General features: G+C 38.1%; 7 protein-coding genes across 11 annotated transcripts in view; 2 read left to right on the forward strand and 5 right to left on the reverse strand.

The window, feature by feature from the left end:
* The window catches only part of LOC135224331 (serine incorporator 1-like), a 45120-nt gene extending 38572 nt beyond the window's left edge, over nucleotides 1–6548 (reverse strand). For all 4 annotated transcript variants that reach the window (XM_064263232.1, XM_064263230.1, XM_064263231.1 and 1 more), the window contains exons 1-2: nucleotides 6391–6548; nucleotides 1935–2099 (exon numbers count right to left, since the gene is read on the reverse strand). In XM_064263232.1, coding sequence (XP_064119302.1) covers nucleotides 1935–2099; nucleotides 6391–6426 — 201 coding nt within the window. In that variant the 5' untranslated portion in view covers nucleotides 6427–6548. The remainder of the gene's footprint in view (nucleotides 1–1934; nucleotides 2100–6390) is intronic.
* Nucleotides 6549–31818: 25270 nt separating this feature from the next.
* On the reverse strand, nucleotides 31819–55561 carry LOC135224332 (uncharacterized). Of its 2 annotated transcripts, none has more exons than XM_064263233.1 (10): nucleotides 55391–55561; nucleotides 51245–51329; nucleotides 45923–46062; nucleotides 39906–40034; nucleotides 39462–39522; nucleotides 38824–38945; nucleotides 37930–38038; nucleotides 32973–33084; nucleotides 32465–32590; nucleotides 31819–32350 (listed from the first exon to the last, which is right to left on the reverse strand). In XM_064263233.1, the coding sequence occupies exons 1-10, from the start codon at nucleotides 55544–55546 to the stop codon at nucleotides 32227–32229; spliced, it is 1164 nt and encodes a 387-aa protein (XP_064119303.1). In that variant the 5' UTR covers nucleotides 55547–55561; the 3' UTR covers nucleotides 31819–32226. The 2 variants fall into 2 exon arrangements, with proteins under 2 accessions (XP_064119303.1, XP_064119304.1); XM_064263234.1 differs by lacking the exon at nucleotides 55391–55561 and adding an exon at nucleotides 55115–55177.
* Nucleotides 55562–58866: 3305 nt separating this feature from the next.
* LOC135224333 (uncharacterized) lies at nucleotides 58867–66977 on the reverse strand. The gene is made up of 10 exons (XM_064263236.1): nucleotides 66819–66977; nucleotides 65883–65971; nucleotides 65120–65259; nucleotides 64656–64775; nucleotides 63977–64046; nucleotides 63638–63759; nucleotides 61728–61836; nucleotides 60895–61006; nucleotides 60051–60176; nucleotides 58867–59295 (listed from the first exon to the last, which is right to left on the reverse strand). Exons 2-10 carry the CDS (start codon nucleotides 65935–65937, stop codon nucleotides 59169–59171), a joined length of 981 nt encoding a protein of 326 aa, XP_064119306.1. The 5' UTR covers nucleotides 65938–65971; nucleotides 66819–66977; the 3' UTR covers nucleotides 58867–59168.
* Nucleotides 66978–71018: 4041 nt separating this feature from the next.
* LOC135224931 (luciferin sulfotransferase-like) lies at nucleotides 71019–74939 on the forward strand. Its single transcript, XM_064264253.1, has 5 exons — nucleotides 71019–71245; nucleotides 72735–72918; nucleotides 73594–73770; nucleotides 74058–74338; nucleotides 74679–74939. The coding sequence occupies exons 1-5, from the start codon at nucleotides 71142–71144 to the stop codon at nucleotides 74881–74883; spliced, it is 951 nt and encodes a 316-aa protein (XP_064120323.1). The 5' UTR covers nucleotides 71019–71141; the 3' UTR covers nucleotides 74884–74939.
* An 8809-nt stretch (nucleotides 74940–83748) lies between these two features.
* On the forward strand, nucleotides 83749–89014 carry LOC135224932 (sulfotransferase 1C4-like). The gene is made up of 5 exons (XM_064264254.1): nucleotides 83749–84251; nucleotides 84390–84573; nucleotides 84877–85056; nucleotides 85557–85837; nucleotides 88409–89014. Exons 1-5 carry the CDS (start codon nucleotides 84151–84153, stop codon nucleotides 88611–88613), a joined length of 951 nt encoding a protein of 316 aa, XP_064120324.1. The 5' UTR covers nucleotides 83749–84150; the 3' UTR covers nucleotides 88614–89014.
* A 214-nt stretch (nucleotides 89015–89228) lies between these two features.
* On the reverse strand, nucleotides 89229–100734 carry LOC135224335 (luciferin sulfotransferase-like). The gene is made up of 5 exons (XM_064263238.1): nucleotides 97700–100734; nucleotides 94620–94803; nucleotides 91861–92040; nucleotides 91275–91555; nucleotides 89229–91106 (listed from the first exon to the last, which is right to left on the reverse strand). Exons 1-5 carry the CDS (start codon nucleotides 97798–97800, stop codon nucleotides 90902–90904), a joined length of 951 nt encoding a protein of 316 aa, XP_064119308.1. The 5' UTR covers nucleotides 97801–100734; the 3' UTR covers nucleotides 89229–90901.
* Nucleotides 100735–100891: 157 nt separating this feature from the next.
* LOC135224334 (luciferin sulfotransferase-like) lies at nucleotides 100892–119152 on the reverse strand. Its single transcript, XM_064263237.1, has 5 exons — nucleotides 118992–119152; nucleotides 111600–111783; nucleotides 110500–110679; nucleotides 101543–101823; nucleotides 100892–101160 (listed from the first exon to the last, which is right to left on the reverse strand). The coding sequence occupies exons 1-5, from the start codon at nucleotides 119096–119098 to the stop codon at nucleotides 100956–100958; spliced, it is 957 nt and encodes a 318-aa protein (XP_064119307.1). The 5' UTR covers nucleotides 119099–119152; the 3' UTR covers nucleotides 100892–100955.
* Between the last annotated feature and the right edge of the window lie 25027 nt (nucleotides 119153–144179).

Here is a 144179-nt window from a genome sequence, read left to right on the forward strand (position 1 = left end):
TTCCCCCAACTGTTTTACCTTTAAGGTTGAGAATGTGGACAGGGTATATTGTTTGTACTAAGAGGACTGTGTTAAGCTTAACAGCTTGATGTTCAGACCCCTTGTGGTTCATATGTCCCTTTGTTACCTGAGGCTATGCAAGGCGGAGTTAAGTTGTTGGTTATAGCAATTTCTGTGCTTGACCTCCTTATTTTCAGTTAACCTGGATAGGTATTCCTGATATTCAACTCCATTCCTTTGGTGATGCCTCAGAAAAGGGTTATAGCACTTGTGTGTACTATATGAGAGTAGTGCCTGACAAGGGTAATTTCAAGTCTCACTAGCTGCTGCAAGAGGTAAGGTAGGCCACATAAAGTTTCTCTCCCTAGGCTTGAGTTACTAGGTGCTTAAAATGTGTGCTAGACTTGCTGTACTTGTGAAGTCCGTGTTGCGGCTGGTCCAGGAGGTTTCAATTCGACGTTAAACAGATTCCACTATTACCCTACCCTGGATAAGATCCATATGTGTAGGTGGAAAAACTTTGTTGCCAACCGAGTTATGGAAATTCTAGGGTTGATCCCTCCTCCTTGTTGGCAATATTGTCCCGGTGAGGACAACCCAGCAGATATGATATTTCGAGGAGTTTCTGTGGAACAACTCATACAGTCTGATGTTTGGTTAGTAGGTCCATCTTGGCTTCAGGCATCATCTCTCCCACTTCAGTTGAGTCTGATATTTTAAGCCCTTGTTTGAATTCTCCCGATGGTGCTCCTTTCCAAAACTGCTCTATGTTGTAGGTTGGGTGATAAGATTTGTTGGTCATTGTAGAACTTCATCCCTTAAAAATGCCTTGACTTATGGAAATTATCAAGAGCCTAGGTAAAACTGCTTTACTATGCTCAAAGAGAGGTCTTCACAAGAGAAGTAAATGTTCTCAGCCTGTGGCTCCCCCTTCCTAAGTTACAGAGTTAAATCTGCTCCTCCTTTTACGGTTAAAGGTCTAGACTTTGTGGGTCCCTTATTTGTGTTGATTTTCCTTCCAAGAAGTTTTATGTTCTTTTTACCAGTGCTGTTGTTTGAGCTGTCCACCTGCAGCTTACCAAGTCCCTTTTTATTGCAAGCTGGTAATTCGCATGTTTATGGCTAGATGTGGTGTCCCTTCTGTGTTCCACTCAATGCGCCTTGGTAGGAAGGCTGGTGGGAATGCCTCATTACATCTGTTAAAAATCACACTCCATGAGGTAGAGGGATGTATTAATTCTTTTAAGAAGCAAAGATTAAATATAAAACTAATACTGAATTTCCCCTTGTTAATGGTGATTGCATTTTTTCTCACATCCCGTGCATTGTCGTATATATAGAACATATATATGTAAATAAATTCTTTTGTTAAAACAGGATATATCTCAAGTATAAGAGAGAGAGAGAGAGAGAGAGAGAGAGAGAGAGAGAGAGAGAGAGAGAGAGAGAGAGAGAGAAGAGAGAGAGAGAGATAGAGAGAGAGAGAGAGGCTGGGGGGGGGGGGGGGGGGGGGGGAAAGGGGGGGGGCGGGGGGGGGGGGGGGGGGGAAGTCATCTCAATCCAGGTAAGGCAGTGAAAGAGGAAGTTAGTTTTAACTTGAAAGGCTTCCTGTATAAGCAAGTCCAAGAACAAGGGCCCGTATAAACAAGTTCCAAGGACAAGAACAGCTTTACTCTGTTCACAACTGAAAAGGTTCAACTTGCTGTAATGCACTTTACTAAGAAGACATCAGTAGTACTTTGATTATTTATCTGTTATCATTGTATACAAAAGCTCTGATTGTTGCAATAAAATCACTTAAGCAGCACAGTCATTATGTCTAATATACCCTATTCTATAACTATTCAAAACAACTGATTACATAACAATGAATGAAGACAGTAACTATGCCCTTTAATGGTAACTCCATAAAAACCATTCCAAAATTTCCTTACCTTTTGTAGGGCATCCTGCAATCCTGGTGAAAGCATGATGCATGCCACAATAGTTCCCAGCAGCATCATCACTGCATACATGATACGTGTCGATGTGGAGTTCTTGCATGATGGGCAGGCTGAACAACACAAGCTGCATGCTGCCGAGCCACAGCAGCACGCCAGCTGAAAAGAAGGATAAATAAAACTATAGGAGACCTACTTGATGACACATCACAAATATATATAATATATATATATATATATATATATATATATATATATATAATCATTTTAGCAAAGTCTTTCCCCTACATTAAAAAAAATTTAAAACTGTCAATCAATACCCTTTTAAAAACCTAAATAACAAAATTTCCACAAGTAACTCATTTCCAGTCAGGAAGAGATCTGAATAAAATAGGCCTAGTTTCCTCTCATGTCTTCTGACATGCATCAACATCACTGTACAATGCATCAACATCACTGTACAATCCACGTACTTCCTTCAATATCAGCAACGATGAGTGTGTATATAAAATACACTTTAGTTTAACTTTATGACATAAAGCTGTTGTAATCAGCAAAATTAGGAATAAAAACAAACCAGAATTATTAAGAACCATCCTGATGTTACAATACTACTACATTGCGTTACCCTAAAAACTTTATAAAAAAAACATGCAGGCTATACCATAACTATCCTAATTGAGTACATTTTGACACTTTTGCACTAGCTAATCTATGGGGTAGCCTACATTCAAATCTAAACCTTTCCCATTGTCAAGGCTTATGGTTTTGTTAAAACAGGAAATAAAGAAAGATTTAAATGGAATATAAATGTAAATATTAAAAAAAATCATAAATGCATATATTACACTAGATTATATTATAAGGAGTGTGTATTGTAATAATTATTGTTACAACTTGTGCAAACTATCCTATGAAGTCAAAGTTACATGCAACTTAAAATATGTGTAAATGTAATGCATGATATACTTAAGTCAAGATCACCAGAGTCAGGAGGCAGTAGCTATTGCATCTACAGTATAAACTATACACTTCTTATCTTTCACCTAGGCTAGTACCTATGCATTCTAAATAACTGAGGAAGTCTCAAAAATTTCCATATCAGGGTTTACAGCAGCAGGGTAGAATGCAGAGTATGAGGTCATTACTTCGCCTTCCCAGCCAAGTTAGGTTAGGTAAAGGGAAGTCTGGTGAGGTCATATTCTATCTGAAATGCCTTTTTTGAACTAAAATAGCCCTGACCCGTTAATTAGCATTCGCCCACAGTAGCATTTCATATTCAAAAGGATAATTTTATAACTATTAGGATCAATTCACTCTGGGTTTGCCTATACAGTCGACCCCAACTACTCACGGACTCGACTACTTGCGGATTTTTCTATGGGCTGTATATACCCATTATTTCTGGAAAATTCGCCTATTTGTGGTATTTCTTTATTGAGAAATATTCACAAACTATGTTATTATCATATAATTTGCATGACTAAATGCACTTTTTGTGATAACACTTAAAATACTCAGATATATGCATTTTTTGGTTTTTTGTGTTTTTTTTAAGTATCAAAATAGTTTTTGGAGGGATTTTAAGTATTCACAGATTTTGGCTATATTTGTGGGGGGAAGGGGGGTGTGTGTAATACCCATCCCTTGTGAAAACAGGGGGGGGGTCTACTGTAGCTTAGACTACTGAATGCATTTTGCTTATACTTCTTACAATTATACACTAACCTGGGTAATCCTATAGTTTTGGGGTCCAAATTCACCGAACTGTGTACCTCAAGACGAGCACACACATTTAACAAACATTTATTGAATCATGAAAAACAAGGAAAAATTTAGCAGGTTATCTGCTTACCAAAGCAGAGAGTGTAAAAATAGTAAAGGGGGAATATAAATAACCAAAAACTAGTCTTAGGCGATACAGCCCATAGAATTTAGAGAAAACTATAAATCTACGCCTCTGTAAACAGTTAAACTGCTCATTTTTTTCAGATTTAACAAAGAGTGACCACTGAAGAGCAAGAGCCTGTACCAGGTTCTTACCCGGTTCCTGAGCGCACACTCCAGAAACTCAGTTGCTAGCACACTACTATTCGTGCGAGGTGCAGAGCTTTTCCCTTTATTTTTTGTACAATCTCTGCTTCTGTAAGCAGTTAAACTGCTCATTTTTTTGCTAAATATGTATACTTCTGTTGGTAAATCGGCCAAAAGAGGAAATTGAAAATAGGAAAGAAAACTTAAACACAACCAAGGGAGCACTGAATTTGGACTCCTATACAGTAGGATTGCCCTATCCTGGGCTACAGCAGACCAATCAGTATATAAGCCTAGTGGCTCCAGGGTAGTTTGCAGGGTAAACAAGTGTGATACTACTTGGCCTAGGTACTAGAAAGTCCAGGCTATGTAGCCTAATGTTGATGTTGAGAAGTAAATAAGTTATCGGCAGTTTACGGCTTTCCTAGGATGCCATGTCCAGACGTAATCAGACCTTACATTCCTATAAATCCCACTTAGAGTGCTGTCCTCTGACCTGGCAAAGGGGCTTTGCCCCTCCTGGACCTCCCCAGTAACTCTTAAACATGGACAAGGGACTAAGCTTCCATTTGGAGGTAGTCCCATTGTTCTGCAAACGGTAATTCTATACAATAGCTCCGCCACTAATAATTTTGATAGTATTTTTTTTTCTGATGAATTACTTAGTGCTTTATCTAAAGCGGACCTTTTTTTGAGGAGGAACAGTATTTTTACCCTATTTGTTAACCTTTCCAACCTTGGGACCCCCAGTGGGAAACTGGGGTTTATGGGTGAGGAATGAATTAAAGAATCCATTTTAACACACGAATAATGGCACATGTAGAATTAACAATAAACAAGGCCACCAGCTAACCTAAACAAACCACCTAACCTCACCTAGTAGCCATATCCTTACCAGCAGGGGGGGGGGGGGGGGTGGGGGGGGGTGGCTTCGCCCCCTGCAACCCCCCCTTCCACAGCCATATCAATAAAATAGACAGAGCCAAGTATCCAACAAACTGATCCTTTCGACGACCGTATCAAGGAGTGGTTGACTCCTAAATGAAGAAATCCTCCTCATTTAGGCAATCGTATGCCTTCCAACAGTCGGAAATGATGGTAGTGGCGGGCTCTATATAATCCCTTATCACTGTTAAAAGTGACACTTTGTCCACATAAATTGATGTCAAAGTAGATGGTCAATGAGAAACCGCACCAGAAGTTGAATGTAAACACGTCTCCATGGCTCTCAAAAGACTGAAAAATTAGCGGTGGAAATTGTGTGAAAAATGTCGAAAAGTGTGAGTTTCCTAGTAAAACTGTCACCCGATTGGGTATTCAAGTCACGTGATTCTAGTTTTGTTAAAATGTTAGTCCCAAGTAAAATGTGGATAATCATCACTAGTTAAAAACTATGACGTTTGGGTGACGTCTTGCTACGTAGAATACAGTCGATGTTGTAATAATGACACAGGCTAATCTATGTTTTTAACGTACAAACGAACAAACGAGAGCTCAGTCTGAAGAGGAATTTGAGAGAGTTATGAAGTCGAGGGACTCAGTTTTTTTCAGGTGGGTCAAATTTAATTTTGATTTTTAAACCACTTCTAGACCTAGCGCCTCTTAGATTTATATATCAAACGAAACCTTGGTCTTCCCTCTTTTTAGTGAAAGTACTTAAATTTGATAACTTGCTGGCGGAGCTATTGTATAGAATTACCACCAAAAGAGACAAATATTATCATTAATATAAAGGCTAGTATTCTTGAGTAGATCTAGCTATATACCTACGTATTCTGCGGCGAGCTAGACTACCTAGCCTAGGATACTACTAGCCTAGTAGCTATATGGCAGTTGATGTTTTTCAATAAAGTTTTAGCCTCCTAAACAAGAATTTTAAAGGTAATGTGTCTGTAGAGACGAGAAGACTAAAAGATAAACATTAGGATCCAATAAGATAAAATAGGCTAGGCAATTTAAAAGGTAAGTGTTCTTAGCCTATTGCTATAGTAGCTATACTAGTAATGTAATAAACGAAACATAATGACATATATCAAACAAATAACTACAATAATGACTATAGGTTCGTCATCATATATTGGAAGTCATTATCGTAACATTTTCTCATTTGACTGGGGAAAAAAATAAACGCGACAGAACGTGGACTTGAACGGACATAACCTACTAGCTACTTCAACAAGGATTAAATTAACCACCCTAATCTCATTTCAGACATAAAAACGCACATCCACTTCGTACTTTTGATGGCAAAATACAAACATAACTCTGAAATAAACTACTTTAATGCAAGACCAATATTCATCATCGTCAGCTGACTGGCTCAGCTCGCCTTTGTCACTTCCGAGTTGCAACATTTAATCAATCGTTTTTCACCTCTTTGGTGGATAATCACGACAATTAAGCCATTTCAACTCACCTGGGCGGCACCGCATAACCCCAACACGGCTCCCATAATTCGAAGTCGTTGTAATTCAAGTTCAAATCGAAATCAGAGTTTCTGAAAAGATAAGTGCGTCTTCTCTCGTCGTGTTTATTGTTGCTATTTTCCCCAACACTAGAGTGACGTCACAACAAAGAATCGGAAGTACCAACGTTCTGTGTACTGTTGAATTTATATTTAGGTTATTATTACTACATTAGATATTATTATAAGAATATTTAGATTAAAAAATAAATATTTTATGCTATGATTTCAAATATTTTGTCATACCCTCAAAAAAATTCATTAAAATTGTTTAAAATGGTAGATGCTATGTTGGTATGCTCCTTATCGCTGCGCACGAACTCGTAGTCGACCTTATTGTATTGAACAATAGGTGTGAATTTTCTTGAACATATTTTTGTTATTTTTTAAAATCATTAACTTACGTCGCATTGCATTCTGGCACTTCAGCCAGAATTTTATGTGCAGTTAGTTACTTGCATGACCCAGAAATAAATTTCACCGTTAAACGTAGTACTACATAAAGTCGAGTTTCATTATTTCCACTCTATGAAAACGACGAAGCAACAGACACCCACTGTTACTTTTTTTAAATGCTCAATATAATATACTAAGTATAGGTTTCTTACGTCTAGAACCTTTTTTATTGTAAACTTCGTTTCAGAAGTCATGTCATTCGGTTTGTTAAATCTTCCATGAAGTTATTTATTCCTTTACTCTGGGTTTAAACATGCCACTTGTTCTAAGGAAGAAAAGGAAGTCCAGGGGAATATAGAGAGTCGAGAGAAACAAAAGAATTGTTAGAAGTGTAAATGAGTTAGAGGTAGGAAAATGTAAAGTAGATAGAATTGTAAATAATTTAGAGATAGGGAGTAATAATATTTTTATGAGTGTAAATAAATTAGATTTAGGAGAAAATAGAATATCTAGTAGTAATGTTAAGAGCTCTGAGGAAGGAAGTAGAAGAAGGGAAACTAGTTTAGGGCAGGTAGGTGAAGGAAGTAACTTCAGTAACAATCTTAGACTATTAGACCTAGAAGAAAAGAGTGGTTTGCAAAAGATAGATAAATGGTTAGACGGTAGAAGCAATTTTGTAAACAGAGAAAGTGAAAAATTAGTGAGCAAGACAGAAGATATATCAAGAAATCTTGAAATAAAGCTTATAAACACCCAAGGACTGACAAAAGCAAAAATAATCGAACTAGTGGAGATAACAAAAGAAAACACAATTATGTGCATCACAGAAACACACCTTAAACAGCAAAAATTACTATTCCCAACAAGCATCAGAGTGGTAGACTCAATGAGAGATGAAGACGACACCAAAGGAGGAGGCCTACTAATAATGTATAGAACCAAAGGAGAGATCCAGATAGAAAAAGAAAAGTCGGAACACAAAGACATTCTAATAGTAAAGGTTAACTATAGAACAACAATATTCAACATAATTCTGGTCTACATGTCAACTAGTGATAAAGAAAGAAATAAACAAATAATAAGTGCCTTACATGTAGCCATAGAAAAATCCACAGACCTGCCATATGAGAGTCCTTGGGGATTTCAATGGGCATTTAGGTTTCATAGGGACACAAGAACTTGATCAAAATGGAAAATATGTTATGGACCTAATGGAAAAATATGACCTAACGCTATTAAATGGAGATCCCAGCTGCAAAGGAGAGATAACCTGGAGTAGGAGATCAGAACAGTGCTATAGACTTTGCCCTAGTCAACCAAAATATGTATAAAAAATATGAATGTATGGAGATAGACGAGGGAAAATATGAATATGATCTATCAGACCATCACCTCATAAAGGTCCAATTCAAAATGAACACTAAAGTAAGGAAAACATTCAGAAATGAAACAAAAGAAATCAAATATTTGAAAGTTACAGAAGAGTCTACCAGGAAATACCTTGAATATATAGAGTTTAAAGTAAGCCAACAAGACAGAAAAGGAGATCTAACCCAGTTGGAAAAGAAACAATGAGTGAAGCAAAAACAAATAACTTAGAGAAGATAATCAAAAGAAGGTTAAAGACAGGAAAGCAAGAAGAAATAGAACCAGTATGGGCACCAAAGAAATAAGAATAAAGAAATAAGCCAAAGAAGGGTATATAACAAATTAAAAAGGAAAGCCACAAGAATAGAAGAAAAAAGATACTATGAAGAAGCATATCTTAAACAAAAACAAAAAGTACAGATAATAATAAAGAAAGCATATGAAGAATATGAAGAAAAGATTAGAAATGAGATAATGAATGATAAAAACAGACACAGGAAAATCTGGGAATATATAGACATGCTGAGAGGAAAGACCACATCAGAAAAAGAATGGATAAGAATATTCGATGAAAATAAGCAAGAGATGAAGGACGAAACCCTAGGGAAAGAGCTGGTAAAATTCTGGGAAACAATATACCAAAAAGAAGAAAACAAAATAGGAGAGATATGGAATGAAAGCAAGAAAGAACAGTACAAACATGACATGGAAGAAATAGTGAAAAGATTAGGACAGCAGATGAAATGCCATATATCTTTAAGGGAACATATGCATGGAGTGTATGACCCAACAGAGACAGAGATTAGACCCATGGAAGAAATCAACATAACAGAAGAAGATGTAAAAAATCAACTTGAGAAAATGAAGACAAATAAAGCACCAGGTCCAGATGGAATGAAGCCAGTACTGTTCAAATTACTATTACAAAGTAACAACCTTCAAAAAGAATTGGCAGAATGTTTAAATAACATACTGAAGGGCAGGAAAACGCAGAAAAGCTGGTTTAAGTCAAAAACAACACTTACGCCCAAAAAACAAAACCCCACAGTCAAAGATCTAAGGCCAATTGCTCTAACAAATGCATCATATAAAATCTTCATGGGGATCCTGAGAACCAAAATAGAAAAACATATTAGAAATATAGGAAAAATGAATGAACTACAATCAGGCTTTACCGCACAAAGGAGAGGAATCGATAATTTATATATCTTACAATACTGCATACAAGAGACTTACAGAAGAAAGGACCCATTATTTGTAGTATCGATAGACTTCCAAAAAGCATTTGACTCGGTTAATAGGAAAAAGCTCATTGAGGTCATGATGAAATACAGGCTACATGCAGAAGTAATAAATACAGTTGCAAAGATATATACAAACGACATAACAAGCCTATGCCTTAACAATACAGAACAAAAAGAACTAAACGTAACTAATGGAATAAGACAGGGATGCAATGGCTCAACCATATTCTTTCTATTAATAACGTACTTGATAATAGAAAAATTAGAAAATACAACAGAAGGTTTCAGAAATGAAGTAATAAGGATAGTGGCACTACTATATGCAGACGACGGATTAATACTAGGGCCACAACTAGAAGAAATAACAAAATCAATAAAAACCCTTATGGAAATTGCAAGTGAATGTGGCCTAAACATAAACAAGGACAAGAGTAACATACTAATATACAACGACTGGTACAGTATCGATGATGTGGAGAATATGGAGCACATAGAAGGAATAAAAATAGTTAAGAATATTAGATACCTAGGAGTAACAATCAACAACATGAAAGACTGCTTCAGAGAACAGATAAAAAGGGCCCAAATTAAAGCAAAGCAGATGGCAAATATGGCTAATGCAGTCATCAATAAAAGCTGTAGCAGGGTAAAAATAGGAAAATTGTACTGGAAAGGACTAGCGATGCCTTCATTCATGTATGCGATGGAAGTCATGAAACTTGACAGGAAAACAATAAATGAATTGCAGAAGATAGATAATAAAGTATACAGAGCAATATTGAAAGCGCCAAGTTACACAGCAAGTTGTGCGTTAAGATCTGAAATAGGGGGCTCTTCCTGCCAATCTAGAGATATCAAGAATAAACTTTTCTACCTGAAGCATACACTGAAGAATGGTGGATATAGGCTCCTATATGAGATAACAATGGATCAGTATGAAAACAAAAAAAAACCTGGATAATGCAAGTAAAAGAGTATATGAAAGAACTAAACATAAACTTAAGTAAAATTGAAGCAGTTAAAGACAAACAGTTAAGAGAAATAATAAACAATTGGGACAGAAAAATATGGCAGAAAGAAATGAATGAAAAGTCAACATTAAGAATCTAAAGAAAATATAAAGAAAACATAAGAGAAGAAATCTGGTATGATAACACTGAAAAAACAATGCTGATCAGTAGGGCCAGACTAGGTATATTAGGATTAAATGATAGAAATAGGATAAAAGGAGAAGATACAGAATGTTTATACTGTGAGGAACAAAATGAAAATTTAGAACATTTCTTACTTTACTGTCCAGCATACAATTAAATTAGAAATAGATATAGCTTTATGCAGCAACCATATCAAGAAAATAAAGAGGAATTAGTAGCAAATATAATCTTATTGGTAGTACTAATGAGGGAGGAAGTGGAGAATAGGAAAGATTTTATAAAAGAAATGTGGTATTTCAGAGAGAAGAAGCTCAAGCAAACACAAACAAAGGAGGAATAAAAGAAGCAAGGGAGCCGTTTCAAAGGCATATCCCACCCACTACTACTACTACTACTACTAAATACGTAGTGTATATATATATATATATATATATAGATATATATATATATATATATCATATATATATATATATATACTATATATATATATATATATATATGTATATATATATATTTATATATATATATATATATATATATATATATATATATATATATGACTGGTAAAATGTTCTGTAACAACAGAATTCCATCTAATAAAAGGAGCCCATACACCAAAATGTAGAGAGAAAAGTACTATATTTCAGAGACTGCTGTCTCTCTCTTCAGGTATATGAATGAGAAAAGTTTACAGAAAAGGTGGTATTTATACCAAGAGATCCGTCCACAAATAAGCCAATTTAGGTCACCCCTGCTGATAATCTTCCTTTAATCTTCTTAGCGTTGGTTGAATGAAAACTTCGTCGATGACATCTGAAATCCACGCGCCTTTTGAGATGTTCATACCTGCTTCTCTTTTATTAAGGCCGATTCCATCATTTGACTCTTGTACCGGCAGTTGCTGCTATAAATTACATGTGACAAATTCCAGTTTATTCTATGGTCATGTTCATTTATATGGTTGAAAATAGCCGAGTTCTGTTGTCCATACCTAACTGACCGTTTGTGTTGTATTAATCTCTGGGGAAGTGATTTACCTGTAAATCCGATGTAAGATTGGTCACAGTCCTGTCATGGGATCTCATAGACCCCAGAGTCTTTGGGAGATGTCTTTTGTTGGACGTTAATCAGGGATTTGGCTAAGGTGTTTGGGTAGGTAAATGCAAAAGGGTTGGATTTCCCAAGGGTGTCGTTACTCTCTTAATCGTCTCCAGGTGAGGAATTTTTATTTTATTGTTGGGTGTGTCTCTGGTCTTGTCTTTAGGGGGTCGGTAGAAAATTACGTTTGCTTTTTGAATTGCTTTCTCAATTATATGGTCAGGATACTTTAAAGACGAAAGTCATCGACGAATTTGTTCCCCAGATTTCCTGGAAAAAGAATTTGAACTAATTCGCAAGCAACTTTCGTCTTTAAAGTATCCTGACCATATAATTGAGAAAGTAATTCAAAAAGCAAACGTAATTTTCTACCGACCCCCTAAAGACAAGACCAGAGACACACCCAACAATAAAATAAAAATTCCTCACCTGGAGACGATTAAGAGAGTAACGACACCCTTGGGAAATCCAACCCTTTTGCATTTACCTACCCAAACACCTTAGCCAAATCCCTGATTAACGTCCAACAAAAGACATCTCCCAAAGACTCTGGGGTCTATGAGATCCCATGACAGGACTGTGACCAATCTTACATCGGATTTACAGGTAAATCACTTCCCCAGAGATTAATACAACACAAACGGTCAGTTAGGTATAGACAACAGAACTCGGCTATTTTCAACCATATAAATGAACATGACCATAGAATAAACTGGAATTTGTCACGTGTAATTTATAGCAGCAACTGCCGGTACAAGAGTCAAATGATGGATTCGGCCTTAATAAAAGAGAAGCAGGTAATGAACATCTCAAAAGGCACGTGGATTTCAGATGTCATCGATGAAGTTTTCATTCAACCAACGCTTAAGAAGATTAAAGGATGATTATCAGCGGGGGTGACCTAAATTGGCTTACTTGTGGACGGATCTCTTGGTATAAATACCACCTTTTCTGTAAACTTTTCTCATTCATATACCTGAAGAGAGACAGCAGGCTCTGAAATATAGTACTTTTCTCTCTATATTTTGGTGTTTTTATGGACTCCTTTTATAAAATATTATATATATATATAGATATATATATATATATATATATATATATATATATTATATATATATATAAATATATATATATATATATCTATATATATACATATATATATATATATATATATATATATATATATATATATATATATGTGTGTGTGTGTGTGTGTGTGTGTGTGTATAACTGAATCAAGAAAGTTTGGAACGTGATAAATCCATAAATAAAGGTATAAACCACGAATGAAAGATAAACAACAGAGTTCCTGCAAGATCTTTCGACTCCACGCCCTTTACTTAGCAGACAAATTGACTTACATGAGAAATTCAGAGTACAAGAAAGGTCGTATAAACGACAGATAGGGATTATAAGGAGATTAGTACCTAGAAACCAACACACCTGGAGAATAGGTAACCTTTCCGAACAAGCATAAGCATGGGTACAATTTAAGAACAAAAAGATTAAGTCCAACTGCTCAGACACAAGGTCAGGACATTTAAGGATTATACAGGGCGACAGCTGACCATATTCAGATATTTGGTAAACAAAAACTTATTAATATACATATCTTAAAAAGTAGGTGTGGTGATGAATTGTTAATCTCAGCTTTTTCCGCTTAGAAACAGTAGGGCTTAGCAACAAGCGCGTGATTCCTCGAAGAGTGCTGAAATGAAAAAACAGTCAGAATTGGTGACCATTCGATATGAGTTTGATGACCCTTCGGAGATCATGTGACTGGGTGCGGCGCACTTGGTTGCTGTGCCATTCCAAAAGGCATGTCCGTGTGTGTGTGTTCGTGGCGTGTGATACATGGGGCCCAACGGTACGAGGTGCCAAAGAAGAGGGCACATTCTTTGATTTCCCGTGTCGTGGTATAGAACACATTTGGAGAGGGCTCGAGGCACACCAGTCGCAAGGTAGAATAACTGTAAGACTTTGGAAAAGTTACCCTTTGAAAAGAGAGAGGGAAGTGTAGTGTGTATATGTTCGTTTTAATTATCTTTTACATGTTGGAGTGATATAATAAATATGTCTCTTTATTTCAGATGGGTTCATGGCATTATATAGAGAATGGGTTCTCTAAAAGACTTTCACCATTTAAATGCATAATTAATCAGACTGTGAGATTTAGGGGGAGTGATTACTTAATCTAGTTCAGGAGAGTAGAATGACAGTTTATTGGGGGTTTTTTTTTAGGGTCAGACTTTATTCTTATATTTACTCCATTTTATATTAATTTTGTTCCATTTAATGTTTAGCTAATTTGGTAAATAAAAGTATATTTTTATATCTATGAGGATTCATTAGCCCAGCTTGCATTTTTAGCTCTTGCAGAAGGATAACCAGCAACAAGAGGTATGAAAGTTGCCTATTTGTTTAATTTGTTTAAACGAGTGTCATTTAGTCATAAAAGCTCGGCAAGAGGTGGTGGCAGCAGGTAAAAAGCTTTTTATAGGCTGTAGGTACGCTTCCGAAGAGATTATAGCTAGATTAGGCATATATTTTTGGGAAAAGGGTTGTAATTATGTCACAGGCAACTCGTGTTATTGCTGAGTTAGGGATTAGGTGTATCTCTATGTGTGTGCCAGTGTCTTTAGCCAACGCTTTGTGTGAGGTTATATTTCGAGGTTTCAGGAAATTGAAGTGAAATTTTTGGCATATTAAACTGTTTATCGGATGTGGAGAATAGGTTCCGTGCACTTGTAATGGGTAAACAAGTTTGGGTTCCGGTCCTATGAAGACGTGAGTGTAATTTCATATGTTTCCATTCCTTTCTTTCTTATTTTTCTCTTTTTATTGGTGATTAATTTGCTCAAAAGTGTGTCTTTATTTTTGATGTCCCTTGAGATTCGGTGGACATTGGTGGTTTTGTGGTAACATATGCGGGGATATTTGGTGTTGTATGCCCTGGTGAGAGGAGAGAGAGAGAGAGAGAGGTGACGAAGAAGAGAAGAGAGAGACGATGAGAGAGAGAGAGAGGCGAGTTGTCTGCGAGAGAGAGAGGAAACGGGGCGGATGGTTTTGCTGAGAGAAGTGGTTTTTCTCTCGAACTTTTTTTTTTTGTCTTCTCCCTGTTTGTTTTTTTTTTCCCCGACGCAACCTTGTATTTAATATTAACAGCTGTTCATATGGTGATTTACTGGGCGTGGTGCATGTTTGTTTTTTATTCTTTATTAAGGGATGTTTGGTATTAATTTTTCTGGATTGGGATTTGTGTGCGTAAAAATACATTAATGTTATTGAGGTCGGGGAAGATCGTAAGGTATAAGAGCTTTCGTTAAGAGAACAAAATGGCTGACGCAAGTGGTACGCAGACTCTGCTTCACCGCATTACGAATGTTAGTGCGTGTGTGAGTCCATTTCGTGGAGTTATGGACGGGGTTCTTTCACAGCCAGTACTAATCTTTATTGAAGGGGTAAATAATTATTTAAGTGCCAAAGGGATAATAGATGATGTAGAGGCATTCAGAGAGGCGTGATCTTTCCTATTGTTGCAGGAGTTTTCAATATGCAAAATGTCAGGATTGGGCTGATTTGCAAGCATCTTAAGAGCAGCTTATGGCTCAAAGGAACACGGGGATATGGTTAGAGATTTAAGAGGGCTATATAAAATACGGAAAGATACAACTAGCCTCATCGAACATAGCTCAAAACTTTTTGACTCAGTGGGAGAATGGATAGTAAAATTGAAAACCTCTAAGTGGGTTAAAAGGGGGGTAGTGTCTCACTTGACAATTTACATAAACTGGCCAATTTTGCGATGTTGTTACATGACGTACCGAATGCAATAGTGGATAGTTTTGATGAAAAGATTGAATCTACATCAGACAAAGAATTAATTTACGCCCAAATTCAGAAACATATGTCTAAATGTCCCACTGTAGATAGTACATTTTTTTAATGGGGCAGGCCCAAGAAATAGGGTGCAAAGAGACAGAATTTTCTTCTCCCCATTTGTGTGCAAAAGTTGAATATAAAAGAAGATCAATTGATCAAAGGCAACAGCAGTTGCGTTGTTACAATTGTAATAAACCAAGGCACCCAAAGAAAATGTGTAGAGTTAAATATTGTGGAATGTGTAAGAGTGTGGATCACTATTGGCAATCTTGTCCATCTCAGATACGGAAAGATGCAAGACCTACGCCTCAAGGTTCTGGGAGTTATAATATGAGAACTTCGCAGGCAGGTCACTTAAGAGGGCAAAGGGATCGGCGAAATTTTTGGGAGGCCGATCAACAAAAAGGGTACAGATGATTAGTATGTGCCATTGTGGTCTTGTGGGGGACGCCCCAGAGCCCAGGCCTAGTTTATGGAACAGTGGGGGATGTGGATATCCCAATCTTTATAGACACAGGTGCGTCTATAAATTTAATGGACTATAATCTGTATCAATCCATGTTCTCCCATTGCCCTTTGAAACCCTCAACAGAGACGGTGTGTGACGTGCAAGCCCATAGATTAAACACCCTGGGTTGTGTTCAAATACGGTTTACTCTCGATGATAGTGTATTAATAGAACCATTTTTGGTTATAAAAGGGGTTGCGCTGGGCAACAGACTTTTGCTGTGTCATCCTGCATGTAGGAGACACAAGATTTCGATCCATGCGGGTGTTAATGGTATAATGGTTGGAATACCTGGTGTTTTTCTTCCTTATGATGACATGATTAGAACTGAGGATATGGAGATTATTGGAAAAAGGAATGTGTTTGGCGGTGCTAATGGTGATGATACTGGGGATATGGGGAGTGGTAATATCAAAATCCATGCTAATGATACGGGGAATAACTGCGGTAATGTTATGCTAGCTATTGGAGTCCACGGTGGTAACAATTTTGGTGAATGTGACAAGGGCATTATGGGTGATGATATTGATATTAATATTGATATTATTACTGATACTAACAATGGGGTGAATGTAATGAGAACCACAGGTGGTGATATCAGTTCATGGGATCGTGGAACGGGGAGGTACTAACCAAAAATATAAAGGGTTTTATCAGAGGATGTTGTTTTAATGCCAGGTTCAAAGACTATGGTAAAAGTCAAGTTGAGGGAAGTGAGAAAACCCGCGGATGTGTGTGTAATTGAGGGAGCGAGAAGCAAAGAGGGATTATTAGCACGGCATCAGTGAACAGTGTATCAAACACTGGTGTTATATGGTTAGAATTACTGAACTGTTAGGAAATACCAAAGGAATACATATGTATTAGATCTCCAAGATTGGAGTAGTGATAGTGGTTCGGTGGCTATCATACAGGCGAAATCAGAGTTTTCAGAGGCCGAAATGCAATCAAGGAAGCGAATATTTAGAGAACATTTAGCTAATGCGGATTATAGTGAGCATGTTGAAGTGGTAAGCGAGCTCTTAGCAGAATTTGGGGATACAATAGCCTTACAGGGTGATAAACTGGGATTGACTAATGTGTTAGAACATAAGGTAAACTTAGAGAATGGCACAAAACCTATTTATATTCCTGCATACCGCATACCTTTCAAAATCAGAGAACAGGTGGAGAAAGAGGTCAATAAATGGGAAGAAGAAGGAATCATTAGGCCTAGTGTGTCTCCATACAACTTTCCTCTGTTAGCAGTGCCTAAGATGGACGGTTCTGTCCGCTTATGCATCGATTTTAGACGTTTAAATGAAAAAACAACCTTGACCGTTATCCAGTCGCGTGCATACCAGATCTTTTTGTAGAAATTGGGGGACATAATATTTATAGCTCAATTGATTTAGCGCAGGGTTTTCTGCAGGTCCCCTTTAGTGAGAGTAGTGAGGAATATATGACTTTTTCAGTGCCCAAGGGACACTATGAATTTATGCGAATGCTGTTCGGTTTATTGGGCAGTCCGATGACTTTTACCAGGTTGGTGAACACAGTTTTACACGGGTTATTGGGTAAAAATGTTTTTGTATATATGGATGATATTTTAGTTGCAACAAAAGTACTAAGGAGGCTTAGATTAGCAGGGTTGAAAATTAAGCCAGCTAAGTGTTCGTTCTTGAAAAAGCAAATCACATATTTAGGCCATGTCATATCCAAGGAAGGGGTTAGAGTAAACGACGATAAAGTCAAAGCAATAGCGAATTTTCGCACCCTGAGATCAAAGAAAGAAATTAAGTCATTCCTGGGTATCGCCGGTTTATTTCAGAGGTTTGTGAAATGGTTTTCTAACATAGCAGCTCCCCTAACAGAAATGTGAGAGATGTGTATTTCTGGTGATAGAAGTTCACTCTCAACGTGGTTCGGAAGTCACGTAAAGCCGTTGGTCCCGTTGCTGAATAACCACTGGTTCCACGCAACGTAAAAACACCATACAAACAAACAAACAAAAATAACAGATATATTGTGGGAAGATGTTCAATTTCAATGGGGAAAACCCCAGTCTGAGAGTTTTCAAAAGCTTATGGACACGTTAATGAATCCCCCAGTTCTGAAATTTCCAGATTTCAGCAAACCAGTCAGGAGGGTATAGGTGCTTGCCTTTTGCAAAGGTTTGATGGGAAATTCAATCCAATAGCCTTTTATAGCAGGAAGTTCAGGACAAAGGGCAGCAATGAGAGATCAATGGCTACCATAGATAAAGAAGCCTTTGCAATAGTATCAAGTTTGGTTCATTTTAAAATGCTACTGATGGGGAATAAAGTAGAAGTCCTTACAGACCACAAGCCATTGTTGGATCTTTTTAATAAGCCCGATTTGTCGCCTAAAAGAGCTCGATGCAAAGCTCAAATATATAGAAGGCAAATTAAATGTAGTAGTGGACGCTCTTAGTAGAAGTTTTTATGACATGTAAGGATTTCAAGTCACGCTAGTCACTAGCGAGTCTATACAATGGGATACAGGTCTCATAGAGCAAAGGCAGGATGAAGATGAAATTTTGGCAGACGCAAAAGCGCTTCTTAGAGGGGAATTAGTCAGGAAATGTTATAAGTTACCTTTTTCGCGTTGTTCAAGGTTTTAAGCCAGAACCAAGGAAAATAAAGTCTTTTACCAAGTTTCATGCATCTTTGTCTATATGCAAGTTGCCCCTTCCAATTGGAAGCATCCATTCTCTCCATTCTCTTGAAAAAGCTATCTCTTCTCCCATTGGTTGTTGGAATTACCCCCTACAGGGCCGAGAATTCAAAAGGATTGGGAGCCAGCGGCTCAGTCTCAGAAGAACACCAGACCTACGACAGGTCAGAACTCTTCCTGCACCCGAGATGCCGACTTCTCCCCCCACCCTTTTGTCTGCTTCCCTATGCTCTCTGGGAAGTCCCAAGTATATTTTTAAAGTTCCATAGTGCATGGAGACATCAAGGAGAAGACTACCAGCCCTCAATATCCAGGTACTGTAAGAGGAGTTCCAGTTCAGCCAGGGAATTGTTTTTACCTTTGTCTGTATTTCATTTCCTTTTTCCAAGGCGACTTGTGTAGTTTCTCATTCCCTCATCTGGGCTCAATTCTGTAATTACTCCCTTGTGATACTAATAACATCCCCCCTAGTGAATTCAAGCAACGAAATAGTTCTCTTTGTGTAAATTTCCCAGTCATTTCATTCCCCCCATGAGTGGCCTTTTTTTTTTATTGAAAGAAAGTAGTGTGTAACGATTGCCATCGTGTGGCCCCCGCCTTATGCCCGTGTCCTCTATTTGCAGACAAACGCTGTGCCTGATTGTGGTAGAAGTTGGAAATCCTTGGAGCAAGCTTGCAATTTTAATCTGTTCGCGCAAAATCTCTGAACGCCATGACTGGATTGTTCCAGCCCCATGTTCCGGTGGATCGACCCCTTTTTTTTTTATTCTCCTGGACCTCTGTAAATTCATGTAAATACAATGCATTTAAAACTAGAGTCCAACTTTTCTGTAAATTCCTCCTTCCTCAGAAATATCGGCCTTATGCCTGAGTAATTTTTTTCTCTTTGTTCTGATCCCTCATCCTCCATTCAAGGACAAAATTTTCAGTGTTAATTATATTTCCTAGGAGTGATCGAGATGAGTTCAGAATAGGGTTTAGAGTTAGAAGGTAATCTATTGGTCAGGAAAATTAAATATAAATTGAGAACTAGTGAAAGTGAAGGAGATACGACACAGATCGTAATTCCGAAAGCCCTAATTCCAGTGGTTTTGGATATAGTACATTGCAGGTTCAGTGGTCCACACTTGGGGATAGAAAATTTTGTGAAAAACTGTACAGTATGCAATGCATGCAAACATGCAAGGATAACTTCATGCAAATTAGGGTCATATCTGATACCAAGTAGACCTTTTCATAGAATACATATGGATATCCTAAGAAATTTTTGTGAATCTAGATATGCAAATAAGTACTTGTTAGTAATAATAGATGAACTTACGAGGATAGTAGAAATTTTTCGACTTAAGCATAAAATGGCTGAAGAAGTAGTTATAGCATTCTTCAATGGTATCATTTGCAGATATGGCTCACCCGAGGTTTCATTGACCGACAATGGCAGAGAATTTGTAAACAAAACTTTAGAATGTTTAGCGGAAGTCATGGGGATACAGCAAGTAACAATTATTCCATACAGACCTGAAGCTAATGGGTTGTGTGAATGAGCAAAAAGAAACGAAGCTCTCAGGAAGACTCTAGGTGGTAATGATAAAAATTGGGACAGATATATTGATATTGTTAGACATAATATTAACACTATGGTTAGTGATTCCATTAAAACGTCTCCATTTGAAGCTTTGTTTGGTTGCCCAGCACGAGGCCCATTTGATCTGTTAACTATACCTCATCATGGGGAGGATGCAATTGAATCATTAATATCTACAGTGAGAGAGAGAGACATGCTTGTCTCAGCCGCAATCTCGAGGCCACGACTCGAGAAATGGTAGAAAGAAGTAATAGCAAAACATCTGATCCTAAGATCAATGTTGGAGACAAGGTATTTCTAAAAATCAACGTGAGAAATGAACTAAATTACAAATTGGGTCCGAAATTTGAGGGTCCTTTTAGAGTCATTGAGGAAAATTTGGAAACAGATTTGTAGTCTCAGAGGAAAAAACAGGTTGGTCGAAATTAACACATATAAAAACTGAAAAGAGTTGGTTGTGGTAACTAATATAATGTTGTGCAGTTGCATTTTTTTCTGTTTTTTGCAAATTGATGGTGAAATGTGTTTAATGTTTTTTTTCTCTCTTTCATTTCTTCTACTATTTTTCTTATTATGCGCAAACTGCGGCGTTTTGGCGTAAGATTCAGAGGTAAATATTTCATGTGGAAAATCGGGTTGACAATATGGCAAATTTCTGTTAAGCAGAAAAATATTATGATAAGCCCGTGGTGGTTCCTGTGTGTATGAGTTTAGTGGGGCTGAATTTTTGGGGGTTTTTTGGGTGGTGGATTTTTGGGGCTGAGTTTTTTTGTGGCTATAATCTTTGGCAGTGGATTTTTTTGTGGTTATATTTTTTTGGCAGTGATCTGTGGTTTTACGAGCCAAGAGTAGGTTATTGTGGTTTCATGGGTTTCTGTGAAGAGGTTGTATTTTATTTCACCAGTGGTTATATTTGGTGGTATATAATGGGTGGATTGTGGTTTTCTGTGGTTTATATCCTGATGAGGTGGTTATGTGGTTTTATATACTTGTGGCAGTGTCATGAATGAGTTATGTTTTCAAGGACTATTTTTGGTACCTTTGGTGATGCCCTAAGGATAATTTTGTGGTATGTGGTTATATAGTATCAGTATAGGATTTTTGGGCTATTTGGAGAGTAACGATTTCTGAGGTTGCAAGTCTGACTAGACAAATCTATAGTGCAATTGGAGCACATGAGGTATTCACGGGTAGATTATTGCTGATAATGCTGTGATGAGTCCGGTTGCTGATTTTTCCTTTCAGAATTGATTACTCGGAGATTTGCACTGTTTTCAGAGATGTCGATTATGACATTCCATGGAGATCTATGTAAGGGGTCAATTCCGGTTGATGAGATATGTTGCGGTAGCAAATTCCATAACGATACATACTGCGTTTATGTGGAAAAGCGCTGGATTATATGTTTTTTTTCCTGTGTACGTTTTGTAATGGGGAAAGTTCAATTATTATTATTTTTTTTCTTTTCATACGAGGGATGTTCGTAATCGGGGTTAAGCTTTAATTAGCATTCCTATTATAGACAGGAGGTATAATTTATCAGGGTATATGAGTTAGATAGAAGGGGTGTTCGGCATTATATTTCATAGAGGTTAAATATATAAACAGTACAAGGATTTTGCTGTTAGACATTATGGAGGGTTTTTTGATAGTATATTTGCCAGATTTAGGATTACTTGTGAGGATTCAGTGTGTAAAGATCATATTTTTTTTAGTGAGGAATTTTTAATAATTGACTATGAGATTGGGTATATTAGTTAATGACAGGTTTGTGTGGTAAAGCAAGACTTTAGTTATTCTATGATCATGTAGTCTTTTCAAATACGGACACACGATGACTTTAGAGAATTCCCAACTTCATGTGATGGTGGCGACAGAAACGGCTTGGTTCTACAGTACCAGAGGTCGAATCTACACACGAGGGGCGACGCTATGGATCGCCTTTGCAATAGACGAGATGTCGTTGGTGGATCGTCTCAGGATATGTTCTGGGACAAATCAGGAGTCTACAATCTTCTACAAGGCGGGTGCGAGATGCACTTGCATGGAAGTCATGGGATATTTCCTTGACAACGAGGGGGTGTTGGATACACTTACGGGGGTCACAGACGCTGAATAATGGCGCATGCTGAATTGTTTCGGGTTGGTTCATGTGCTCAGCCTGGGTCTACAACTATTCGACAAAGGTGTTCGTGAAATACTTACATGGACTCACGAGGCGGTTCAAGTTCCGCCTATCTTAGAGACGGATGAATTCTTCTTCGGTGAACGCTACACAATTCCAGTGATTGCGTTTATGGTATCCATAATGATAGTCGAAATATGTGTTATCGGGGCTATCTTGCAAACATTATGAACCATTATATACTAGTTGCTGATGTGGTATGCGACGGGAGTGCACAAAAGACATAGGTGGCCGGGCCATCTTAAAAAGTAGGTGTGGTGGTGAATTGTTAATCTCAGCTTTTTTCGCTTAGAGACAGGAGGGCTTAGCAACAAGCGCTTGATTCCTCGAAGAGTGCTGAAATGAAAAAACAGTCAGAATTGGTGACCATGCGATATGAGTTTGACGACCCTTCAGAGATCATGTGACTGGGTGCAGCACACTTGGTTGCTATGCCATTCCAAAAGGCGTGTCCGAGTGTGTGTGTTTGTGGCGTGTGATGTATGGGGCCCAACGGTACAAGGTGCCAAAGAAGAGGGCACATTCTTTGATTTCCTGTGTCGTGGTATAGAACACATTTGGAGAGGGCTCGAGGGCACACCAATCGCAAGGTAGAGTAACCTTAAGACTTTGGAAAAGTTACCCTATGAAAAGAGTGCGAGAAGTGTAGCGTGTACATGTTCGGTTTAATTATCTTTTACATGTTGGAGTGATATAATAAATATGTCTCTTTATTTCAGATGGGTTCATGGCATTATATAGAGAATGGGTTCTCGAAAAGACTTTCACCATTTAAATGCATAATTAATCAGACTGTGAGATTTAGGGGGAGTGATTACTTAATCTAGTTCAGGAGAGTAGAATGACAATTTACATGTTTTTTTGAGGGTCAGACTTTATTCTTTTATTTACTCCATTTTATATTCATTTTGTTCCATTTAATGTTTAGCTAATTTGGGAAATAAAAGTATATTTTTGTATCTACAAGGATTCATTAGCCCAGCTTGCATTTTTAGCTCTTGCAGATGGATAACCAGCAACGAGAGGTAAGAGAGTTGCCTGTTTGTTTAATTTGTTTAAACGAGTGTCATTTAGTCATAAAAGCTCGGCAAGACATATACAAAGAAAATATCTCTAAGGCAACTAATTTGTATTTAAGTCTGTAACTATATCTTTGAGGTCATTCTTAAACATGTTACAAATACAAGGGTCCAAATGGAACAGGCCACGACTAATATTAAAATTACAATGGGAAGTAAGTTGTATTATGGCAGATTCTAAAAGATTTCGTGATAAGACATCTTTTGATCTTGCAATTACTGAACTACCAATCCAATTTATCAGGTGGTTGATTTCACTTAAATGAATGAATATTTGCCCCACTGATAGATTCGTTAGTTTTGATGTATGTTCTCTTTTTACTGAAGTCCTTATAGACTCTATTTTAGAATATCTTAGTAATGAACTAACTCAGCATGAATTACCTCTACCTGTAAGTCACATTATTTCACTCACTAGGTTGTGCATTTGTGATTGTCAGTTTATATTCAATGGTGAATTTTATCAACAAAAATTTGGCATGGCAATGGGCAACCTTTTATCACCACTCCTCTCAAACTTGTACATGGAATTCTTTGAAAAACGTTTTTTACCTAATATCATTTATATTCCTGTAAAGTGTTATAGATATGTTGATGATATTTTAGCTGTTCTGCCTGCTGGTATTGATGTAAATGATTTAATCTCTAAATTAAATAACCGGGTACCATTGATTAAGTTTGCTCTAGAACTGGAAAAAGACAATTGCCTCCCTTTCTTAGATGTTTTGGAATGGAATGGAATATGTGATTTTGGTATAAAGCCAAGCACTGGGACCCATAGAGTCATTCAGCGCTATAGTGGTAATGAATAGAAATGGAAATATAAATAATGAGTTCAATGGGAATGATATAAATAATGAGTTTAAAATAGATACTCTGATGATCAATGTTTAAAACGGTAAAAACGAGATTAAATTTCTAATGGAATTAAAAGTTAAATGACCATTTATGATAAAAATTTATATATATATATTATATATATATATATTAGATATATATATATATAGATATAAAAAATACTAGACATTTTTTATAAAATCCACAAGCCTTTAAAAAACTCATAACAAGGCCAACATCGATGTTGTCTCCTAAAATTTCAGATATAGTTTTACCATCTAGATGGTACATCCGCCTCTCATTTACATACCTGGTGCAGTGAACCAGAATGTGCTCAACTGTCAAAGGGCTATCACAGTGAACACACTGGAGCACTAACCCACCCATCAAGAAGGGAAAAACGTGTGTCATTTGGCAGTGACCAATCCTCAACCTTGTTAAAATAACTTCAGTCCTCCTGTCGCTTTAATAGGATATTGCCCAAATTACTACTTGAGGTCTAATTGTTTTTAACTTATTATTAGCAAGAAGGGGAGATGACCATCGCTCCTGCCACTTTCTTAGTATATAGTTACGAATAGAGATTTTCATATCAAAATGGGGGATTCTATTTGTATCAATTTCTCTTTAGGAACAGGTACTCTTTGCTTCTCGGTCTGCTTCTTCATTACCTAGGATCCCAATATGACCAGGAATCCAACAAAAACGTACCGTTTTACGTCTACAAGGATGAGAAGAATTATAACTGTTCAGGCTTTCCAGAGCACTTTTACAGTCTGAGTATATGTCACAAGACTTCTTATTTGAATGATATACTATATCTAGGGCTTTTACAATAGCAGATAGTTCAGCTGTATATACTGAAGCAGCTGGAGGTAGCTTTGCAGCATTACAAAAATTATCAGTGACCACAGCTAAACCTACTCCCTCGCTTGACTTTGAGCCATCTGTATAAATTTTATAGTGGTTATTATGAACTTCATCATGTTCTAAAAACAGTGACTTTATTTCTTCATTGGGGGTGTTCTTTTTTACTATATTTTTCTTGCACAGTTCAGCTTTTGGTACGAACCAAGGTGGAATTTTGGAAGGGGCCAATTCATGAACATTCTGAGTCAGTATAGAATTTTCATTTACAGATGCATTTAGCCGGATCTGGAATGGAACAGAAGATCTTGGCTTGAATTTGCTAGCATCAAGTTGATTAGAAACCTTATTTGATGGATTGCTAGCATTACTTTTTATCCTCATCAAGTATCGGAGGCCTAATTCTTCACGTCGTAAATCAAGTGGATGTTGGTGCGTATCCACATAAAGACTCTCGACGGGGGATGTTGGAAATCATTCCTAAGAACTTGACATCATCCACATATGGTAGAACAGACCCATCAAGTTTCAAATTTGGTACAACTTCTTGACCTCTACTCCTTGTAAAGCGAACACTGTCTTACTTGTAGAGAACCTAAAACCATTTTGTTTTGCCCATCGAGAGATAGAGCCGATGGATTTTTGTAAATACTTGCAAGCCGATTCAGCATCATATGCAGCGCAATAAATAGCTAGATCATCAACAAAAAGCGAGGCCCGTACAGGATTTGAAATTTCATTGATGATGCTATCAATGGCAACAGCAAAACAAGTTACAGTCAGCACACTCCCCTGTGGAACACCTTCTTCTAGTTTGAATGGGGAAGATAAATGATTTCCTATTCTTACTCTTACAAACCGATCTGCTAAAAAGGAGTTAATGAACCTGATCATATTTCCTTGTATGCCTAATTTATGCAGCTGCTTAACAATTCCGTGTCGCCATGTTGTATCATACGCCTTTTCTAAGTCAAAGAATACACCAATTGTCTGACACTGGTTTACAAAGCCCTGTTGAATTTGATTAGAAAGTCTAAGCAGAGGGTCAAGGGTAGATCTGTTCTTGCGAAAGCCAAACTGGAGTGGAGAAAGTAGTTTGTGTGTTTCTAAGTGCCAGACTAAACGATAGTTGATCATCTTCTCCATCAGTTTGCATACACAGCTAGTAAGAGCTATGGGCCTGTAACTTGTTGTCTGATAAGGGCTTTTATTTGGTTTTTTAATTGGAATTACTACTGCAATTTTCCATCCTCTTGGTAAGATTCCAGTATCCTAAATTTTATAAATAATCTTCAAGAGGTATGATTTGCTTCCTCGGATAACTGTCGAAGCATTACATACAGGATAGTATCCTCACCAGGAGAAGTATCATCCATTGAAGAAAGGGCATCTTGTAGCTCATGCAGAGAGAATTTAGCATTGTAAGCTTCAAAATTACCACCATATAAATCTAAAGGAACCTGGGTTTTCCTAATCCTCTGGAAGTCAGTTGAATAATTACTTGCTCTTGAAATGTGGGAAAAGTGCTGACCTAGGTATTCAGCTACATCTTTGGGACTTGTTATCAGTGAATCTCCAACCTTTAAAGAGGGTGTTTTAGGAGGAGTAAATTTCTCTGCAAGCTTTCTTACTTTCTTCCAAACTATTCTAGATGGAGTTTTTGAATTAATTCCATCTATGTAGTATATTCATGTATTTCTTTTTGCACTACGAAAATATCGACGCTGTTTGGCCATAGCTCGTTGATATATTATCTTAGCAGTAGATGTGCCACTTGACTTATATTTTTTATAGCATCTTCTTGTAATTTTTCTGAGAACAGAACATTTCTTATCCCATCAAGGGACAGCAGGTCTTCGTAGTTTTCCACTTGTTCTTGGTATAGCAGCCTCTGCACTTGTTAATACTGTATTTGAAAAATAGTCGTATGGCTCTAAGTGGCATTTAAAAGATTCATAAGATTTGTCTAATCTTATACCCGTCTTATATTTTACCCAGTCTGCTTCCATTACCTTCCATTTTGGCGGTGCTTCTGTAGGAAAATTTCTGACGAACTTCAAAATGGATAGGGAAAAGTGATCACTACCCCCGTGCAGATATATCAACAGAACAGTTAGATCCAAAGCTATTGTCTGAGGAACATAGACTCAAATCAATAGCTGAATACGAATTAAAATGTATGTTATGGTAAGTCATCGTACCATCATCAAGGAGCACAATATTATTATTATTAATAACTTCCTCTATCAATTTTCCCCCATTATCTATAGAGTCACCTCCCCACAGTGGATTGTGTGCATTAAAATCTCCTAGAAGCATGAATAGTGCCGGTAATTGATTTAACAATGACTGAATGTCAGCCACTGAGAAAGCAGATCTAGGAGGAAGGTAAATGGAAGACAGTAATCTGCTTGTCTAAAATTATGTTCAGTGCAAGTGCCTGTAAATTTGTAGTAAGGGGTACTTGAGAGTATTCCAAAGATTTATTCACAATAATAGCATGTGCACGGTCACCGGCAGGAGGGACCGAGGAGAAAATCTCATAGTTAATCCCAGGATTAAAAAACTCTGGACCTAATTTGGTTTCTTGCAGACATACTATACCAGGATTTCTCTCTCTCAACAAGACTTTTAGCTCTTCTGCATGTGTATGCAGTCCTTTACAATTCCATCGCAGGATATCAAAAGACACCATTATGAAGAGAGATTTTTAGTTGGCTGGCCAAATGAAGAATATGAAGCTCTTGAAAGAGAGGGCTTACCTGATGGAGATTTGGTCATGCTAGTCTTTCTTGGTGGTCTATTCAGCCTCTCAGAGGAGGGAGACTTTTCTGATGGCATAATTTTACATTTGCCTTTCCTTACTTGGGCAGGTGACAAAGGAGATGTGGAATGGGTACGCGATCTTTTATTACCTGCAATTTCACATTCCATATTTGCATGGTGCACCTCTGCCACATGAGGTACTGAGGTCTGCAATCTTTCTTGTGGAAGATTCCCTAAAGCTGGGAGTGAGATTGCCTGGGATGCCTCTAGAGATGAGGCTAGGGAGGCTTCTGAAGAAGCCTGAAAGGCCCCTAAAGAAGGGGTTTGAGAAGCACCCACAGAGGAAGCCTCTGGAGCTTGAACAATTTCAAGCTCTGAATCAGGAAGTTGTTTTGTTCGAGGGATTGAGCTCCTTTCCTTAGGCTGAGGAGCTAGATTGCTCATAGAAGGACGAGATTCTTTCTTAAGTGGTGGTTGTTTGCTGAGAGAACTGGAATTTTTATATTTCTGTTTCACCACATCACTAGATTTAGTTGTCCTAGCTAAGAGTTTCTTTGCATAGCCTACACTTATGTGCTCTGCATGGGATTTAAGCAAAGCTTCCTGTTCGTCCTTATACGATTCACAATTTCTATCTCTGGGACTATGTTCCTTCTTACAGCTGATACAATTTAACTGTCTTGAACACTCGCCGTGCTCTGGGAGACAGCATGTGCCACAGAGCTTAGGTCTTATACATACCCGAGATGGGTGACCATAACCAAAGCAGTTGCAACATTGGAGTGGCCGGGGTTTAAAGGGACATATAATAATTATTTCCTTTTCTACTTCAATCGAATTTGGCAATTCTTCATCACAAAAATTAAAAATAATTATAGATGACCTAGGTACTTTAAAAACTTTCCAAACATTGGGAGGACACATATCAAGGATTTCCTCCTCTGAAAATTCATATAAATCCTGCTGGAAGATGACACCTTTAGCATGGCTAAAATTGTAGTGAGGCTTTGCTTCTTTGATCATTCCTTCTGGGGTAATCCTCCACTTGGATATCATGGCTGCCTGTTCCACTGATTCTGCATGCACCAAAAAGCTGTTTTGCCCAAAGCGTGTTATTTTTGAATTACAAATGCCTCCTATTTGACGCTGCAAGTATCTCCTGAATAGTATTCTGTTACCCCGCTTTTCTTTCACTGATACTACCAGCCATTTTGCGGTCTTGGGGGTTTTTGCTACCAATGTTTTCATTGTTTTGTTGTCTGTGTTTTTGGGGTAATATAGCTTTAGGTTAGAAGGGGACCTTTTTATGAAAGCACATGAGATATCCTTCCTAGATTCCCTACATTCAGAGTAGGCAACGAAAGCCTCTTTATACTCTGAAAAAGTTATCCAAACCTGCCAGGGCTCTAAAGTGTCTGCCAATTGAATTCCTATTTTCTCAATAGCTCCATATTTGCTAAATTCCTCATCTAGTATTTCATACCTCATATCTAATGGAAGAGACTCAATGAGTAAAGTAGATTTATCTTCCCCAGTCTCAATACTTGGGGAAATAAATGGTTCCAGAGTTACCACCAATTTTTCTGCATTTTCAGCAGATGCCTCATGTCTCAAAGTCGATCCAAGTTCATCAATATTTAGGGGATTTTCAGTTTCCAAGATCGGTGCAGAGGTCTTCATTTGTGCCAAAACAGTATCATCAGAGGGCCCGGGGGTACTCGAATCTTTATTCCTACAACTCATAAAGATCGAATAGAGAAGAAAATAAAATAAATAAATAAACCTGAAAACCGTAAAAAGATATCATCAGCCTTTCATGGAGTTTATTTCTCCACTAATGGCACAAGTGAGAAACTGACTCCCAAATGTCCACGTCCCTACCCTACCCCACAGGGGATGGCACAACATAATTAGAGTGGCCCAAGTGTAAGCCAGACCCCCTTGATAGGACTGAGAGTATTACAAGAATACAATCATCCCCACCCTAATAACATTATGGGCAAACCGGATAGAATGCCGAGAGTCCTAAACCCAGAACCAGACCCCCCTGGAATCCGTGGTCTAGTCCTGCTGAATAGTTCCGCCTGATAAAACTCAGGTCCAAACATTATCGGGCAGTTGATGGTCCCACCACAGTTCCCATTATTTAGCTTCGGATATAAACCCATTCCCAGCTATGATATCTTTTCCCATTTGTCAGGTCCAACAAATTTTACAAACAGTGGAAAGTTCCACAAAATTTATTCCAAATATATATATATATATATATAATATATATTATATATATAAATATATATATATATATATAACAATGTATGGGACTCTTAGGTTTGAACCCGGGAACTAATTCCTGGGGTTCAAGAGCCCCCTCACCACGTCAAGGTGGTCCCATATCGAGGGGGCTTAGATGTTTTGATACATAGAGAACCACTTCAATGTAATTCAGTATTTATAGGAAACCAACCAACAACTATGATTTATGTTATCGTCCACATATATTAGATATTTGCTATAATAAAGCCCACAAAAAGTTTTATAGTGTAAGTAACACGGAGAGAGAAAATTCTAAGAACATTCTCAGTTTACCTTAATTTAACGGATTTGAAACCATTAAATTATTGTTAAAAGCCTTTAAGGTCAACTTTGTTTTTTCCTATAACACACTAAAAGGAATGTTAATAAAAAATGGCCCAGGGAAAGCAACATAATATATAAAATTCCATGTATGGACTGCCCTTCCTTTTATCTTGGGCAGTCGAGCAAGGGCTTAGAAGTAAGATTAAAACAGCATAAATATTCCGTCAGAACTGGGCAAACATCTAATGCAATATTCATTCATTTAAGTGAAAACAACCACTGGATAAATTGGATTGGTATTTCAGTAATTGCAAGATCAAAATATGTCTTATCCCGAAATCTTTTAGAATCTGCCATAATACAACATACTTCCCATTATTTTAATATTAGTCGTGGCCTGTTCCATTTAGACCCTTGTATTTGAGAATGACCTCAAAGATATAATTACAGGCTTAAATACAAATTAGTTGCCTTAGAGATATTTTCTTTGTATATGTATGTTTAATAAGTTTTTGTTTACCAAAGATCTGAATGTGGTCAGCTGTTGCCCTGTATAATCCTTAATTGTCCTGTCCCTGTGTCTGAGCAGTTGGACTTAATCTTTTTGTTCTTAAATTGTACCCATGTTTATGCTTGTTCGGAAAGGTTACCTATTCTCCAGGTGTGTTGGTTTCTAGGTACTAATCTCCTTATAATCCCTATCTGTCATTTATACGACCTTTCCTGTACTCTGAATTTCTCATGTAAGTCAGTTTTTCTGCTAAGTAAAGGACGCCGAGTCGAAAGATCTTGCAGAAACTCTGTTGTTTATCTTTCCTCCGTGGCTTATACCTTTCCTATATTATATATATATAATATATATATATATATATATATATATACACATATATATATATATATATATATATATATATATATTATATATATATATATATATATATATATATATATATATATATATATATATATACTATATATATATAAAGGTATAAGCCACGGAGGAAAGATAAACAACAGAGTAATATATATATATATTATATATATATATATATATATATATATATATATATATAATATATATTTTTCCAGTTCTTATGATCAGTCGTCATTACAAGAAAAATATCACCTCCTGAGACAAGGATAATAATCTTACCAACGTAAATTTTATCTTTTATTTCCACAACAGAAAATGACAATAAGTCAGTTTGGGGACATTAATTTTCCCTGTATTCCCAATGATTATTCAAATCACATATATTTACAATTTTATTATTTTCAAGCAAGAACTTCATTTTAGCAACAAAAGAACTTAAAAAAAATCATATCACTGGTCTCAGTAATTACCTCCCCTTTGTGTTTAAGAAAATTAGCTTTTTTTTTCAAGAATTGAAGAAACATATTAAAAGACAGACATCTTGTTCTATTATTTCACCTAGATCCATAATGTATAAAAAAAACTTTAAAATGTGCCAAATAATCTTAATCTTTGGATACATTTTCCAAAGAAGCATCGATGTCTTGTATTTCAAGATATCCTGAGCTGAGTACCCAGTGGATGACAACACCTTAGTTCTCTGTAACTATGAGTTTCTGGTGAAAGTTTCCACTGTAGGAGCAGAGAGGACTCATTTTTTCCTGGCAAGTGTCATCAGTAAAGAAGTAATAGTGCTCGTAAGTCATAGACGCACACCTGCGGAAATAGGAAATATTTTCTTTTTGTATACGATGGACTATACTCGGGCTTACATATCATCCTCTATACACTCATCAAGTACATAAGGGAAAGTGAACTTCGTTTACTAACCATCCTGCAGCTCGCTTCTGAGGTGACTGGATGTACCTGAAACAATGGGCTCCAGGAAGACCTGCTGGAGGAGAAGAGTATGGATCCGTGTGAGGAGGAGACCGGAGCACGCAGGACTGGTTGTACCTGGTCACGAAACGTAAACGGAAATAATACCTTAGCACATTTTTATTTTGGTGTTGTTAAACCTTGAACTTCCTGATATCTGAAAGAACTCATCTGGGCTAGGCCTAAAATGTGTTTGAGTTATGATTGACTGTTATGCTGTTAAACCTTTGTCCTCTTGAGATTTAAAAACACCGTCCTATGATATTCACTAGGAAATTTGGAGTAAAGCTTAATATTATTAAATGTTTGACTTCAATTTCAAGGCTGAAAGTAGTACTATTCTAGATAGTCTTTGAAATATTTCGAGTTCAAGTTTAATGTAGTCATTAAAGCTTTGACTTCAGGATTAAAACACAGTTCCAGAATGAGTTTCATATATTTTGGATATTTCTCGAAATACCTCACGGCCCAGTAGGGCGATCCTAGAGGCATGGCGGAGTCATCTTGTACCCAAGCCCATGCGTTCGAATCCAGGTCGAAACGTCCTCCAATCCAATAGTCACTGGTGAAGTCTGGAAGAAGAAGAGCTTTGTGCTACTCGTGTCCATTTCAGGGGATGGCACAAAGCCAAATAATGTGATGGCAGTAAGAAGCAAGGAAGGGAAAGTAATAGAAAATGTTGAAGAAATTAAAAGAGAACATGAACAATATTATAAAGATCTATTCATATTATTTTCATTTGAATGGTGTTTTTACGTTGCATGGAACCAGTGGTTATTCAGCAACGGGACCAACGGCTTTACGTGACTTCCGAACCACGTCGAGAGTGAACTGCTATCACCAGAAATACACATCTCTCACTCCTCAATGGAATGGCCGAGAATCGAACCCGCGACCACCGAGGTGGGACGCAAACACCATACCAACCACTCCACTAAAGCGCTTCTATTCATATTAGATAAACCTAAATATGAAATCGGTAGGCTAGCAGATGAAATTAACCTCCAGTACCAGAAATGGATGTCCATAAGTGGGACAGGAAAAACTGAAAAAATCCAAAAGTCAGGTATTCAAGGAGTGGAAAAAGCAGTAAGGAACCTGAAGAATAAATACACCCCAGACAGTGAAGGTATAAATGATATAATTATAAAAAGAAATTGGAGACTTTGAAGAGGAGCTAAACACTCCGAATGAATGGGAGAAAATGAAAATATTATCGCTGCATAAAAAAGGAAGCAAACTAGAATTAGAAAACAAGAGAGGGATATTCATTACAAGTAACAGCAAGGCATTTGAAAAAGTGAGGATGGAAATAACGAAGAATGAGTTAAACCAGAAGATAAGCCGATTCCAGTGTGGTGGCATAGAGGGATGATCCACAGTTGATCACCTGCTAACCTTAAAAGCAGTGATTGACTACAACTCAGTGCTGGGAGCCCCAACGTACATATGGTTTGGGGATGCTTATAAATGCTTTGACAAACTGGATCGGAAGGACTGCATCAAAGAGATAGGGAAATGATAGGATGGAAAGACGCATGGTTGATAAGAAAAATGAATGAAAACGGCAAAGCAGTCCTAAGATGCCCAGCGGGAGAAACTTATACAATTGACAAAACAGAAAATGTGAGGCAAGGTACTACAATTTACGGCCCAAGGCTATGCAGCATAGTGACTGACAGAGTAAATGATTTAAGCAGGAAGAACGTAACACTTATGAGAAACGTAGCAATAGAGTCCCTAATATTTGTTGATGACATAATGTTCCCCACAACCAGGAAAGGAGTAGAAATGGCATTTGGCAACTGCCGTAGCCTAGAGCAGCTTAAGAAATTTACATTTAATACGAAGGCAAGTAAGTCAGCAGTGCTAGTAATAGATAAAAAAGCAAATAAAACAGATGTACAAATAAGCACAGAACTTAAAAATGGCCCAATTAGTAGCGTGAAAGAATATAAGTAATTAGGAGAATGGTACACACTAAATGGCTCAAAGGAAGCAAGTATTAAAACAAGAAATCAAAAGGTTGAGTACCTACTAAGAGAAATCAGAAGATATGGGGATGTTAACAAAGTAGGAAACATGGCACTAGAAGTAAGGAAAAAGATATATGAAACAGTAGTTGTACCAACCTTATTTGCCAACATAGAGACATGGAGTACCGTAACGGAAAATGAGTTGAATGCGCTAGAGAAAATGCAATACAGGATCCTCCGAGGAATGTATGAACAACCTAAGGGCACGCCGTATTGGGGAATTATAGCCGAGTCCGGCATATGGTCAGTAGCCTACAAAATTGGTTATAAGAAGAGACTTTGAGAGAAAAGAGAAAAGAAATGAAAAAGCTGAGATTCATAGACGATTTCGAGGAAAACAAGTACATATGGGAACTGGATACAAAGGATGCATGTATCATAATGAAAGCCAGACTCAATATGTTGAACTTAAAGGCCAACAACTTCCGAGGCAAATTTAAGGACGAGGTCTGTGAAATATGTAGAGTGGAGGAGGACACCACCGAACATTTATTCACGTGTAAATTGCTACAAAAATCAGATCAGGATATAAATTTTGGGACACTGTTATCCCCTAACAGGAAACTGGGAAAATATATAAGGGTAGTCCTCAAAATTAAGAATGTTCTTAACCTGGAAAGCGATGGATATCAAAGCAAAGTAACACGGCTCTGCCTCACTTATAAAGAAGAAGAAATGAAAGGGAGTGTGGGTAAAAGTAAATAAAGCTTTGCACTTCATAGTGTGTGTGCCCGCAACTGTGTTTGTGGAGTGAGCGCCTAGGAACCAGAACCAGGGGATAGTAGGGTTGAGCGCTGCCTTGCAAGCAACAAACGTTACCTAAATTTAAAACAAATTAACCCTAACAGCCTGGTGCTACTTGTAATGGGTCACAATTAGGCCCAAAAGACAGCGAAGATAGAGTACTATTTACAATAATGGATAAAAAGATCCCTTAATTAGTATTAGAAATTAAATGGCAAAAGTATACACATAATACAAAACACGCACACACAAACACGTACGTATACATACATAATATATTTATATATATAATTAAATTAATTTATGGAACCTGGCCTTGCATCGATTATAGTTAACTTAACCGGGATGGGAAGTAGGATGTCTACATGCTGAATGTGGACAGATTATCACGTAGTTGCTATGGCTGATTTTGCATTTTTTGACCATCCATAACGACTGTGCTCAGTGTCTAGCTCTGTAATAATCTACCCACATTCAGCACCTACTAGATATCATATTTCCCATTCTGTGTCAATGTATACATTAATGGATGAGAGGGATGGTTCCATAAATTAATAAATCAGTTAGTGTCAAACATCCCACTTTACTCTCATATGCACCGTGCGTTCGATAGATGGCTCATGGGTGATACTAGAAAGGACGGCTCCCACCCAGTTGCCATCTTCCTTAGCTCCAAAGCCTGGCTATTTAAGGGCTCATTTGCTCTCCTTGAATAGACAGCTGTTATCAATTTCCAGTAAGTAATGTATTTTCAATGACTAAGGCGAACCGAACGTAAAATTAATGACTTTCTGATGGCCAGTGGGGCTGAGACGCCTTAGTAGAAGTGATTTGTGCAGTCAAGAGCCGCGTAACAACGCTTTTTACACTTATAGTTCAGGCAGATATGATGTAAATTCAATCCATTACCAATCCTTGTATAATTTTATCAACGAAAAGGGACTGAAGGACTTATTAGATGGTTATTATATACTAAAAAAACGTGTATGGTAGTGTTCGAATGAAGTTCAAAATGATTAATTAAATGACTGAACCATTCTCTGACGAAATTGAGTTGGCCAACTAAGGGGGCTTACGGTAAAGAAATGAACCGCTAAATTTTAATTGTAGTATTACAAAAGGATTTAATAATGCCACTTATAAATTAAATCAAATTAAAACAATTCCCCTTATAATGTTGTACCCAATTTTCTTAGCAGGGTAAGCACATGAATATTGATAAGACTGGGCATCAAGACTCAGCCATTTTAATTTCCTTTCTCGGTCACGATTTTTTTTAAAGATCAAAACATAAAACTCAACTGAAATATGAATGGAAAATGGCAGTCATATGGCTATGAAGTGAAACTGGAGATAGATTCCAAGAAGTGTGGTTTCATTGCATTCGAGTCGTAGTCTAAAAGCACGCGTATAAAAGCTTTCAATTCTGGGTCTAAAAGTAGCTACTGGATTTCTGGTCTAAATGCATTTGTATTATTGGAAAAAATTGACAATTTTGATCTAAAAGCATTTATCTCTGGTCTAAGATTCTTCAAGTTCTGGTCTAAAAGAAAAATTTTAATAGTAGAAAAAAATCGAGTTGTAGCTTAACGTGTTCCAGTCCTAGTTCAGTATCATTAGTCTAAAATAATTCAAATTTCAGTCTAAAACATTTGAGCTCAGGTCATGGCACTGGTACCTCTATTATTACTGGTACTCCTACAGATGTCGATGACGATGATGATAATAATTTACAGATGTAGTTAAAAGAGGAATGTGGCAGGAGCTGATTTCTTGTTTACCTTTAGACCTATCCCCTGGAGGTAGGGGAAACTTTTACCCGTAAGTCTGGTAAGGTGTTCATGTGATAAGAGGCCTGATGTGGACCTTTGATATATTCCCTATCAACATGGACAAGCGTTTTGAGAGAAAATGTCATTATTACTAGTAGAAGCAAAAGTGAATCACACATATTTTGACCTGAAAACAATAACTTTTGAAGAACGCCGCTGATTTAGCTCAGAATTTCATCCAGAGGAAAAAGGTTCAGATTGATGTTTGAAATAGAATATAGAATTTAGATCAAAGGCCAAGCGCTGGGACCTATGAGGTCATTCAGCATTAAAATCGAAATCGCAGTCGCACTTTGAAAACAATTGTTAGGAGAGGGTGCATGGATAGCAAGATGAAAGGAAGAGAATATGAATGGAGGTACTGTAAAAAAGGAATTAAAGGGGTTGCAGCTATGGTAGATTCACATCAGCCGTGCATCTGATGTCATGGCCGGTCCCATGCGACGCTCCTAATTGGCTGTTGATAAGCCAATCACAGGGTTGGAAACTCCCAGTCTCTCTCGAGAGTTCACATAGGCAGGATTTATGTTCCACCGCTCCTGAGGGATACGCCTTTCAAAAGTATCCCCCAGGAGAGGTGGAACATACATCCTACCCGTGTGAACTCTCTCGAGAGACTGGGAGTTTCCAGTTCTGTGATTGGCTTATCAACAGCCAATCAGGAGCGTCGTAAGGGACGGGCCTAGACATCAAATGCACGGTTGATACGAGTCTACTAAAGCGGCCGAGGGGACGCTACAAAGAACCTTAAGTAATGTCTACAGATCCCACGAAACGTTCCATTAATCAGGTATACAATACTCACGGGAGTCTCTCATGTAATTCAGAACGTCCTCAAGAACAGTCACTTTTTTGATAGACAGTAATTCTCCTCCAATTGATAGGCAGAACTGTCTCGCCTCAGGCCAAGAGATCTGAAATGGGCAATTTGTAAAAATTGCTCAGTATATAAAGGGTGTGGGTTCTGGCCAAATAAAACTGTAAAAAATATATAAAGTACAAAAGCACTACAATGATATTATTGTTTCTGTATATGTTAGGTTGATTACTGGGAATGAATATCTCAGCGAATCAGTAAGTACTCAAAACCGCTATTTAAAATTTTCCAGCATACTGAAAGGTATAAGTAAAGAGCTTTTAAACTTCTGTATAATTCTCTTTGTCATATCTGAGAAAACTATAAGTAAGTATACACTTTGACGTGTAATTCTCTTTGTCATATTATGAGAAAAACAAAACCTGTAGCGTCAATCACGCTTTCTGTTTAGAGAACAGTTTGAATGAAATTGCACTCTACTTTCTAAACCAAAACCCTCATAACTTAAAGTTTGTTTAGATTCTAAGCTGGCAAATGCTTAGAAGACTCAATAACAAGGAATGATCTGCTACTGGGTGAGAGATAGGATTATTATTATTATTATTTTTTTTTGTATGGTGTTTTACGTGACTTCCGAACCACGTCGAGAGTGAACTTCTATTACCAGAATTACACACCTCTGACCCCTCAGTGGAATGCCAGAGAATCGAACTTGCAGCCACCGAGGTTGCGGGCAAATACCATACCAACCACGCCACTTGATGGAAATTAATCTTCCATTATTTTACGCTAACTCTCATAATCCTATCAATCGTTATACTAACAGAAATGCTAATTTATGATGATAATCCTAATTGAAACAAGGACAAGAAAAACACAAACCCTTGCTGGAGAGAAGAAAGACAAACACTGGTCCCCAACTCGACTGAAAAACATTGGACATGGAGTGGACGCCTTCGAGGTTCCATTCACCGCTTGCTGCACCAGGTTTACCAACTGCTCGGCTGCAATGTTATTTTCTAATGAGTTAAGCGTTACAATGATGGTTGCTGAACAATCTCTTGGTGAGACTTCTGTGTTAGTGGCTGCTTATCATTTTCCACTTTTCGTGAGAGGGCTTGAATGAATTGCCCTTATTTCTTCAAATACTATCTAAGGCTTTAATCTCGTAGTTATGTTACTGTTTGAAAATGAGACGCGTTATGACGGTTTCCTTAAACAAAGGTTGAAGTTGATAAGAAAAGATTTCTATTCGTTAATCACGTTTAAAGTAAAGGTTGTTTGAATGCTGTTATCCTGTTTGAAGGCCATTTAATTAATTCAGATGGGAAATATTAAAGCTCTTGAATCGTAATAAAAGACGGCAACTATTAATAAGCTCGCAGTAATTCAAAATGGCCTATACTCACTAGATTTTTTATATCTTTTCTCCACAAACGTTGGAACAAAAGCTCCTTCAGAAAAATTAATTGAAGGAATGGTATATTGCATGTGATTTAGAGGAGCTTGCTTATACCTACTCAGTATCAATCCTGTCTCGTCGTCATCGGATGGCAAATGAAGCCTTTTCCTGTTCACAATCTGTAATGGAATAAACATCTGTTTAATCTTTGGTGCCTGGGGTACGGGGGCGGTAATTTTCATAACGTTTATTCCATTTCATTCATAATTCTGCAGTGAATAATGACTCTTGGCCTTTTTGAGTCTAAAGCTACACCTGACCTGAGCAGGAAATGATTAGGCTTCAAACTTTGTGTGTGTGTGTGTGTGTGTGTGTGTGTGTGTGTACAGGTGTATTCTGATAGTATTCGAGCCATATTTTACTTAAAGATTATCACAAGTTAAGCTGAGGTTAGGAGACTGGTGGCACGTGACTTGATGAGACAGGCCACGCGAGGTGAAACACAAGGGGAGTGTGAGGGAAATTGGCCACGCTGGTATTTGCGTGATCCCTCCATCCTCACCTCGCAAATCCTGGAATCCTTCTCGGCTGCCCTTTCGGCGCTGGTGCAGAATTCTCGAAAGGAAACGCATCTGCTGCCTCGATTCCAATAGAACGACTCGTACCGACAGTTGCTGTCGTGGGTCCAAAACTGGTTGCAGGGAAAGAAGAAAGAAAAGGACGAAATTAACATAAAGTTGGTCTCACCTTCGTTAGGTTTATTCTTTCGAACGCCGAACTATAAATAAATTTCTCTAAAACTGGAAGACAAATCATTCTCATCGGCTCTAAGTTATTTGTTTATAATTTTATTCATTTGTTTTACGATACTCCTAACCACTGTCTACAACAAGTTGTATGGACTTTGTAGACCTTGGTCTAGAACTCCTGTTGGCTATCATTCATAGGGGTGCTATTTATTACATAGTTTTTTTCAATTCCTTGATATTAACTGCATAAACACAAACATACACACACTCTCTCTCTCCCGCTGAGGAAGGCAGCAGAACCGCTAGCCGCTACCGAAAGCTATTTTGAATTTTATGCATTGACATTAATGTGGTAATAATTTTTACCCATTTACTGCAACTCGCCACTGAGTTGATTATTCTCCATTACATATTATCAGTAACGTCATTAATTTGATCACTATCACTAATAGTCCATAATGATATTGATTAAACTTTGACGGATTTCAAAACACACCCTTTACCTTCAACAGCTAGACTACACAGTAACACTGCTCGAGATGTCAGTGCTCCCCACCCCCTTTATTCGCGGGCTGGCCACCACATTATCACCCTGCTAGCAAAAATGTTCTAGAACTGCTTAGCACGCAGTTCCACATATTGTTTCAACTCATTTTTTTTTCTTTACAAAAACAAGAGTACGGTAATAATGTTTTCAGAATTGTTGATAATCTATACTTAATTTCTCATATTCATGTACGTATATTCTCATAATTTTGTGCATATATATGAAATCTATAGGGGGTGCTGCAGTTCCACAGTGCCTACTGACGAGCCGCCACTGCCTGTTACTCCTTTTTAAAGTGGCTCTTACGCATCCTGGAATCGTATAGCATCTTGATACAGAATTCCCCACTGGCGGGAAAAAAAATGGAAGTGTCGCTTGTTTCCTGGTTCGAGTGACAGGAACTTATAATATTCAACACTGATTTTGCCACTGGTACTATTGTTTTAGTGGTGCTAAGTCTGGCGACAAGATGCCGAAAGCTTCCAGACAATGTAGTTGCATGAGATTACGTTCAAATTTCTGTATCTTTACATAGCTAGACTTTGTTTCTTAATATATTATATGATTTTTTCCATTTTAAGCTTTCAACATGATCTTAACTAAGTGTCCCGTGGCTGATAACAGCAGTTCAAGGCACTGACTTTGTAAAGTGGGGAACAAAAGACTTGTTTCTAGCGCTTAGTGGATCCAAATGACAAAATGATAATATTGAAGATTTAAATAATAATAACATAAATGAAGAAAATAAAAATGGGAAAAAATACAACCTATTATATAAATATATAAAAAATTAGGAAAAATTAATAATAACAACAATAATAACAGCAATAACCTTTTTTATCTTTTATTATAATAGTAATAAACTAAATGATAATAATAATGGATTCGGTATTTCCTGATAGAACAGGTGATAGCTGTCCATTTCATAATTTCTACTTAAATACTGACTGATACGCTGAAGAAAATTATATTATACGTATACATTGTATGTATATATACATTGATATAGACGTGCATATATTTATACAATATATACATGATATATATATATATATATCTATTCTGGTAAAGACCAGGGAGAACATGAGAGAGGTGTAGCAATTGCTTTGAGTAAGAAAGCTGAAAAAATGTTGGAGCATTATGAATGTATTGATGAGAGAATAGTCACTTGCAGGTTGCGAGGTAAATATACAAACATCACTGTTATACAGGTGTATGCCCTACTGAAGAGAGTGGAGAAAAAGAGAAGGATGAATTTTATGAAAAAGCTAACTGAGGGTTATTTTTACCCAGAGGGTTAGAAGGAAACAATGATTATGTTGTTACTGTATTGGGGGATTTAACGCTAAACGTAGGAAGGAGAGTATGATGGCTTTCAGGGAACAATTGGAAAATTTGGAATTGGAGCTAGAAATGATAATGGGAGAAGACTCCTAGAGCTATGTGGTGCATCTGGGTTATCTATAACAAACACATATTCAACCATAAATTAGAGCACAAAACTACATGGGTGTCGCCAAATGGACTGGTACAAAATTTGATAGATTATGTTATTGTAAATCAGAAATGGAAGAAGTCTATATTAGACACCAGAACTTTTAGGGGCTGCCGTGTTCCTTCTGACCACAACTCGTAATATCCAAGATTAGAATAAAGTTACAGGCCAATCAAAGAAAAAAAAAAGGAGAACTAATAAAGTTTTGATGTGGATAAGTTGAGAAATGAAAGAGTTAAACAACAGTATGAGGTGAAGGTAGGAGGCAAAATTTGCGGCATTAATTGGTATGGAAAATATGGAAATATGGATTCAGAGGAAAATCCTTGGGCAATATTAAGTTCAGATACTAAGGACGTAGCAACAGAGGTGTTAGGTTATAAGAGAAGTAACAGCAAACCTTGGTTTAGTGATGAAGCAAAAGTTTTAAGTGAAGAGCAACAAAGGTTGAGAGTTCAAATGGACGATGAACAAGACCTAGAGAAGAAAAACAAACAACTAAAAGACGAAGAAATAGAAAGCTGAGAGAACTAAGTTGATAGGATGAAGCATGACCAAAACATGTTTTGGAAAGAAAGAGCTACCGAAGTTGAAGAAGCTATGGAAATTGGCGAGAGCAGGGCTATGTTTGCAGCTGTGAGATTCTTGAGGAACGCAAGCCAGAAAAAGTTTGGAGGGAGTGATGGCATGTTGGATGAAGATGGGAACTTGGTCACAGACGAAATGGAGAAAAGGAATCTGTTTGCAAGGTATTTTGAAAGACTCCTAAATGTTTATACTACCGGTAGGGATGAGTGCATTGCAGATTTAAACGAGGCCCTGGAGGTACAAGAAGAAGACATTAGTGCAGAAGAGGTGAAAGAGGCCTTAAAATCTGTAAAAAAATGGAAAAACTGCTGGCGTGTGCGGGATAACTGCAGAGATGCTAAAAGCAGGAGGATGAAGGATGATAGAGGCATTAAGAGGTTGTTTTAGCATAGTTTTGGAGAACAGAGGTGGTACCAAGTGATTGGAAAAAGGCAATTATGATACCAATATATAAAAATAAGGGAAGCAAAAGGGAGTGTGGTAACTATCGGGCATAAGTTTACTGTCAGTCCCAGGGAAGATATTCATGAGAGTAATACTTAACAGAATAAGACCTATAGTAGAAGAGAAACTTAGAGAACAGCAGTGTGGTTTTAGAAGTGGAAGGTCAACAGTGGATCAAATTTTCACCTTAAGACAGATAATTGAGAAGAGATGGGAGTATGCAAAGCCAATATTCTGTGCTTTTATAGACTTGGAGAAAGCGTATGATTCAGTATGGAGAGATGGAATGTGGAGAGTGGCAGAACACTATGGTATACCACTGAAAGTGATAAGGATACTAAAGAACTGGTACCAAGGAGTGTGCAGCTGTGTACAGCTGGATGGACAGCAAAGTGAATGGTTCCCAGTTGGAAGTGGGCTAAGACAGGGATGTGTTATGTCACCCACCTTGTTTAATGTATATATTGACCATATAATGAGAAGAGTGATGGAGAATGAAAAACAGAGGGGCTAGTATTTGGTGGGGAGAAGTTTTTATGGATTGGACTTTGCTGATGATGTTGCGTTGGTTGCTGATACGTGGCTGGTGCTGGTAGGTATGGTAATGAGGATGGAGACAGAGACACAGAATTTTGGCTTGAACATCAGCACAAAGAAGAGCGAGATCATGGTTGTGAGTAAGGTTGATGATTGGGTGCACATGGAGGATATGACAATCAGAGGACAGGAACTCAAGCAAGTTGAGAAGTTTGTTTACTTGGGAAGTGTGGGGTAACAGCAGACGGGAGGCAAATTGAAGATATACAAAGAAGAAAACTAGGAGCAGCAAGAGCTTTTGAGGTTCTGAGAAAAAAACGTTTGGTCGAGGCATGAAATCAGCTTGAGAACTAAGATGAGAATATTCAATGCAGTAGTACTACCAGTCCTGATGTATGGCTCGTCCACCCTGGGCACTGACCAGAACAGAGGAGAAAAGGTTGGATGCTTTTGAGATGAAGCTGCTGAGAAGAATACTTGGCATTAAATGGGATGATTATGTTAGAAATGAAGACATCAGGGTGAGATTGAGGCAAAGGCCAGTCAGTACCAAGTTGAAGAGGGAAGGCTGAAATGGTTTGGACATGTTGAGAGGATGGAAGAGAATAGAGACCCCAGGAGAGCACTGAGAGCAGTACAAATAGGAAGAAGACCGCTGGGTAGACCAAGAACGAGGTGGATAGACATAATTGTCAGGGATCTTGAGGATGAAAATCCAAAACTTAGAGGAAGCGAGGGAAATGGCTCGGGATAGAGACAGATGGAGGAGAAACTGTATCAGCCTTATGCCACTGGCCAGTGGCGGGAAGATAAATCTAAATATATAGATATAATATATATATATATATATATATATATATATATATATATATATATATATATATATATATATATTTCAAGATTTAAGTTAGAATCAAGAAAAAGTAGTCTTTTACCCAAGTGTAATGCATTATATACAAGTTGCCCCTTCCACTTTGGAGGAATCCATTCTCCTTTCTTTTGAAAAAGCTATCTCTTCTCCCATTGGTGCTTGGAATTACCCCCACAGGGACTGGAGGAGGAACTTACCAGGAGAGAACTTCAAAAGGCCTTGAACCCAGGAGCGGATCCTCAGAAGAACACCAGACCTCAGCGAGGTCAGAACCTGGCTCCTTACCAGACAACACTGCCCCCAGCCCACTCCTGGGCCTGGCTTTCCTATGCTTTGGGAAGCCCCAAGTATACTTTACAGTCTATAGTGCCAAATATCAAGGAGAAGACTACTAGCCTCATCAATAAGGTACTGTAGGGAAGTTCCATTTCAACCTGGGAATTGTTTTACCTTTCTCTGTATTTCCTTTCCTTTTTCCAAGGCGACTTTGTGCAGTTTTCATCGCCCCCCTTCCCCCCCCCATCTGGGCTCAATTCTGTAATTACTCCCCTGTGATACTAGTAACATCCCCCTAGTGAATTCAAGCCACGAAATAGTTTCTGCTGTGTAAATTTCCCAATCACTTCATTCCCCCCACGAGTGGCTTTTTGATTGAAAGAAAGAAGTGAGTAACGTTCGCCCTCGTGTGCTCCCCTGCCTTATGCCTGCGTCCTCTATTTGCAGAATTGGAAATCCTTCGAAGCTTGCAATTTTGATCCGTTGCGCAATTTTCCTAAACACGTGGTCGGGTGGACTGAAAGCAGTTCCCCTGGCCCTTGTGTTCCTGAACCTCTGTAAATTCCTGTAAATATAGTGCTTTAAAACTAGGGTCCAGCTTTTATGTAAATTCCTCCCTCCTCAGTAAGATCGGCCTTATGCCTGAGAAGTTTAGTTTTTTTTCTTTGTTCAAACCCCTTGTCCTCCAGTCAAGGCCTAAATTTTCAATGTAATTGTATTTTCTGGGAGGAGACGAGGTGGAATTTTGAATAATATATATATATATATATATATATATATATATATATATATATATATATATATATATATATATATATAAATGTATGTATTATATGAACATTGACGCCACTTCATGACACTTTTTTTGGATCCGCTAGTGATTTCTAAGTTTATGCGAGCAGGGGTAAATCTGAATAATGACAAAAATAAATAAATAATAATAAAAAATCACATTCTTTAACAGTATTTTCGGCCCAAAGAAAGAAATAGAAAGCCTCAAAATAAAATGAAATAGAAAAACAATACAGTTAGGAGAGTCACTGAGAGCGACTGCTTATTTCACGTTTCTTACAGAGCAGATGCGATGGCTCTCGTCTGACCCGTCATTGCACTGGACGCCATTTCTGCAAATGTCTTGAATGCGGACGCACTGGTCGCCCGATCTACAATGAATGGACTCTCCTGAGCAAGAGGAAGCTCCCTCTACCAGACCTGGAATAATAAATAAGAAGAAGAATACGGGATAAAACAGTGGAAATTGAACCATTAACTATACTCTGTTTTTTCCATCTGTCCATCAGCCTGTGGTGGTCGCGCATGGTAACACTGCGTCCTGGGCGTTTAAATTTACGCTATGTGTAAGTTTTAGGTAACTAAAAGGATATCTTGGTGTACATTTGCAACTGACAAGTGTTTTAATGATTTATTGTATATGAATTACACCATTAATATTCGAAATAGGATATTATTTAAAGCCCGGGACGCAGTGTTACCATGCACAAACACCACAGGCGGATAGACAGATGGAAAAAAACAGAGCATAGATGCCGAAGTAGCTCCAGAGTGTGCTACTATAGTTGATTTATACAGACCGTGCACCTGATGTCTAGGCCAGTCCCTTACGACGCTCCTGATTGGCTGTTCATAAGCCAGTCACAGGGCTGGAAAGTTGGAAACTCTGTGTCTCTCACCAGAGTTCACATAGACAGGATGTATGTTCCACCTCTTCTGAGTGATACGTCTTTCAAAAGTATCCCTCAGGAGACGTGGAACATACATCTTGCCTATGTGAACTCTATCGAGAAACTGAGAGTTTCCAGCCCTGTGACTGGCTTATCAACAGCCAATCAGGAGCGTCGTAAGGGACGGGTCTAGACATCAAATCACAGTTGATGTGAATCTACTATAGAAACAGCGCACTTAGGGAGAAAAGCGATGGACTCCTAGGGAGACAGGATCAACTCTGAGCCCTACATATAAAAAACACTCGGTCGAATAGGATGACTGATAGAAAATAATAATAATAATACTAATAATAATAATAAGTTTATCCGTAGCCAAGAGAAGTTAGGTCTAATCTCGGACACTCGTCTCACAAATAGACAGTCAGGTTCTATCCTCGACCAAGGAAGAAGGATTTAGACGGTGTGTGTGTTAGAGCCCATCGTGCCTCTGTCGATAATATGAAGCGAGTTTACCTTAGCCTGTAATACACGACCAAGAGCCGTCATTATAAGAGAAAAGTCGTGGGCATATAATCATCATAGTAATCATATCAGTTTTCTTTAGATTAAAATTCTTATGTCAAATCGGTCCTATTACGTAGAGGTTAACTTGGCCACAGTGAAATCAGAATTCCCTCCCAGATATTGGAACCTTAACTAAATATATATAAAAAATACAATTCTGAAAAGTAATAAACGAAACCTTGCTACTCGAACTTTGTTACCTACAGATTGCTGCAAGTTTAAGTTAAAGCCTGATTTTTACAAATCTGGAGCCGTTAAACTTTACAATCAATATTCCATCGTTTATTTAATTACTCCCTGTAAAAACTAGATCTTCAAATGAATGTTTGATTGAAGTAGCTACTATTAGTGATCCTTTGTTGACCTTCGTGTGTGAAACTTGCTTATCAGACCGCTCTGTCGTTTGTCGGTCAGCGAAACAAGGAAACTCATTCAGGTTGACATTTGAATTAACGGTCAGTGTTCTAATGTTAATTTTAATGGTTCCGTATTCTCGGTCTTATCAGCCAGTTGCCTCCATGGTCTAGGTTACTCATTGGTCCTGGCTGCATATTTCCCAAGTCTGGAAGAGTTTAGGGATGGGAAAAACTAGGACCTTATCCCAGGCCATTCAACGGCCTCTTGTAAATAAATGTAATGTAAAGTAATTAGCTGGTTCTTAATGGCGACCTTCTAGAGTAAAAATAACCAAATCAATCCTTTTTATAGTTATCTAAGGTAAGTCCGAATCCCTATATTTCCATTTATTCCCTCTAATAATTTTTCGTTTACGTATTTGGGACCTCAAGGCCGACCAAAACGTAAGAATACTTTCCTCTCAATTTCACAGTTTACGGCTTGTATGACATATACATTGTAGTCAGATATATCTAAACATAATGCAACACTAATATAACAACAATATATTCTTCAAATGAGATACACTGTGAAATATATTATGCGTTATTGGCTTCTCCCTCTTGTAATTGATATTTTCACATCACGAATTTCTAAATTATATACATGAAAATGAATGTTTAAAGCCATTTATAAAGAGCTGCGATAGATAACTCATGGGATGAATCAAACAATATACCAGATGGTAAAAATGATGGTATCTGACCTGTTTGTAGGGAAGATAGAGAGAGGGAGTAGGCTTACACTACGGATTTCTATGGACATATGCTATTTCGTAGTAATGCACATTACTGGGCATTGTATAAAAGCAATATACTGATCATTACTAGGCCATGAACAGGAAGCAGACTGATATAGGCCCTACTATTTACAGGGACACCGTATCAGCTTCATTCATTAAATTATTTCAAGAGTTCATGTGCCCTTAAGGAACCCTAAGGAAACCTACGGTTTGGTTGTTTTGGCGATCTAAGTTAGCCTACTGTAACCAAATATAGTCACGTGACAAACTCATCCTGTCAGTAGCTAATCTGAATGCGGTTGTTTTTCAAAGTGTACTTGATAAACTGTAGAAAAAAAAATTGCCATTTTGAGGCGGATTCCATATTCATAAAACCTTCCAGATGTCCTTACCTGAATGGTCCTTGTCATTCATTGTGTACAAATATATAAAAAAAAATTTATTGAAAATTTTTTGCTTTTGATTTTCACTTTTCATACATTGTGTACAGACAAATAAAGTGATAATATAATTCAGTATTGAATATTTTTAGCAAGCTCTTACGTGATTTTTGCTTAAAATTCATTGTGCACAAAGAAAACACTGATTATTTATTTTATTTACTTTTCTTAGCAAACCTTTCGTACTTGTCATATATTGTGTGCAAAGAATCAAAATGAGTATTTCATTAGTATGTAATACTTTTAGTAATTATAGGATTACAGAATGCTACCTATTTACGGAGTTACAGTAGACTTTTTACTAAGCTGAACTAGAGCAGAATTGATGCGTAAATTTATTAGAACTGCGATATGCTTTAAAGTAAATATGGATGACACTTTTTATCCAACTCTCTCTCAACAGAAAATTTTATGCAAATATTCAACATGTATTAATATAAGTATACTTCTATTTTCATCCAAGCTCACACTCAATGGCCAAATGTATGCCTTAAATTAAGTGCATATTTCTTTTCCTTATTTTACATATAGATTTTTGGCATTATGCCAAGCACTGGGGCAACTAAGGCCATTCAGCGCTGAAACGGAAATTGACAGTAAAAGGTTTAAAAGGTGTTACAGGAGGAAAACCTCAAAGCAGTTGCACTATGAAGCAATTGTTAGGGGAGGGTGGACAATAAGATGGAAGAAAGAGATTATGAACAGAAGTAACAGTAAAATGACTGAAAGTAGTTGCAGCTAGGCGCCGAAGGGACGCTGCAAAAACCTTAAGCAATGCCTACATTGCACCTAATGAGGTTTACTTACGGCGCTATCCCCCTACGGGATGCATAAATTTGTCATCAAAACTGTATCCTCCACACTTCTTTTAAGCATAAGACAATTATTATTTTAGTTCTGTACATAATACCTTTTTATAGCCTGAAACAAACAAACAGGCAGTGTGCCCGAAAAATCCCCCAAACGTTCCTGGAAAAAACGTTTCCAGCTTTAAAATCGGCACCTTCTAAGTCCAAGATTCCTTTGAGGGAGTCGAGTCAAGTGCTGCTAAGATCTTTGGCTCTGTCTGTAGTCTGTAGTGCAAATTACAGGTCATATACCTTCATTTTTACCATACCATCAATTTTATCATCTTGTATATTTTTTATTCATGCCATGTGTTATCGCAACTCTTTCTATATGGCATTAAACACGCATTTTCAAGTATATAATTTAGTAACTCGCAATGAAAATATTATTTTTGCAGTAAATATCGACTTTGCGAGCAGGCACTGAGCACTATTACCAAGACGGAGAAGCCAATAACGCTTAATATATTTCACGGTGTATCTCACTTGAAGAATATGTTGTTTATTGAATTAGTGTTGCAATATGTTTATATAACTCTTACTAAAATGTATAGGTCATACAAGCCGTAAATTGTGAAATGGGGAAGTTTTTCTTCGGCAATGTGACTGGCAATAATGGCTATGAGACCGAGTGTAGCTTAAAAGCGTGGTTTGTGACGTCGTGGTCAGCTCCACGCGCTTTGATTGGTCCTAATTTTCCCCATCCCTAAACTCTTCCAGACTTGGGAAATATGCGTCCCGGCTACACTCACTTCGTGAGAGCATATTTATCGCACAAGTATCACACTCACTTTCCCTATCACGCTATCAGGCTCCCTACACTTCACAACACGTTTATCAGCATTCCAATACACTCGAAGACGATAATTGGAAAAATCCCAAAAGTCAAGCATCTTTCTATAAACTGATATGGGGTGACTTTTCGCTTTAAGCCAAAGGTTCAGTCCAGCGGTGTCGCGTGATCCGTATGAGCCTATCGTTTTAGCGAAGGAGGTTACTTATCTCCTAAAAGCCATGATCTTCGCTAAAAGCTACGTGGGACTAACGTGACCTCTTGACCATTCGCCCTTTTATGACACCCCTGTAGATTGACCGAGGAGGATTCCATGTCCTTTGGCTAGTGCTGCAGTCATCATTATTATCATCATTACCAAACCAGTTAGCAAATATAATTCATTCGAAAAACATCTTAACACTTATGGGAATAAGGAGACACCCCCGACACATATATCGTCGCTCAAGATACAGAAATTCTTAGCTGGATTGGGGATAACACACTCCCGAGTTTCTTACAGGAAATACAGGCGTTTTATTGTTCCGTATGATATGACTCTGGAATAAGAATGAGGTTAATATTTAACTCAGTTCCATAATCGAGTTAAATGTTAATATCTCAGTAAATAAAATAAATGCATACAACAGTGTAAGTGTCTTTGTATGGACAGTATAAATATACGTATGTGTTTGCACCCATATTCTAAGTATATTGGTGGATGAGAATAAAAACAGTTGCATGCACATAAGTAAAAAGTAAAAAAAAAATATCGTTATAAAAACCAAAGATCCAACAAAGAATATTAAAAAATGTATGATGGCCTTAAGAGAACTTCCTTTATCTGGATGAGAGTCGCCGTGAGAGAGAGAGAGAGAGAGAGAGAGAGAGAGAGAGAGAGAGAGAGAGAGAGAGAGAGAGAGAAGAACATATAAAGACCAACTTACCAATCGAAAAGAGAAAGCAGAGGACCCAAGCCACTGTTAATATCTTGGAAATCATTCTGATGACTCCGTTTCCAAGTGTAGGTACCTAATGAAGAAAAAAACAAAAAAGAGGGAAATTAATGCTCGACCCAACGTGAGAACATGAGAGAGAGAGAACATGACTGTTTCGTGGAAGAAACTCGATTACCCGAGAAAAATACGACTTTCAAGCAGAGCCGGAAACGTCTATTAAATTAAGCCCTCGTAAGTAGAATCTGTCACATTCAGGTCTATACTACCCTATATACCTAGACCGTGTACTACCCCACCCGGGGCATATATAGTAGATTTCGTTTTCAAATCTAGATTATATGTGTATAAGTACAAACAGCTAAATTATTTGTGAATGCGGATGTGAAAAATAGTCATTTCATGTTCCTTTAGAGTGAATATTTCCAGAACATTCGTCTTAAATTATTTGCTAGTAAAAAAAAGTCACATTCCAGTCGAAATTATTATAAAAAATGCAATTTTTCTGACTATCATAGGTGCATTGAGAAGGCATAAATAATTCTTACGTTTTGTTGATAATGCGCATATTCTCTCTCCCTTGATCGATCTTTTGACGAAAGAAATCTTATCTTGTTTGTCGTTTCTCAGATAAGCCTCCGAAGATAAGAAAAGAATGAGTCTAGCTATAGTGACATCGTTACGAACAACGATAAAAAAGTTCCTTTGTTGACCATCATTAACATTATATATCTTTCGGCGCACATTTAGCCCTTCATGATTTCTCATAACATAGCCTAATTTAATCCATTGTCACTTCTCATACCACAGGTTTACATTCAGTCCTTCATTTCTCATAACATAGGCCTAAGTTCTGTCCATCATCATTTCTCATACCAAAAGTCTACATTCAGTCCTTCATGATTTCTTATAACAAAGGCCTTCATAATTTCTTATAACACAGGCCTGCATTAATTCCTTCATAATATCTCAACACATAGGCCTACATTCAGTCTTTCATGATTTCTCATAACGTAGACCTACATTCAGTCCTTTGTCATTTCTCATAATGTAGGGTTACATTCAGTCCTTCACGATTTCTCATAATGTAGGGCTACATTCAGTCCTTCATAATTTCTCATAAAATAAGACTACATTCAGTCCTTCGTAGCCAGGGGTAGGCTACAAACGCATGTGATCTTAACAGCCTGACAGAGTGGTTGTTATGTTGCTTACCATTTAGTGGTTGAAGAGTTTAGGTCTCGAGGGCCGCGTTATTTATAGATTGCTTCTAAGAGAACCAAGTCGATTAGTCTAGAAGACTGCTTTCTCGAGGTGATAAGATATCTGCTAATCAGCTGGACTGGTAAGATCAACAACAAAATACTCTTCCTCTCAGAAAATCATTCTTGGTTTATTTGAAACTAACACTATGAAAGATTTAGGGCGATCCTTCAATGACACTATTATATCGAACTCTAATACTGGAAGAAAGTACTCATTTTTTCTTAGAAAGACGAAGTTTTTATGCAACAAAATCGCATTTCTGTTCGATAGCCCAGTCAGGGTTGCCAAGTTGGCAACTTTGGTGCCAAAATCCTGAAAGTTGGAAACTTTCTGAGGTGGTTGGCAACGGAATTTTGTGGTTGGCAACTACCACCGAAATTGGCAACTTGTTGGCAACTTCCGGTTATCAAAATTATATTGTTGCTTTTCTGAACGACTGTTACAAAATTTCTACTGCAAAGTCCACAATTATGCTTTGCCGCTTATCAACACAGCCAGGGCAGTTTGAAATTAACTTCTTTGCCAAAACAAAGGTCAAACCTCCACTCTGACCTGAGTAATGAAGAATTAAGAACGACGTTTTTGCCGCCACGGCCACGTTTGTTGTGTTTTGTTCGAGAGTTACTGAGATATTTTGCTTGATTTCATAGAATTGTAAGTGATATTACTACTACGAATTATTGCTGTGTGTATAGTATCTCCTTTCGAGATAACAGGATCATAAATATTGACGTAGACCTATAAGGGCGTATGCCTTTTTGTCGGTTTACGCAGCTTAAGACGTTTGAATTATAGGCCTATCTTATATTCAACTGTTTTATTTTGGTTCTTGTGTTTATTCTTGATTTTGTTGCTGCTGTTATAGTGCTTGAAGTATCTTCGAAAATTTTTCATAAAGTATCCTAACATTGCAGAATAAACAGATCTATTCATAAAATATCGGCGCAAAGAATTATCTCCCTACTCTTGTTAACTGAAATTTAGTAATGCTTTCATTAAAAGTAATCGAGATCTTTATGAATATTGTCTGCGCTAGAATATTCTCCTAACAACAGAGAGAGAGAGAGAGAGAGAGAGAGAGAGAGAGAGAGAGAGAGAGAGAGAGAGAGAGAGAGAGAGAGAGAGTCCATAAGAATGCCCCAAAACCAAATGATTCATGGGCTACTCGCAGTCGCAGGCTTGTTTGGATCATCTCATACATAACTTTCAGCTGTCATACATTTTTCTAATTTGTTAAGTATCTTATGATGCCTTCCTTCCATAGCCTTCATTCTCATAGAAACGCTACAGCAGCCTTATATTTACTCGTCACAGCAATATAATTTATCCCTTTAGTAAATATATTTTCAGCATAGTTCATTGAAAGCAGTTTGATAGGTGGTGAAGGCTGAGACAGTCCTAAGATTTGGCCAGCCACGCATGTATGTGTATGTGCTCTTGCTTATAAGTGTATATTCCACTTTATGCATATACATTATATATCGTGGAGTCGAAAGTTTCAACTTGAAACTACTATATTAGTAACAAGGTACCCTATTTCCAACAGATACGGGTAGAAAACCATTTGCAATAAGAAATTGACGTGTAGGCCCATACCCCATCATAATTGTTTCAAAATATAAGAATTTTATGTGTAGGTCTATGCCTTGACATTGCCTCAAAATATAAGAATTTGGCGTGTAGGCCTAAGCCCTATAATTGCCTCAAAATATAAGATTTTGACGTGTAGGCTTAAGTCCTGTCATTGACACAAAAGGTATTTCAACAATATCTATAGACTCCCACTACTGTTTATTTATCTCATCCTCACTGGTAGGTAATAGATAGATAGATATAACTTAATGTGATGACACATTTGAATTTTGGTAGGAATAATGCAAAATCAGCTGTTGTTACTTATTGGGGCTTGGGGCGTGAGGGAGGCAAATTGAAGCTTGTGGGGGGCAAGTTGAGTCTTGGGGGGACAGTGCCCCCCAACCCCTCCCCCTAAATGATGCCCCTGACTGGGATAATAAATGCAAATCGAGAACTACTATTTGTATTAGTCCAAAGGTTCAACACAACGATGTATAATACCCTGTGAAATTCAAGTTTCTCCCATTTTATGGCAAATGCACAGGTAACTAAGAGAAAATGTATATAAGAAAGGATGTTTTAGGCTAAATTAATCAAGGGTTATTAGTGAATGAAGGGTTTTTCAACCTTTGGTAACTTTTTTTAGCAATCATTGGCAACTTTTAGTCTTGGAAATCTGGCAACCCTGAGCCTAGTCCCTATACACGTTGACTAACTCTAGGTGCCGTCCACTACCTCTGCGCACGCCAAGTCCTGAATATCATATTTTGTCAAAATTAGCGTCAAATGAAGGCAAGGTCTTCCTGAGATATTTATGCATACGATATTAAAGACATTCGAGTCCCTGGCTCCATAGAATTTTCGGACAAAAATTTTGCACTATTTCTAACTGAAGTGCCCTTTTCCTGCACGATCTTTGCTATTCTAGGGGCGAATCCAAATGGTTTACATTAGGCCAAGGCTGCTGGTCTCACAACCTTCTTCTTGGCTTGGAACCACTGTCATCACTGTTACTACTACCGGTATAAAACCCTCAATTGGCGAGTGTGGGGTTCCACAACGGAACATAGTAGTACTAACCGAAGGTGCCAAGCATTGTTCTATTTAGTGCACTGATTATCTAGACACTGGCTTTGCCATTATGATGGACATAGAACAATGCATGGCACCTTCAGTTAGTACTACTATGTTCCTTTGTGGGACCGGACACACTCGTCATATATACACAACCTACCAGTATTTGTATTTTACAAAGAAATACATAAAAAAACTACAAGCCAACAGTAATACACTGACCTCACGAAGCTCTTGAAATCCAACTGATAAGTTAGCGCAGTGCACAATTGAAACCTTTTGGTTCGACGAATTAATGCGACTGTCATGTTGATATGCATGACGGCGAGATAAGATAAATATTATCTTTAGAAAAAAAAACGATTTGATGTTTGACATCTTGAACGTGGGAAAGCAAACCAAAGCATTTTCTTATTATCAAACCTATCAGTCGCTTTCTCCCTCAGAGGGTTAGTACCGACACCATAACTGACGCGGTGCACTGTAGGCATTACTTGAGGTTTCTCACAGCGTTCCTACAACCCATATTCTTTTAATGTAACCTCCATCATATTCTCTGTCGTCCTTCTTACTTTCCACACACTCCTTCCCCTTCCAAGCTGAATGACCGCATAGGTCCCAGTGCTTGAACTTTGGTTTAAATTTTGATTCTATTCCATTTCATCAGTCACTCTCTTGTGGTATGGTAGTCTTTAGTCTTGCCCACAGTGAGCCTTGAGAAGTACAAGATAAGAGTATCTGCGAATGGAGTGTAGCTTGGCAATAGCATAAAAGTAGTTAAGCACCAAATGTACGCACCGTATCCCTTCATTTTTATACACATCTCAACGAGACACCAAGTTATTCAGACTTCGTAGCATTAGTGTCTTCTTAGAATAAATGATCGAACGGGGCTCCATTCTCTGTGGAATTACAATTATCTTGGTGATAATCCTAACTAGGAGACATACATTCGTAATGAGGATAATTTAATGTTTTCTTGATAGTCCTTGAAAGGGGATAATCATCAGGTCTTGGTGCTACGATCGATTGAAAGTCTGAGTAGGATTCGAACTGAAAAGTTATCGACTCTATTGGGTAATCCAAAGTCTATAGGAACGCAAGACCTTGGGGTAACCAGTCCAGAATAAGTATCAGAACAAGCTTGTCATAGTTACTAGAATCGGTTGAAAGTCTTAGTAGAGTTCGAACTGAAAAGTTATCGACTGTATCGGGTAACAGTCGTTAGCAAGCACCAGAAGAAGACTGTCTTTTGTTTGTATGGTGTTTTTACGTTGCATGGAACCAGTGGTTATTCAGCAACGGGACCAACGGCTTTACGTGACTTCCGAACCACGTCGAGATTGAACTTCTATCACCAGAAATACACATATCTTACACCTCAGTGGAATGGCCGAGAATCGAACTCGTGGCAGGTCAAGAGAAGCCTGTCGTAGTACTAAAATCGGTCGAAAGTTTTTAACAGAAATTTAACTAGAAAGATGTCGACAGTATGGACTAACCAGTCGAAAATTAATACCAGAAAAGGCTCGCTTTTGACATTAGCATCGGTATAGTCTCAGTAGAAAGGGACTGGAAAGTTGTTGATTGTATATGGAGTAACGATTCGAAAATCATTGCTGGAAAAGGTTTGTCGTAGTTTCTAGAATCGGTTGAAAGCCTTAACGTAAGATTAACTTGGATATTTTTTTAACTTCCCATTGGGTAACCAGTAGAAAATAAATACCTGAATACTTGTAGACTGTCATAGATATAATCGGTTTCAAATTTTTGCCGGAATTTCAATAGCTATGTTTTCATCTTTGTGTAGGGTAACCAGTCGACAAAAGTGCCAGAAAAGTTTAATCATAATTACTAGGATCAGTTCAAAGTCATAGAATTTTAACTGGTACGATAACAAGCATCAGGAAAGGCTTTTCCATCATTATGCTATTCACTTTTTCAAAAATCAATTTATAAAGCAGAGGAAATTTCGAATTCAAGCTCTTATCTTATTCATCAAACAAATGACAATATGTGATTGAAACAATATATATTTTTTAATAATTTTATTTTGTTAAAAAGTTTACCCTGTTGGGGCTGGAACAAGATAACAAGAATGTCATTAGTTAACACTATAATCTAACAATAAGTTTTTTGCTTTTTAGGCTTTCTCCGAAATAATAATGGAGTGTAATATTTTACAAGAAATGTGTATAATTATCTTCAATCCTTGATTATACTCTTTGGCACAAACTATACTTCTCATTATTATATATATATATGAGAGAGAGAGAGAGAGAGAGAGAGAGAGAGAGAGAGAGAGAGAGAGAGAGAGAGAGAGAGAGAGAGAGAGTTTCATTAAGACTGTTTCCAACTCGTCGACATTCCCTCAAGAGATTTTCAGTCACGTCGACAATTGTCCCACTTTTCGGCATTTCTCAAGTGAAATGTTTAATTACGTCGACATTTTTAAAGTAAAACTTCCAGTCAAGTCGACATTTCTCAAGTGAAGTTTTCAGTCAAATGAGATGTTCAATCACGTCGACATTTCACAATTGAAATCCTGTCATGTCGACACCTCTCAAGTGAAGTTTTCAGTCGTGTCGACATTTCTCAAGTAAAGTGTTCAATTAAGTCAACATTTCACAAGTGAAATGTTAAATTAAGTCAACATTTCTCAAGTGAAATGTTAAATTACGTCGACGTTTCTCAAGTGAAATGTTCAATTACGTCAACATTTCTCAAGTGAAATGTTCAATTACGTCAACATTTCACAAGTGAAATGTTCAATTACGTCAACATTTCTCAAGTGAAATGTTCAATTACGTCAACATTTCACAAGTGAAATGTTCAATTACGTCGACATTTAACGAGTGAAATGTTCAATTACGTCGACATTTAACGAGTGAAATGTTCAATTACGTCGACATTTCTCAAGTGAAATGTTCAATTACATCGACATTTCTCAAGTGAAATGTTCAATTACGTCAACATTTCTCAAGTGAAATGTTCAATTGAGTCAACATTTCTCAAGTGAAATGTTCAATTGAGTCAACATTTCTCAAGTGAAATGTTCAATTACGTCAACATTTTTCAAGTGAAATGTTAAAGTACGTCAACATTTCTCAAGTGAAATGTTAAAGTACGTCAACATTTCTCAAGTGAAATGTTAAAGTATGTCAACATTTCTCAAGTGAAATGTTCAATTACGTCAACATTTCTCAAGTGAAATGTTAAAGTACGTCAACATTTCTCAAGTGAAATGTTAAAGTACGTCAACATTTCTCAAGTGAAATGTTAAAGTACGTCAACATTTCTCAAGTGAAATGTTAAAGTACGTCAACATTTCTCAAGTGAAATGTTCAATTACGTCAACATTTCTCAAGTGAAATGTTAAAGTACGTCAACATTTCTCAAGTGAAATGTTAAAGTACGTCAACATTTCTCAAGTGAAATGTTCAATTACGTCAACATTTCAAAGTGAAATGTTAAATAAGGTCAACATTCCTCAAGTGAAATGTTAAAGTACGTCAACATTTCTCAAGTGAAATGTTCAATTACGTCGACATTTCTCAAGCGAAATGTTAAATTACGTCAACATTTCACAAGTGAAATGTTTAATTACGTCAACATTTCTCAAGTGAAATGTTAAATCACGTCAACATTTCACAAGTGAAATGTTAAATAAGGTCAACATTTCTCAAGTGAAATGTTAAATTACGTCAACATTTCTCAAGTGAAATGTTAAATTACGTCAACATTTCTCAAGTTCAGTCATACCATCATCTCTCAAGTGAAACTTCAGTCAGTGGCCACCTGTTTCGATCCCTCAGAACTACAAAGATCCGAGCAAACAAAAGAAGGTGGAGAGAGCGAGAGAGAAAACCACTGAAACGAGACAAGAACGATAACGGAGGCCTCTGTTAGTAGGATTGGCGACGTGTCGACGACCTTCCCTCCTCCTGCTGGTCTTTGGTTCGTGTCGACGACCTTCCCTCCGCCTGCTGGAGATTCTTAGTCAGTTGACAGTGGTGTCAACTTGCTTCTGACGCGGCCTACCTTGGAAGAGGCAGAGAGGGCTCCTGTTTTCTTGGCACTCTTCGTCAGTGAAGTAGTAATAATGTTCGTAAGTCATGGCTGCACACCTGTAAAACAAAGGCCATCTGAACGTATGCACGTGAAGTGCTCTCAATAGTTATGTAGAATATTGGTTATTTTTTCTTATATCTGGCGTACCAAAGTAGAAGAGTGTGATGTCGGGAATAACTTGAACATATTAAAGTTTAACATCTGCTTCTTTACAAGCAAGGAAGATAACTACCAATAAACAAACTTAACCTAACATGCCTTACATTTCGTCCAGTTTGACCGAACATATCGGTAAACCTAGACACCCCACAATTCCAGGTTTTAAAAGGTAAAAATTTCTGGGTCTGAAAAGGTAAGATTAAAAAAAATATATATAAAAAAGGTACAAAAATTCCAGGTCTGGACGGGTGAAATTTTCACATCTCTAAAGGTACAAATTCTAGGTCTAAAAAGGCACAAAATTCCAGGTCTCAGTGGGTGAAAATTCCAAGTCTGAATGGTAAAAAAAAAAAAAAAAAAAAAAAAAAAAATTCTAGGCCTGAACAGGTGGAAATTCCAAGTCTGAAAAGGTTAAAAAAAAACTCCAGGTCTGAACAGGTGAAAATTCCAGGTATGAAAACTTAAACATTCCAGGTCGGAAAATGTGTAAAAAAAAAAAAGATAAATAAATGAAATAAAAAAATAAAATACAAAAAAGTATGAAATTGAAGAAGAAGAAGAAGAAGAAAAAAAAAAAGCTTTCGCCAGTAAGAGAGTAATACGCAGGTTTGGTAAATTACCCACTACAAAACCCGGTAGATGTCGTACTTACCATCCTGCTGACCGCTGCGCAGGTGCCTGGACGTAATTGAAGCAAGGGGCCTTTGGTAGGGCTGTCGGTGCAGGATTGAAAGGATCCGTGTGAGGAGGGGAGCGAGGGACGCAGGAGGAACTATACCTGAAGGAGGAGAAACAAAAGCTGAGGGGAAATGCACCTGAAGGAAGAGGAAGAAGAAAAGCCAAGGGAAAATGTACCTGAAGGAGGATAAATAAAAGCTTAAAGAAAATGTACCTGAAGGAGGAGAAATGAAAGCTAAAAGAAAATGTACCTGAAGGAGGAGAAATAAAAGCTAAAAGAAAATGTACCTGAAGGAGGAGAAATAAAAGCTAAAAGAAAATGTACCTGAAGGAGAAATAAAACTAAAAAAAAGTGCTGAAAGGAGGATAAATAAAACTAAAAGAAAATGACCTGAAGAGATAAATAAAAGCTAAAAGAAAATGTACCTGAAGGAGGATAAATAAAAGCTAAAAGAAAATGTACCTGAAGGAGGATAAATAAAAGCTAAAAGAAAATGTACCTGAAGGAGGAGAAATAAAAGCTAAAAGAAAATGTACCTGATGGAGGAGAAATAAAAGCTAAAAGAAAATGTACCTGAAGGAGGAGAAATAAAAGCTAAAAGAAAATGTACCTGAAGGAGGAGAAATAAAAGCTAAAGGAAAATGCACCTGAAGGAGGAGAAATAAACGCTAAAGGAAAATGCACCTGAACGAGGAGGTAGAAAACATAAAAGAAAATGTCACGAGAAATTCATCTTTAATTTATCGTTATATTGACATCACTTGATTTGTTTGTTGTTGAGGTGCGCATGCGTCAACTGAATAAGACCCAGTCCTACCTCGTAGCCCAGAAGGGCGCCCCAAGGGGCAAGGGAGTGTCGTCGAGCACCCAAGACCACGAATTTGTATCAACGTCAAACCGACCACCGATCCAGAAATCAGTGGTTAGTTCTGAAATGGAATTAATGTAATTATCTATACCTGTATCTCATACTATGCACCACGCAAAAAGATAGATATATAAGTAGACTAAATATTATGCACATAAAACGAATTCAAGTGAATAAGTGCATTAAAGTTTGACCTTTTAGGATATAGGAAAATATCCATTCTCATATTCGTCCTCTTCATAAGCCAGAGTACACTTCCTCTCTTGTACACCTTTTCTCCATTTAGGATGCAAGTCTCCAGCGAGTTAGCAACTTGAGTACTCTATTTTTCACGGCAAGGTCATATTTATATATGTAAATAAATAATACATCTATATATTTACATAAACGGTGGTCACCCCCTTATTCGCGGGCGATGCATACCAAACTCACTGCCTGCCCGTGAATGGTTGGAACCCCAAGGAAAACCCACTAAAATTGTATATACTTGTTTTTTTTTTAAGTTTTATCACAAAAAGTGCATTTCATGATGAAATTGATAAAAAAAAAAAAAAAAACGAGGACTGTGTGGATACTTCTTATAGAAAAAGACCGCGAATAATAGAATTTCCCGCGAATAATGGGTGGATATGTTCCAGAGAGAGGAATCTGCTAATGCGCGAGTCCGGAGAACGCGAATACGGGGGCCTCCACTGTATGTAGAGAGAGAGAGAGAGAGAGAGAGAGAGAGAGAGAGAGAGAGAGAGAGAGAGAGAGCCTCTACTGAGTCCTATGGTACTCACGAGCCCTCTGCATATACCCCAAGAGTTTTTCATGATCGACAATGCCCTTGATGGCTATGAGGTCGCCACCGATTGACAGGCAAAACTGTCTTGCCTCTGGCCATGGAACCTGAATGGAAATTAATAATACCGTTAGCTATATGTAAAAAAAAAAATCATACAAAATGAAGTGTAATAAATATTTAAACAGAATATAAAAATCACGTAAAATTCGATATAATTTATACATAAACAAAATATAAAAATCGTTTAGAATAGCTGTAAGTAATATGTAAACAAAATATAAAAATAATATAAAAGATATAAATATGTACACCGTTAGTTATATGTAAACAAAATATAAAACTCATATAAAATGAGGTGTAATTAATATGTAAACAGAATATAAAAATCATATATAATTTGATATAATTTATAAGTAAACAAGATAAAACTCGTGTAGAATAGATATATGAGTAATGTGTAAACAATATAAAAATTTTATAAAATAGATATAAATATGTATAAGAAATACAAAAATCAAATGAATTAGAAATAAGTACGCAAACACAATATGAAAATAGCGAAAAATAAGACATAAGCATATGTAATCAAAATATAAACATCATACAGAATAGGCATAAGTAATATGTAAACAAAATATAAAAATCATATGGAATGGACACAAGTAATAAGTAAACAAATACAAAAACCATGTAAAATAGCTATAAGCAGTGCTAACAAAATAAAAATATACAAAATGGATATAAACGATAAGCAAACAATATAAAAATCATATAAAATAGATATTATTAATACGTACCCAAACTGAAAATATTTTAATGTATGAAATATAAAGATCATTAACATATGTATAAACAATATGTAAACATCATACAGAATAGGCATAAATAATATGTAAACAAAATATAAAAATCATATGGAATGGACACAAGTAATAAGTAAACAAATACAAAAACCATGTAAAATAGCTATAAGCAGTGCTAACAAAATAAAAATATACAAAAGGGATATAAAACATAAAGCAAACAATATAAAAATCATATAAAATAGATATTAATACGTGCCCAAACTGAAAATATTTTAATGTATGAAATATAAAGATCATTAACATATGTATAAACAATGTGTAAACAATATAAAAATGATATAAAATGAATGTAAACAACATGTAAAGCATAGAATAGAGAAGCAATGAGTTTAAAAAAGGTCGCTTGATTAGGAAATACAGGTAAGGACAAAAGCAAAAGATAACAGATATCGCAGAAGACTGGATTAATAAATGTGGAGGACACTCAGCAAATCCATTGACGAGGTAAAGTTTCCATAAGAGGTGAGCGTTTGTGAAGAAATTTTTAAATAACTCAAGTTCTTTTTCATTCTAGTACATTTTCAAAAATATAACTAACACAAAAGTTAGCTTCATATCTTTTTTTTCCTCAATTATTTTTCTAATAAAAGATTAATATATTACATAGACTATTTTCCACACTCGTTAGCGACTGATTTTCTTTCGTAGACATTATCATGATCACATTAGATTCTCATTTAAAAACAATAAGAAATGTGTTTTGAGCACTGCTAGAACTTATTCTATGTGACGGAATAATTATGTTCTTTAAAAAAAATAAAGTAAGAATTAGATTCAAACCAAATTATTAAAATCTACATATTAAAAGAAATTAGGCTCCAAATAGTGAAATGATTTGGTTTAAAACGAAGAATTAATTTTTCTTCTAAACTGGGAAAGAAGTCAATTAGGTTCTCAACGAAGAAATATTTTAGAATCGAAACAAAGACAGAATTAGGCCACAGATCGAAAAGAAAATAGAAGACCAAGATTCTAAAAAAAGGTGGAGAATTTCTAGGTTCTAAACAGAGAAAGAGGTTCTCGTGACCAAACTTCCTACCTTTGCCGGGGCGAAGAAGGACAGACAGGCGTCCCCTATGCGACTGTAAAACATGGGACAGGATACTGAAACGTTGGAGGTGGCGTTGACTGCCTGCTGCATTAGACTCACTAACTCCTCGGCTGTGCAGGGAACAAACAAACGGCCAAATTAAACCACATGTTTCTGGAATACGTCACAAATTCGGCTGTTGTCTAAGTTAATACATTCTTAGACCTTAGATTCATGATGTCCAATCTTGATACATATTTCAAGTCGCATACACTACTCGAGAAGTGAGGCAAATCAACATGTACGTAGATCGAGTGACTCGAAGAAACCTCTGGGGTTTGTACTCACTGAGACTCAGTCCTGTCTCTTCCCGGTCTTCCTCTTCTTTCTTTAGTTTAAGAATTTTGCTCGCAATCAACTGCAATGGGAAAACATGTAGAATTTCAGTTACCTTATAATAGTTGTCGGCAAATTTCTCTCGTGAATTTGGGACTGAAAGTGTCTTATTCAACTATTTCAGTATATTTATACAGTATGAACAACGCCCTCGTACTTACATTCTCATACGTTTCAGAACACGCGTATGTACATACACGTACAAACGTTTTAGACTACTGCGTGTGTGTGGGAATCAGTAAAGTGCACTCGAAAGTTAATTTTTACGTACTACGATATACTAGTACTTTTATCCAGATGTACTGTTTCTCAATTTGGAGACACCTATACAAAATGTGTTTTACGTCTACGTGTTTTTTGCTTGGCAAATTTCAATATCAATTAAACATTTGAATGGATTTGGCCAGTCGATTATGATGATCTTGTAAATGTATAAGATTGTTTAATATTGCCAAATCAGTTACGATAATCATTTCATATCTGGAGCTCTGCAAAATGCTTGCTATCAAATATTAACTTCCCACCATTCACACTTCTCTGATTTTTTCTATGTCACAACTGTATTCAATGCCTGAAACCCAATAGTAAAGTAGTATAGCTTACTCAGTGGGCCAGTCTTTATTATTCTTACCTCGCAGATTCTTGTGTTTATCCCACAACTATTGGAACACGCAGTTGCGAGACTGGTACACCCATATAATCCTGAGCAATAGAACTGACCACGGCCACATCGCGAGTCAGGTTTCCAAAACTGGAAAAGAATGAAATGAGCAGTTATTACCACCTGTTTTTCGTTTGACATTCTTGACCAAAGAGAGGAACTGCTAAAACACAAGGACATTCGACATAATGCAAGTTCAGATATAAATGCGCACATAGTACTTCTAAGCCTCAGCCCCAAGTAAACGGATCATGTATTTTTATACTACACTATAGCGGTAGGGTATTTAGTGAGTTGACACTGTAGTCAGAAAAAGTGGATATTATGGCACAAAATAAAAACAAAACAAAAACAAACAAACATTACTTTGAACATAATAGAGGATTCAAAGAGAATAAAACTGAGAAATAATTGAAAAATGCCACTCAATCTACCGAGCATATCTGAGGATCCTCATCTGATCCATCTGCACACTGGTGGCTGCCACCTCTGCAGACGTCTCCTAGACTCACACACTGGTTCCCAGTTCTGCAGCTTATCTGGTTTGAAGAACAAGATGCGCCTTCCGTTCGCCCTGCAGTAAAATGAGGACAAACACTGATATGACCGGTGTAGAAATTCAAATGGAGCTTGGCAATGCTACTTTTGATCTGGTACTTGTCAAAATTGTTCCCAGCACAAGGAAGTTCAGAAAAGCGGTTTCCTCTAACAAGTGTTCCCAGTAGCGAACTGCTGAAATCTCAGCCGTTAACTAGTTCATATGACACAATAGGATTTATTTGTCATTTTTAATGAATTAGTAGAAGTGCCTGGATAGGTCTGGAGCAGAAAAACTTGGTTGACATATTTAGACATCATTTCCATAGTCCATGAGTATGGAGCGGATTCCGTAAATGTAGGAAAGAATAACTAACTGGCACCAGCAATGTCTCGCTTTCAAACTCTTGAATTAGATAGGTACAATTGATCTTTTTTTCCAAATATGCATTACTAACAGGTATTATATAGAGACTTTATTGAAGGGCAACAAAATTTTGCTGAATTTCTTGATTTTGCAAAGGAAGCATCGAAGACGGCGACGAAACCTTAACATACTTGAAAATCTGGAATTTCAAATTGTCTCAAGATTCTATTAAAAGTTAATATTGTCTAGGATACTTACTATAAAGAACATATTGTCTCAAAGCAGTGACTTACCTATGAGGAACAGAATGTGCATAACCCCCAGAACAAGAGATGTTGCCGACGCCATGTCGAGGGGTTTCACACTCGGGTTACGTCTAGTCCTAAGAAGCATGAAAGCAAAACTTGTTATAAATTTCCAGCCTGACCAGGTTTCATATGCATTTAATTAAAAAAAGGGTTTATATAAAAAAAAACAATTGCACTCATTACGCCGTGGTAACTTCCACAAGCATTCTCTGGTTGAACTTCATTACGATTAAAATGTTATCATTAGTCTAGAATACCGAGTCAATCGTGAACTTAGTGCAGGAGGCCGGAAGTGAGAAAGTTACAGAAAATGATATTTGCCACATTTCTTCCCTCGTCACCCCAACATTAAATAAATAAAAGGAACTACTCAATATTATGAATTATGTATTTTAGAGATTGACGCGCTGTCACATAGAAATAGGTATCGGAGACACCTGCATTCATACAATCCGTCATGTGAAAGCAAATAAACTATATATTTGGTCAGGAATATTGGAGAAGAAGAAAAGCTAATCGCTATTTTCCTTTCATTAACAGCAAGAGCACATTAACACCTACAAAAACTTAGTATTATCAACTTCACACGGCATCGTTATGGAACGCTATATATTCAATGAGAGAAATTCTCCTATGCCTAAGCCTATAAAATAAATGGTAAAACAAGGCTAGGCCTATGGCAAGTAGGCTATCATGCTATAGCAATCTTTACGGAAAAAACCCTGTCTATGGAAGATAACATTAAAATGACTGAACGTGAACGCATTTGGTTTATGAATTATGCCTTGTCTAAATTAAGTGCTGGCCTTGGATGAGGAGAGATGCCGGTCGGTCTAGTCTATCAAAGAAACAAATCTGCTCTCGTGTGAAAGCAAGAGCGACTGAATAACCATTGGTTCGTACGACAAAAACTTTACTTACTTTTAAAACTGTCCCTTCACTGGTATTCGTCTTCGAAGGCGGTTGGAGTTATCTATTTGTTGGCCGTTGTGCCCGTTGCAGGACCACGATAAGTGAGACTGAGGACTACGATTTTGTTCGCCTCGTATATATATACACATCACATTCTGTTACTGGGACGTATACGTGATTTACACGAGTCCCAAACAGAACGGGAAGGAATGGAGACGAGTCATGGTTCAACCCTTAGGCGTAGGGTAAGGTTGTTGGGTAGGGAGGGTTTGGGGGGGGGGGGGGTTTGGGGGGGGGGGGGGGGATGTTGATGTCGGGTTTGGTTACGTTGCAACGGCCAAAGCGGATAACGAAGCGGGCCAGGCATCCGCGGTAGCAACTGCATAGCTTTTTTCTGTATCTTTTATTATGAAAATAAAACAAAATTCTCTACATTATTTACATAGTACTTATCGTATCATAATTACAGAAGAATAAGAAGAAAAAATTAAAGTACAATGCTAAATATACCTTTGTTACAAAATGAAATTGCGTGTAATCTATATTCTATAAAAATTCTCAGTAATTCAAATTTCCTTGTAAAAACCATCATCATATCCCAGTTATTGTTAGAAATTATAGTAGATCCATAATACATACGCTAGTCCATAGCTTTATGTTGCATTCTTAGACATTACAGAAAAAAGTACCGTGCAGACTTTATTGCAGAGGCAGATATGACTCTCTCTCTCTCTCTCTCTTTAAACGGATCATTCTAAATCAGAATACAATGTTCATAACAGGACTAGCACACCGCAACATTCGTAAAAATAATCTCCAAATACATTATCAGTAAAGGGATTGATAATGCAGTCGCTTCTATGCAAATATTTCTCATTTCGATGATAAATGGTTTTTTAATGCGTGTAGTAGTATACTGTGAGCATAGATTTTAGGCTGAAATATATAGTAAACAATGGAAAATCTGTTCTATACTGTTTTACTATTTATTCATTAATATTTTGAAAGGTTCGCGATCCTGAGAATAACAAGTGTTGTTTCTCTTACTCTATGCATTGTTGTTATGTTGTCATTATAACCAAACCTACAACCAGGTTGGGAAGATACATATACATTTTGTAGACATTCGGACAAAATGGGCAAGAAGTAGTTAAGACATAGTTATAGCTACCGGAGAAATATATCAATAAAGATAATAAACTTTTCTTCCGTATCCCTAATAAGATGGAAAAAAAAAATTAAAAAAAAAAAAAAAAAAGATGAACATCAGAAAATCGACGAAAAGACATTTTTTAAAGATATCTAGGCGCCCAAGATCTAGAATTCGAGATTAACGCTTCTGTGACCACTGGTGTTTATGAAAATAAATAAATTAATTAATTAATAAATAAAACACCCACAGACATTGGCGTATGCGTGAGATATATAAAAGGGGACACAGTGCTTTTAGTACTACACTGTGATAAGTACTCAAAAGTCCTTTGAAGCATCGCTTCCTCCCTTCTACTGTACTTCCATTCATATTCTCTTTCTGGAATTGCGAAATCATCCTTCTTTTACACCTTGAAAATCTTGTTACTCCTAATTCCCCTTACAGCTCTGAATGGCCTCATAGGTCCAAGCGCTTGGCCTTTGGCCTATATTTTAAATTCCACTTCCAATCTCTGGTGATGTTTCTCTCAGTCTTCTCAGAACTTAGTAAGTCTCCATGAGATATAAAATTATCTGGTATATTTCTCATATGAGTCTATTGATTAGATAGTCTTTTTCCAAAAGGTTAGGCTTAAATGTATTTGAAACCACAGAATTAAATAATCATCAAATGAGCAATGTATGTTGCTTACACCTCAACATATCTTCCTTAACGGTCTGGCAAAGTTTCCAAAAGTATTGGTAATCGGAGAGACAAATAATGAACGAATTCCAAAAATTCTCAAGATATTGTAAAATGAACACATTCTTGACAGATGAATTTGCATATGACTTTGTAAATAATGCATACTACAGAAACGTATGGATTATTGTAACAAAGGAAACAATTTAGACTTGTCTTGCATGTTTATTACTTTCAAACTGACATTTTGATAGTAGTAGCATTACAAAAAACAAGCTTATTTTGCTCAGCGCATTTAAAATTTTAATTTATTTCTAATTAGCAAACTGAAAGTTTACATAAATCTTTTCATTAACAATGAAGAAATCAGGGTCTTTATCTTACACTGAACAATAATTGTCCTTTCGACAGGTATGCTGAAAAAGGAAATATGATACTAGAAATGTAAGTATCAGTGATACTGACAATCTTGACATCCCTTGATTAATATGTGACCTTTCAATTTCTGCTGCACAATAAAAATATGCCGGTAAAAAATTCAGGCATAGCGTGATGAAATTCATAAAGGGTAAAGTGGCTTCGTCTACGTCATAATTTCGCTAAAGAGGTCTTCACATCGTTGCCACTGCATTAATGAAAAGGAAGACACGGTCTAAATTTCTGTGAACGGCGACGCAATCTTAACCCTTGTGACGGCCACAAAGGGGCGGAAATTGCATCACGATTGACCGAACCAATCCTTGAAGTCGCGTACGATTAAAGTAAGTCACCCTTGAAGGAGCTCTTGGTAAACTGATAACGTAAGCAATGAATCATGTGACGGGTAACCGCTCTAGACTAACAAGTGAATACGCTGCATACGTACACTCACGCACGTACACGTACGGTTCCTGTTGCCAAGTGTAATCCCTGGTTAATAACAACCGCAGCTGCATCCTCATGCAACGTTGGTGACCTTGAGGGTATGACGTCAGGTTAGACAAACAAAAATTAACAGCGAAAGAGTGAGTATTGTCGTATCCGGTGACTCAGATACTGATTAAGATGAGAAGAAAAGGCTTCCTATTTATTCAACTTGCAGTTTTCTTGGCTTTCTTTAAAGAACGATATAAATTCTCCAACTAGTACCACGTCAGTGAATAGAGACAGATGGAAGAAGACGTGGAAATACCAAATGAATGTCTTTTCAACTTCATTGAGTATAGAAAGTCTCAAGGTCGGGAAGAGTGGTTTCAGAAACTATTAACCTTTCAGTTCTCAGCAAAAGTCTGGCAACCGGGCACTACATAATTCTACTGCTGGAGACAAAAGAGCTCGTTGTATGACTTTTACCAATATCCCTAAAGCAAAGTGATCAACATGTATTGTGCCTTTAATGGGAAAAATTTTTTTTTAAAGACAGATGAACGAAAAATCAAGTGAAATAGTCAATGTTATAAACAGATAGATAAATAATAAGCAATCAAATCTTTCTGGCATGGCCAAGGAAAAATGTTTTCAAACGGTAAGTTATGGAGTTCACTGAGGGTGGGATGGAGGATTTTTTTTTTTTTTTTTTTTTTTTTTTGTGTGGGGGGGGGGGGGGGGGGGAAGGGTTGGTTTTGTGTGGCGGTTAGCAAACCAGCCCAACTTAGCGTCAGATCACAAGCCAGGATAAACAGAGAGGATGGAGACCGAAAAACATGTACGCCAAGACCAAATTATTTACGAAAATGACCCGTTCAAGATAAGCATAGCTGGAGGAAGCTGATTATCAACAGAGTCTTTTGTTGTAGTTATAGCGAACTTGAGTAAAGCGAGAAGGTTGAACCCTTCCCCCCTTCCTCAAAACAACCCCCCCCCCCCGCCTACCGTTTGTGTGTATGTGTGTGTTTATTTTCGCGTGAGTTCAAGTGCCTACAAGATAGCAAAAGAAACCTGGGAGTATTTGTTTCAATAACTCTGAAGTTATATTAGGCCGATGTCTGAACATTGAAAGCTTTGCTGCCCCGGAGTTTGATTTTTATTATTGTAAAGCAAAATTACAAGAATAATTCAATTTAACTTCAGAAAAGGATAATTTGATAAGCTGTCAATAAACCTCTGATGTTGATGTAGGCATATGTAAAAATGCGCATTGTTGTGGAAGGTTTCTTCTTAGAGGTTTCATCTCTGATTTAGCTGATAAAGGTTTAATGTGGGATTAACTACGATTTTTTTTCTTTTCCCCGGAGCCAAACACGTATAATATGTGTGTGTATGTGTCAGTACTTTCAGCCAACCAATAATTAACCAGTTCAAACGGGTCCATTTCATAACAATAGTATCTTTGCTATCTTTCCCATTTGCTAGATACTGATCACAAGTCATAAATCTAGCTGTGTGCTGAGAGAGAGAGAGAGAGAGAGAGAAAGAGAGAGAGAGACGCCAGTCCCATTATCATACAAGAGGTGAGGGAAGCTAACTCAGTTTGGTAATCATCACACCACTTCTCCATCGGAGAGCCAGTGAGGAACACCATGGAGAAGGAAATACCCGTCACCTTCGAAGAGAAGGCAGAGGTGAACCCACGCGTAGGAAAAACGGTTCTCGTTAAGCCAGGCGATACGATATTACCGATCAAGTAAGCGATGCCAAGTTGAACACAATTCTTTATGAACGTATAGGAAGTCAGAGAAAGAATTTACCCCAGTTTTGTTTACTTCTGTCTAGAGTCTGCATTTATTCCAAGATTTTCTAGGCCTACCAACAGGTGGTCTTCATGTTTTTATTCCCTATAATTATTACTCTTTCAAGCGACTACTCTGTACCGCGTAACTTAATAAGTAATTCGTCCCTATTCGAGAAAATATTCTTAAGAGAATTGATTCCATTTAATTCGTTGAATAGTGAGTTTCTGGCTTCGTTCCAGTTGTTTTACTTGTTTTCAATACCTGCGCTGTTATGCCCAGCTGCTTGGCAATTTCAGGTACCCTTATCTAAGTATCTCATGACTTAGTTGAAAATAACCGATGTTCTCAAAATATTGGACAGATTCGTGGCCTCTGAGGCATGGCCCATCGTACTTTTGAAATGCTACCCCGACCCCCTCTTTTTTGGTACATTGCTTTTGTGAAATTATAGGCAAATATTTTAATCACAATTACTCTTTCTTTTTTCACTTATATATGTATTCTACGTACTCTGCGGTAATTTGCCGAGCAAGATCGTGTCCCTTCTGATCGCTCCATGATAATGTGTGTATTTTATAAATGATAATTATAACAATGGTAATGATGATAATGACGGTAATGAAATTACATAGCTTACTTTTTTTTTAAGAAAGTAACTGTAGAAAACTGTGAGAATAAGAGGAAATGAAATGTTGAGACAGGTGAAAAAGAGAAGAACCACAGCTTCCTCGTGACAATTTTCATCCCATACTCTTTCTAGTCACCCACTTGTTACTATGTTTTTGGTCAGCGCTAGTACTATGGCTTGCTATTCTGCTGCCGCTCTTTTGGTCAACATTGGCTCGCCATAGCTGAATGCACCACAGCAACTACCAAAGGTAGCGGCGCTCTCTAGACTTTTCAGTTGTACTTTTACCTCTTACGACAGGTTAACAGTCGTGACTGCCGAACACATCTATAGGCAGTGATGCCGTTTTTTCTTCACAACATTGGCTTTTAGCAGTGTTGCCATAGGCAGTTCATCTGATTTTTTTACGTTATTTATGATTTAATGGTTAGAATGAGTATTTTCCGATGTAGAATTATTTTCCGTGATGTTAGAGAACTACATGTCACTAGCTTAATATATAGTATTTTTGACAAAGAAAAATAAAGGATTTCCATAAAATTCATTTGTATAAATAAGCAGGATATGTTTTATATCCTTATTTTCATAATAAAACATAAAAAGGCAAAGTGAAGAATTTTTTTCTTCTGTGCCGTGGCCTGTGGTCGGAAAAGCCACGGAGGGTTGCCAGATGTCACCAGAAAGCCACACTAATAGACGAAATTCCTCAAAACGGCAACCTTGTCTATAGGACGATGTGTAAAAGGTATTTTCTACAGTGCCATCATCAGTGAAATCTTCAAGAAACTTATATAACCTGTATTCCATTGCAGGTATAAAAGTTATGCCAAGGCCATCTATAACTTCGAATACAAAGGTGATGATGTCTGCTTGTTCACTTACCCCAAAAGTGGCACGACCTGGGTGGCCGAAATCATCTGGGCCATGACGCACATAGATGAACTTCAAAGGGCGTTGACCGAGAATCTTAGTCAGAGATATTTTTTCATAGACAATGTGAGTTTACAAACTTATTCTCCCTCTCTCTCGTTTCCTGTCTATATTGGATGTTACAAGTTCGCAGGGTTGCTTTTTGATTAAGGTTGTTCAATGAACATGTGTTGTTATCTCCAATACATATTTCACACACTTCGTTAAATATAGGCCTATGCTTCTGTTATAATGGCTAACATTCGTAAACTAACCAACTACTATTTTGCATCAACGTGCCATTTTTTCTTCACAACATCGGCTTTTAGCAGTGTTACCAAACGCAGTTCTTCTTTGTTTTTTACCTTGGTTATGATTTAATGGTTAGAATGCGGAAATTTAATGGTAAGACTGCGTACTTTCCAAAGTAGAATTATTTTCCGTGGCATAAAAAATTTAAATTACACGTCACTAGCTTAGCATAATGTAGTATTTTTGATGAAGAAAAATAAAGGATTTCAATAAAATTCATTTGAATAAATTAACAGGATTTGTTTTAAAACTTTATTTTCATAATAAACATAAAAAGACAAAGTGAAGAATTTTATTCCTCAGCGCCATGGCTGTGGTCATGATATAATCATAGGGGGTTGCCAGATGTCACTAGAAAGCCACTCTGGTAGACGAAATTCCTCAAAACGGCAACAATGTTTTGCAAATTCTGGAACTCAGAAATAATGTTCGCTTTCTAAAATTTCCCAGGATTTCGTGCAAGAGTTACCAATGGAAGGACACATAGAAAAACTGAAAGCCAAATGTCCCGGTGCAAAGGAAGACGGAGTAATCATGCAATTGGCAGCACTGGAGAAAGGACGCCGGCTAATATGGAGTCACCTGCCTTTTGACCTCCAGAATCCGGATATCCTCGATAAATGTAAAGTTAGTAAAACATAATGACTTTTTTCATGCTTGACTCAAACGGGTTGCTCAAATGACAGAGAAGAAATCCTTTCTTTAGGGGGACACTTTGTAGGTAGGCCTAACGTTCCAACCTCAGGCTGTAGAACAATGATTAGCGAATTTTTTCCTGTTGTCTTGGATACTAAAGCACCACATAAGTTTATTATATGAAAATATTAATGAATCTGCAAAATTTTGTAGTAACTAGCTTAATACTTCTATGATCTTAATCCGATTCTTCCATTCTGCCCTGCACTTACATTCAGGTCGTTAGCGTAATGCGTCATCCAAAGGACAACATGTTCTCCCGATACATGTTTTTTAAAAAGTTCGTGGACATCGGCCTTCCAAATATGGCCTGGACTTTCATGACCGGGAATCCGATCTATGGCAATTACTGGCATCACGTCAGTGAGGCCTGGAAAAGGAGGAACCATCCCAACTTGCACATCATGTTCTACGAGGATATGAAAGTGGACATCATGGCTGAACTCAAGAAGCTGAACGAGTTTTTGGGAACGAACTTGAATGAAGAACAGCTGAAGGAGTGAGTGGTTTGATTTTTTGTTGTCCTTTTGGGGAGATAAGCCTAATTTGTGTCCTCGACCATAGAAAGTTAGATCGGCTAGTTTTTTTTACTAGAAGTATCGTGACACTTTAGTGGGACTGAATAGAGCCAGTCATTATCTTTGTTGGACTAAAATAATACTACAGAGGTACGGGGACAGAATACAGCCAGTTGTCACCTTGGTTTAATGAAAAAATACTACTACAGAAGTAAGGGGAGAAAGACAGAAGAGTACGAAGAAGTTCAGTCGATTTCTCTGTATAACTGTGTGGGGCCATGTGGCAACGTTAACTTTCCGTAACTAAATCTAATTCCTCAGGGTCGCCAAACACACCAGCTTCGACAACATGAGACAGAATCCTACAATGACGATGACCTCCGGAAGACTTCAAGGATCCTTCTTCCACAAGGGCGAAGTGGGTTCCTCGAAGGGACAACTTCCACCGGAACTCGATGCTCAGATGGATGCTTGGATCAAGGAAAATGCCTTGAAAGTGGACCCCGCCTTCAAATACCTTTCTTAAATAAACATGTAGAAAATTAAACTACTTTTTTTTTTCTTTTACTCAAACCTAGACCCCCTTCTTACCTGGGGCTCACGAGGGGTAGCCGTAGTTCGTTACATAGCAACAATATAAAGCTTTTTTATTCTGTCCGCACTTTTTCTGTCCACCCTCAGATCTTAAACACTACTGAGGCTAGAGGAATGCAAATGGGTATATTGATCATCCACCCTTCCATCATCAAACTTATCAAATTACAGCCCCCTAGCCTGGCCTCAGTAGTTTTTATTTTATTTATGGTTAAAGTTGGCCAAGATCGTGCTTCTGGCAACACAACACTCAGGCCACCACGGCCGGCTGAATTTCATGGCACGCGGCTCATACAGAATTATACCATAGAGGGTGATTAACTCTCTACGTATTTCACCGAGAGGTAGATCTATATTCGGTGGCCTTGATTTATACTGTACAGAAAACTCGATTGTGCCGAAGAAATTTTGGCGCATTTTTTACATTTTTTTTAACGCATAGTTGATAATGTTAGTGGTTAGACCTCTGATGAGAACAAAAACACATTATACCGGACGAAGCCCAAGTTTCAATGTTAGAATATGATAAAAAGAAAAAACTCTTATTTTCGTAAGACAACATAACATTATTCTTGCTAATGTACCAAAACTGAAAATTTTGTATATCAATTAGCATGAAAAAAAACACCTCATTCTAGTGTTTGATGAAGTTATCTTTATTGTTCGCAACAACAATGTGCACGTGTACGATAATATCATTTTTTTTTACTTGGGAAATAAAACTACATTCTTCATATGAGAACCTGGGAAAATGTCTGCAAAGAACTCCGTGTCATGAAATTGTTACTTAACATATATAGTGAACCAACAGTGATCACTATATCTTACTGCTTTTCAATGAGGTACTAAACACAACTTGTGTACCAAAGACAAGTGTATGGTGATACAAACTGCATGGCAAATCACCTGTGGAAATCTGTCAATCCTACAGGTCGTGTCCAACTAATAATTTTTTGTCTCATTTTATCTACAAAATATACATTTACAGTTCTTACAATTTGTAATAATGTGTATACATTATGACCTATTTATACAGATAAAATTAGTAATTAGATGAACGTGTTGCGAAGCAAAATAAATAAATAAATGCCATTTATTCCCAAGTGCTTTTAACAATATAAATTGCTTTGAACATTCTGCTTTTTATAAATTATGTACTTAACTCATCTGCTATAGAAGGGCATTACTTGATGAAGACTGAATCTGCTCATATTCATGCTGATTTGCTGAATCCTGTCTTAATTGGTGTTTTGTCGAGGGATGGAGCATTCGTTGCCTTTGAGTCTATTGGCACCTGAACATTTTGACATGGTGATCCACATCTCAATTCTCTATGAAAACTGTCTTGAATCATTCGGGAAGAAATGCAGAGTGGTTGTACCACAATAACCATCTTTGGGGCTAATGTTTATCCCAACCCACAAAGAAAACTGGTAGAATACTGCCACACTAATATTGTTCATTGAGGAGTGAGAGATGAGAATTTTTTCTGGTGATAGAACTTCACTCTCGACGTGGTTCGGAAGTCACGTAAAGCCGTTGGTTCCGTTGCTGAATAACCACTGGTTCCATGCAACGTAAAAACACCATACAAACAAACAAACTAATATTGTTCTCATTAGAACTTTGCTGGGAATCGCCATGATTTGAATATAGTTGCTGAGAAAAATGATCGTAATAGAGAAACCAAACTGCACAGAGTAACTAGGCCTAATTTTCGCTATGCCAGATTTTGCCATCCATCCCTAATCAGATAATGTTCAAAAATTGCTAATCAATTCTTTATGAAACTCGTCTTATTAGCAGTGGGTTTTATTATTAGTATTATTATTATTTACTGGAAGAAGATCTTCATTAATACAGGCTTTATTGAAAATCATGGCTATTTCAGCGGCGTTTATTTTGTATAGAATTTCTCTTCTTATTACTGACTTTTCTTTTGTATTCAAATAGGGGATTCATGTAAAAAAAAACGTGGTATTTGTCAAATTGCATATATTATACAAAATGCAGTACTCATTGGATCTCAAGTAATAAGAAGAATATAAAAACTTCTATACAAAACAAACGCGGCCTAAATAGCCATTAATTTCAATAAAACCTGTATTATTGTTATTATTCAGGAGATGAACCTATTCATATAGACCATCCCATTGAGGCCATTTTGCCCCCAAATGAGAAGTACAAATTAGAGCAAGGTAAAAAGTTCAAGAAGCTGGACGGCTAAGAACTAAGACACTAAAAGGGAACTGAAGAAGTTTAAGGTGCAGGACCTTCAATATATTCTACAATGTGTCATTTAAGACGCATAGAGAAAGATACTACACCTCACGTGATACTATTGTCAGAAATGTAGGTATATTTCGTAAGATTTCCATCAACTACGAAGGTAATAATATCAATGCCATTGTTTCACATGCTTTGCTCTGTTGTTAAATACTGCTCTCCACTTTTGGTTGTTAGCAGCACCCAAAAATACCTTATGGACGGAAATTTCTATAACTGGGATACTATAGATCTAAAAACCTTCGCCTATCAACAAGTATTTTAGTACTTGTCTCAATATCTGTCTGTTATATCGTTCCCCAGTGTCTGTGTGTCGTTATCAGAACATATGTTGATATCCAGATCTTGTTTCCTTAACCGACTGAGAGGAATATTGAAATATTTTTGCCAATCTGGTTACTACTGGACTCCAACCAAAAGTAACTAAGATTCTACGTAATGACACGTTTCTCTGAATAAGAACCTCGCTGTTCTTTCTCGTTCTTTGTCTTTTTACCTTTAAGCCTCTGGCAGTTTGATCAAAAACACCCAGGGACTAAGAGACAGCACATATCTTTAGTAGGGGGGAGTTTGACTGATAGCAGTTAGTGTTAAAATCAGCTTATCTTTGCCGCAGGTCAAGCGAAAACTTGGTGACTGGAGGCTGACTACTGCCGAGCTAGGAAAGTCCAGCGCTGTCACATCACATAACGGAAGGTTATCTATCGATTATCTGATCTTTGGTGCTGATTTGTAAACGTGACATTCGTTATACGCAGCTAAAGATAGATTTTTTTTTTTACCTTATCAGACATAAAGGTTATTAGAGCGATAAAAAAAAAGATATCAAAGACAGGCCAGTGACTCACTGTACTGAAGTCTATGGGGGTATGAGGCCTAAACTCCAGTAAAGCGAAAACACTTGTGATTAGTAGAGCTGGAATTGATGAGACTGCAGAATAAGTCTGTGGAACTATTGACTGACAGCTTACTTTTGCGAAACGTCTGATGAAAATTTCAGCGAATGCCTCACGGAAGTTAGTTATTGTACGTAAGGTCACACCCCGTTAGAGTGGTAGTGCCGTCAGCGCACTTCATGCGGTACACTGTAGGCATGGTTTAAGGGTCTTTGCAGTGTGCCCATTTCGTTCCTTTTCTTGTACCTCCTTTCATATTCTCTTTCTTCCATCTTACTCTCCACCCACTTCTAACACTTGATTCATAATGCAGCTGCTTTGAGGTTTTCTTCCTGTTACACCTTTCAGACCTTTTACTGTCAGTTTCCGTTTCAGCGCTGAAAGACCTCATAGGTCCCAGTGCTAGGCCTCTGGTCCAAACTCTATATTCAATACGTAAGGTCTCATATTTAGCGGCTGCTCTATGAGCAAGAGCCCGCGCTGGCATAAGGTCAGCTTAATCTAAAACAACAAAGTCTCATATATTCATAACAATGATCAAAATCAACGTAACTTGTTTCAGGTCATTTGTTCTTCCTTGACTACGATATTGTTCTCCGGTGTGGATGTCTCCCTCTACCAGAGATTGAGATTCGCCTCTTTCAGAAAGAGTGGTATACTTAGGGGTAGGTGTCTGTTTCCTAACACTAGTATTTATGACTTAGACTAGGGCCGTTCAAATTGTTTAGTCTGATGACCACGCTTGAAAAAACAAAAAGTCATGCGGTCACCTGTGCATATGTATGTATGTATGTATGTATGAATGTATGTATATATATATAATATATATATATATATATATATATATATATATATATTACACAAAATTTAGGAATAGGAAAGTGACAAGGACTTATTTCAGAGGAATTCAAAGAAATATATTTCAACGAAGGCAGACGTGAGTTTATTTAGATGCCAAATCTTAATCCAAACAAAGGTCAAATCATGATGTAACATAACAGGCGCCAATGAAACTTTTCTTTGTCTTATTAATTTTGCAAAGAATATTTCTTTTATTCAGGATAAGCGGTAAATTTATTTTTTGTGATATAAAAAAGGAGAAATATAGTTTTGATTATTTTTCTCTATCGGGCCACTTTTGACCCACGAGAGGTGGGGGGAGGGGGCTGGAAATTGGAATTGGACGGCGCTGACTTAGACCATCGACGGATGGTCTCTTGTTTGTCGATTCTTCACAAGTTGTCATTCAACAGAGAACTTCCGCCATCACATCTGACCTCTGGCCCCCTTTCCCAGCCAAAACAAGATTCGCCAAATAGCAGCAAAAAAAATTTTTTTTTTCTTTCTGATAAATGACCTTTTCTTTCTCATTTCCTATTGTCTTCTGTACCTACCTTCAAATGAATACCAAGTTCGTTGGAGGCTTGAACTTCGAGTTAATTAATGGCCCCTGGAGGTTTCTTTCCATAAGGGTTGGGGTTTATCCTCTGAATACTAATAATATTCGTTGCTCAATGGTTCACCTGTCTATCGTTTCTATTGAACTCGTAATGTTTCTTCTTCTCCCTGATTTCCTCACGAGCTTTGACACAACCTCGCAAAGTCATTTTCCATTGAATTATCGTAAAGTTACTTTTGTATATGCACACACACATGCATATATTAGTTAAGAGTTTTAAATTAATGAAAAGCGTTAGTCTTCAGCGATAAAATGAACTAACATTGTAAGAGATTGATACAAGCTGATATTTCATATTTCTAAACTTGTTCCTGTATATCCAATGATACAGACACACACACATATATAGTAGTATATATATACTTTATATATATAATATATATATATATATATATATAGATATAATATATATAATATATATAATATATATATAATATATAAGAACGGAATACCACGGGAAATGATAGACAGGAATCCAAGCGCTTTCGTCTTTATTCAGACATCGTCAAGGAGCTACTAAAGTACAATCGGAGAGGAAGGCCTCAGGTACAAACAAGATCAGGAATACCAGATGGTTAATTATCAAAAGGGTGGGAAAAATAAAAATTAAAAGGGATAATCCAGGATTATCGGATATCACACGGTCACAAACTTAAACAGATTCTGACCCTAACCGAAATTACAAAGTATCTTTACAGTCCAAAACATGTAAAAACTGAATATATTAATTTTGTTGCTTATATTTATCTACAACTTTTTTCATTATGAAAGCATCAAGTTTAAATAAACCAAGACTTAAATTTAGAACATTTCTATTATTTGACTTGATAAAACAAGATTCAATGATATTCCTTTTAACTGTGTCATTACATGGGACTAAGGCTCTTGCTTGACTCCAGTTAATAGGATGGTCTAAATCTCTCATATGTACAAATAATGCATTCGATATTTGCCCAGTTCTCACAGAATATTGATGTTGCTTAAGACGCTGTGAAAGAGATTTGCCAGTCTGTCCGTAATAGATTTTATCACACTTTTTGCAAGGAATTTCATATATGCAGCCTGGAAGATCTTTAGGAGAATTTTTGATTACTAAACTCTTGACATTAATATTACTGAAAACAACATTTATGTTAAAAAGCTTTAAAATTCTAGGAATATCTAAAAACCTTTCATCATAAGGTAATTTTAGAATGTTATGCTTACTAAATTCAAGTTTGTCATTAGTTGAATAAAATGTTTTTCTAGCTCTTTTCCATGCCACATCTACAAAAGTCCTTGGGTATTTAAGTTTCAATGCAATATCATAAATAGTTTTAATTTCAGCGTCAATAAACTGCGGGCTACAGACACGTAAAGCCCTTAGGAACATCCCTGAAAAAACAGAGAATTTAACATTTTGATGGTGATTGGAGTAGTAATGAACAAAAGAGGTAATATTAGTTGATTTTCGAAAGACTGAAAAGGTGAAATTTCTATCATTTCTATGGACAGTTACATCAAGAAAATTCAAATTACAATTTCTTTCTTCCTCTACAGTAAATTTTATAGAAGGGGACTAAATTATTGAGATTATTAAGGAATTCCTGGAGGTTTTCGTGAACTGGCCAAATACAGAATATATCATCCACGTATCTAAACCAAATAACTTTTTGGGGCAAAATTCTTGGTAAGAGTTTTGTCTCAAAAAATTCCATGTAAATATTGCTAAGGACAGGAGATAAGGGATTACCCATGGCCATGCCAAACTTTTGTACAAAAAATTCCCCATTGAAACAAAATTTACTATCTTTGATACATAACCTTATGAGACTAATGAGATTTTCTACACTTAAGGGAATGTCATGACGCTCTAATTCCTCTTCCAAATATTCAAGTAAGTCATCTACAGGCACTTTTGTAAATAAAGAGACAACATCAAAACTAACCATATTAAAATCATAATTCAAATTTAAACTATTCAATTTGTTTATAAAATCAACATTGTTTTAACATTCGTGTTAGAAATATTTCGTACCAAAGGAGTAAGAATTTTTACAAGCCATTTAGATAAATATACGAAACTGAGCCCACTGAACTAATGATTGGTCTGATAGGGTTATTGATTTTATGTGTCTTGACTAAACCATACATGTAAGGTAGGGAGGCGCATTGCGGTGTAAAATGTTTAATTAAATGGTCCAAGCCCTTCAAAATGGATTTAATTTGTTTATTAATATGGGAGTTAACTGTCTGTGTAGGGTCAGACCTCAGTTTCGTATAAGTATCAGTGTCATTTAGCAATGTCATTATTTTACTTATATAGTCACTTTTATTCATAATTACCACTGCATTAGATTTATCTGCTTTTGTCACCTTCACTGTTTCGTCTTCTTTAATTTTCTTAAAAGCCTGGAGAAATCTCACGGGTACATTAGGGGGAGAAGGTTTACTCATAGCACCATACACAATACCTTTACAAATATTGATATCATCAGGGCATAGGTTTTGATTCAATTTTTCTAAATAACAGAAGGATTTTGAGATGTCGACACAGTCCAGGTTACCATTAAATACACAAAGCTTAACCCATATCCCAAAGCCGCTGTCGTAGCACTATCCACTGGTTTGTCAGATAAATTAATCATGAAGTCCACGTTGGCATGCTTAGTCCAGTCGCTTTCAGCAATAAGATTTTTCAGCTTGACTTGGAGCTTCCTTTCAAGACGGTTGCAGCACTTTCTCAATTTTCCATAGCAATAATCCAGCATCCGATTCTTCCAATCGACAGGAACCGTCTGATTAAAGCTATACCGTCTGCTTCTAAGTGTACGGAACGCATCATCTACTTCCACTTTTGTGATGTCGATGTGTTTCTGAAGTATGATGCGTTGAAACTCGTCGAAAGGTCGCTCTGCTAGGCGAAGAATTTCACTGGTAAAATCGACTTGGGCATCACTTGCTCGTTCATGCACTTCCGTAGAAAGTTGAGTCGGAGTTTTCAGTTTGTGAGCGATGATAAGAGCATTACCTTATGATGAAAGGTTTTTAGATATTCCTAGAATTTTAAAGCTTTTTAACATAAATGTTGTTTCAGTAATATTAATGTCAAGAGTTTAGTAATCAAAAATTCTCCTAAAGATCTTCCAGCTGCATATATGAAATTCCTTGCAAAAAGTGTGATAAAATCTATTACGGACAGACTGGCAAATCTCTTTCACAGCGTCTTAAGCAACATCAATATTCTGTGAGAACTGGGCAAATATCGAATGCATTATTTGTACATATGAGAGATTTAGACCATCCTATTAACTGGAGTCAAGCAAGAGCCTTAGTCCCATGTAATGACACAGTTAAAAGGAATATCATTGAATCTTGTTTTATCAAGTCAAATAATAGAAATGTTCTAAATTTAAGTCTTGGTTTATTTAAACTTGATGCTTTCATAATGAAAAAAGTTGTAGATAAATATAAGCAACAAAATTAATATATTCAGTTTTTACATGTTTTGGACTGTAAAGATACTTTGTAATTTCGGTTAGGGTCAGAATCTGTTTAAGTTTGTGACCGTGTATATCCGATTAATCCTGGATTATCCCTTTTAATTTTACCCTTTTGATAATTAACCATCTGGTATTCCTGATCTTGTTTGTACCTGAGGCCTTCCTCTCCGATTGTACTTTAGTAGCTCCTTGACGATGTCTGAATAAAGACGAAAGCGCTTGGATTCCTGTCTATCATTTCCCGTGGTATTCGCTTATTTATGAAGTCACGTGCATCTACTGTGATTTTTTAAGCATATATATATATATATATATATATATATATATATATATATATATATATACATATATATGTATAAAGGTATATATATTTATATATGTATCTGTGTTTATATATATAAATATATATACACACACAAATATATATCATTAGATATTATATATGTATGTATATATAGACATAAACATATAATATAAATATAAGTATATATATATAATATAAATTAATATTTAGAGAGGAGAGAGAGAGGAGAAGAGACCATGGAGCGAGTGGGAGAGGGGGAGCGAGAGAGAGAGAGAGAGAGAGAGAGACGTACTATTTACTTATTTCAAGAGGGAGTTCTTAACCAAGGAACAACAAAATCTATTCTTTTCAAGTGAGCAGAATCTCCGATAATAATCTGCCCCCTACGATCAAGACGCCGCTAAAGTGCCCCGTAGTAATCTATATCAAGAAGATCAAAGGTCACTCAATTGTGATTGTCGAATCAAGTGCCCATAGAATTTGACCTTAGTTGTTTCTGTGCCTTTTTTTAATACATTTACTTATTTTGACAGATAGGTAGGGAATCACCATGATCTCGTTACCCTGTATAGACTTTTCCCCTGAGACAAAACGTATTGTTACTGTAGAATCACATAGTTATCTTTTAGAGGGAGGGAGTAGGAAGGGAGAGAGAGGCGGGGTGAGGGTGAGATAGCCCTGCCCCTCATTATCGTATAATAGGGGAGGGAAGGTAATATTCCTCGGTCATCATTTCTTCTGAGCAAGACGAGTCAGGAACACACCACCAGCCATGGAGAGAGAAGTCCCCGTCAGCTGCATAGACGCCTACGAAGTTCCACGCTATGGCAAGATGGTTCTCGTTCAGCCAGGTGGCGTTTTGCTGCCGGCCGGGTAAGCCTTTGTCACAATAATTCATCTCACTATTTATAGTCTGTGTTTGTGTGAGCACCGTGTGTGTGTGTGTGCATTAACTGTTTTTTTCCATAGCTTGGTTTTCCATTATAATTAACAGGCAACATTCCATTTCAGATACAAGAAATTCGCTAAACCCATCTACAACTTCAAGTACAGAAGCGACGATATCTGCTTGTTCACTTACCCCAAAAGCGGCACAACCTGGACGGCCGAAATCGTCTGGGCCATGACGCATATAAACGAAATGCAGAGAGCGCTGACAGAAAATCTCAATCACAGATATTTCTTTATCGATAACGTAAGTTTGGATTCGTTCTCTCTCTCGAATATTTCCAGTTAACTTTCTCTATTCCTTATTCCTTCTCTTACTTCTTTCGAATGAACACCACATCCTTTATAAGCTTAAATTTCAAGTCAGTGGCGCTTGTGGGTTTGTTCCATATGAATAGGATTCATCCTCTGAATATAATAATAATAATAATAATAATAATAATAATAATAATAATAATAATACTCCAGATCAGCCTTCTTAGACTAATTATAATTTCCCCATATAATTGCTATCGACGAATATAGTACTATAATTCTCGCAACATTTCAGGACTTCTTCCACGATCTAGCAGAAGAAGAATACATGGAAAAGCTGAAAGCCAAGTGTCCTGATGCGAAACAAGAAGATGGCCCCATCTTGCAACTGACAGCCCTGGAGAAAGGGCGCCGCTTTATATGGAGCCATCTTTCCTTCGATCTCCAGAATCCTGACGTCCTTGACAAATGCAAAGTTAGTCGATTAAAAAAAATATATAGTTTTTCATCAATGAACCTCAAGTTTTGGTTTGGCTGGGCACAAAAGTTCTTTTCCTGATAAGTTGAGCTCTCGTAAACTTGTGGTATAATGGGATGGGATCATGTTTCCTGTTTACATATCATCATCGTCTTTTATCTAAATTAGTCTCTTTTTCTTCTTATATTTCCTTTATAAATCTTCGTAGGTAGAACTGTCAGTGCATCTCATGCAGCACACTGTAGGCATTACTTTAAAGGTCCTTGGCATCGTCCTCTTAGCTGCAACACTTAGCATTTCCTTTTATCACCGTTCATATTGTCATCCTTCCGTCTTATTTTCCAGCCTCTCCAGACAATTCCTTAATAGTGCAGCTGCGAGGTTTTCCTCCTGGTACACCTGTCTAATACCCCTTTCTCTCAATTTCAGTTTCTGCATTCTTTTCCGTCATAAATTTTCTAAATTAGTTATATACTAACCGAGAATTTCAACCGTAGGTCGTATACGTCATACGTCATCCAAAGGACAACATGTTCTCGCGATACATGCACTTCAACAAGGTTGCTAATGCCAGCCTTCCGATCATATTCGAGACGTTCTTGAGTGACAATACACCCTACGGAAACTACTGGCACCACGTCAGCGAGGCATGGAAAAGGAGGGACCACCCCAACTTGCACATTATGTTCTACGAGGATATGAAAGCGGATATCATGGCCGAACTTAAGAGGCTTAATGAATTCTTAGGAACCAGTCTGACCGAAGAGCAGCTGAAGAAGTAAGTGGTAGCAATTTCTATGATTTTAAGGTTTTGTTGAGACGAATGATGTTCACACAAATAGCTAGGTGGGATAGAGAAAGACCATGCTTTTGCAAAGAAGTGGAAAAACTAAGAAAATCCTGTACTACAATGTAAATGTAAAAAATGAGTAGTATTCCTATTTGATACATTGCAGCTATTACGAACTGCAGATTAGTTGAGCAGGCCCCTATGAATGTAATAATTGGCCTACGCGCAGAACGCCATTGAAGAAAACTTCTTTATTACCTCAAAATACGTGAAATGAATATATTTTCAAGTCCACTGGCTGCAATTGCATGATTCCAGCTTTAATGAAAAAATTTACTTGAAAGAGATGATCTTAACGGCTACTGCGCATGCGTAGGTTGCTTACATCGGGAATAGAGGTTTAAAGCTATGCAAAATTCCCGTCCACCTGACTCCACCAACCTTTCGCGGCAAATAAGTGCGTGCGGTTGGTTTCTCATTATAGGTAGTATTGACTTGTGACATTCGATTTCAAGTCTTATCCGTCCAGTCACAGGCCTCAAATCATGCAATATTTGGCGAAGGTATGCCGTCCTGGCTTGGCGTTGGCTCTTTAGAACGTGCAACGTGGAGCGATCGCTTGCTAGTACTCGGTACCAGTAGTCCCATTGTAAACATTGAGGTGAACTGTATCGAAATTATTAGAATTCGCTTTAATCGTGAATGTATTCTATCACTTTTACATCGCACCGAGTGTTGAATACAAAGTATAGGTACCCTGCGTGAAAGAATATCGTCAATTTTGAACGGGAAATTAAAAAAGATTTCGTTGTGACTATACCTACCTATACCCTACCGAAGTCTGGTAGCCTCACCACCCAACAGCCTAGGTAAGTTCCTTTATGTGCGATGTCAGTTAAAGGTTAAGGGAACTAGACTGTCAGTTGACGTATTTCTATACAGTTTTACCGCCTGATCAAGAATTTAAAGTAATATTGTTTTGGCCGGCTGTAATTGACCTGTAATTTACCTTTGAACTCTATCCTACGGGAAGGGGGACCGATGGGAATGCGGGGTTCTGGGTGGGGTAAAACACTTGGGAGAAGTATGCCGTTCAACTGTATCATACGGTATGGGGGACCGATGGGAATGCGGGGTTTATGACATTTGAAACACGAAATACAAGCTGAAATAAAGCGATAAATAAACTGATAATGGAGCCGTTACATAGCCGAAATCCACTTATTACTACTGCTATTCCGACGCCGAACTCCACTAAGCATGCCCCAATCCTACTGCACATGCGCCGTGATATAAGGCAGCTTTTGTTTCAGACAAACTTCCTAAGGAGATAAATGATGGGGGTAACGCGGGTTTTGTGGGAGGGTACATGCATTTAACCAATCATGTTGCATTATCAACCCTACATTGCTATGGGAGGTTTTGGGGGAATTCATGCATTGTTACATATATTCCTTTTCCTCATTTCTTTTGTAATCGTGTAATATGATTTCAAGCTTTTATTTCAGTTCCGTTTATAATGGTATTGTTTAATATGTGCACTGACTTGTTCTCACTTCATAATGTTGCCCTATATATCTTACAACATTACGTTACAATTGAGGGCAGGCCCCTGAAAGTCTCCTGAGGGGTGGGACTAGAAGGAGGTTTTAGGACGTTTCGAGACCTTTCTGTCAGTGACGTGAAAATTGATGGTATTACATTTTTACATTTTAGACATTCCAAATTAACATGCATTTGTTCTCCCTCTTTTTCCTTTATTCACCTTTACATGCCTTTCTGATCCATAACAATTTCTTGGATAACATTTTACTTATATTTACTTTCATATATTATCTTTCTGAAGAGGGGTATGGGACGGCTCCCCCGCCCCAACCCCTGGTCTTGTTAATACATTCTACTAGGTTAGGTAAGAATCCTAACCTATATGTTACACCTCTAAGACTTTTTATGTAAGGGGGGTTACGGGGGGCGGGGCCCCCAGTCAGGTAATATGTTCTACTAGGTTAGGTTAGGTTAGTATCTTAACCTAAATGTTACACTTCTAAGATTGCCTTCCTTAAGGGGGGATACAGGGGTGCTCCGCCCCCCAGTCAGGTAACTCGTTCTACTAAGTTAGGCTAGGTTAGTATCCTAACCAATATGTTACACCTCTAAGATTGCCTTCCCTAAAGGGGGTGAGCCCACACCCCCCCCACCCCGGTCAGGTAACACGTTCTACTAGGTTAGTATCCTAACCTATATGTTACTCTTGCTTTAACTTTGTTTTTCTTTAAGGGAGGATGCCCATGGTACCAAAACCCGTGACGGCCTAGGTCAGGGTAGTTTAGTAAGGGAGGCTAGGCTAGGATGCATCCAGGTGGAAACGATCTTTTGTTTGGTTTAAACCAGCCAAAAATGACCAATTTCGGCAGATTTTCGGTTGGGGAGCCACAGAAGCTGCTCATTCAACTAATCTGCAGTTTTACTGTCCCATAAATAACATGTAAAGTTGTAAACTACTTGTTGTGAATTATATACAGAATTATGAGTATCATCCTAATTTGATTCATTCTTCAGGGTAGCAGAACACACCAGCTTCAACAACATGAAGGCGAATCCTTCAATGGTCCTTGACATCGCAGGTTTTAAAGGATCCTTCTTCTACAAAGGACAGGTGGGTTCCTCCAAGGGACAACTCCCACCAGAACTTGATGCTCGAATGGATGCTTGGATCAAGGAAAATGCAGCAAAAGTGGACCCTGCCTTCAAATATGCCTCTTGAATAGAATAAAAGTTATAAGATAGTGTTAAGTCTATTATTAAGGTCCTCCTGTCTGTGAGGTTCATGAGGATGGTCATGAGCTGGAACCCAGAGAAGAGCTGAAATATTTTGAAGAAAACTCTGGTATTCAATATTACCAATAGCCAAATATTGCTATGTAGTACTGCCAGAATGTAAGGCGTTAAGCCTGTCACAGGAATGGGCAGGCATAGAGCTGCTCCTGCTAGAGCAAGAACATTTTCTGCATCAGATGTATTCAACAATAGATTAGAAACCAAAAAATAGCCCATTAACTTGGACACAAATGTTTCTTTTCAAGGTATCAAAAATAGGAAGAGTACTTGTATTTCATTGTCATAATGACAACAGGCTATAATCTTGAGAGTCATTTTGGACCAAACATCAGGGAACTGGGTCTCTAATTTTGGAATGGAATGTATTTTATTTTTCTTACTGTTGCATTGTTTAACATCACTAAATCATGGTCCTCCATTGGAAAACAGACGCCTCTTATTTATCATCATAGGAATTGTGAATGAAAGTTTCATATTACAAAGTCGAAGCAAACACAGCACATGTAAACTGAAGGCTTTGAGGAAGGCAGGGAATTTCCTATTCAGGAAGTGGATAGTAGTAAGAAGATTGACAAAGCTGGTTGACCACATCCATTTTAGCCCCTTTTCCTCCGCCAACCATTACTGCAGATTTATAAGAAATTTTCACTAACTTGTTGCCATCCTTCATTCTTGCCACGTGACTATACCACCTTTTCACCGATGTAACTTTTATTTTCATAATCCTACATTTAATCTTTCTCATTCTTGTCAAAAACCCTCTCAATCTCTTACACCTCTCATCGCTGCCATTCAGTTGTCCCTTTTTGTAGGGTTCACAGAATAACATTCAAAATCCTAAATCAAGGTTTATAGATAAAAGTCCTTTGGTGAACCAAGTCAATAGCAGCACTAAAATCGATTTAGATTCGTCAGGAATGACATCCACTGTGAGGCAGATTTTGGATTTAACTTGCTAAAAGTAAAAGAGAATCTCAGTTCAAGGTTTTCTGCACAGCATCGCTTAATTTTTGCTTTCCTGGAAACTTTAATATTGAAAATGAAAAATTATAAAATAAAAGGCACTGATACCAGAGATGTTGCCAGTTTAGTTTTTCTGCATTGTGATGGGAAGAATTCTTGTAGATCTCATTTACCTTATCAATTTGGGCTTTTTAACCGTTTCCAAGTCTCCCTCAGTAAAGGAAGTGAAAGTCACCTGAAGATGGTCGCACTCTGGAAACCGTGTAGAGATGGTTAAGTTCATTCTTAAAGTTGGATAAGTGTTTATTATGACTAACAAAAGTGTGGTGGAAGATAGAGGCAAAGGTGAAGTATTTCAGCCTGACCCACTAGGGAAAAAGCTGTAGCCTTGTTTAGATTATATTTCTTAAAAATGCATGCTATGTCATTTTTTCTTGAGCCTGGACAAGCCCAGATTTCTTATAATATTAAATAAATCTCTTTTAATGTAATTAAGATCAATGCAATTGCTTCCCTTTTAAAGCAGAATTAAAGCTAGACCATATGACAGTTGACAGACGTTCCAGTAAACTTGCATACAGTGTGCTTTGCAATCAGCTCAAAGTCATCAGAAGACCCATTTCTGAGGAGTGTGAAATACCGAACAGAGTGGAGGACATTAATCTAATCAGTCATTGCGCTTATGTGGCACAAAAAACAATGCGTAAGCAAAAACGTTATATTGATGTCAAGAGAGTACGGAGTACACACTCATTCAAGAGGAGGAATGTGACATAGTCTAAATAGATGTCTGGTTTTTCATGAAAATTTTTAAAACAGGAAAAACCGTAATAATAATCGCACCCTTACATGCTGTTCTTCTTGGAAACTAGGTCAATGCTGAATATGGCACTAACTTATCGTACTCTTAGGTTGAGATATTCCAAAGTTTTAATATTTGGGTATAACCTAAAACAATGATTCATCAAAAACACAAGTATTCATTGAAAGGAGATAAGGCTGCTGCAATAAGCAAATTTTTTTCCTTCATTATATTGATATACAGTACAGTAAAATATTCTGTAATTAGAGTATTCTTTGGAAGATGGTACCAGATGCTCTAAGAGTCTAAGGTACTTGTATTACTAATACCCATTGGTTCCTGCCATTGGAGCTGAAACAAACATCATACATACTGCCAGGTGTTGTGGACTCGTCATAGGATTGATTCAGGTAGAGTCAGTATACTTTTTTGTTTCCCAAAACATTGGCTTAAGAGAGGTATCTGAATGCTGGGTCTACTCTCAAAGCATTGTCTTTGATCCAAGCGTCCATCTGAGCATCGAGCTCCGGCGGGAGTTGCCCTTTCGAGGAACCCACTTCCCCTTTGTGCAAGAAGGATCCTTGAAAACCCTGGATGTTAACCACCATTGTAGGATGATCCTTCATGTTGTTGAAGCTGGTGAGCTCTGCTACCCTGAGGAATGAGTCATCGTTATAGTGATTAATTTATTTTCCTGATCTTTACTGTGCTTATTTTGTCAAGAAGTTTTAATTGACCAGTCAAGCGTGTTTTAAAAATGACCTATAATGTCTAGCACTTAAATAAGTGCTTTATCTCTACCACTTCAACCAGCTAGTTTACCTCTTCAGCTGCTCTTCAGTAAGGCTCGTTCCCAAAAACTGGTTCAGCTTTTCAAGTTCAGCCATGATGTCTGCTTTCATATCCTCGTAGAACATGATGTGCAAGTTGGGATGGTCCTTCCTTTTCCAAGCCTCATTGACGTGATGCCAATAACTACCATATATTGTATCACCGGTCATGAAGGTCTCAGCCACGTACTGAATCGGGCCTTGCGCAACCTTATTGAAATGTATGTATCGGGAAAACATGTTGTCCTTTGGGTGACGCATCACATAAACGACCTACCAGGAAGAAATGTCATACGTACGTCATTAGGGAATATAGGGACTAGAAAGAAAATTAATAATAATAGTAATAAAACTTAACTTGGAAGACAGTTAAAGTACCTAACAGTTTCAGACAAAATGATGAAATGGTGAGCATATTTAGTGTTGTTGTTTTGTAGCTAGATGCCCTTGTCATGATATTCCTACCAAATCATAGGCCTACAGAAAGTGGTCAACTACAGAGGAAGATAGGCTCGGTGTTTCACCAGAGTAATAAATCCATTTAGTTCATGGGTGAACTGTCATGCTGGTCCACTAACTTTACATTTATCCAAGATATTAGGGTTGTGAAGATTAAATGGTAGATGACTCCATATTAAGCGACGCCCCTTCTCCAGGGCTGCCAACTGCAAGGCTGGTCCGTCGTCTTCTCTGGCTTCGGGACGCTTGGCTCTCAGCCTTTCCATGTAGTCTTTTTCCGATACGTCGTGAAGAAAGTCCTAGAAAGTTGTAGAAATTCTTGGTATACTTACTATGAAGACGAAGTGTATTATTATCATTGCATAAGGCATTAATTCCTGATAGGATAAGAGATAAGAATTTGTCAGTGAGAGCAGGGACGGGCAGAGAACTTTTTCAGGGCAGGTGCTCAAGTGAAAAAAAGGGCAAAAATATAGAAATGAATGAGGCTAAATATATACCGCCTCAATATTCTTTCAAATTTATCTAAACTAGTCATTAATAATTCAAGAAAGAGATAAACATGACTGATATCATAGGTACCAGTGGGCTAATGTTTTATATGAACATAAAATCTACAGTACTGGCTACCAGTAGAACTAGGAAATTTAACAAAAGAAAAATTATAATTATTACTTTTACATAAATGACTGCAAGAAAATCAAATCTGTATGATCCAATACACTTGGCTAATAACCAGACCTCATCAATTTTTATATTTATAAGAGATCCCTTCTGTGTGCCATTTCTTTGAATATGCTGATAACTTCACTGTTGTTGATTGTGATATCCTTTTCAACTGCTAGCAACAAAGATCAGATAACCTCTCTCACTGGACAGGCTGCGTAGCTTAGCTTTGTCTTCACCAGCTTGAGTTTGGAGAAGGTCCTTTCCACTGTTGCAGTTGTGATGGGTAGAGTGGCATTAATTGTTAATAGTTCAAACATAAGTGGCAATATCTCCTGGACATTGTTTCTTTCATCAGGTTGAGCATTGTAGCTGCAGTGTTCTGTGGCAGGCAAGGAAATGAGGAATCTATTAATTTACTCGACTCACTTGGTCCACTGTCTCTCTCCCTCTTTTTGTTATTTACACTTTTTATAGCCAAAAAAGGAGTCAAAGCCTTAATACAGAGGCTATAACCAGTTAAATAACTAGGAAAGCTTACCTGGCCTGTTGTAAGTCTAGCTCAGCTGAGCTTGCCTTGGCCCAGTGTTACCAGACAGTGAGACATAGCTGATCTTTGGTGACCCAGTGTTGCCAAGATATAATACCCATTTCTACAAACTCCTGTTTATTATTATTATTATTATTATTTTATTATTATTATTATTATTATTATTATTATACAAAAATAATAATAATAATAATAATAATAATAATAATAATAATAATAATAATAATAATAATAACAAGAATAATAATAATTATTATTTATTATTATTATTATTATTATCATCATCATCATTGACACGATAGGCGGCGGGCCTATAATACATCCCTCTCAAAAGGGCACTTTTAATACAGTAGCAAAAGGGGCAGGTGCTTGGGCACCCCTAGCACCCCCCCTCTGCACGTCCCTGAGTGAGAGTGAATGGGAGAGATACTTGCATTAGAACAACGGTAATTAGCCCGGAAAGAATGCGAATATGGAATGAAACCAAGAAAAACAAGAAATGCAGATTTTTCATAAATATAGAACAGGATAATCCCACAACCTTCTTGATTGGTAGATCTCGTACCATCCCACCAATCATAGTTCACATAGCATAGGAAACTGCTCTTAATATTTGTTTGTTTTCGCAGTACTACGTATTTAAAGAGCAGCGCCAATTCTACCATGAAACAGGCATTGTTTACTTGGTTTTAAATCTACGATGGTCACTGCTCCATGTTTCAGATATTTGGTTCTACCTTTCGAAGCTTATGGGAGTACTGGTCTCTTGTACAAATTGTAAAATCTTATCGGGATCTTTAATTTTTAGACAAGATTTCTCAGTTATGTGTTTCTCCTTGCCGGCCGTAATAATTACGATTTACACCAGTGGGTCTTAAACTGGGGGCCTTCAGCAATTTCCAGGGGATGCGCGAGTCCTAGGGAAAAATGAAAATGTTTAAAAATTACATTCGTTATTCTCTTACCAAGAGCGAGGAACTAATAATCTGAAGTATCGCCTAATAACGTTACTTTCCAAGAGTACTTCTCTAGTTAGGCTCATTGAGCTTACCGCGGTTTGTGATTATTGACCTCCCTCCCTATCCCTCGAAGCCCCTTCTCTTTCTCATTTCTTGTATTTATTTTTTAAAATTTTCTTTTAAATCTGGGAGGAAATTTTACTCATAGATGCAAGGGGGTCGTGAAAGAACGGACCAACTCTTAGAGGGAGCGTGATCATAAAAAGGTTAAGACCTTCAAAGTAAGATATCCTGGTTCTCTAGGCTTATATAGAACCTTTTTGTATGCGCATTTTTTCATTTATGTTAACTTATCTTTATAGGTTGATTTTAAATTTATTTGTTCCCCTTCCCGTCTGTAATATTATTATATGGGTATTCTTTTCTAAAGGTATCAGCTTTGCAAAAAAATGTCTTGAGAATTCTTCTTCCCCACAGATGTTTGCTAAAAAAATAATCACGAATGATTTCGAACATTTTGTCATACAGATTAGATAATAATGATGATAAAATGATTTATATCTGTTCCAGTCAATGGCAAAATCTTAGTGTCCTCATTTTTAGCTTTATGACTGATACGCATTTATCAATGTGAGAGAGAGAGAGAGAGAGAGAGAGAGAGAGAGAGAGAGAGAGAGAGAGAGAGGATACAACTGAGACTTACATTGTCTAATAACAAGAGTCGCCTGTCGACGCTCTCTGTTGTTGCTCTCTGTAGTTCGTTGATATGCGTCATTCCCCAGAGGATTTGAGCTACCCAGTTGGTGCCACTTTTGGGATAGGTGAACAAGCAGATGTCTTCATTCCTGTATTCGAAGTTGTAGATAGTATTGGCCAGTCTTCTGTATCTGTAATGGAGTTGGCAATCAAATCATAAATTATATCTCTATACATAAATCTTATGTAATAATAGCAGGCAGATAGTTCTCTTACGGATTTGGCGGGAAGTTCGTGAGACACTTCCCACCACACGACGCAATATGATGTCAGCGCTCCTGTACTGCCAGTTCCTTTGTCAGCAATCGCGTCATTTCATCCTTTCACACCACAAGCCAGCCAGGAATTCAGTTCAAACTGCCCCCAAACATCTCAAACTGTCTTGCAAGCCCCTACTTTTCGCGCTCGACTGCCAAGCTAGTGATCCGAAGTTCGATTCTCGGCTCTGCCAACGTGGAATCAGAGGAATTTATTTCTGGTGATAGAAATTCATTTCTCGATATAATGTGGTTAGGATCCCACAATAAGCTGTAGGTCCCGTTGCTAAGTGACCAATTGGTTCCTAGCCACGTAAAAATGTCTAATCCTTCGGGCCAGCCCTAGGAGAGCTGTTAATCAGCTCAGTGGTCTGGTAAAACTAAGATATACTTAACTTTTCAGTCATTCAATTGAAACTGCCCCCAAACTGTCTTGGAAGCCCCTAGTAAGTATTGTTACAAAAAAGATGATAATACTCAAATCAGATAAAATTCTGAATGTAATTCTGTTAAAATTGTAGAATATTGTATATTTTCTCAAATAAAAGATTTAAAAAAAAAACAAAGTTTGACAGTTTAACTGACATTTGTTGTGAGCGCGTATGAGGGGTCCTCTTTAGGTTCAAATCCCCGTGGTGTTGGGGAGGAAGGCGTGTTAGTGCAGACAGTGGACCTCATGTGGTGCAGTGAAGGCATTACTTGAGGTTCTTTGCAGCGTGCCTTCGGCCCCTAGCTGCAACTACTTTTGTTCCTATTACTGTACCTTCTTTCATATTCTCTTTCTTCCATCTTACTTTCCACCCTCTCCTAACACTTGATTCATAGTGCAACAAAGAGGTTTTCCTCTTGTTACACCTTTCAAACCTTTTACTGTCAATTTCCATTTCAGCACTGAATGACCTCATAGTTCCCAGTGCTTGGCCTTTGGCCTAAATTCTATGTTCAACTCGACTCATTTAGGTCCAGATGGAAGAATGTGAAGTAATAATGGTGTCCCGTTGCAGGATTCGAGCCCGCATTCAAAGTATCAGAACGAGGTCACGTTGCCGAACTGACCTCTTCGTGCTCAGAATTCAAGAAGTAAATGTATAATGTTGCGATTTCCTACGTTAGGCTTCTAACGTACGTGGAAAATTCGCTCAAACTTGATTCTTTTTAACATTAAAAGCAACGAGACAGGGAGACAAACAATAGGAAAAGCACATTTATAAGAGGGTTCCACAGGAGATAGATATCTGAAGCTACCTCTTTCGTGAAGTGTTCTAAACAGTAAATCACAAAATGTTTAATACAACCGCAGAAGAAACCAAACTGGATTAATTTTCTAAACCTTAGTTATAAAGAGCAATATAATCCTGAGGTCTCGTAAGAAAAGTTTGTAATCCTACGAGGTCAAGTTTCTAGACAATGAAGGGCAACTCATTCCGTCTCATTGCCACAGTTGCTTATATCCTGCTATGGTTAGAAAAGGGGCCTGCCACAAGTATTTTCTATGACTAGTTTGAATAATACATCGACATTTCCCCCGTCTGGATCCTTCCACCACAAAAAAAAAAAAAAAAAAAAAAAATCCATATAAACCCACATTTTTATTCATTTAAGAACAATTCCACCGTACATTTATACCTAAATGCGAGTATTCCAACACTTGCGCATGCGCGCGGTTCCTGGTTCCTTAGTGCTCACTCCACAAACACAGTTTCGGGCACACTACATTATTGTCATGAGGTGCAAAGCAAGCGCCTCAGTGGCGTGGTCGGTTGGTGTTGACGTGCCACCCCGGAGGCCGCGAGTTCGATTCTTGGGCGTTCCAATGAGTAGTGAGATTTGTGTATTTCTGGTGATTGAAGTTGACTCTGGACAAGGTTCGGAAGTCACGTAAAGCCGTTGGTCCCGTTGCTGAATAACCACTGGTTCCATGCAACGTAAAAACACCATGAAAACAAACTATGAGGTGCAAAGCTTTATTCCTTTGTTAACAAATGTTATTGCAAAATATTTCCACTTGACCTTTAACCCTCCCCCCCTCTTTCACTTCTTCTTTTTAACTGAGTCAGAGCTGTGCTTTATTGATAAAGTTTAACATCCATCGCTTTCCAGGTTAATCACATTCTTAATTTTCAGGGCCAACATTATATATTCCCCCCGTTTTCTGTTAGGAGATTTCAGGGTCTCTAAAGTAATGTCATGATCGGTCCACTCTGCAGATATCACAGACCTCGTCTTTATGTTTACCTCGGAAGTTAGTCTTCAATGCCAACATATTCAGCCTGGCTTTCATTATCACACACGCGTCCTTTGTTTCTAGTTCCCGTATGCACTTATTTTCCCCGAAGTTTTCTATAAATCTCAGCTTCTTTTATTTCTTGCCTTTTTTCTTACGAGGTTTCTTCGATATCTTGCTTCATTTTTATCTTTATTTCCCTTTTTCAGCGCTGTACCTGCGTTCATATTCTCTTTGTCCCATCTTACTGTCGACCCTCTCCTAAAGGGCCCAATACACTGAACGATTGTAACAATTGATTCACGGTGCAACTGAGAGGTTTTCCTCCTGTTCCCACCTTCTAATCCTTGTCACTGTCAATTAACGTTTCAGCGCTGAATGGCCTTAGTTGCCCCAGCGCTTGGCATCTGCTTAAAATATATAAATCAGTAATCTGTGGGAAACAATTTCCTTAAAAAGTATCGTACTAAACAAAAAGAAAATAAAAACGCTCAAATAGAATGTTTTCTCGTGTCCGAGGAAATATTACATTCCGGAATCCCTTACCCGATCGGCAGAAGCGTATCCCCAGGTTTGACGAGAACCATCTCCCCATAGTGAGGAAAATCCTCCGCGTCCTCGAAGGTTATAGGTATCTTTTTCTCCATGGTCGTCCTCTTGAGTGGCTCTCCGCCGAGCGAATGACAGTGACAGAGAATTTGCTATCTTATCGCCTGGGAATGGTGTCCCACCAGGCTCTCTCTCTCTCTCTCTCTCTCTCTCTCACCTTAAATGAATAAATGTGAAAATAAATAAAATGAAATCAAGCATAATGTTAAGCGTATGTAGACGAAAGCCATGGCATTTGTTATAAGGTGTCCAAATACTCATAAAACATCAACGTATTTTTCTTCAGTGTTTGTTGTAAAACAGTAATTTATCCCCAGGAAAAGTAGATCAAATTATATAACCTACCACCAATTTGTTCCGGCTCTGTACCGATTGGAGGGCGTCATTTTTGCCTTGCTTCTTTTTGTAGTACTACCATGAATTCAATACGCAAACTTTGTCAACATTCACAATGAGTTTGTTTCTAGATTCATTTGCAAGTCTCCAGCTGGGGTGTAACTTAATGCCGAAGTGCTACAGCTTCTGTAGCTTACACTCTCACATTCTGCAGAGGTCATAGTACTACAGATATCTAGATCATGAACGCCACCCTTCACCCGGACTTTCTCGCACTCGGTGTTTGATTGTAACGCGTGAGCGTTGTCAGTTTCGAAAGGATTTGAAACCTTGGTGTCGTAATTGAGTCACTGTTTTCCTTATACATTTCCAGTTTTCTCCTTATGAAAATTGTAGCAAATTATACATGTAAGGGTCCTGAACTTCAGGCATATAAAAAATTTATTTCTCATAAAGATATTGGCGATTGTGTGTTTATATGGTGTTTTTACGTTGCATGAAACCAGTGGTTATTCAGCAACGGGACCAGCGGCTTTACATGACTAATGGACCACGTCGAGAGTGAACTTCTATCACACCTCAGTGGCAAGCCCGAGAATCGTACTCACGGCCACCGAGGTGGCAGGCCAAGACCATACCGACCACGCCACTGAGGCGAAGGTCGGGCTCAGAGGTCTACCAATTGCTATCCCCTCCACCTGTCTGTAAAGAGTACCATTAAAAAACGAAGGTCGTGTCCAGCACAGCCAGCTCTAAAAGTTGTTTAAAATAGGGTTTACTAAAATTATTAAAAAGGGAATCATCGTAAGGAAATAATTTATTTAGGATAATATCAATAGTCTCTCCCACAGGATCGTCTGTGAAAAGGGATTCGACATCGAGGCTTGCCATGACCAAACTCGAATCCTGCTTAATAATTTCGTCCTTAAAACCAGCCGAGTTTTTTTTTTTTTATTGTGTCGGAATTATTTGTCAGTGGTTCAAGTAACGGGACAAGAAATTTAGCGAGTCCGTAGTTTGGGGTATTCATAGAGGAAAGAATGGGTCTCAAGGGGATGCCTTCTTTGTGTATTTTAGGGAGCCTATAAATGATTCCATACGACAATCCTGTAACAAAGAGACTTTGATATGTATTTTCATCTATTATCCTATTTTGTTTAAGTGTCCTTAAAAATCGGTTGATTTTATCCTCGGGTTTAATTATATCATAAAGGTCAGGGGTACCAACTTTGTCAAATTTGGGTGGGTCATTTAGAATGATATTCATTTTGTCAATGTAGTTTTGTTGGTAAAGAAAATTTGCTGATAACTTGGTTTGTAATTGGGTAGGCAGAAGTCCTGTCCTAAAGATAATAATAACTCTTCTCTTTTGGACAATGTGCGCCTCGAGAAGTTGAACTCAGAATTGACGTTATTATTGAAGGATGGAACTCAAATTCCTAAATTGTTTAATTTCCTAAAGTGTCTCTTTCGGTGGTTCGTATGAAGGTGCAGATGGCCTTGTTCAATAGACTGTTAAAAATAACGTAATCTAACACAGTTAAAGAGTTATAAGCAATAGTCATGTGTCTTATCATGGTTCCTGTTTCTATAATTTCAAAATGAATTCTATATCCACTTTACTTCACAGGGCTTTCACGCTATAACCTCTTACTGGGCCGCCTTTCATGACGAAATCACGTCCCTAACCAACTATCTTAAGAACAACTGTTTCCCACTTGTCATATTCTATAGATCCCTCGATAAGTTCCTCAATCTTAAGATGAATGATCCGCCTATAGGTTATTCGGTCCCCAAATTACTTCTATATTAGGGTGACCAGACGTCCCCGCAGTCCCGTTTTCAGTGACCTGTCCCCGGCTACAGTAACTGCTGTCCCATGTTTTCAATGTGACTGAAAGATCCGAAATTGGAATACAGGAAAAAAGAAAAAAACGAAAATGTTGATCTAAATACATAGTTGCACACCGTACTACTCGCACTGTACAGTGTATTTTAACTTATTGATTGCAGGGAAAGATTTAATTAATTGTGCATTTAATACCGAATCCTTTGATATGACCAAAACTTTCCTATCTTTTGTAAAACGTGAGATAAATGAAGAAATGTAAACATAATGCTAGTTTTCTTAGCTGCAAACGAAAATATGACCCACTGAGCGAGCAGTCTGCCTCCCGGTTCCAGCCAATCAGAGGCCGCCAAACAAACGTCTGGTAGGCACAAGAATCTACCTTATGTGAATGGACTATAGTTTTGATAAGCCCTTGTTGTGCATTACGAAATGAAGAGACTATTCGTTTTACTGTGTGACTTACAAATATGTCTAGAGAAGTGTCTCATTCTCTGTTCATTTGTCGGTTTCTTTCAGTTGGCCAGGTCTTGTTTATTGTATGTTTTACGTTGCATGGAACCAGTGGTTATTCAGCAATGCGACCATTGGCTTTACGTGACTTCCAGACCACGTCGAGAGTGAACTTCTATCACCAGAAATACACATCTCCCACCCCTCAGTGGAATATCCGAGAATCGAACTCGCGACCACCGAGGTGGCACGATAACACCATACCGACCATGCCACTGAGGGGCTTGTTTAAAGCCGCCCATTTTCTATGTAGCTGTCGAGTCAACTGGGAGACGTTTGAATCTCTTGGAATTTAATTAACCTAGTTTTTTCCAACCTAAATTAATTCTTACAAATGGTTAAGAGGTTTTCAAGTCGGTTACACTACTGTTGCAATGCATAAAGGCGAGGTAAACCCTTTACAAACAGATTATGCTAAAGAAAACAAAAAGTTTGGCTTTCAAATTTTAAAGCATTGTACTCCACACCGAATTTCCATTTTGTCAAAAATCGTTTTTATGAGATATATCTGAAGGCAGGATCGACCTTCGAAGCATTTTCCTTGACCCAAGCATCCAACCGAGCATCAAGTCCCGGCGGGAATTTTCCCTTCGACGATCCCACTTGGCCAGTGTGAAAGAAGGACCCTTTGAAGCTTACGAAACTGGGGGACATTGTAGGATGATCTTTCATGTTGTTGAATGCGGTGTGCTCTGCTACCCTGTGGAAATGATCATGCCTTTACTGATACATTTATTTGTGCACAAAGTTACTGGGTATTTTCATGATATTTTGTCCAAATATCGTATTATGTTTTGCAGCACCCTTCCCTTTGGCTGTGAGCTCACCTCTCTGAGATCACTCAATTAGCCTTTAATAGAAAATATAAGTGATCTGTTTCTGTCTTTTCATGTCTGTTGAATGGTCTCTTTACCTCACATTACTTTCTGACTATCTTTCAGCTCTAGTGGGCAACCTACCTCACTCAGTTCTGCTATAGCAACATTCAAAATCAAGGCAGTCTACTTATTTTGAAGAAGTTACCGTCTATATTCTCAGAGTATTCGACAGGAGAACATCAAGAAGGCAATGCAGTTATTTACTTTTTCAGCTGATCCTCGGTAAGATTCGTCCCCAAGAATTCGTTCAGCTTCCTAAGCTCAGCCATGATGTCCGCTTTCATGTCCTCGTAGAACATGATGTGCAAGTTGGGATGGTCCCTCCTTTTCCAAGTCTCGTTGATGTGATGCCAGTGACTTCCGTGGACTGCTCTCCCACTTAAAAATGTCTCCGCTACAAACTGAAGACTGGCACCTCCAAACTTGTTGTAGTAAATGTATCGAGAAAACAAATTGTCCTTTGGGTGACGAATCACAGAAACGACCTGTTTTGGAAAACCTGTTTGAGCTTCTAATTTAGAAAAGGAAGGAGGAGAAAAGTAATAGACACGCAAGTTTCTGATGTGATCAACTAAGGACAAATTTTCAGATAAGTTATCTTTCCTTTTTATCGAATTTTAATCCCTTTTGCCGAATTTCAAAGTTTACCCTCTTCACATTTGTATCCTGCCTTCATGAATGTAAATTATTCTCAACAAAAAGCATGTTAACACTGACAGGTCTGTGGACACACACAAACATTATATATATATATATATATATATATATATATATATATATATATATATATATATATATATTAAAACAGGAGTTCCAACAGGGCAACAGCTCACACGATTAGTTTCGTGCCCCAAGACATAGGCACACCATCTGTCTAGAATTAAAAAAAAAAAATTATTACAAAAATATCAAACTAAATCAAAACAATAAAAAACAAATATAAATTCACAGAAAAGTAGAGCTTTTTGATGAGAACCTAACTAACGAACACTAAAAGACTAGGTTAAAGGGGAAGGGCAGAGTGGCTAAAAAGGGGATGACCGACCCAACTGCACTCCGTGATGGGATGGTTGGTTGGGTTGTTGAGGTAGGGATGGAAAAATGTGTTTTATCAATAGGAATCTAACACTTTGAGGCATGTGTTCGAATACTCGAAAGTTCGGGGTTCGATATGCTTATTATATCCCGTATACTATAGCTGAGTCCGATGTGACCATAATAACGGACTTGCAACAATCTCCTGGTTGAGCCAATATAAGTACTAAGCCTTCTTGGGTATTCGTATCTATAGATTACATTGGATAATATAAAATCTTGCAGCTTATACTTATCTCTTCCATTATAAGGATTCGCTGCAATATTTTATGTTATCCAATGCAATCTATAAATATGAAATGCCCAAGAGCCTTGGTACTCATATTGGCTCACCACGGATGTTGTTGCAAGTCTGTTATTATAGTCACGTGGGATTCAACTATAGACGGATCTAGGATGTCGAATTCTGAACTCTTGAGTATTTGTACACATGCCTCAAGGTGTAAGATTCCTATTGAAAATACACATTTTTCTATCCTTACCTTAACAACCCAAAGCATCCTTTCTAATAACACTTGAGTCATTTCACATGAAATACCTATAACCTAATTTAAACAATCACGACTCTACCACTCCCCTTATATAATTATTATATATATAATATATATAGATATATATATATATATATATATCTATATATATAATAATATATATATATACATATATCAATATATATGTATATATATAGATATATATATATATATATATATATATATATATATATATATGTCATATCACATTACCGTGATTCATATACATATATCGAGCTACAAATGTCCTTTAATATCTAATTCGCTCTACCTCGGAATTAATATATTTTCATATATGCTTAATCAAAGGGGAATTCTTAGGCGACAATAGAATTGCCGGCCGACGGGCACGAACCATCAACATCTTCAATTCCAGGACTGGCAGTGAAGCCTTAGCCCACCCCGCCACCAGGAATTGAAGATGTTGATGGTTCGTGCCCGGCTCGGCCGGCAATTATTGGTCGCCTAAGAATTCCCTTGTGTTAAGCATATATGAAAATATATTAATTCCGAGGTAGAGTGAATTAGATATTAAAGGACATTTGTAGCTCGATATATATATACTGTATATATATATATATATATATATATATATATATATATATATATATAAATATAATAGATATATATATATATATATATATATATATATATTATATATATATATATATATAGATATACATATACACATACACACACACACAGTCGACGCCGCCGTATTCGCGTACTTGAGATTCGCGGACTTGCCTATTCACTGATTTCTCCGTGGACCATATCTATCTGTTATTCGTGGGAAATTCGCCAATTCGCGGCATTTTTAATTGAGAAATATTCACAAATTACTGAATTTCCATACCATTTTCGTGACTAAATGCACTTTTTGTGATAAAACTATTATAAAATTCTATAATATTCAGTTATAAGCATTTTTAGGTTTTTCTTGTGTTTGAACTCTCAAAATAGGTGGATTTTAGCTACTTCTAACATGAAACTTAATACCCGGCATGCAGACTATGATAGGAGATATATATATACATATATAATGATGGCGGCCAGACAGTTATACATTCCAACAAGGGTTCCAGCAGTATAATATCTCACATGATTAGTTTATTGAGACGTTTCGTGCCCCAAGACATTGGCACATCATCAGTCTGGAAGTAAAAATATTTCTATTATAAAAACATTAACATAGATTAAAACTATAATACAAATATAAATTCACAGAAAAGTAGAACTCTTAAACAAGAGGCTAACTTACAAATACTAAAAGACTACCTAATCAGCTCAAAAAGATAATAACAGAATGACTAGAAACGTGAGGACCGACCAAACTACAATTCAGGACAACATAAGGGGAGTGGTAGAGTCGTGATTGTTTAAATTAGGTGATAAGTATTTAATGGGAAATGACTCAAGTGTTATTAGAAAGGATGCTTGGGTGGTTAAGGTAAGGATAGAAAAATGTGTATTTTCAATAGGATTCTTACACCTTGAGGCATGTGTACAAATACTCAAGAGTTCAGGATTCGACATCCTATATATATATAGATATATATATATATATATATATATATATATATATATATATATATATATATACATACATATATACATACATACATATATATATATATATATATCTTTATATATATATATATATATATTATTATACATACATATATACATACATACATATAGGATATATATATATATATATATATATATATATATATATATATAGATATATATATATATATATATTATATATATATATTATATGTATATTATGATATAAATATAAAAATATATATATATATATATATTTATATATATATATATAATATATATACATATATATATTATTATATATTGCTACTGTCAAAATGCTATATTGACTGTATAAAATATTATGTATAAGATTGTGCAACATCTTTTCAGATTTCTAGCTAGCTTAGAGATAGGATGTTTTAAATGTGTGTTCAGATTTCGCATAACATAATATATAAAAAGAATATATAATGTAGAATGTAGAAAGAGAGAGAATATCTTTGTCCGTTCAAAGCTAGAGTTGTTTTTCAAAATTTGTCAACACGTTTGATAAGAGAGCTCGAGTCTTCATTGTGTTTTTGGATTCTGTCATCACGTATGATAAGGGACTTCTGCTTCGGTTGATCAAGTCGAGTACGTGTCTTTTTTTAACAGACTGGTCTCGTACGCGTATGTCTTTGCCGAGTGCCACGTGCAGATTACACATTTTGTATGTAAAGTTGCGTAAGATTTCGAAGCTCCTAGAAAGAATTATTGCCCAAAACGTTTTGTGTCATCTCCCCTGTCCAGCTTCAGTAAGGGAGAAGTTTTTCATTTGGGCGTAGATTCTCAAAGCGATCACATCTCCCTCTCTCTCTCTCTCCCTCTCTCTCCATCGCATAGCACTTTTGATTTTAAAGTAACGTAACGATTTCGTACTTATTGAATGGTCACTCGTAACTTGAGAATTTCGGATTTGATGTTTCTTAGAGTTTATTTAGTGTTATTTAGTGTTTTTTGTGGAATCTGAACAAACATTGTTGTTGTAACGGCGCCTGGTTTTGTGAAAGTGTGAAACAAGCTGCAGTAAAGAAAGAAAGAAGTTGGTATACCAGGGTATAAATTGTGTTATTTTTTTATTAGTGGCAACTAATAACTGATAGGAACAGAGGTTTGGTAAGAACTAATAACTAATAACTGATAGGAACAGTGGTTAGGTAAAAAATAATAACTGATGGTTACATAGGTTTGGTAAAAACTGATAACTAATGGTTACAATGTTTTGAGTGAAAAGATTTACACTTTTACACATTGCAAATTTTTGTGTTTTGTGTTTATTCGTTTGAAGTGATTTTTATGTTTTGTGCATGTGTCCATTTTCTTATTGAAGTATGCCTTTTTATTTTATATTCTGTGTGATTAATACTTTTTGAAATTTTGGTTTTGTCCATATTTTTCTGTATTTTCATTCGCATTCACAATTTAATTGACTTAGTTATTTTCATTAATTAATCATTGCACATTTAATTAGATTTAACACTTGTGAAATAATTTGCATTTACTTAGAATTCTTTTCAAGTTTTATTATTGTTTAGCACTTGTGAATTAATTTCCAAATTCCAATTTTTGCCTAACACTTTGAATTTTGATTGAATTAATTTTCTTGAATTTTCTGATAAATTAATTTTGATTTAATTTTACTTAACTGATTCAAGAATTAATTAATCTTTACTTTGTTTTCAAGTAACAGTAATTTTCTCTGATATTGTGAATTTCACTTATAAATTTTGAGTTTAATAATAAATTTTTGTATTTAAAATTTTTATAAGTGTTTTCATTTCTAACCAGTTTATTTGCATTTGATTATATTGATGTTAGGTAGAAACATAGAGTGGTGATTGATCTGTTTTCCTTCATTAACTTGAAGTGACTTAGAACCAGGGAAGTTCTTAGACTTCAGAAATCAGGGAAATACTTAGACTTTTAAAGTTGTTGATGGAGTGATGCCCTTTGATTAATTTGACTACTTACAATAAATAAATTCAACCGCCTTTCCACGATTCTTCACTCACTTCCAGAAGTCAAACCAGTTTTCCGCAAGTTTGAAAAAGAACTGAACAGACTACACCGGCTAAAAAACCAAAAACACTTTTTGGAAGAATGCCTCAAAGAACAAGTACTTCCAAAAATGTACGGATTCGGGAGATGGACTCTGCAATCAAACCCCTTCCCTCTATCACACAAGATTTTCCTGGAAGAAAGAATCACCAATACGAGAAAACGACATCTTCGTGCTACGCAGAGTGATATATGGAACTCAATCTAATCTTCGCCTCCTCACTACGGACCACGTATACAGGTATCTGATTCCATTCTGTTCCGACATTGCTGCCTATAATAGCGTGACTCATTCCAACAGACTTTTACGCAAGTTAAATAACCTAATAGATAATAGCGCATGGAATAATCTTGAACAACAAGACAAAGTTTTAAACTTATCCAACACCCCCCTTACTGTAAATCAACATTTAGTTTTAAATTTAGGCTTATCCTTTGCCCTAATGCCAGACCGCAAAAACAACCTAGACTTCATAGTGGCTTTTGATAAATTCATATCTGACAAAAACTACAGCCGTGAAGAGATATGTTTAAAAGGAGTGTTACTAAATGCTTTAACTGACCTTCATAAGAAATATCCTGTTCCCCGCAGATTCATGATAGCCATCCACTCGCTAAAAAAGTTAGATGTTATAATAAGTAGATCCGACAAAGACGGCAAAATTGTAATAATGGACAAAGACTTCTACCTCGACAAAATCAACCAGCTCCTTAGCGACACAAATACTTACGAAAAACTGACGAAAAATCCCCTCCAGAACTGTTCCCAACAGAATTTTTTCGGAAAGTAAGATTAATTGGCAAAGACAAAAAGAGTATTGAACTATTAGAGAAATTTAAAGTAATTAATCCTAAAATTACCACCCTACTTTTATGGTCTTCCCAAAAACTCACAAAGACAATCTTCCATTCAGACCCATCGTTTCATGCGCCGGAGCTTTCAATTACAAAATTTCTAAATGGTTAGCTGGCCTCCTTTCTCCTTTTTTAGGCACTCTCCCAGTCACATCAAACACTCGGAAGACTTTTGTCACAAAATTCAGAGAAGCACATATACCACTTCACAACATAAAACTTTTAAGCCTTGACGTAGACTCCCTATTCACAAAAGTACCAGTACAGGACGTTCTTCAGTTTTTAAGGGAAAAAGGGAAAAATATCCCCCTATTCAGATCATTTCCCTTTGGCACTTGACAAAATAATAAAGTTAGTTGAATTATGTGCATCTAATAAGTATTTTCATTCGGGAATCATTCTACAAGCAAAAATTCGGGTGTAGTATGGGTAGTCCTTTAAGTCCTATTTTAGCCAATCTGTACATGGAATACTTTGAAACTACAGTAATAAATGCAATAAAACCCAAAAACATGCTGTGGATGAGATACGTGGATGACATACTAACATTTTGGGATAATAAGTGGGGTAATTTTAATGAATTCCTCTCAAAATTAAACGCATTAGTGCCCAGCATCAAATTTAAAGTTGAATGGGAAACAGACAACAAAATTCCTTTTCTTGATGTTTTAATAATCAGAGACACGACAGAATACAAAATTTACCATATTACAGAAAGCCAACGTTCTCACTTTCATATCACTACTTTAGCTATCATGACAATACTATCAAGATAAGTCTAGCTAGCAACCTATTCTTAAGAGCCTTACGAATTTGTTCCCCAGATTTCCTGGAAAAAGAATTTGAACTAATTCGCAAGCAACTTTCATCTTTAAAGTATCCTGACCATATAATTGAGAAAGCAATTCAAAAAGCAAACGTAATTTTCTACCGACCCCCTAAAGACAAGACCAGAGACACACCCAACAATAAAATAAAAATTCCCCACCTGGAGACGATTAAGAGAGTAACTCACACCTTGGGAAATCCAACCCTTTTGCATTTACCTACCCAAATACCTTAGCCAAATCCCTGATTAACGTCCAACAAAAGACATCGCCCAAAAACTCTGGGGTATATGAGATCCCATGCCAGGACTGTGACCAATCTTACATCGATTTACAGGTAAATCACTTCCCCAGAGATTAATACAAAACACAAACGGTCAGTTAGGTATGGACAACAGAACTCGGCTATTTTCAATTCATATAAAAATGAACATAACCATAGAATAAACTGGAATATGTCACGTGTAATTTATAGCAGCAAACTGCCGGTACAAGAGTCAAATGATGGAATCGGCCTTAATAAAAGAGAAGCAGGTAATGAACATCTCAAAAGGGAATTGGACCTCGGACATCGTCGACGCAGTGTTCATTCAACAACGCGTTAAGAAGATTAAAGGAAGAATTATCAGCGGGGTTGGACCACCTAAATTGGCTTACTTGTGGACGAATCTCTTGGTATAAATACCACCTTTTCTGTAAACTTTTCTCATTCATATACCTGAAGAGAGAGACAGCAGTCTCTGAAATATAGTACTTTTCTCTCTACATTTTGGTGTGTGGGCCTCCTTTTTATTAGATATATATATATATATATATTTATATACATATATATGCATATAAAAATATAAAAAGGGGATATTATATATATATATATATATACCATTTTATATATATATATATATATATATATATATATTTCCTCCACTTCCATATTAACCCTTATTTGGATGGGCATGATCATATGAGGATCTATAACAAGTTTGAGGAATGGGCGGGCTAACTCATATGAGTATTAACATTCCGCGCCAACGATTTGGATGAATTTAGCGGGAACAATGTTCATGTCACTTCAATGGTCCATGAATATTTTGACTTCTGGCTACTGTAGTAGCTCAGCACAGGACAGAGGGAGATCAATGTGCTTGAGACTTGATGAAGGAATAATGTTCTGCTCCTCTCTATCCCCTAATGGCTTTTTATTCATTGCTCATAAATAGACCCAGGGATTGTTGTTCGTTTTAGTGCTCATCTCTTATGATAGAACTGTAATTTTGCAAAATGCAAAGAAATATGAGGCAAAAAATTTATACCTCACAAAAAGTATCTGCAGGTCCCCCATCTCAGTCAATCTAATAGATATTTTACAATAAATATACTGTCCTCAGAATCTGTTACTGATTTTAGTTTTTATCCGTTATGATATTATGTAAGCTGTATATAATTATAATTTTACAAAATAAAATAAAATAAATTATTAGAAAAAACATGTATAACTTGGTCAAATTAACATAATTTTACAAGTATCTTAGAAAAGAGGCCCTAAACAGGGTTGTAAATATTCACTTTCATCTTCCCGTGGAAGGTGCAGAAAAATGTTTAGAATTTCTTTTTGACAGCATTTGAATTTGCATATCTTCCTCTTGCCATTCAGTGTTTTTTTTTTTTCTTAAATTGGCCAACCGTGAAGTTTGCCTTCCTGAGGGATGTGCTTGATATATACTAAGCCCTTCCTGTAAGGGTTTTAATATTCAATTAAACCGTGTGGATAAGCGCCATAATATGCACGATTACCAGTATCTGCACCCGTGCAGTTGCGACCGCAGTTTCCGCCTTGTGTGAACAAGGCCTAAATGGGAAAGAAATGTAAGAAGATATTTCGTTCAGGTATTCATAGGCTAGTGAACAGATTAATGATAAAATTTGAAGAACAAGAAACGAAAAAACTGGTCCTTACTTTTAAAAATCCTTTCCTTTTAAGAATCCTATGCACAGTCCTAAATCTCTGTTGTGATACTTGAATATTATGGAAAACCAAAACTTTAGACGTTCCGTTGTGCCACAATAAAAGCCAAGACAAGAAAAGGCAATAAGTCAATGGTCTTATACAGGTAGGACACTTGACCATTGTCATGAGCTTACAAGCCTATTTAATTCTTGAACCTCTTTCGTTTTTTATACAAGGAAAATCATATTATTATTTACTAACTTTACACTTATCAAGAACGTCAGGATTCTGGAGATCAAAAGGCAGATGACTCCATATTATGCGCCGTCCTTTTTCCAGGGCTGCCAACTGTAGGACTACTCCATCTTCTTCCTTTGCATCTGGACACAACTTTTTCAGCTTCTCCCTGTGGTCTTGATCTTTGAAAGTTTGTATAAAATCCTGGAATGTGGAGAACAACAAAGTATATTCTTTGAATTGAAGACTACATACAAAGCTATAGACAGTTACTCGAGGGAGGCTAAAAGATCATTGTATACTATACACTGTGTAAGGCCAGGCATTCACGATCAGGTTTACCTGTCAGTTCATCGAAACTGACGTTAAGACTTACGTGTAGATGACAGTTTGTGGGAGGAGTCAGTCCACTCGCCAGAATGGATGAGCTGATGGAATTAACCAAAGTTCTTATGACCTGCCGACAGGCGATCGCATGCTGGATTTCGCCCTGGAAGGATCTCAGCTGCTCGGACCAGAATATGAATAAACTAGGCCTAATTCATTTCATTGTTAGACCTAGTGGCGCAATCTGTAGACCATTGTGAGTCCAAACCTTATAAAAAAAAAACTTCCAAGTGATAGGCAATTTGGTATAGGCTAGGCCAGCGTCCTGCCTTTTTATGAAAGGCGTTATTAGTGAAAGGAGGCTTCTCAATCCATTTCATGAATAACTGAACCAACCCCCAGTTCTGATTTAACCTTAATCTTTAGTATTTTATGAGAATAGACATCTCTCTTTAAAACGCAATATTTAGACCATACCCTGTTAAGCCTTTTTGCTTTTTTCCCATTTTTAAGTGAATTGCCGCAGCAGCTAGTCTATGTAGCTCCACCTCCTCATCAGCCAGTGGCTTCCATCGCTGCCATATAGTGTGCCACGACGAAGGCTAGGTCATATTAGAGGGCCATGACCTCGAGGTGACTGTCTGACTGACAGTTCTTGGACGCTCATCCATCGGACGGTCGTGGGTGAACTGACAGGTAAACCTGATCGTGAATACCTGGCTTAGCTGCAAAAAGACAGGAAATGAGGAATGCACAGTATAACAGAGAGAGAGAGAAAGCGCGCTGTTTAAACTCACATTATCAACATAGAAAACTCTGTTATTGAGACTCTCTGTCTTTGCTCTCTCCAATTCCTCCATGTGCGTCATGGCCCAGATGATTCCGGCTGTCCAAACTGTCCCACTTTTGGGAAAAGTGAACAAGCAGACATCGTCTCTCCTGTAGTCGAAGTTGTAGATGATATTGGCAAACCTTTTGAATCTGTAAAATAGATATAGGTTATTAAAGCAATGGGTTAATGTGGCTTTTCTTAGCAAAATTCACTTCAGGGTGTGGCGTCCCTGTTTACATGTTTAATAAAAGTAATAGTAATATTATAATTCATTCTAACTATGATAGTGTGATGATGAGAAGGTGGAGAGAGATAGGAGTTTTGTATGGTTGTTTTCGAGTCACAACCTGCAAGTTCGAAACCTAAGCAAAACGTAAACACAACAGAAGACGACGTAACCAGGTCACATTGCTATCTGCAGTCAGTTAACCGAACAACAGAATAATATTAATATTAACAGTAATAGTGTCTGTGAATACACCAGCCGCCAGAACGGGTTTGGCATTGTCGCTGCCTTAGACCTTATAGCAATTGTTTTGAATGTATTCAGACAATCATTTTTTGTAATAAACCTTGGAGAAACTAAGATTGCAAGGCAGCAGTTTCCACAGTTATTGGCAGTGGGCCTACCCTTTGGCTAACAAAGTAAGACTGCCAGGCAGCAGTTTCCACAGTTATTGGCAGTGGGCCTACCCTTTTGCTAACAAAATAAGACTGTGAGGCAGCAGTTTTCACACAGTTATTGGCGGTGGGCCTAGCCTCTTATAACAAAGTAAGACTGCGAGGCAGCAGTTTCCACAGTTATTGGCGGTGGGCCTAGCCTTTTATATCAAAGTAAGACTGCGAGGCAGCAGGTTCCACAGTTATTGGCGGTGGGCCTAGCCTTTTATAACAAAGTAAGACTGCGAGGCAGCAGTTTCCACAGTTATTGGCGGTGGGCCTAGCCTTTTGCTACCAAAGTAAGACTGCGAGGCAGCAGTTTCCGCAGTTATTGGTGGTGGGCCTAGCCTTTTGTTAACAAAGTAAGACTGCCAGGCAGCAGTTTCCGCAGTTATTGGCGGTGGGCTTAGCCTTTTGCTAACAAAGTAAGACTGCGAGGCAGCAGTTTCCACAGTTATTGGCGTTGGGCCTAGCCTTTTGCTAACAAAGTAAGACAGTGAGGCAGCAGTTTCCACAGTTATTGGCGGTGGGCCTAGCCTTATAACAAAGTAAGACTGCAAGGCAGCAGTTTCCACAGTTATTGGCGTGGGCCTACCCTTTTATAACAAAGTAAGACTGCAAGGCAGCAGTTTCCACAGTTATTGGCGGTGGGCCTACCCTTTTATAACAAAGTAAGACTGCAAGGCAGCAGTTTCCACAGTTATTGGCGGTGGGCCTGGCCTTTTGCTAACAAAGTAAGACTGCCAGGCAGCAGTTTCTGCAGTTATTAGCGGTGGGCCTAGCCTTTTGCTAACAAAGTAAGACAGTGAGGCAGCAGTTTCCACAGTTATTGGCGGTGGGCCTAGCCTTTTATAACAAAGTAAGACTGCAAGGCAGCAGTTTCCACAGTTATTGGCGGTGGGCCTACCCTTTTATAACAAAGTAAGACTGCAATGGCAGCAGTTTTCCAACAAAGTTATTGGCGTGGGTTACCTGCCTTTTTGCTAACAAAGTAGACTGGCCAGGCAGCAGTTTCTTTGCAGTTATTGGCGGTGGCCTAGGCCTTTTGCTGTAACAAAGTAAGACTGCGAGGCAGCAGTTTCCACAGTTATTGGCGGTGGGCCATAGCCTTTTGTAACAAAGTAAGACTGCGAAGGCAGCGTTTTCCACAGTTTATTGGGGTGGGCCTAGCCTTTTGGTACAAAATAAGACGACAGGCAGCAGTTTCCACAGTTATTGGCGGTGGGCCTAGCCTTTTCTAACAAAGTAAGACTGCGAAGGCAGCAGTTTCCACAGGTTATGGCGGTGGCGCTAGCCTTTGGCTAACAAAGTAAGACTGCGAGGGCAGCAGTTTCCACAGTTATTGGCGGTGGGCTAGCCTTTATACAAAGGTAAGACTGCGAGGCAGCAGTTTCCACAGTTATTGGCGGTGGGCCTAGCCTTTTGATACAAAGTAAGATTGCGAGGCAAGCAGTTCACGTTATGGATGGTGGCCTAGCCTTGTGCTAACAAGAGTAAGGACTGCGAGGCAGCAGTTTCCACAGTTATGGCGGCATGGCCTAGACTTTTATAACAAAGTAAGATGCCAGCAGCAGTTTCCACAGTTATTGGTGGTGGGCTAGCCTTTTATAACCAAAGTAAGACTGCGAGGCAGCAGTTTCCACGGTTATTGCGGTGAGGCTAGCCTTGGATAACAAAAGTAAGACTGCGAGCAGCCCCCAAGTTTCCACAGTTATTGGCGGTGGGCCCTAGCCTTTTATAAAAAAGTAAGACTGCGAGGGCAGCAAGTTCCCAAGTTTATTGGTGGTGGGCCAAAGGCTTTTGGCTAAACAAAATAAGACTGCGAGGCAAGCAGTTTCCACAGGTTTTATTGACGGGGCCCAGGCCTTTTGGTAACAAAATTAAGGGGACCTGCGAGGCCGCCAGTTTCCGCATTATTGGCGGTGTGTGGGCTAAGCCTAAATGGCTAAACAAATAAGGACTGCCGAGGCAGCAGTTTCCAAGTTATTGGCGGTGGCCTAGCCTTTTATAACAAACGAAGACTGCGAGCAGCAGTTTCCACAGTTTTAAGTGGCGTGGGCCTAGCCGTTTACTAACAAAGTAAGACGGCCGGCAGCAGTTTCACAGTTATTGGCGTGGGCCTGCCTTTTATAACAAAGTGAGTACTGCGAGCAGCATTTTCCGAGTTAGTGTGTGGGCCTAGCCTTTTGTTAAAGTATGACTGTGAGGCAGCAGTTTCCACAGTTATTGGCGGTGGGCCTAGCCTTTTATAACAAAGTAAGACTGCGAGGCAGCAGTTTCCGCAGTTATTGGTGGTGGGCCTAGCCTTTTGTTAACAAAGTAAGACTGCGAGGCAGCAGTTTCCACAGTTATTGGCGGTGGGCCTAGCCTTTTGTTAACAAAGTAAGACTGCGAAGCAGCAGTTTCCACAGTTATTGGCGGTGGGCCTAGCCTTTTATAACAAAGTAAGACTGCGAGGCAGCAGTTTCCGCAGTTATTGGTGGTGGGCCTAGCCTTTTGTTAACAAAGTAAGACTGTGAGGCAGCAGTTTCCACAGTTATTAGCGGTGGGCCTAGCCTTTTATAACAAAGTAAGACTGCGAGGCAGCAGTTTCCGCAGTTATTGGTGGTGGGCCTAGCCTTTTGATAACAAAGTAAGACTGCCAGGCAGCAGTTTATGCAGTTATTGGCGGTGGGCATAGCCTTTTGCTAACAAAGTAAGACTGCGAGGCAGCAGTTTCCACAGTTATTGGCGGTGGGCCTAGCCTTTTGCTAACAAAGTAAGACTGCGAGGCAGCAGTTTCCACAGTTATTGGCGGTGGGACTGGCCTTTTGCTAACAAAGTAAGACTGCCAGGCAGCAGTTTCTGCAGTTATTGGCGGTGGGCCTAGTCTTTTATAACAAAGTAAGACTGCGAGGCAGCAGTTTCCACAGTTATTGGCGGTGGGACTGGCCTTTTGCTAACAAAGTAAGACTGCCAGGCAGCAGTTTCTGCAGTTATTGGCGGTGGGCCTAGCCTTTTGCTAACAAAGTAAGACTGCGAGGCAGCAGTTTCTGCAGTTATTGGCGGTGGGCCTAGCCTTTTGCTAACAAAGTAAGACTGCGAGGCAGCAGTTTCCACAGTTATTGGCGGTGGGCCTAGCCTTTTGCTAACAAAGTAAGACTGCGAGGCAGCAGTTTCCACAGTTATTGGCGGTGGGCCTAGCCTTTTATAACAAAGTAAGACTGCGAGGCAGCAGTTTCCAGTTATTGGCGGTGGGCCTAGCCTTTTACTAACAAAGTAAGACTGCGAGGCAGCAGTTTCCACAGTTATTGGCGGTGGGCCTAGCCTTTTATAAAAAAGTAAGACTGCGAGGCAGCAGTTTCCACAGTTATTGGTGGTGGGCCTAGCCTTTTGCTAACAAATTAAGACTGCGAGGCAGCAGTTTCCACAGTTATTGGCGGTGGGCCTAGCCTTTTGCTAACAAAATAAGACTGCGAGGCCGCAGTTTCCACAGTTATTGGCGGTGGGCCTACCCTTTGGCTAACAAAGTAAGACTGCGAGGCAGCAGGTTCCACAGTTATTGGCGGTGGGCCTAGCCTTTTATAACAAAGTAAGACTGCGAGGCAGCAGTTTCCACAGATATTGGCGGTGGGCCTAGCCTTTTATAACAAAGTAAGACTGCGAGGCAGCAGTTTCCACAGATATTGGCGGTGGGCTTGGCCTTTTATAACAAAGTAAGACTACGAGGCAGCAGTTTCCACAGTTATTGGCGTTGGGCCTAGCCTTTTGCTAACAAAATAAGACTGCGAGGCAGCAGTTTCCACAGTTATTGGCAGTGGGCCTAGCCTTTTATAACAAAGTAAGACTGCGAGGCAGCTGTTTTCACTGTTATTGGCGGTGGGCCTAGCCTTTGCTAACAAGGTGGGGACCTAGGGCCTTTGCCTAAACAAAGTAAGACTGCGGAGGCGGCAGTTTATGCAAGTTTATTCGGTGCTAGCTTTTATACAACAGTTTAAGACTGCGAGGCAAGCAGTTTCCACAGTTTTTTTCCTTGGCGGTGGGCCTAGCCTTTTTTATAACAAAGTAAGACTGCGGAGGCAGCAGGTTTCCACAGTATTGGCGGTGTGCCTAGCCTTTGCTAACAAAGTAAACTGCAGGCAGCAGTTTTATGCAGTTATTGGCGGTGGGCCTAAGCCTTTTATTTAACAAGTTAAGACTTGCGGGCAGCAGGTTTCCCCACAGTTTTATTGGCGTTGGGGCCTAGCCCTTTTTATAACAAAGTAAGACTGCGAGGCAGCAGTTTCCACATTTATTGGCGGTGCCTAGCCTTTTTTGGCAACAAAGTAAACTGCGAGGCAGCAGTTTCCACAGTTTATTAAGGGGTGCCCTACCTCTTATAACAAAGTAAGACTGCGAGGCAGCAGTTTCCACAGTTATTGGCGGTGGGCCTAGCTTTTATATCAAAGTAAGACGGCCAGGCAGCAGTTTCCATAGTTATTGGCGGTGGGCCTAGCCTTTTATAACAAAGTAAGACTGCGAGGCAGCAGTTTCCACAGTTATTGGCGGTGGGCCTGGCCTTTTGCTAACAAAGTAAAACTGCCAGGCAGCAGTTTCCTCAGTTATTGGTGATGGGCCTAGCCTTTTGTTAACAAAGTAAGACTGCCAGGCAGCAGTTTCCGCAGTTATTGGCGGTGGGCCTAGCCTTTTGCTAACAAGGTAAGACTGCGAGGCAGCAGTTTCCACAGTTATTGGTGGTGGGCCTAGCCTTTTGCTAACAAAGTAAGACTGCGAGGCAGCAGTTTCCACAGTTATTGACGGTGGGCGTAGCCTTTTACTAAAAAATTAAGACTGCGAGGCAGCAGTTTCCACAGTTATTGGTGGTGGGCCTAGCCTTTTATAACAAAGTAAGACTGCAAGGCAGCAGTTGTCCTTTTACAACACGCAAGACCTACTGTGGTAGTATTCTCACACCCCTACCACAGGGTGGATTTGTCTCTCTTAGGTCAATATTCTTATTTTACATCATTAGATCTGTTAAGAGGTTTCCATCCAATTCATCTGGAGAAAAGTAGTACACAATGTACCGCATTTAGCACCTCCAGGAGACATTTTGAGTTTTTAAGGATGCCCTTTGGGTTGTGTTGCGCACCTATCAACTTGGGTGACTGTTATCTTTTTACATACACTTGAGAAACATCTTAGGAAGTTGGAACTAGTTTTCGAAAGGTTAAGGCAGTATAACCTAGACGTAAAGTTAGCAAAATGTGATTTCTATAAAGAGGAACTAGTATATTTAGATTCTGTTGTATCAAAGGATGGTATAAAAGTAGTGCATAAGAACTCAGCTATAGAAAAATTTCCTGAGCCCACCTCAGTGAAAGGTTTGTTTGTATGGTGTTTTTACGTTGCATGGAACCAGTGGTTATTCAGTAACGGGACCAACGGCTTTACGTGACTTCCGAACCACGTCGAGAGTAAACTTCTATCACCAGAAATACACATCTCTCACTCCTCAATGGAATGGCCGAGAATCGAACCCGCGACCACCGAGGTGGGACGCAGACACCATACCAATCACGCCACCGAGGCGCCCTCAGTGAAAGGTGTTCAACGGTTTCTAGGTATGGCTGGTTGTTATTATAGGCGATTTGTATATAATTATTCAGTAATCGCAGGACCTCTGACTGATCTGACAAGAAAAGTAACCGATTTTAAATGGGATATCCAACAGCAGTCAGCATTTAACACTAAAAGAGAAACTATTGTCCTCACCAATTTTGATTTTCCCCAGATTATAATAGACCTTTTTACATGGCTACGGATGCATCTGATTATGGGGCAGGTGGTGTACTGCTCCAGAGGAAAAATGATAAAATTATACCCAAGAGTGCTCCATTCTAGGAAGATGTAACCCGCTTAGAGAGTAAACATGCTGTTACAGATAAGGAAGCCTCTATTTCTGTTGAAAAACAACTTATGAAAAAACGACAAACAAGATACCATCGATGGTCCAAGTCATTACTACTACTATTAGGAAACAGAAACACGCCATCTAAAATAAAAATAAAAAATAAAAAAAATAAAAAAAACTGGCAGAAGCAGACATGGCGGTTTCACTTTGATACAACTATTAGAAGAGGGTGAAAAGTAAGATAGAAGAATGAAAATGGGAACAGAGGTGCAGTAAAAGGAATTAAAGGGGTTGCAGCTAGGGCCCGACGGGATGCTGCAAGGAGCCTTAAGTAAAGCCTATATTGCACCTAGAATAATTAAAGATTAAGACTCGTTCAGCCAAGTTCCATCCACCTTATGGGGAAGATGGGGTGGGACATACGTACGAGATCTGTTCATCAATCAGTAGTGTTTTTGCTTCGCTGGAGTTTAGTCTCATACCCCACAGACCCAAACCATTCCCTAATCCGGTCTATGTCCCGATCGACGATGAGGGCAGCTTCATTTCTCACAGTAATACGATAACGAGGAATTTTGGATTTTGAATTGTTAAATAATTATCTGTAGCAGAGGCATAATGGTTTCAACAGTTCTGCATCGTCACTAGACTCATTCCTGCGACGCCTTCGATAAGCGCGGACGCGCAAACACGCTTATTTTCCTCCACGCAGCCAGTGATGGAGAGATAACTAATCGCTATTCAAGTGCAACACTCAACCAAACACGCATAAGAAAGTAATCCTTTTTTTGTTTGGCAAGAAAAACCAAACTGGCATTCTCTTACCTAATCGGCAGGGTCGTTTTGCCTGGTTTAACCAGTAGCACCCTTCCATAATGGAGGAAATGACCCTGGTCTTCGTAGGTGACGGGGATTTCTCTCTGTGTGGTCATGGTTGATCTGAATGGCTCGTTCGGCACTGGAGGAATGATATCGTTTGATTGCCCTCCGAGGAGCGTTTGCATCTTATACAATCCTCGATTGTCTGATAATGACCAAAACTTTTTCTTAGATAGATGAGTAGTGCAGGGATGGGCGGGTAGGAGGGACGGGTTGCTCCCCCTCAATGTTGATTATAAAATTATTAATGAGTTGGCAAAAGATAGACAGTGTTGTTCAAACACACATCTGTTTAGTGTGTGTGCGTGTATATATGTACGTACATATGTATGCAAAAAATTATGAATCGATATATATATATACGACACACCCAGAAACGCATACATACGCCTATACCAACATAACTATATGTAACAAAAGAAAAAAGTTTACATTATCTAATGCTTTTAGCTTGTGAAAGTGAAACAACTGATCACTTAGATCTTCAAAAGGTTCCCCATGAATGGAGGGCAATGAAAACTAGGAGGATAAACATTTAATGCCCCATTCTCATTATGAAAATTGTAAACAGAAATTTTCCACTAATGAATCCTATTATTTATTTATCACATTTTTTTCTTTTCCTTTTTTCAGATTAATAAATTATAATCTTTTTCTTTGCATTATAAATTACCCTCTGGGGAAAATCTCGAAGTTGTATAAAAAAAATTACGATAAAAAAATTTGGTGTCTATATTATATTAAATAGTATTTTGCCTGACTTGAAATTATGGTTGTCTACAGTACCTGAATTAGACCAACCCTAGGCTAACATCTGTTATGAATATACAACGGTGGATAAATTCTGAGAAGATTCTCGTTATTTTTTCTTCGGAAGTTCCGTCGCTTCAACAATGTAACATTTGTGGGCACAGTTTTCCGTGTCGAAAATGACAATGGTTGCAGGTCCACAATAATATACCATGTGAGTATATGGTCTTTAATGGATATTAAAAGCTTTCGAACCTTTTACTAGGTTCATCTTCAGTCATTAAAGACCATATATATACTCACATGCTATATTATTGTGGACCTGCAGCGAATGTAACTTTTTTTTTTATGAAATAACAAATATCCAAATGTAAAACTCTTACCTTACGTGAACACGAGCTTCCATGGTTGACTGGCGTCGCAGTTGGTTGGTTGGTTTGTTTTATTGTATGGTGTTTTTACGTTGCATGGAACCATTGGTTATCCAGCAACGGGACCAACGGCTTTACGTGACTTCCGAACCACGTCGAGAGTGAACTTCTATCACCAGAATACACATCTCTAACACCTCAATAGAATGCCCGAGAATCGAACTCGCGGCCACCGAGGTGGCAGGTCAAGACCATACCGAGCACGCCACTGAGGCGGTTTCACAGTTTGTTGGTTGACACCAGGTCTCCTATTTCCTTTTACATCCTACCGAACTCACAGGCAACTTTGGAGCAAGAAGCAGTTCTGACAAAAAAAGCTAGTTTCATCTAGAGTCCAATGCCGCCAAACAACCAACCGTTCATCGAACTAAGAGACTGTAAACACAAAATATGAAAAAGCAGTAAATCCAAAAGGAACACAAAAACATGAAAATGAAATGTAGATGCAAAGTCACTTTGTAAACTAAATTTCAAGTTTCAACTATGGTTAAAAACTTGCACAAATTACAATACCTTTCATAAGCTTACACAATAGCTTCAGCTGCTTTCACTAAACACACTTTTCCGATGAGCGCTATTACGATAAACACACTGTTATGATGTCTGTATAGATTTCACGATCAATTAATAGTGACCAATATAAAATCAATTAATGATATAACGTGATTGTACCTGGGAGCGAACAACTGTGGCGGAGAAAGTGAAGCTGATCTGATAATAGTCTTGATAATGGGGGGCGATCATATACAAAATTACGGCCGAGGGCCTCCTTCAGATTGGGTAATACTTAGGTAAACACTAAGGGTTTAGCTCAGTTGATTATATTGAGAGTCTTAATCACATCAGACGTAAAAGGATTACACCATATGGGTTCGATGGGTACGTAAGGACCCCGTAACACAGTTTTATATATATAAATATACATATGTATATATATATATATATATATATATATATACATATATATATATATATATATATATTTACATTTACTGTTATTTATAATAGTTTTAATAAGTATGTTTTAATTTTACAGACTGATGATGCACTGAGTTTATGTGCGAAACGTTTTTGTAATAAACCATGGATTTTTTTTTATGTTTGATGGACCCTGCTGATTATCGATACAATATCTCATCTGGAACCTTTTAATTCATCTACGATGATACATCGGCTTTTTTTCGCCTTCCTCTTCGTCTTCAGACTGTGACTTCGCCAGATTCGACACTTCTCTCAGATCCTTAGACACCGTTATCCGCCAGTGACCAAGTCCACCTCGAGGAATTAGGAGAAGCTAACCCTTTAGTTGAAGAAAGCCAAGTGTGATTTAGATTGTCTGCAGTACTGTCTAATAAACAACGCATACCCTAAGTTTGTGAAATTCAAACTCTACAAGATATCGCTTTATCACACCGAATTCTACAAAAGCGCCTTAGACGAACTACAGAAGGAGATCGATACGAAACAGCGATTTATTGAAAATACTCGTACCACTGTCTGCCAATTATGTAAACTGTTGTTTCAAGATCTGTCATTTGTTGATCGCTTACAACATAAATTATCTTTCTTGCTGCATAAGACCTAAACGAAGCTGAAAGTGTCTTGAACCCCGTTCTTTAAAAAAAAAAAAAAAAAAAAAAAAAAAAGAATATCTGAATGTACTTAAGAATCTTGGTAAACGTGAAGATCTAATCATTTGCAGACCTGATAAAGGTAAAGGTGTTGTGCTGCTTAATAAGCAGGAATATATTGATAAGGAAGGTTAATCTCATCCTTGCAGATAACTCCAAATTTCAGTCTCTGGGTGAGCCTAGTTTTTTTAGAAATTTATAAGAGGGAGGATAAGGTTAACAGATTCTTAAGGAAATTGAAAAATGAGGGTATTTTAAATGAAGCCACCTACCAAAGACTATTTGTAACCGGCTCTTCATTTAGTATTTTATATGGTCTCCCTAAAATACACAAGGATGGTGTTCCCATTAGACCTATTAGGGCAGCATACAATAGTCCAGCTTATTGAATATTATTATATATTGCTACTTTCAAAATGCATGTTTTCCCCTCTTTGAAATGTCTTGTAGATTGTGTAACATTTTTTCAGATTCCTAGATAGCTTAGAATAGGATGTTTTAAAATGTGTGTTCAGATTTTGCATTAACGTCTTGTAAAAGAATATATATATAACGTAAAGAGAGAGATCCTTGTCTTTTCAAAGCTGCAAATGTTTAACTTTTATGTCAGCACTTTAAGATTAGTCTGCGAGATCCGTTTGCTTCCCTGCTCTGTCAGCGCGTTTGATAATGAGCTCGACTCTTTTTACGTGGTCATCAAAATATGTCAATCTTAATTATCGTTTACCCTCCGTTTCAATCGGGTACGTATCTGTTGAGCAGTCTTGTCTTGTACGTGTATATCTTTGTCAAGTCCCACGTGGGTATTGCACTTTTTGTATGTAAGATTGCGTCAGATTTCAGAACTTTCGAGAAGCTTTCGTGCCTAGAACGTTTTGAGACATCTGCTCTGTCATTTCCATAAAGTAAGAGATTTTCATTCGATCTTAAGACCTCGAGGCAGTTAGATCTCCCTCTCTCTCTCTCGCTCTCTCTCTCTCTCACTCGACATCGAGATTATTTTAACGTAACGTAAATTTGGTCACTCATAACTTGTGAGAATTGTATATTTGATATTTCTTAGAATTTATTTAGTTTATTTAATTTCTTTTGTGGAATCTGAACAAACATTTCGTAACGGCGCCTGGTTTTTTTGTGAAAGTGTAATATACAAGAGAAAGAAAGAAGTTGGTATACCAAAAAAGGTAAAGTGTGTTATATTTTTATTAGTTGCAACTAATAATGGATAGGGAGTATGTTTAACTAATAATGGATAGGGAGTGTGTTTAACTAATAACGGATAGGAATTGTGTTTAACTAATAATTGATAGGAACTGTTGTCTGTTACGAAGGTTTGGTAAAAACTGTTGGTTAGTGTTTTTGAATGAAAAAGATTTACACTTTTACACATTGCTGATATTTTTTGTGTTTGTCTGTTCCATTGTTTGTGCACTTATTCATTTTCTTATTGAAGTGTGTCTTTTGTTTTATATTTTCATTTACATTCACCATTTAATTGACTTAGTTATTTTCATTGCTTTATCATTGCACATTTAATTAAATTTAACACTTGTGAATTGATTTGCATTTACTTAGAATTCTTTTCAAGTTTTATTGTTGTTTAGCACTTGTGAATTAATTTCAAATTTTCAATTATTGCCTAACACTTTTGAATTTCAATTGAATTAATTTTCTTGAATTTTGTGATAAATTAATTTTGATTTAATTTTACTTAATTTGATTCAAGAATTAATTAAACTTTACTTTGTTTTCTAGTAACAGTAATTTTCCCTGATATTGTGAATTTCACTTATAAATTTTGAATTTAATAATAAATTTTTGTATTTAAAATTTTTATAAGTGTTTTCTTTATCTTACACCAGTATAAATATATTTAATTATGATTATATTTATGTTAGGTAGAAACATAGAGTGGTAATTGATTTGCTTTCCTTCAATTTTCTTGAAGTGACTTAGAACCAGGAAAGTACTTAGACTTCTGAAATCAGGGAAATACTTAGAGTTTGAAAGTTGTTGAAGGAGTGATGCCCTTTGATTAATTTAATTACTTACAAGATTACCTCACACCTGTTTTGATGAACTTAGTCTGATTTTCTGCAATACTGGTAAGTGTTAAGGGATCACTGTTGCCTTTAGAGTATTCAGTCGTTTAAATGTGTTATGAGGGTTCAGGTGTCTGGCTTTTGGTGAGGTAATATTTGATGCATGGTAACCAGATACTTGGCACTTCGTAACAATATCTAAATATCTAGTTACTTTACTTAACGAGTTTGCTTATAACCAATTCACACTGAAAAATGGATATGAGTTTCAAGAACAAATGTTTTACAGGATGGTGATCTACATATGACTAGTTTTGATGTAGAATCACTCTTTACAAATGTTCCTTTAAATGAGACTATTAAGATTATTTTAGATAAAAATTTTTACGAAGATCATATAACTTTTAATGGTTTTAACAAACAACTCTTCAAGACGCTTCTTAAGCTTGCTGTGCAAGACTCTATGATTGTTTTTAACGGTCAACTTTTCTCGCAGGTCAATGGAGTTGCTATAGGTTCCCCTTTGGGACCTGTTTTTGCTAACATTTTTATGTCTTCTTTAGAGGAAACTTTTTTAACTAACTGCCCAGATGTGCGTAAGCCCGCATACTATAGACGATATGTCGATGACACTTTCGTGTTATTCAACGAGCCCTGGCAAAATAAGTTGTTTCTAGATTATATCAACACACAACCCCAAAATATGAAATTTACTATGGAAAATGAAATAACAACTCTCTGCCTTTCTTAGACATTAGAGTCAGTAGAGATAATGGTGAATTTACCACGTCGGTATACAGGAAAAAATCGTACACGGGACTTGCCAATAACTTTTATAGTACATGTTTTAAGAATTTCAAATTGAACTCCATTTACAATATGGTTTACAGGGCTATCCGTTACACTTCAAGCTGGTCACTTTTTCACAATGAAATAGAGTTTTTAGTAAGTTTTTTTTTCACAAAACTCGTAGCCAGAAAATTTGGTTTATAAGATTATTAACAGACTACTTTCAAAAATATTTTTTAAACCAACTCCCTCTTACAATGTAGAAAAGAAGAAACTATTCGCTACCAACCCCTTTATCTCAGATAATAAGTTCTTAAATGAAGTGAAACGCATTATTGAACTAGAGTTTGGCTGCCTTAATATGCATCTTATCCCTACCAATCCTCTTAAGACTTGCACATTTTCCAACCACAAAGACAAACTGCCGACCTTCATGAGATCCAACATTATTTACAAATTTAAGTGCCCGGGATGTCCAGGTATTTATGTTGGTTCTTGCCGAACGTTGTTGCAGATGAGATATTGCAGTCACATGGGATTTAGCTTCAGAACGGGACAGAGAATTAGGAACCATGCGTCCATATACAGGATTCAAGTTGATAAGAAACATTTTTCTATTATTGGTGGTACAAGCCACAGTAACTACCTCACCACCCTTGAGTCTTTATACATTAAACGGCTGGTTCCGTCTTTAAACTCCAACGTATCTGCTGCTGCTCTATATCTAGCATAACTGAAGTCTTGGGTAGGTCTGCAGTCTTGTCATTCGTTCTTCCTTCTCCACTTTAACGCAATAGCTTCAGCTGCTTTGACACAATTCTTGTGATGGTTTTTTAAAGTAAAGTTAATTCTAAAGTTTTTTTAATTGTTTAATTTTTTTATGTTTTTATTTACATTTCACTGTTATTTATAATATTTTTAATAAGTATGTTTTAATTTTACAGACTGATGATGCACTGAGTTTATGTGCGAAACGTTTTTGTAATAAACCATGGATTTTTTTGTGTTTGATGGACCCTGCTGACTACCGATACAATATCTCTCTGGAACTATATATATATATATATATATATATATATATATATATATATATATATATATATATATATATATATATATATTATCTTCTCTCTTTTGTTATTATGCCAAGCACTGGGGCAACTAAGGCCATTCAGCGCTGAAATGGAAACGGACAGTAAAAGGATTGCTTTAAGGGTGTTACAGGAGGAGAACCTTGCAGCTGCACTGAGGCAATTGTTAGGAGAGGGTGGAAAGTAAGATGGAAGAAAGAGTTTATGAAAGGAAGTACAGTAAAAAGGACAAAAGGGGTTGCAGCTAGGGGCCGAAGGCACGCTGCAAAGAACCTTAAGTAGTGCCTGCAAATGTATTGCATGAGGTGCACTGATGGCACTATCCCCTCTACGGAGACAAACACTAATCGCGCGAGAAGTGGGAAAGGAAAGAAGTCGAAAACGTGAGATGGGACTGACTACTGATAACCTCGAAATTTGTATATTACCTTCTGTAGGAGTCGTAGGAGTCTTCCTCAGGGGCATCGGTAAGGGAGGAACCTGTTAATGCACAACAAAGGTCACTTTGACTAGCAAACATCCACCTTCTCAAGGGAAGTAGCACAGAAGAGCGCAAGACAAGTTCTAAGGTCGTTTGTCGGCAGCAGTAAGATTAAGTCCACCTTGTGCTGTCACGGGCTCTTGCTTTTCAGAAGCCGGTTCGTTGTTGTTGTTGTCGAAGATTAAGCTGGCACGGGCTCTTGCTTTTCAGAAGCCGGGTTGTTGTTGTTGTTGTTGAAGATTAAGCTGGCACGGGCTCTTGCTTTTCAGAAGCCGGTTCGTTGTTGTTGTTGTTGAAGATTAAGCTCGCACGGGCTCTTGCTCCTGGAGCAGCCCGTAACTGGATCATTTGTAAAAATACAAGAAAAGTGCTTTTGGCAGTTAGTTGCGGAAATGGAAGAGGGTGACAGGCAAGGTTGCAACCCCTTCGAACCTTACGGTACCCATCAGTAGGATAGAAAGCTTTATAGTAGTGAGATTCAGCCTATAGTAGATTCACATCAACCATGTATTTGATGTCTAGGCAACTCCCTTACGACGCTCCTGATTGGCTGTTCGTAATCCAATCACAGGGCTGGAAACTCTCAGTCTCTCGAGAGAGTTCACATGAGTAGGATCTATGTTCCACCTCTCCTGAGGGATAATGTCTTTCAAAAGTTTTCCTCAGGAGAGGTGGAACATACATCCTGATTATGTGAACTCTCGAGAGAGACAGAGTTTCCAGCCCTGTGATTGGCTTATCAACAGCCAAACAGGAGCGTCGTAAGGGGCTGGCCTAGACATCAGATGCACGGGTGATGTGAATCTACTAATAGTAGGAGAGGGCTGAGCAGGAAACGGAGGCGAGTTTTTGTTTGAGGGAAAGATGGGGCCGTTCGTCTGATGCTCTCGGCTTTCATGCCTTCAGAGATGATTTGCCAGCAGCATTCTGGTAGATGGGGGTTACCTGACCTCTGCTGGCGCATCTTTGCCACGAGGTCGATCCAGGTTACACCAGCCGGTCTTGGCTTTTAAATATGGTGGCTGGTCGCCTCAACTGGCGGCGTAGCATAACCTTCGGTGGACTTTTTCTTCCAGCCGGTGAATCTGCTAAAACAAGGCACCAGCGGTTAGATGAACAAAATGGGATTAAAGGATTAAGAATTAACTCCTTAAAGGAAGTGGCGAGTGAGACAGCAGCGAATTCTCTTGTGTCTTTATTATGAATGAAGAATAAAAGTGTTTGCTTTCTTCTGGGTTTCCTAACATTATGTGAACTGGTAGAAGAGATGGCGTAATATTGAGGGACCCTCATTACAGTTACTGTAAACAATTTCTTCTAAAATTGGATTTGAGAGAGAGAGGGGGGGGGGGGAGTACTTTACTATAAATGCAACATGCACGGCTTCCCGTCTTTCAGTGAATATGAGCCAAAACAGACGTGATCGAGACAATGCAACCTTACAAAACATGATGCGGTTTTCTCACTCTCCCTTATACATAAGATGGATGCGCAATTGTTGAAAAACCGACATGGTACTCGGACAAAAGAAGCAACATTATGCAACTATTCGACTCAATAACGTAAATCAAGACATGTTTCTTGGACTACGCGACTCTCAACAGCTAATTGCTGGCTGGACCAAGCACCCACCTTATCTATCGTCTGTCAAAGCGATTTGATTGCTTAACCTAAAACATAACGATTGTTATATTCTCTCGATTTCATCTTCAGAACACATGACCTGGTTTGACTAAATCTCATCTCTCTCTCTCTCTCTTACGGGGGAGAAGAAGAGTGCTCTCTGATTGTAAACAGTCTTTGTGTGAGCTCTCTATATAATGAGTTTTTGTGCAAGTTCTAGGGATACTACACCTTTCACCATGTTATATAAGTTACAGTAAGACTCAGTGACCATTTTAGTAACAACAGTGTGTATATAGGATTTTTATACTAGTCGGTAGTTACGATATAAAAACTCATTCCCCCTAGCATACACACTCGGTCGGCTGCGCCTCAGTTCGCGCATGCGCAGTGTACGTGTGATGTCACTATTGTGACGTGAAAAGGCTGCCGCTTCACTAATAATGGATTACTCCGGACCAGCCTCTGTTTCTGAGGTTGAAAATGATCTGCACCTGACTGATGATGAGGATGTAGATATGACTCATTGGCCACCACTCACACGATCTCTTCCTCATAAGCCCTCCAGTACTGTTGCTAATACCCCCGTGAAGCGCTCAGTGGATTATGGGTCAGATACTAGCAGTGCTCCACAGTCTCCTGCTGCTAAAACATCCAAATGTCAAGAGATTTTCACTAAACAAAAGAGTGATGTCAATCTGCCTCAACCCCCTACACGACTTGCTTCCTCTGCTACCCCAGCTTTTGCTCCTCGTGATGAATATGTTAGGTTGGTCCTCAAAGAAAATTTGAGCACTGACACTAAACTACGATGGCTGACTGAAGTAAACAGAACCTTCAATCTTGATAAGGAGCTGGCAGAGGTGAAAATGTCTGCTATCACATCTAAATTTGTATATATTGCAAGGAGTCGTGAGGACATCATTGGCAGGGTGAAGGGTGGTGAATTTCTGTCCATAAGCCTGGATATTCAAGATTCAATAGAGAGACCCCGTAAGTATTTAACGTATCTCATTACTCGCTACCCTATTGAAGCAGACCCTAACCTTGCTAAGGAACTGCCTGGTGTATACAGTGCACGAAGATTTCTTCAAAATGGGAACCCTATTAATCGCATTGTCATCACATGGAGTCTACTAGAACCACCACCATCTGTTTATAAGTTTTCCTTCCTCCCTTGCCTCCCTCCTTGTGAATTACGCAGGATGAAGGATGATCAGCCCAACTGTTTCAACTGCTGGGGTACTGGCCATATCTCCCGATATTGCTCTGCCTCACCTAAGTGTGCCTGGTGTGCTGCAGCCCATTCCACACGCACCTGTCCATACCGTAAACCTGTTACTGATGCTTCCACCTCATTATCAGAATCATCATCAACTCCAGAGACTGTGCATTGGAAATGCCCTCGTTGTGGTGAAGCAGGAGTTAATGTTTGGCATGGATGTTCCAGACGGTCGTGCGCTGCCACGCAGTCACTTCCACTGACACCACCACCACAACCAATGTCAACCTCCTCGTTATGCCCTCCTGAGTCAGCTGAAATTTCAAAACTTCGTAAGGCTGTTGCTACCTTGGAATCGCACTGTACAGCACTAACGACACGCTTTGATGCTATTGATGCACGCTTCGATAGCTTGATCGCTCAGCAGGCTACCACTGCAAGTAACCTCGACACACTAGTCAAAGCACAACAAGTTCTCATAACCTCTGTTGCCTCACTTACTGAGAAGCTAGATACTGTTGCCTCTTGTCTTGAAAGGGTCAGTGGCCTCCTGCCAGCTCAGCCTCCTACACTTGGTGCACCATCTAACAGTGCTGCTTCTCCGGTACATGCTCGACCTGTCTCTCGCAGCGTTAAGGGTAAACTTCGCTAGACTCATGCAACTACATGTCCTTTCATGGAATGCCCTTGGAATTAGACAATACTCCAGACTCACTGCACTCAGGACATGTTTATCGCCATCACCCACAAGTAATATTTATTCAAGAAGCCTTCCCTGGTGGTGCTCAGCCAGGTGATGAAGCTCCAACACTCTCCGGTTATTTTTCATATGTACATCATGTCAGGAATGGTCTTATTACTTACATCCACTCTTCTCTCCCTCATCAACTCCTTCGCTCATCAGCAGATATTAACATGACCTTCCAACTTTTTCAGGTTAAGATAGAGATGGTCATATTCGATTATGCAATGTTTACTCTGCCCCTGGCTTAATTAACCTCTCAGCACTTCCTACACCTACAAACCTTGGCATGATCTACATGGGTGATTTCAATGCCAGACACCCAGATCTTGGTGATGTCTCTCCGATTCCCAACCGCAGTGGAGTTCCTCTGCTCAACTACATCCATTGTTACCATTTAACCCGTTGGGATACAGGTGGTGCCACACACATCCGGGGGGGCACTCTTGATCATATCCTTACATCTGGGCTCGTGGCATCACATGTCTCCTGTCATTCTGTTCTCTCGCTCTTTTCTGACCATGTTGCCTTATGTCTACAGTACACAATACAGACTCATCCAAGTGACCCCTATCATTGTACCCGCATCACCATTCCACCCAAGTGCTGCCCAACATATGTTTCATACATCTCCTCTGTCCTACCTACCTTTGATAAACACTCTCCAGAACACCTGTATAATTCTTTGGTAAAAGCTACCCATGACTTCTATCAACTATATATTGTCAGACCTCACATTAAAAGTCATCTTGTTGCCCATGCCTGGACCTTGGATCAACGCGTTATGTAAGCAGAGAGAGTTGCGACCGATGCTGGCCTTGCCTTTCAGACACAACCGACACCTAATCATCTACTTCAATATCAGCAGGCGAGGGATGATTTAGTTGCTCTCCAGAAGTGTGTCTACACTGAGTCATGGTATAAATACACTGACCTAATTAACCACCAGACTAGCGTTGGGACCATGTGGCATCTCATCAAAAGGACTGTCAAGAAAAAAACCACATGTGCACTTCATCACAGTCCACAAGCATATGCCCAGGATCTCATCACTACTTGGTCAACCCAGTCACGGTCCAGTAATCTCCCTGTACAAATCCAAGAAACACTTTCTTCCCAGAGCAATTTACGCAACCTTTGTCTGATGGCTGCATTGTTGGAATCAGACAAGGAGGACAAAGAGCTGATCACCGAGGATGAGCTGCGACGTGCTGTTATGGGGAAAAAAAATTCTGCTCCTGGAGAAGATGGCCTTACTTATCAAGTGCTTCGTCTCCTCCAGAAGGTTCCTGGAAATCCTCTTCTACAATTGTATAATCTTTGCTACCAACATGGATATGTACCTGCTGGCTGGACCATTAGCACAATTATTCCTATCCCAAAGCCTGGAACTGATAAATATCGGCCTATCTCCCTCACCTCATGTTTTAGTAGTGTTTGAGCGTATATTACTAACCAGGCTAATGTACCGGTTACAAGAAAAACTTTCTCCCCATTTGTATGGCTTTCTTCCACAGAGGAGTACTCATCACTGTTTAGCTGAACTCTACTCCCGATTGTCCTCCAACAGTGTAGTTGTCTTCCTTGACCTCAAAAGTGCTTTTGATATAGCCAACAGGGATATCATTCTTGATCAGCTTGTCGAATTTGGTGTCAGAGGAAACCTTCTGAAGTGGATAAACGGTTATCTCAGTAACAGAAAATCATGTGTTTTTTTTAAAGGTGCATGTAGCTCCTATGGAAATTTTGAGCTTGGCACACCTCAGGGCGGTGTATTGAGCCCATTTCTTTTTAATATTCTTATGCACCGTGTACTGTCTCTCCTCCCTGCTATCCCTGGAACCACTGTAACCTGCTATGCTGATGATGTCTGCATCCACTCCACTACCCCTCGAGACCTTCAGCGTGTCCTTCAAGACTTCTACAGGTGCACCAGTCAGGATCACCCCTGCTATACCTGCATGACAACGAATCCACCCCATGGTGAAAAACCTTGATCGACTGGAGCCTCGCTTCACTCCCATCAAGTGGCTTGCCACCAGGGCCACAGGTAAATCTATCTCCATGGCTAAAACCCTCTATATCCTCTTCCTAAGGTCAGTTGTTGACTATTTATCTCCTGCTCTAATTCAATTACCCAGACAGGCGTTACAACCTCTAGAACTGTTCCAAAATAGAGTAATGAGGTTTATCCTAGGATGCCCTCCTTCCACTCGGATAGTCAACATGCAGACCGAACTCATGTTACCTCCATTAATAGAGAGAATTTATGCCAATGTAACTTTGTTTTCTGTTAAATGTCTACACTCTCCACAATTTACTCCAAACTTCTCTGCTGACTTCAGAGCATCACTTGACGAAGATGCACCAAGACCTCAACTCCGGCCAGGGGGCCATAACCTAGTTAGGGCAGTATGTGAAAATCTTCGACACCTTGATATCGGTGTACCTGAGCAAGCAGTCATCCAAGATTTGCCACCATGGCGGGTTCCTATTCCTGCTGTCACTTTCACACCAACCTCTAAAGATGCCCATACCAGTCTACAGAAGCAGCTGGTTTTGGAAACAATATCCAAAGTGTCAAGTTCAGTTCCTGCAGGACACCACATCTACGTTGACGGCTCAGTACAGGCAGATGGAAGTGCAGCATGTGCTATGTTCTCCCCCACTTTAGAATCTCCTGAGGGTGGGTGGCATGGTCGCAGGTTGCCAAACTCATCCAGTTCCACTTATTGCGAACTTCAAGGTATATGGGATGCAGTAACCCTACTTGTTAGAAGAAATGTGAATGGGTTGGTGATCTGTGACTCCAAATCTGCACTCCAGGCACTGACATCTTCTAGGCCCAGCTGTGGCCGTGTTGTGCGAGACATATTGTGTCAACTTGTTGCTGCTTACAATGCCTCGCTTGTCTTGTCCTTCATGTGGATGCCCTCCCATATTGGGCTTGCTGGGAATGACATGGTGGACAGTCTTGCTAAAGCTGCCTGCACGCTGAACCTTGATGACAGAAATGTTTAGCCCTCACTTCGCTGCCTTAAAAATAGAATACATTCAGCCGCTTTTGCCTGTACAGTACAGCGTAGGGATGCAGAGAGGGGCACTAGTGTTTCCATACAACATCATGATAACTTTCTGCAGAGCCGTCACAAGTACCGGCGACGTGGACTCATGGTGCGTAGGCATAATGTCGAAAGTGCCAGGATAAGGTTGGGATATCGTCCTGTGTGGCAGGTTGGACAGACACTAGATATACCACACTACACCTCATGTAAACTGTGTAACCTTGCTAATGCCAATAACCTTGAACACTACTGCCTTCATTGCCCCACTGTCAGGAATCTCTTACCTCAAGGACAAAATTTACTTCAAACCTGCCAATATTTACTCAAAGATGACCACCTAGATGTAATTTAGACTCGTCATCCTCACTTTGGTGGCTGCTAAACTGTCTGTTGCAGTTGTTGTGATAATAGAATACGAACTTATATATGTTATTTTGTAACTGATATACCAATGATTCAATGCTGTAATTTTTTTTCTATTGATTTCTGATGTACTGTAAGTAACTGCTAATATGTAACTTTGTTTGACGTCTTTGGGCGTAATAAATTTATTAAATAAATAATCTCTCTTACTGTATTATTAAGGAAATATGTTAATTCTATATTACGTTATTGTGACATCTAACATGCATTACATACGACCAAGGCCAATACAAAGAGGTCAGACGAGCAGAACTGTCACCTTCCTTCCTCTCTCTCACTGTGGCGTCGCGCTGGCCACCACTTGTGATTCACTGGTGGGCCGCAGCCTTGTAGCTTAAAGCATTATTGTTAGCATTTCACTTCGAGTAATTCTTGCTCTTGACTACTTAATCTGTGATGGTAATTGCTTACTAGCAAAGAAAGATAAAGGAAAGGAGAACGCATTTTCGAGAAGTTCGGCAGCAAGGAGGCGTTTGCAATGTGTTGGAGGTGCCTGTTATCATGATGGTTCTAGAATCGGCAGGAGTGATGTGGATCTCATCGGGACGTGAGAAACGCCGCGATTTCTGATGCAATACCTCGTCTAGATTCATCTAAGAAATTCTAGCAATCTCGGGAACCTGTGACGCTCGCCGTAGGCCCCGCCCCCGGGATGCCGTATACATACGACGGAGGAAGTAGGAGCAAACAGTGATCGTAGAAGGAAGAGATCGTAAAAGAGAGAGATCACCAATTAGTAAGAGCCACAGATCAGATTATCAGTGAGAAATCAGCAGTAGTGATCGTCAGAGAGAGACTAGAGACGAAGGAACCGACGAAGTATCAATCAAAAGAAGAGTTGTTCGAGAGTTGGTTGGATAATGGTCTAGTCGTCTTCTGGAGTGGACAGCTGTGTTTTCTCGACGTCGAGCAGACTTCAGAGAAGAAAAGGTCCTGCTACAGGTTTTGGGGAGTTCCTGTCTTTCAAGTAGACTAGTTTCTGCAATACGGAGTCAAGAGGACGACTGCAATTGCCGCTCTACATTTATGAAGCCAGCGCGTCGAATCGCCAAATTGAGTAGCAAGTATTTGAATTGCCTCACTGTTCCCCCAGTTCATGCAGTGTAAGATTCTATCTTTTTATGTAAATAGGAGATACCATTCTGCATTTACCTTTGTTAGTAAGCTTGTAAATAAACCATTGTTGTGTTAGTGTTTCTTTCAATATTCGTATCCCCAGTTTCAACTGTTTGTGTTGATATATTTTTTTTTTTATTTATTTCATATCGAACCTGAAGCGGACCTCTCTCAGAGGCCGTAACACTGTCGACCCTTTCCGGGATATTTCGACACCGTAACATTGTCTCTGAGATCTCAGAGTCCGTAACACTGTGATGACCTTGCTTAGGCTATCAACACTTTAACAGTTTGAAACAGGGAGGATATAGAAAGATTCAGAATGAGTGAGATGGTGAAAGAGTTTATTGAGTCAGATAAGCTCCTAGGTCTAGAGGGGAATGATCTCCATGAGTATGTTGAGAAGAAAGAGAGAGAAAAGTATGAGAGAGATGAGAGAGCGGCTGAGAGAGAGGAAAGAGCGGCTGAGAGAGAGGAAAGAGCAGATGAGAGGGAAGTGCAGCAAGAGAGAGAAGCAATGAAAATGCAGCAAGAGAGAGAAATAATGTTAATGCAGCAGGAAGAGAGAGAGAAAGTACGTATGCATGAGCAGGAAGAAAGAGAAAAGGTACGTATGCATGAACAGGAAGAGAGAGAGAAAGTACGTATGCATGAGTTGGAAATTGCTCGGTTAAGGGAAAGTACTCGTAACAGTCGGACAGGCGAGAACAAAAACGGAGCTGATACGTTAGGTATGAGTGCAGTGTTAAAATTAGTACCAAAGTTCGACGAGGAAGATGTTACGACGTATTTCATGTGTTTTGAGAAGTTAATGGAACGAGTAGGTTCTCCTAAAGAAACGTGGACTTTATATTTGCAGTCAGTTTTGAGTGGTAGGGCACTTACTGTGTATAGTTGCATGTCTAAGGAGGAATGTGATAATTACGATATCGTGAAAGAAACTGTTCTTAGCGCATATAGGTTAGTACCGGAGGCGTACAGTAAGAAATTTAGAAATTTGAGAAAGGATGAAAATATTACGTATGTAGAATACGGTAAGAAGTTAGAAAGGCTGTTTTTTGATTGGTTAACTTCTGCTAAGGTTGAGGATTTTGATAGTTTGAAGAACTTAGTGTTGTTAGAAAACTTCAAAGATAATGTATCCCCTGAGATTAAACTTTATATAGAGGATAGGCAAGAAGTATCTTTTGCAGGAGCAACTAGGCTAGCTGACGAATATAGTCTAACTCATAATTTGAGTGTTAGTAAGAAACGAAGTGATCCTTCGTCTGGTAGAGTAAAAAGCAGTAAAGGTTTCAGTCCTAGTAATTGCAATGCGAGTAAAAGTGACCATTCCTGTTATACATGCGGAAAACCTGGTCATGCGTCTAAGGTTTGTAAGAGTAGAATGGCATCTAGTGGCTCAGAATGAACTTGTTTCCGATGTAATGGGAAAGGGCATTTAGCGAGAAATTGTTCAGTAGGAAGGAAGGACGGTAAGAAACCAGTGTCTCTAGTTAACCTTTCGTCAAGTAGGAATGATGTGATGGGAAAAACTAGGAAAATTTGTGGTGAATTTCTGTCGGAAGGCGTAGTTTCCTCTCTTGGAGGAGTATTTTCAAGAGAAGTATAGTCTTGCTTCGAGACACAGGCGCTGCTATCTCACTGATTAGGGAAGAATGTGTGCCGAACAGGGCAGAAATCAATATGGAAGAGAAAGTCATGTTAGGTGGATTTCCTAACACTTGTGTTCTTTGTCCTTTGTTGAAGTTGAATTTAGAATGTCAGGAGAAGTAAAACTTGCAGTTGTGGACAGTTTGCCCGTTGAAGGCGTTGATATTATTGTCAGTAACGACTTAGCTTTATCCAAGAATGTGAATCCTGTTGTGAGGAATATTCCAGTGCCTGGAATGGTAGTAACTAGGTCAGGTTTAGATACAGACGTAGACTACGGTCATAATTTGTTCGTGGATTCGAACGAGAGTGAGTTTGTGGATTCGAACACGAGTGAGTTCGTGGATTCGAACAAGTGTGATAGAGGTAGCGAGGTTGATCTTGGCATGAGTGTGGCTGAGAGACCTAACTCTATCGTAGACAGTAATAGCCGAACGGAAGGTGTAGCTGTCGGAAGTAACGTAGTAAATGTACAGGTATCTAGTCCTAGTTATGGTGATGAATTAGGCTCTAACGTTTTGGATAAGGATGAGCTAGTCAAGTTGCAGAGAGAGGATGAGACACTAACCCGAATTTTTGAATGTGAGCTGGATGATGATCTCGATGATGTGTGTAAGGAAACTTTTTGTTTAAAGGACGAAGTTTTGTGTCGTTATATTCGTACTAAGTCAGGTAGTGAAGGGGGAATCATGGAAAAAATCGTAGTTTCTAGGAAGCTTCATGAATTAATTTTGAAGTTAGCACATGATGAGCAAGGACATTTAGGAGTGAATAAAACTTTCAAGTGTATTAGTAGGGCGTACTTTTGGCCTAAGATAAAAAATGATGTATGTCTTAAGAGGCATGTTTTAAACTGTCATGAATATCAAATTGCAGGGAAACCGATTCAAGTAATTTCCAGAGTTCTCTTGTGTAATATTTCTTCAGTAGGCGAATCTTTTGATGATGTAATTATAAATATGTTCGGAACTTTGCCTAGAAGTAAAGGTAGAGATGATTGCATAACAAATCATGAGTATTATAAAACCAATCTAAGAGATGTTTGGCAGCTACTGGAGGAGAACGGAAGAGCTTGGCACTTAGCGAAAGAAAACGCAAGAGGAAGTCAAGGGGAAATTAAAGGAATGCATGATCTTAAAGCAAAAGAGAGAAGTTTGTGTGTAAGAGATAAAGTTTTAGTACTAGTCTCGAGAGAAAGTCCATTTTTACCTTACAAGTACGAAGGTCTTTATTCAGTGTTAGAGGAGAGGGGAAGTATTGATGTTACTCATTAGGGTCAAACAAGCAACAACATATAATGACTTCAGTCAATTACAGAAATTACTAATTACCAGATTCGTTTAAGAGAACTCAAGACCCTTTCTCTACATAAAGAATTCATTGCGTTGTGTTACAGACATGAAAGGACATACTATATTCTATTGTGCTTTGCCCCCGAATTATTACTTACTAGTTTCATATGAAGTTCTTGCCGAGTTCAGATTACAATAGGCACGGGTAAACCACGATACCACTAATATATATTCAATTTTACCCAGTCACGGAATCCCACGCACAGATATGCATATCCCTAGCGATTTATCCCAGTCAAGGCAAATTAAATAATATATGATAAGATACTCATCCAAACTTCGGTTGATTAATCCATCCACTTCATTAAATGCTGGGAAGGAACGACATCGTTAATCGAAGTGAAATTCTATTCGCTCTGATTAAGTTCTGTTACCAAACCACTCTACCAATGTTGAGAAGCGACTGCCTCCGTTCCCCCTTTGCTCACTTCTGTGTCGAAAATAATACGTTCGCTCTCTCACCCAAACCCACGACTTCGGCCTCGTTCGCTCACGACAAAATTAACAACAAAACGAACGAAGCCACCAAACCAACACGAACCGAACGAAACTATCAAACAACTTACATCGCATTGTTAACCAATTGTACAAACTATTCACAAGACAATATTCCTTGGTAACAATGCTTATTACAATTAAATATAAATAAAACATTCATTTGTACACAAACCTGCACATTTCCACTTAACGCCATGTAATATAAAGGAACATTTTCCATATACAACATGAACATAGATATTCAATAAAAATTAATTTTCCATGTCGTTATTGTACCAAACGACAAGTATACATCATAGAATTAATGTGGGTAAGAGTAGAGCAAAGGCAATAAATGTAAATTTGCTTCAGAATTATAATGAACGCCCCGTGCCGTGCCCTCCGCCCATGTGACAGTGTTACCATTTGAAATTAGTTTTGAGAAAAACACAAGAGGTGTTTTAGTATTTATAAGTTTTAATCAGAGTTCAGAAAACGGAAAAAGTAAGAGAGAAGGATAATGTTATAATTAGTAGCCTCTAGAGATTTTTCTCAGTAGAGTAGCCTAGTGACCGTTTTCTGTTTTGGCACGAGTGGTTGAGTGGATGAAAATGTATTAAAGCTTTATGCAGAATTGTTTCCCCGCTGTTTAATTCTTGCTTCTCTTTAGAAAAAAAAAAATAGAATCAGTTGATTTCATTTTTTTTTCTCTTTTTGGGGGGCGTGTGATGGTAATTGCTTCCTAGCAAAGAAAGATAAAGGAAAAGAGAACGCATTTTCGAGAAGTTCGGCAGCAAGGAGGCGTTAGCGCAATGTGTTGGAGGTGCCTGTTATCATGATGGTTCTAGAATCGGCAGGAGTGATGTGGATCTCATCGGGACGTGAGAAACGCCGCGATTTCTGATGCAATACCTCGTCTAGATTCATCTAAGAAATTCTAGCAATCTTGGGAACCTGTGACACTCGCCGTAGGCCCCGTCCCCGGGATGCCGTATAAATACGACGGAGGAAGTAGGAGCAAACAGTGATCGTAGAAGGAAGAGATCGTAAAAGAGAGAGATCACCAGTTAGTAAGAGCCACAGATCAGATTATCAGTGAGAGATCAGCAGTAGTGATCGTCAGAGAGAGACTAGAGACGAAGGAACCGACGAAGTATCAATCAAAAGAAGAGTTGTTCGGGAGTTGGTTGGATAATGGTCTAGTCGTCTTCTGGAGTGGACGGCCGTGTTTTCTCGACGTCGAGCAGACTTCAGAGAAGAAAAGGTCCTGCTACAGGTTTTGGGGAGTTCCTGTCTTTCAAGTAGACTAGTTTCTGCAATACGGAGTCAAGAGGACGACTGCAATTGCCGCTCTACATTTATGAAGCCAGCGCGTCGAATCGCCAAATTGAGTAGCAAGTATTTGAATTGCCTCACTGTTCCCCCAGTTCATGCAGTGTAAGATTCTATCTTTTTATGTAAATAGGAGATACCATTCTGCATTTACCTTTGTTAGTAAGCTTGTAAATAAACCATTGTTGTGTTAGTGTTTCTTTCTATATTCGTATCCCCAGTTTCAACTGTTTGTGTTGATATATTTTTTTTTTATTTATTTCATATCGAACCTGAAGCGGACCTCTCTCAGAGGCCGTAACACTGTCGAACCTTTCCAGAATATTTCGACACCGTAACATTGTCTCTGAGATCTCAGAGTCCGTAACAATCTGATACATCAGTTATCAGAAAATTCCGATAAGATAATATTTAACTTGCTTTTCCCCGATCATTTTCAATTTTTGTCCTTCTCCTCTTCATTTTAATAGCGTTATTTAAGTGCCTAATCTCTTCAGGGACCTTTAGTCCTGATCGTTGCAATTCAGCAACAAGAGTTTTTTTGCATGCTTTCCATTGAATTGTGTTGAAGACGTCTCGTAGGGTATTTAATTGAGAAGAAAATTCCTCCGATGGCATATACAGCTCACCTCAGTTTACCATCCCAATCCACGCTTCATTTGCATTTTTGCACTCTTTCATATTTTTCCCTAATTGTGGATATTTTGTAGAAAACTTTTTGACAATATAACCACCTTTATAATTGGGAGCTTCATCTTCAATTACAGTGGCAGCCGTTTTTTTCGTTTCTTTATCCAGAATCTGATTGTTTATATCTCCTGTAAGGCATTCAAAATCTAAATCTTTAAAAAATGAGCTGGTCAAGCATATTTCTAATGTCAATTCTCTATCTTCACAGTATTTTGAACGGCATGCAGACTCATTTGTTGCTCTTGGCAATGATGTTTGTTTTTCCACTAATTATTTTGACATCTTTTCCCAGAATCAATGACCTAAGCCTAAACTTAAATTCAACAGCATTGTGGTGATCGTATGTGCTCTTTATTTGCCTTATGCAACGGGACAGATGCTCTAGGCAGTCTTGATTCAACTTTTGCGTCATGCTGTAATCTACATTAAAAACATCTTTAACCATATTGGAAAGACCAATAACCGACTTGGTAGAAAGAATTATGCCTTTTTGAAATTTGTACAGACATCTTGTTTTCTGTGATTTTACTTTTCAGTAAGTCATTACCTTTATGACCTTTTCCAAAGTATTTATTTGGCATTCTTGATTAATCCCAAAACCATTTCTTGCTGGTATATCGCCATACATGTTTGAATTTATTATATCGTACCAGTCGTTTATCACTGAGATAAAATCAGAGGTAGCTTGCCAGTTATTGGATTCCAACAGACCTCTACTTCCCAAATACCTTAAAGAACTTACACAAGATGACGATAATAATTGCTCAGCATACTTGACACGCTGCCTGTGCCGTCCATTAATAGATAGATGGAGTTCATTCATTTTACAGGCCGACCCATATTCTGTACTAGATTTTGCTTGTGTCAGAAATGAAATCACTTCCTAAATAAAAGCCTGAACCAATTAAGTTATTACTGACTAATTTTATCAAATGGGGAACGTCGGCAAAAACATATATCTCCCTGTCAGCGCTTGCATTCTTGAATGGAATCCTATTGACAGTGGATCAATGCCAAATTCTTTCCAAATGCGAAAATTGGCTGATCCCATGTCAGAAACAATAGCAACAATGGGATCACCAACAGCCTCAACATGCATTATGATTTCTAATAGTAACTGCTTTAGATTTGCCTCATCAAAGTTAAAATAAATTGGTAGTGACGGGCTGGGGCGAACTGGGGCGAACGTGATGAACCCAGAAGAGGGACTCAGGAATAATTCTCTGTCCGACTGACCTCTTTGTATTGGCCTCCTTGCATACGACATTTCATTAATTATTATCACGACACAATTTCTTTTGATATAAAGAAAAATCATACTTTATACATTTTCCAAGAGAAAATATATATATATATATATATATATTATATATATATATATATATTTATATACATATATAATCTTTATCACTTACACAGTCGTTCTGTGCATTAATAAAATTACTAAGAGGACAACCGCTAGATACCATCCAGTTCTGGTGAAGTGAAGTCCTGTTATTAATATAATATATATATATATATATATATATATATATATCTATATATATATATATATATATATATATATAATATATATATATATATATCACTAAGTAGCTAAGGAACCTGCTCGGTGGAAATCTACGCCGATGTCCCTTACAATCTGCCTCCAAAGGGGCCCTGCTGACCTAAGCCTACCTGCGGTGTACCACACAGCAGAAACTTCCTTCCAAACAGCAAAATCTCTCTCAGAAATAATTGGAAAAAGCTCAGAAAAAATTGAGGAGACAAATGATAAATTATCAAGAACCTGGGACGTGATCAAAGGACTACGGGAATCCCTAGACAGCCTTAAAACGGTGGAAACAAATAACCTCACACGTATCTGGGATGCGATCAAAGGAGTACAGGGATCGATAGACAATCGCACAGATAGCCACCAGACTCCTACGAATCCGGCATCCAGTTTTTCCTCGCCTCCCAGCGTCTGCTATAGACCGTTCCGAGGGGACTGTTGGTCTCCCATCCTCTTCTCCCTCCCCAGTGCCTCCGGTGGAAGATATATCTCCGGTGACGATTACTAGCCCTCGTAATCCTCCCCACCCTATCTCTCCCCCCCACCCCCACCCCCCATCGTAGATGCAGGTGAAAGTGATCATGAGGGGTCAGGCGGCTGGCAGATACAAACAAGCAGAAAGAAGATAAGAACCTCTCGTTTGGCCGCTGGACCGGAGCCCAACATTCGTGTTTCACCTCGCCCGACACCTGAGAAGAGATGCCACGTAGTAATTCACAATTTGCGCTCATCGGTGATGCTAGACGCCATATGTGGCAGAGAGTCAACGTTTCTCACTAGCTCTGACCCACTCATCTCTCACGAACTCTCATGCAGGATTAAACATAAAGTGGCTTACAGGATTACCTGCCTATTTCAACACCTCGACGTTCTTAAAGGTGAGAATTTCGGTCTTAATATATTAGTTTCAAGATATAAATTATTCCGGGATCAACCACCCCCAGGGGAACTTACTGACACTACAACCAGGGTCATTTCCACCGCAAGTGCTAGTCAACCCCCCACGGCGAGTGACTGCCCACTCCCCCTGGCTAACCCCCCATCCACCCAAATGATCAGCGCATTCATCTCCCATCTTCATGAGTAGCCATGGATACATTAGACATAATCTCATGGAATATTTTTGGCCTCAAGCGGAACATTCCTCTCCTAAACATGTTCTGCAAGAAACGCTCCTCTGGCCACATGACCTTGCCATCTGCGATTCAATTCATGAAGACTTCAGAACCTTCTCGACTTCATCGATGCAAGTTACAGATCAAATCATAGCCGGTCGCCCGAAAGGGGGCCTTTCTTTCCTGTGGCACAAATCGTTAGACAATATGATAAAGGTGATGACCTACAGGAGTGACAGATTGCTGGGGCTTCAAGTGACAGTAGGGAACTCTAAAATCCTAATTATTAATGTTTATATGCCATGGGAAAATAACAATAATTTTGATCATTACTGCATGATCCTAGGGGAGTTACACAGTATTATTCATGATTCTCCTGCTGATCATATTTGTATAATCGGGGACCTTAATTCTCACCCACAAAACAATTTTATAATGAACTTACTCGCTTCTGTCAAAATCATGCTCTCCAAATTAGCGATGAAATGCTCCTCCCTCCCTCCTCCTATTCATATGTACATAATAGAGCGGACGCTATTACAACCTCCTGGCTGGACCACTGCATCACATCTCCCCAACTTCATGATTCTATTATGACCTGCATTATTCGCTATGATCTTGCAACGGGCTACGATCACATCCCATTACAGGTGTCATTCAGTACCCCATCCCTTCCTATCGTGACCCCCTAACTGTTCGCCCACCAGCAGTAAACTGGGATTTTAAAAACCAACAGAAAACCAGATACTTTAGGGCGACCACGGAAACCAGGTTGCGGTCAATACTTCAACCAGCAGACGCCTTACTTTGTACTAACACAAATTGTAGAAATTACCACCACAGGAGGGACCTGAATGAATTCTATTCGAACATAATCTCCGCTATGTTTGCTTCGGGCAGGACTGCCTACAGATTTCGTCAAGGTAATTCTCGTAATATACCTGGATGGAATGACTTGGTTAAAGATCTGTATACATACTCACGAGAAATGTTTTTACTGTGGAGGCAAAATGGTAGCCCCAGGGAAGGGCACACTGCATTACTAATGAGACAGGCGAGAGCGCAGTTCAAACTTGCTCTTAAGCACTGCAGGTTAAATGAAAAAACATCTAAGAGCCGATGCAATGTCTAGAAACTTAGAATCTGGTGATTATCCTCGTCTTTGGAAAGATATCCAGTCCTTATATCACAAAACTAAAAAGCTATCACAGAGAGTAGGGGAAGCAGTCGGAGACGAAGCTATCGCAAGTATGTGGGGTGATCACTTCAACAATATCCTGAATTGCATAAATGATCAAGATTCCCGAAGGGATGTACATAACCTCCTTACTGACAACATTCAATTTCATTTTGCAGACCGTATTACGCCAGGTAACATCAGCGATGCCATAAACAGCCTACCTAATAATAAATCGCCCGGCTGTGATGGTCTTCCTGCAGAGGCCTTCAAATTCTGCCATCCAATAATTTACATTTTGCTAGCTGCCCTATTCAATGCCGTGACACAATTCCACCGGTTTTCACCAGACTCCCTACTCTTAGTTCACTTGATAC

Source organism: Macrobrachium nipponense, chromosome 12 (assembly GCF_015104395.2).
Source record: "Macrobrachium nipponense isolate FS-2020 chromosome 12, ASM1510439v2, whole genome shotgun sequence".
Lineage (NCBI taxonomy): Eukaryota > Metazoa > Arthropoda > Malacostraca > Decapoda > Palaemonidae > Macrobrachium > Macrobrachium nipponense.

Excerpts from the sequence above, each read along its gene's own strand:
- LOC135224332 (XM_064263233.1), bottom strand. The coding sequence starts at position 55,546 with ATGTCAAACATCAAATCGTTTTTTTTTCTAAAGATAATATTTATCTTA. Across the intron at positions 51,330-55,390 it reads GATTTCAAGAGCTTCGTGAG|GTACCTACACTTGGAAACGG; the intron begins GTCAGTGTATTA and ends TTTCTTCATTAG. Across the intron at positions 32,351-32,464 it reads CAGAAGCGAGCTGCAGGATG|GTGTGCGTCTATGACTTACG; the intron begins GTTAGTAAACGA and ends CTATTTCCGCAG.
- LOC135224333 (XM_064263236.1), bottom strand. The coding sequence starts at position 65,937 with ATGGCGTCGGCAACATCTCTTGTTCTGGGGGTTATGCACATTCTGTTC. Across the intron at positions 60,177-60,894 it reads GCGCCCTTCTGGGCTACGAG|GTATAGTTCCTCCTGCGTCC; the intron begins GTAGGACTGGGT and ends CTCCTCCTTCAG. Across the intron at positions 59,296-60,050 it reads GCGCAGCGGTCAGCAGGATG|GTGTGCAGCCATGACTTACG; the intron begins GTAAGTACGACA and ends TTTGTTTTACAG.
- LOC135224931 (XM_064264253.1), top strand. The coding sequence starts at position 71,142 with ATGGAGAAGGAAATACCCGTCACCTTCGAAGAGAAGGCAGAGGTGAAC. Across the intron at positions 71,246-72,734 it reads GATACGATATTACCGATCAA|GTATAAAAGTTATGCCAAGG; the intron begins GTAAGCGATGCC and ends ATTCCATTGCAG. Across the intron at positions 72,919-73,593 it reads GATATTTTTTCATAGACAAT|GATTTCGTGCAAGAGTTACC; the intron begins GTGAGTTTACAA and ends AAAATTTCCCAG.
- LOC135224932 (XM_064264254.1), top strand. The coding sequence starts at position 84,151 with ATGGAGAGAGAAGTCCCCGTCAGCTGCATAGACGCCTACGAAGTTCCA. Across the intron at positions 84,252-84,389 it reads GGCGTTTTGCTGCCGGCCGG|ATACAAGAAATTCGCTAAAC; the intron begins GTAAGCCTTTGT and ends ATTCCATTTCAG. Across the intron at positions 84,574-84,876 it reads GATATTTCTTTATCGATAAC|GACTTCTTCCACGATCTAGC; the intron begins GTAAGTTTGGAT and ends GCAACATTTCAG.
- LOC135224335 (XM_064263238.1), bottom strand. The coding sequence starts at position 97,800 with ATGGAGAAAAAGATACCTATAACCTTCGAGGACGCGGAGGATTTTCCT. Across the intron at positions 91,556-91,860 it reads ATATCTTGGATAAATGTAAA|GTCGTTTATGTGATGCGTCA; the intron begins GTTAGTGGACCA and ends TCTTCCTGGTAG. Across the intron at positions 91,107-91,274 it reads ACTGAAGAGCAGCTGAAGAG|GGTAGCAGAGCTCACCAGCT; the intron begins GTAAACTAGCTG and ends CTCATTCCTCAG.
- LOC135224334 (XM_064263237.1), bottom strand. The coding sequence starts at position 119,098 with ATGACCACACAGAGAGAAATCCCCGTCACCTACGAAGACCAGGGTCAT. Across the intron at positions 110,680-111,599 it reads GAGTTTTCTATGTTGATAAT|GATTTTATACAAACTTTCAA; the intron begins GTGAGTTTAAAC and ends TCCACATTCCAG. Across the intron at positions 101,161-101,542 it reads ACCGAGGATCAGCTGAAAAA|GGTAGCAGAGCACACCGCAT; the intron begins GTAAATAACTGC and ends TCATTTCCACAG.